Source organism: Amblyomma americanum, chromosome 7 (assembly GCF_052857255.1).
Source record: "Amblyomma americanum isolate KBUSLIRL-KWMA chromosome 7, ASM5285725v1, whole genome shotgun sequence".
Classification (NCBI taxonomy): domain Eukaryota; kingdom Metazoa; phylum Arthropoda; class Arachnida; order Ixodida; family Ixodidae; genus Amblyomma; species Amblyomma americanum.
The window spans coordinates 111786597-111930775 of record NC_135503.1 but is presented as its reverse complement, the minus strand read 5'-3'; the positions used below and the strand labels follow the sequence as shown (position 1 = coordinate 111930775).

At 46.7% G+C, this 144179-nt stretch overlaps 2 protein-coding genes across 2 annotated transcripts in view; both read left to right on the top strand.

The window, feature by feature from the left end:
• The first annotated feature begins 31426 nt into the window (after positions 1–31426).
• LOC144099481 (cytochrome P450 3A8-like) lies at positions 31427–99569 on the top strand. The gene is made up of 5 exons (XM_077632813.1): positions 31427–31595; positions 78511–78717; positions 81293–81482; positions 94308–94522; positions 97990–99569. Exons 2-5 carry the CDS (start codon positions 78532–78534, stop codon positions 98971–98973), a joined length of 1575 nt encoding a protein of 524 aa, XP_077488939.1. The 5' UTR covers positions 31427–31595; positions 78511–78531; the 3' UTR covers positions 98974–99569.
• A 40460-nt stretch (positions 99570–140029) lies between these two features.
• The window catches only part of LOC144098010 (zinc finger MYM-type protein 1-like), an 11070-nt gene continuing 6920 nt past the window's right edge, over positions 140030–144179 (top strand). Inside the window, exons 1-3 of the mRNA XM_077630582.1 lie at positions 140030–140569; positions 140652–140714; positions 140885–141676. Coding sequence (XP_077486708.1) covers positions 140470–140569; positions 140652–140714; positions 140885–141676 — 955 coding nt within the window. The 5' untranslated portion in view covers positions 140030–140469. The remainder of the gene's footprint in view (positions 140570–140651; positions 140715–140884; positions 141677–144179) is intronic.

Here is a 144179-nt window from a genome sequence, read left to right as displayed (position 1 = left end):
CATTTCACCGGGGTCTGTCCGAAGCCTCGCCGTGACCTTGAAGCTCGATAGATATGCAGGTGGCGACGCACGCAAACGCGGCTTAGCCAGTGAGGAGGCGGCTTGGTCGCAAAGCTGCAGCCAATGAGAGAACAGCTGTATCGCAGCTGCGGCCGTGCAGCACGCGTTCAGCAGATATTGTGAGATTCTCGCTGGACACTCAGAGCCGAGTGGACGTTTGTCGCTTGCACTCCCTCAAGCAGCGCTAGCGCACTTCGGACTTGATTAACTTTGCAAATCGGCTGTCATTTTCATAGTGCCAAAGCAGTATTGACCTCTGCTGACTGCTCGAGAATAGAAACCTGGCTCTCACAAGCCCAACCGGTGCCTGTGTTTGAAAGAGCCACCTGTCGTGAGTCGGGACAGTGGCGCATCTCTGAACCGCTGCAACACTGCGCGAGAGAGTGACGACTCTGCGATCTTTTAATATACATTAGCGCTGGACCAATTCCACGTATGTGGGCATTTACTGAGTATCGCTATCGCGTCGTGCCCTTAAAAGAACTCTGAAACAATTTTCGTGGTCATATTCCAGTGAAACAGATCTGCAGAGGTGCCCTCTGTGAGTGCTCGAGTTAAATTTTAAAGCTCTGCATCGCCCCTACCATTTGCAATTATGAAAGAGAAATCCATGCTCTCAGTAGCTCCCAACCAAGTAGAGTTATACCTCAATGCTCATCTCCCACCTTGATTAAGTCAGCGGGCAGTTTTTCGAGCCTGCTCACTGGGCGTGGGTGGGATGGTGCTAGAGGTGTCGATTGTGGAACGGGTTGATGGGCGCCGCCATGTTGAGGACTGGGCGGTGCTCGTAGTACACAAATGAGCTGAGAACTGTGGTCTCCCACGTTCTGTCCGCAGCCAACAAAAACCGGTTTTCCCAACAGAGTCAGAGCGGTGTATAGTACCGACCTGTTTTCTCATTTTTTTTTCTTCAGACATGTCGGTGTGTATGCGTTCAGTGCCGTGAGGGGAATCATCATTTTCAACCGTCGATATCCTCGTTGTGAAAGAGGCTAGCTTAAACTTTTTTGAGGTGCGCTGTCAAGTGATGAAATAGTGATCGCTCATGCACTTTCTTGACCATTAAGTATTTCATGGTCTTTTTGAGGAGGAGCTTAAGTGTTCCTTCAAGTTTTTTTCCCCACAGGCAAGTATTCGAAGCCTAAAAATACCGAGCTGGACTATCTAGAACATGATGTTGCATCTTCTACTTCATTACTGACAGACTCTGTTTCTTCATTTTATTTCCGAGCCATCTTAATTTTTGGTCAATATTCGCCGGTCTGGAATTACGATTCTAGAATTTTATTACTTTTGACATCGCAGCTGTTGCATTCCTAATCACTGCGCTTGAATGCCTCAATTTTGCAACCGTTTTGCAATTGTGAGTGCAACCTTTTGAGTGAAAGAAGTGCGCTGCAGGCTCGTGGCAGCACGCGAGGCTGGCCGACGTCCCAGGCAGACCATCCTAGCTGACCGGTAGTGCCGACAACGTTCTCGAGCACCATGGACGAGGGCTGTACCTCCGAGCAGGATCAGAAGGCGCCCAAAGACGGCCAGGGACATCCTTCAGCAAAGCCACTCGAGGTTCGTCAGCCGCCTCCTGAAATGATACAAAAGCCTGTCGCAACGTCAATGAACCATCACGATGACCAACCGGTACGACCACAGAACCCTGCTACAAGTGATCAGGCCAGGGCATCCTCAGCGCCACCCTGTGGCCGCCACGCAGCTTGGAAAATTTTGGCTTCAGCACGCCTGGTTGCGCTTGGACGACCGCCCTGGGGTGAATCGCCGGCCGCCGTGCGGCCACTTCGTCGCCCTCCGATTCCAGTCAACGTTCTGGCCGTCAGGCCCGTACGCCGTGGAGGAGAAAATCGCCAGGAGACGGAGCCTGGTGGGAGCCACGCAGCTCAGCCGCGCCGCAAGCTGCGACTTTTGCTCGTCATTCACAAGGGTAGAAACTTGGGCGAGTCGGTAACGGTGATCCATGGAAAGTGAGAGAAGCGCAAAACGGGACAAATGGACAGAGAAAGACAGACACAACACAGGCGCTAACTTCCGACTGAAAGAAACCAGGGCGGCCAAGACGAACGAAATCCGTGAGGGGAAACAGGCGCATGCGCCCAGAAAGATAATGAAAAACAGGTGAATGAGGATCTACGGATGTGCACGATTCAGCGTCGTCCGGCTCGGCCAGCTCGGCTCCGGTCGCTAGGTTTGTCAAGGCGCGAAACCACCGACCCTTAAAAGCTCTTCACTCAGCGGAAGCAGGCGAACGAAGTGTTCGAAACATCAACGCTCCCAGTGGACCACACCATGCACGTCAGAAAAAAAAACGCGTTAAATAAAAGCTTCTCGCTGGAACAGTAATTGTAGTGGTTCATTTCTTTCTTGTCTAACATACAGGCTGACGAAGCACTGGACTGTGCTGACACTGAGCATAAAAAGCTCGGTGAGTAGGTCGGTGATGACGAAACTGAGTCGAAAACACAGAAACCTAAATTAACTAAGAATATAGGGACTCAGAGACCGCGTTTCCCAACGCGTCGATTCGTTGCCTATTCATTTATACTTCTTCCAACCATCGCTGCTGTCTATTATGCGGCACTTGGAAGAAAGTGTCATGGTTCTCAGAAACACGCCCACGATGACACGTGCTTGAAGAAACGCTTCCCGTGCCCTTGTTTAACTAGTGCACAGGCACCGGCGCCGCCGAATGACGAAGCGCGACAACGCATGAGACCATAGGTTTAACACGCCTACCGGCTTTGTTGGTGCTAGTCCACTGTCGGCAAGATTATGTGGGAGGCGGTTGTGCGACGAAATGGTACAGCGTGGTCTACGTGACTCATCCGGTGTGGATGCGCAAGCCGGAGGACGGCTTGCGGGAGAGGCGACAATGCCGGCCGCGTGCCTGCGATTAGCCATTTCATTTCTTAGGAGGCGTTGCTATTGTTACTATTGTAGCAATTAGCCATTTCAGTTCTTACGAGGTGTTGCTGTCGGAACGATCCACGTCACGGTTAAATGAAGTGGAAACAAACTGGAACGATCGAAATGCGACACCTGGTTGCATTCAGGTGTTCACTACGGCAACTCTGCGGAGCCGGGCTGAAAACTGCAGTGCAGCGTTGTAGAGAACGTAACAAAAGCACTTTGCTTCGCTGACCGTACCCAGGCATCATGGTAATGGTTGAGTAAATGATCATAAGCTATGTTGATATTTTTGGGAATAGCCGGTGTAGATTTTTATCAGTTATTCTGTTATTACCGCTGGTAGAAGGTAACGACTGCCAAGGCCCATATTCTCTCTAATAGCTGTCCTGGACGTAGGCACCTCCTGAGATTTGTGGTCGGTCCCATTTTGTGCAACACTGCAGACACGGAATGTAAGCTAACATTCCAGAGCGTAGCTTCCATCGGCTGACACATTCTTCCCCACTTAGGAACTACTGGTAGTCATTCGATGATCTCTCCTTTCTGGTTCTGCCAGAAATATAAACTTTTGCCAGGCAGGGGCCTATCGGTTTACATTCTTTTTTGGCTGCCCCACCATACTTTTTGTCCTCAGCGAGTGACGTGCACCGATTAATGCGCTCTATCTAAGTGGCATGTACACCAATCAAGCACACCAGATGCTTGATTACCCACTCATATTGTTCACCGACGTGAACTACTTCTGGACTATTCGCTTCGTTAGCCAGGATGCAAGCGGGTTGGACCAGGTCGCCAAATGTTCATCCTTCATGCGTTGTCCTTCATGCGCGGCCACCAAAACATTCAACTAGAAAATTTTGGTATTTCAATTATGTGCGCAGCGTGCTACAGATTTTAATACGCACCAGAAAGTACGACTTCGTGGAGAGTCCGTACCAAATCGCCCAGTCGTCAGCTTCGCTGTGGTTGTGGAGAATATTTGAAGGCGATAACGTTAAGGCTCCCGCTGAGCAGAAAATCCGCCTTGGTTGTCGTCGGCGTCGTCGGACTTGTGAGGGAAAAATTCTCAGAGAAGCAGCCTAGGTGGCCCACCTATATCGCGTGATCTCGTTGAGTCATGACAACCTACCCACAGGATTGTGAGCAAACTGAGCACCGTGATTGGTGGCAGTTAAATTAATGATTGGCCGCGAGAGTCTGCTCGGAAAGAGCAACTTCGGTCCCAAAAGCTTCACCGGTTGGAGCCCCTGCCATCGAAGGGCAGTGGCGTTGCGCTTAAACCTTGCACCACTGCGCCTGAAAGGGCATGAAGACTACGAGTGATCTATGATAGTCGAAAATGACGAATTTCTATATATGAGCATTAACCCATTGACACTATCGTGTCATAGCTTTAAGGAGAAGTTTAAGTGTGTCCTCCAATATTTTGAAGCTGGGTTTGCGTGTGTGATCCGCCAACCTAATTTCGCCCATCTCACGCTTCCGCATTGCCGCCTATACTTTAGGCTGCCCTTTCCTAACACTTTTGTGTTAATTTCTAGCGATCAGCGCTTCGGCAGTCCAATCTGTTTTCCACGCTCTGTATTTCACCATTGCATTTTACAGGCCAGGTTTTCTTATTCAAAGCTTGAACTCTTAGTAATGCTGTTTCTTTTTGTAATTTTGACATGATTTAGGTTTTGATGCGTTTCTTCACGACGTCCGGCGGTTTGCCGTTCTGTGCACGCAGGCTTCATCTTTTTTTTTGTCTGCCTATTTTTTTAAATAATTTTACCTCAAGCCTTGCCACTGCAAGAGGTGAAAAGCATTGCATTCCTTCCATTGACTGCTGCCATCCCCTTTCAGCCGCTTTCATTTGACCAACCGTAATATTACTTCTACCTTCAAGCAATAATTTTGTGCACAGTTAATCACGTGCGCTGCAGATGTTACGAAGGGAACCTGCCACCAACCCTACACAGCTGTAATCAGACCCAGCTTCTAATACGAAACTTAACGATGCTGTTCCAAGTAGACCTCCTCTGGCGCGCGATCTCCAGTCTTACCGTTAGAGAACTTCTAAACTTCGAAATGCTACCTGTAAGCTTAATTTTGAGAAATGCAATTACACAAAATTGTACTGGGATGCAGAAATTACTAGTTATGTCAAACATTCGGATCTTATTATTAAACTGTGAATCTATTTATTATATTCTTCCCTGGAAATTCCTTGCCGAAACGTTTACTATTCAGCAGCTTAGGAAATGTATTTTAGGCAATCGGCGAGACGCAATAATTATATTAAGTGCCGGAGGAACGCCTCAATGCGCATGCCTCTTTGTGCAAACACTTTTATTTTGATCATATACTATCCAGGCGAATAGGCAATTATAGCTGCCAAACCCGTTTTTCAAATCTTTCTGCCGTTGACGCAGCGACCTTGTATTTTTCGTTACTGTTAAAACAACTACAGAGGAGCAATCATTAGGACTGGAGTGCCAGCGTTTTAAAAGTACTGTGGTGGCCTAATTTGAAAAAGCATATAGAAAAAGACTTTCTGGGCTTTTCTTTCCTTCTAGTCCAGTTCTCCTACGGCCGACTTTTATGAGGAAACACGACGCTTTACCATAACTGGGGAAGTGACTGCTTAAAAATGGGCGGGAGGTAAGTATGCAGTATAGATTCCTTGTTATGAAAATTGAAGTATTAATTTCTGAGCAAAACAATCATACTCTCGAAGGGACAACAAAGGCTCTTCATCCTTGTCAGCTCGTTTAATTCGTTACATGTGTAATTGGCTATCTGTTTCCGATAAATCTATGACCGCTAAAAAGAAGCATAGACGTGCATTCAAGACGCTAAGAGCCCTTCGTACCACGCACAAAGAATAATGTCTCGGGCTCTCCCAACATAGCGCCGGGAAGGCAAGTTGACGACGGCGTGACAGGCTCCCAGTTCTTGGTTATATTTTTGAAAACAGTTTTAAAGAGGACCAATAATTCCGCCCATAAACGCGGCTGCTGGCCCGTTTTTTTAAAAAAATGTTTGGTAGCATGACAACACCAATTAGGCATTCATTAGATCAGGCAGCCAAATGAACTTCAAATAAAAATCAAATTTAAGAGCAGATAAAACTAATGCATTTCCTCTTGTCCACATTAACATGTCATTTTTCTTGCCTTATTTTATCAATCCTTTGGCAATTTTCTATTGCTCTTTCTCCTAACTAAAGAGATGTCAGACCGAGGCCTTTTTAGAGAGGCTATTGTAATAGAGCCATTTTGTTCTGTGGCATGTCCTGGTCTTTGGAAATGAAAGCAGTTCGTAATTCGGGATCTCACCTTTTCTCCAGTGTGAATATTTGCTGAATTACAGTATTGCGAGCTTTTGAATGCTTCACGTTGAAGTGCTTATGACCCGTTTCGTCATTGTTTCATTTCAGTGCTCTACGCACCTCGAGTGTTGCTCCCGTCTCTTCTGCGACGGTCATCAATGCGTAGATCCATTCTAGCCTTGCTCCATGTCAGACAATGAAGGTTTGAGCACATTTGTATTGCTAACACAGTTTTGTTGCAGCCTCTTCAGCAGTAGCCTGTATAAATAACTGAAGTTTATTTCATGCATGCAAAAATAATTTCGCATGTCACTTTGTTTGCGCCGCATCACACTCGTTTTCTAGAAATGGAAGTTTTGAACAAGCACCTAATCACGGTTATAATACTTCAGTACATAATTATGGCGCAGTCAAAGCGTGGGCACTTTTCATAGCACTGTTTATGCCTGAGGAAACTGTGAGGTCAGTGAAAAGCTCGGCAAACATGTTTTCCAGCATGCGAAAGTGTTTTTGAACAAGATAGGTTTCATTTTGTTAGTTTTTGGCCATGTCCATTGAATGAAGGCACACCAAGATGCATTGTTATTGGTTTATACAGATTAACTGCCGTGGTTTACTAGCAAGAATCCGAAGGCTATGTGCTTGGACCAGCTGATATAGCACATGGCGCGTCTATGGCGACGCCTCCTGTCACACAAAACCCCAAGAGACAAGCAGGGGGAGTACAATGGGGCGACACAGATCTGTCGGTGAGTGCGCCATGCTCCCCTTACAGGGCCGTGGAATGCATGCTGCAACTTCCCAAGTGTATTCACGAAGCGGTGGCAAATGGGAACTCTGGTTGCGTACTGACATGTTTATTTCGTTTTCGTTTTGATATTATTTACAAGACAGCCAAATGAAACCTCATAGGCGAATGATTGCAATTCTGGACTTGTAGCCGACCGTTAGTAATAGTCATATCAGAGTGCAAAATTTCAATGCAAAATTACTGCCCTCGCCGCTGTGACTCGATGTGAGCCATTCCTCGCGCCATTCGTAAACGGAGCCTCTGCGGGGAGCGCGGAGTGACGTCAATCAGATGACGACATTCTGTGACGCATCAGCCACGCGACATTAGACATTATAGTTTGGTGTACTTAGTAAGTACACGCACGCATCCCTCACTGCATTTGACACTTTTAGCTTGCCGTGCCCCACCATCACCTAAGTGCGCGTGCACCTAGTGGCACCACCTAGTGACGAGAAGTCAAAGCACATCACGACGCCGTGCTGAAGAAATATTTCACCGTAAATAATGATGACAGGGATGAGTGCATTGCGAGCCTTTTTGTACCAAGAACTAGAAGAAAATGTAAAAATTCACTAAAAGCTTGTTGCTATGAGGAAATACAAATGTCGAGGTACGCAAGGGATTAAGACAGTGTTGTCCTTAATCAAAGCTGCTGCTCATACTTCATGTGATAAATATGGGAAGAAGGCTACAAGAAAGTAATCTTGGTTATAATCTTTTGTATACACTAGGCAGAAAGGTCGCACAGCAGCGGCTCCCTAGTTTGTACGACGATATTCTACTATTTGCAGATAGGAATATTTGCAGACTGGCTAATTCTTGTGTAGACGAAGCAGATGCTCTAGGCTTCACTTTTAGCGTAAAGTAGGTGTGTTGACTTTCAAAGATCCAATTGATAAAGTGCTTACAATTCCAGGCCATGAAATGCGCAGACTGGCCAAGTACAAATATCTCAATATCTGGGTAAATAAAGCACAGATATGCAAAAATACCTCGAACAGACGGTCAAGGAAGAAGGGCGAAGAGATGGCGGGATAATTAAAAACAGGGCATTATAGGTGTAGAACCGGTATGAGGTAGTCACAGGTACCTCATGGCGCGATGGCGTAGAGGAAGAGCATCCGCCTCGCGTGGAAGATGACCGGAGCTCGAATCCCAGTGCCGCGGAATTCTCCAGCGAGTTAAAAAAATCATCTCCCCCGGGTGTCGATGGAATTCCCATACACAGTCCTAGGCTGCGACCTGATCTCGGTGACAAGAACCGATCACCAACTCCCTCATCAGAACAGGATTTTGTCACCGTGGTGCAGTACTTGGCCATACCATTCTAAGAACCGACCAAATAACACTCAGCCCTCACTCCCCAGTGGCTGAGGAGCAACTGACCCAGGCAACGATCAGACCTGTGACGCAGCGGAGGATGCTAAGGATCTATGGCTGCGGACAAGCTGCCATTGGACTCTGAACCTTGCACAGTTTAACGCTAGAGCCTTATCTAGTGAGGCTAGCTTAGCAGTGCTGTTTTAAGGAATTGGAGGGTATTATCGGGACATAGTGAAGTAAGGAGCACAGGTGATGCGTGTACAATACTAAAAGGTATGCACACACACTGTAATTGCGGACTAGCGGATAGACGAGAACTAGGTGTGGGATTCCTCATCAATCAGGATGTAGCTGGCAACGTAGAGGAGCTCTTTTGTATTAACGTGAGGGTGGCAGCTATCGTATTAAGGCTCAATAGGAAATACAAGCTGAAGGTGGTGAAGGCCTACGCGCCTACATCCAGCCATGATGACCACAGCATTCAAAGCTTCTATGAAGACGAGGAATAGGCAGTGAGATAAGTAAAATCACGGGACCCTGAACTGATGGGAGACTAGGATGTGAAGGTAGGCAAGAAGCAGGCTGGCGACCAGGCGTTCAGCGATTATGGAATAGGTTCTAGGAATAGCAGGGGAAAATTATAAGTAGAGTTCACACATAGAAATAATTTACGGATCATGAATACCTTCTCCCGCAAATGAGAGAACACGAAGTGGACCTTGAATAGCCCCATTGGTGAGACTTAAATTGAAATAGACTTCATAATATGCGCACGCCCTGGCATCGAGCAGGATGTGAAGGTCCTCGGAAATGTGCGTTATAGCGACCAATGGTAAGGTCCCGAATTTTCCTATATTTGAAGCGGGAAAGGAAGGAAATAGTGAAGCGGAATCCGATTAACGTGTTAGCGTTAAGAGGGAAAGTAGAGTAATTCAAGATTTCGCTACAAAACAGATATTCGGATTTAACTGAGGAAGGCGATCTGAATGTTCAGAGAAGAAACGATATTCTCACGGCTATCATTATGGAGTGTGCTTTAGAAGTAGACGTTAGGATGGTCCAAAAGGATACCGGCAAGCTAACTCAGGAGACGCCAAAGCTGAGGGCGTCTAATCCTACAGACAGAGCAGAACTAGCAGAGCTATCGAAGTTCATAAATAAGGGCATGGTAGGCAATGTAAAGTAGTGTAATGTAGAGTGAACCGAGCATGCTCTAAAGAATTAGGGTAGCCTAAAAGCGGTGAAGAGGAAACTAGGCATAGGTAAAAAAAAACAGATGTATGCGTTAAGAGCCAAGCAGGGATATTTCATGAGCAATATGGATCAGATAGTTAAATAACAGAAGAGTTCTACAAAAACCTATACAGAAGTCAATGTAATCAGCATGTTAATGAGGAAGTCAGTAGTGCACAGCAACAAATCATCCCGTCAGTAACGAAAAAGGAGGTAAAGAAAGCCTTAGGAGGGGAAAAGCAGCTGGTGAGGAACACTTAACAGCTGATCGGTTGAAGGACGGAGGGGAGATTGTTCTAGAAATATTAGCCACACTGTATACAATACCTTATGTCCTTGAGCGTACCATAAGATTGGAAGAACGACAACATTATCTTAATTCATAAGAAAAGATGTCAAAGACATGAAAAATTACAGACCGATCAGCTTATTACTCTCCGTTGCCTACAAGGTATTTACTAAGGTAATCGTTAATAGAGTCAGGGCAACCATAGACTTCAATCAACCAAATGATCAGGCAGGCCTTCGCAAAGTATATACCGGAATATATCATTTTCACACTATCAATCAAGTGGTACAGAAATACGCAGAGTATAAAGAACCCATTTACATAGCCTTCATTGACTACGAGACATGATTTGACTGAGTGGAAACCTCAGCAGTCATGAAGGCATTGCGGAATGAGGGTGTAGAAGAGCCCTGTGCGAAAATACTGGAATAGATCTATGGCAACTGCACAGCTACTACAGTCCTCCATAAAGTCAATAATAAAATTCCAATAAGCAATGGCGTCTGGCAGGGAGACACGACCTCACCAGTGCTATTAACCGCCTGTTTACAGCGGGTATTTAGATGCCCAAATTCGAGACAGCTGCGGATAACAGTTAATGAAGAATACCTGAATAATCGGCGATTCGCTGATGACATTGCCTTGCTGAGTAACTCAGGAGAGAGAAAAGTATACAACAGATGTATCTTACCGGTACTTACCATTGGGGCAGAAACTTGGAGGCTGAAGAAAAGGGTTCAGCTTAAGTGAAGGACAACGGAGGGAGCTATGGAAAGAAAAAGGATAGACGCAACTTTAAGAGACCGGAAGCATGCGGAGAGGGTGAAGGAACAAACTCGGGTTCATGACATCGTAGTCGAAATCAAAAGAAAGAAATGGGCACCGGCAGGGCATGTAATGCGAATGAAAAATATCCGCTGGTCCTTAAGGGCAACGGAGTGTGTTCCAAGAGAAGACAAGCATAGCAGGGGGCGGCAGAAAGGCGGCCGGAGTAGATGAAGAAGTTTGCGGTCATGCGGTTGGCGCAACTAGCACGGGACAGGGTTAATAGGAGATACATGGGAGAGGCCTTTGCCCAGCAGTGGGCGTAGTCAGGTTGATGATGATGATCACAACAGAAATGGCATTTAATCACAGTGGTGGAAAAGGACTAGGAAACTAACCTATATGTATGCAGGAAACAAGGGCGGACCAATAAGGAGCGGCAGGCAAAAAACGCAGAAGTTAAAAACTGGAATAATTCAATACAGGAAAAGTAGAGTGTACGACTATATAGAAATTCGAAAAGGAGGACCAGGAAGGAATCATTCTATGGTAACACAGGAGGCAGTGCCCTACTGTTTGAAGGTAGATCAAAGTGCATTAGACCGCGAAGCTGCAGAAAAGTTATGCCGCCACCGTCTGGAAGACGTTGAAGTAAGGAGCGTTAGCTGTTTGGCATCGCAATCTATCGTCCATGCGGTGTGTTACCACGTGATTAGGCTACATTTTCATACCTCACGGCAAGCGGGTGCCTACCGCCTTGCCAGATGCCGTGTGGTGACGTCATGGCCGCTATGTTAAGCTTAATAATAACTAAATATTGACGTAATTCGGCGATATTGGTGTCTAACATAATCTATTCATCGGGCCTGTTACGAATATGTCCTTAATAATTAAAAGCAATTAAATTTCATCCTAACCGTAACTAAACATTACCTTCATTTGTCCATATTGGTGTCTAACGTGTTGTACTCATCTAAATGATTCCCAATGTCTAATTAGTTTTGCGAGGACCTCATTAATTACTGCGTTATCGGCGATTGAACATAGGCACGTGATTTGTTAATTATCACGTCACAAAATCAGTGACCCCACTATCAATCACCAATTCGTTGTACTAATGACGCCATCAGTTAATCAACAATTCGGTTGCTATATCGTTTTACTGCAGAGGCCGCCATCTTGAATTCCTCGGACTTGGAAAATTTCATGCCGAAGGGAGGTGGTAGCAGACCCCAAGAAATCGAGACACGTGATGAATAAGATCTAACACTCTTAAAAAAAACTTTAGCCAAGAAGATGACACTTGTGATGTGTGTGGTACGTCTCTGGAAACACTTGAACATCTTGTGCTACAATACGACGGTATCCATCTAGATGTCGATGGATACAGCCATGCAAACTTCCCGGCAGTGCTGCTTCTTTGGAGAGAGAGAAAGCGAGAAAGCTTTTATTTAATCGACTTATGCTTGAGTTCGTGCTCCTGTGGGAGAGGGAGTTAAGGTTCCTCTCCCTTGATGCTGAGCAGGTGCTGAAGGAGATTGTCCCATCAAGAGACCGTTTTGCCGTAGTGGGCAACCCAGGTCTACCACGTGATTATGTTGCGAGAAAGAGCGATGCTGCGTTGTGGTGGCTATTGGTAATTCTAGCATGTGTGGAAAAAGCGTCGGTATGGAGCCAAACACTTGGCAGTGAGGTGCATTAGGGGCCAGTTGTAATTTGTGTAAGATAGAATCATTGGGTAGGCTTGTCTGAGCAGCGCTTGGTTCTTTCGAGGGAGGAAGTTGGGTGGCCTAGAAAGTTGCCGTCTGGCTAATTGCGGAATGTTCGCACTGTCCTTGCGTAAATCGCTAAAACGAGCGAACGTTTCGTAGACAGAGATTTATCACACCGCGTCCTTTTTCGTAACATGTCTACTTCGCTCGCTATATCCATCTAGTGACGTCATAGCTGTGTAAATTAAACACCTCTTCCAATCGGAGCCTAGAGCGTACACACGTGCCTCTACACGCACTGAAAGAACCTCGTGCATGCCGTACATTTAAAGGCATGACGTGGGCATGACGCAGAGACTGGTAGGCGCACCCATCGGTACATAAGCGCGGTACATAAGGGATCTCGCATGCTTTGCCTTCAGCTTTCAAACATTCGCCCTCAAACCATCGCAGGAAGCGCCTTCCATAGCGGGACAGTTGCACATCGCTTAACTGCTGCACCACTGCGCCAGGAGGAGTATGAGGGCTTCCAGGGATCGATGAATGTAAAGTGGAGAATTATAATTATAACTATAATTGGTTTTGGGGGGGAAAAGAAAAGGCGCAGTACATGTCTCATATATCGTTGGACACCTGAACCACGCCGTAAGGGAAGGGTAAACGAGGGAGTGAAAGAAGAAAGGAAGTGAGACGTGCCGTAGTGGAGGGCTCCGGAATAATTTCGACCACCTGGGGATCTTTAACGTGCACTGACATCGCACAGCACACGGGCGCCTTAGCGTTTTTCCTCCATAAAAACGCAGCCACCGCGGTCGGGTTCGAACCCGGGAACTCCGGATCAGTAGTCGAGCGCCCTAACCACTGAGCCACCGCGGCGGGGCAAAGTGGAAAATGACCAATTCCGCATATATGAAAATACTCTGTGAAACGTTATGTGACCGCAAATAATATCTATTTTGGTTCACCCAGCTGTGGTTTCTCGATTCTTTTAAAGCTTTCGCTCAAGTTATGTGAAACGCCCTCTTTATATACTGTATAAGGTCATTAAGATTATATCCTTTGTCACCCACAGATATATGCGCAGCTACTTTCAGAATTGGTCTCCCTAGAATATTTTCCAAGAGGCATTGTCCAAAATACCATACCGAGGAAGGTTCTGTGCATACCGTGTGCCTGCTAGGAAGGTTCTTTTCCTTGCATTGCTATATTAGTCTCCATTCTTCTGCAGCTACATGTTTGTCATGTAAATCGCTACCTCTCTTCCGTACGATCAATGCTTGAGTGCCATTAAGTGCTTTTTACCAACATGATCTTTTCATCCGTTTATTTTTCTTAACTCACCCATAGTTCTCTGAATGTTTGTAAAAGGCCGGACATCTCTCGTTGGGATTTTGTCACTTTAAGGATATTGAAGAGGGATGTTCTTTCCAAGGGCTAGCATGCCATAGCCAGCGCGGCACATATCCAACCGTCAAAGCATTCTCTGCCTTGTTTGCACTGCAAGAATAAGTACGTTAGAAGTCAACTCATGACGAAGTAACACCCTAACATTTTTTGAACATTTCAGTTGTCAGCATATTTGTTGCGCCAAGACAAGTCGCACCCATTACACACATCAAGCACAGACAAGCTTAAACCTGGGAACATTTCCAGCAAACTGGTCATAACAGTGCGCATACACAAGACGTAGATATATTTCCACTGGGTATCGCCTTGTATAGAAGCAGCGCCGAAACTTCTCGCGCTGTCCTTACGTACCATCGTCAGCAGCGCTTTTGGTGTTTACTGTGGGCGTTGGAGAAGTTGGTATGGAGATCTCATAGTACTGATGTTTTGGACCTTGTGTTGGAGGGGAGCCAATCTGAATGCGGAAGGCTTTGCGTGTGAGAAGTGTACTTTGCTTTACGGTGCTGTGCCCTTCCGCGTACTGCTGCTCACAGAATAATTCGGAACGCTGCGAAAGCGGCCGAGCGCCGGCGGAAGATTACAGCCGCGGCTTGAGCATGCGCTAGCTCCCTAAGGAGCGAGCCGCGTTCCTATAGTGAACCTAGGTTAGCTCTGCTGCTCCAGAACGCTAGCGCAAGAGCCTCTTAGTGCAACGACAGGTGGGCTGAGCAGTACAGTGTCTGTGACAAGCCATTTTCGCGCGGCTCAACGCAATCTCTAATCGCATATGGACTGCTTGCGGCGCTTTGGCGATGGTATGTGAATCCATTCTGTGATGCAGCCGAGGTTTCCATGTTTGTGTACGAGCTCCGCGGATTGGCTACTACCAGCGCTTCTCGCCGCCCTTGAGAGTCGGTGGCGGGTGTGCGAAGTCTATTTCTCGCGCAATTACTTCTTCAGTTTCACTTTGTATCGTGAATTAAAGCAACATTTTGACAAAGACTTGACGGATCGTTTAGCGGCAGTTAAAGGGCTTACAGCAATGAAACTGTTCTAAAAATAAATTGGTGTGGCGGGTTTCTCAGTGCCTACTTCATCCACAGGAGGCTTATTTTTTTTTCATTCATCCAGCACTGTATTAAACTTATATTTAAGGCTCAAGAATATCAATGAGGTTTGCAGGTACTTCTACACTACGCCCTTGTGCTATCTGTAGCTTCGCATTTCCCCTTGTGGCGAGTATTCCTGCATTTGATCGCGCGTTTGCATTTGTTGGCATAAATGTACGCTTTTAGTGAAGAGTAGGCCCTACGTGTAAAATACAACAAAAATAGTGTGGAAAGCACTTTGCAGATACACAGCAAGAATCAGGCTGGGTTTATTTTTCCCCAGAACAGCAAAAAAAAAAACAGAAAGGCAACTCTGCGTCGCCTTCCCCGACGCGCCAACTTTTTGTATTAAACTCGTACGACCTCAGTGAATGACCTCTAATAGGCAACCAATAAGAGCCTGCTGCATAATGTTTTCGTGCATGAAATATGTGCTGAGAAATGCGACGATTAATTTATTAAAAAAACATTCTATCACTATTATTTTGCACCTACAAACGAACCCTCGCTATTTTTCTAAAACGAAGCTTTCATTCACGATAGAAAATTAAACTGAGGGAGGCATTGCGCAAGAAGATAGACTTCCCAGACCCAGCTGAGGTGCTTTAATATATGAGCAGCAGTCAGTGCTAGCCGTAGCACCAATGACAGAGAGCTTGACGGTCTGGACAAAAGAATGCAGATGCCGGCGTCAACGCAACGCAAGCCGCGCGTCTGAGAGATTTCGGTGGACAGCGCGTGAATACGCTGCGCGCCAGAGACATCGCTCGCCAAGGCCTCTTCTTAAAGCTAAGAAGCCCCTAGCGCTAGCCTTTTTGGAGTAAGGCAGCTCTAAACTAGGTTCGCTAGGCAAGGGGGGTCGCTAGTTAGGGAGGCCGCGCAGGCGCAGTCTGTCTCCGTATTCTTACGCGGTGCGCTTCGCCGTCGAGTGGCCGCCCGTCCGCCGTTCCGAATTATTCTGTGAGCACGTGTACGTCATCGATGGTCGGTGTGAAGGGGCGACTGGGCACGATGGCTGAACGCAGATTTGATATTAAGTGCGGTGTCGGTGCACATAAGGAAAGACCGCAACAAGGAAAGTTTTTTACCATTCTAACATCCTTGTGTCCTGTAATGTTAGCTAGAGGAACCGTGATTCGTGGTCGTGTTAAAGAGGAGAGAGCACAAAGAGGCTTGCATAGTGTGATTTTTGGTCGGCCATGGAAACAGGAAATTTTATGGAGTCTTTTTCCAGGTGGTGGTGGTGAGAGTTCATCAATGCCCGTTGAGGTTTTGTGAATGCTAAATGGGCAGTGTAACTTTTATCGACTGTACATGTATTTTGAATGACCAGAAAGTTCTCGCCAAATAAGCAGCTATTGCCAAAGGTTAAGCAACATTTGAAAATAATGTAATGCTTTATTTTTCCTAATGAGAATATCTCTCTCATGTGATACTCGGCGTCTGAAAACCTTCGCCTTGCAGATACCAGGACTGACCGCTGCGTTGTCGACGAGTAGTGGCAATAATGAGTGCGGTATTTATCGATATTCAAAAGATTTAATAAGCTTGTAGTCACATACAGTAGCGCAGTTGCAATAATTATAAGGAGGATTACGATTCTCCCTAACCCGAAATATAGGCGCAGCTATGTGGGTGTCTCTAGTAGGCTCGTTGTTTTGCTTTGATCGGTCGTCTGCACGTGTGGTGACGCTGTTAGTTCTATAGTAGTATTCGTTGATGAAGAAGACGCTGTGCAATTCACAGCGCGCGAGAATGTGTATATTAGTCCGATTGCACTATTAACAAAAGATGACGGTGATGTAAAATGCATAGAGCGAGAGTGTGTTGACGTTTAACACGAGGCGTTATCGGCTGCGGCGATAGCCTAGACGTAGCCTAGTGTCCAGTGTGCTGCTTTGTTCGCAGCGCGCGGAATTGAATCCCATTCGCGGAAATATTTATTTTTATTCATTTGTTTATGCTTCGGCTGATTTACACCGATAGCGGCAACCCGCCTGAGGCCACCAACGGGCGCTTCAGAGCTGAGCTTTCAAATACCGCAAATACAAAACATAGGAAAGATACGCTACTCCGCAATGCGTAATGGCAGCTGAGCTGCGGAAGCCTGCACTGCAAAACCCTTAGTTTAATCAACGTTACGCCGGTATTACCACACTGCAGGCATGCATATGTGCTGCGCCGTCCTTGCCTGCAGTTCATACGCGAAGCGTCATCAGCCAACGCTCAATGCACTCGTTTCGCTGCGTTTGTCTTTGGTGACAACGCCATGGACAGCGACCAAAAGTGGTCAACGTCAACTTCGAGCGAAACCTCGTTCAGCAATGATGCTTCCTCTACGTCCAAGTAGGCAATGCAACAGCGGAGTCTTGGCGGGAGACATATGTTGCTGACGCCACTCTAATATAGTGTGCGTGGCTTAGTGGTTGTTGCATGCTGTTTAGGAAGACGATCCTGCTGTAGAATCTCGACGCCAGAAGCTCTAGCCCGCTCTTAAAATCGTCTTAGCTTCCGCTGCGTTAAACAAACCTTTTTCCTCCTGTTGTGACTTCTCTTTGTTTTTTATGAACATATCACCAGCAATGGCTGCTCTTGTAGTTAAACTAATCAAAATAATTGACCAGTAAGGGATTCTCCCAGCCGGAGCGCACTGGGGCGGCAGCACGATAGCGCTGATGACACGGCTCTTGAGTCGCGTGGCCGGCTCTTGTAACCTGAGGTGCTTCAACAAACCTAAGGTCCTAGATCGGAATCAAAACGAATTATGCACTACAAGCTGCGCTGTAATAAGGCTTCTAACGTCTGTTACACATATCAGCAACCGTTTCATGCATGTAAGAGCGCTGATGATCCCAAAGCCACTGTAGCTGCCGTCACAATTTCTTAAAAATTTTAGGAAACGATAAGAAAGAAAGGGGTAAACTGCTCAGGAAGATGCGACAATTTCAAAGAGGAAAAAAAGTAAGGCTCCTAAAGCTTGTTCCAACGGTAACAGTCGCTTGGAAATATTGCGTTCATTTGTCTGCTTAAATTGTAGTCGATCCATTCAAAGTGGCCTAGCACGACTCCTTGTTGAGCCGAGGAGTTTCAGCAATGCGCAGCACCACTGTCTGCTATAACCTGACGTTGTCTGTGCATCTAAAAAATATATTCCTGCGAAACCGCTAGCACTGCCTTAGTTATTATCAGTGTAGAGCATACCTTCCAGGTGCTTTGTATGCGCCGAAAAAAATCTTTTTGACGTGAACTAAGAGTGAATCACGCACACGGTATCATCCCTAGAGAATCTTCCTCATCTTACTGCTTATGTTTGAAACAGCCGGTTACATTTCTCCTGCTCTTTGATAAATTTGTGGAAAGCATCGCAGTTTTCTTATTGTTAACCAGCGCAACAGATGGCGATGACTTTGAAGTGACTTTTAATATCGACGACCACGTTTTTTTCTTTCCTGCAATTTTACCCTGTGCACGAGGAAAATTTCTCAAATTGAGAAATTTACTATCCATCACCGTTCACCGCGATTCGGCGCTTTTATTCTTTCCAAAAAAGTGCTGAAACAGGACAGTGTTTTTTTTTTACCCGGTCTTTCAATGATGGTGCACTTCCAGGTGTGGCTTTTCTTTTTCAACGCTCTTGTCTGGGAACTTTTTCTTATTTGTCATGTGCATTGTTTTCCGCCTTCCTAGTATTTGAAGGAAAAGACGCCTCTCCGTTTGTTTGTTTTTCAAACTAGCCAGGATTATATTTCAACTTTGAGGCTTAGTACTTACCTGAGCGCCAATTAACTCGCACTCTTTGGAGGTGCTCGCCTGCAATTAAGCAGTGTGATTAAAGAGAAGTATACAAACATCGAAATTGTTCAAACCAATGCAAAGTATGTATAAACCTTGTTTGGTTTACTCATTTACGATTATTATCTTGCAGCATCTGGAAACCTACCAGAAAACGTTTATAATTGCATTGCTACCAGCAGTTTCTATCGCACTCGTCATGCCAAAGCTTATATGTAGCCCATAAAAAGTACATGTATTGTTAAATTTCTGGGAGAGGCTCTCGTCCCACAGAGTACGTAGATGGGCTACGGCTGCACCTGATATTGATAACGATATTCATATTCAAGGGCGCATTTGTTTAGATACATTGGACGTGTAAGTATTTCAGTTCTTAAGCATCCTAACAACAGCTTCCGGAGAAAATTAACATTTATCTTTACGTTGTGTAGAATTCAATGTTTTGTAGTAGCTTCCAACTTGCGCCTTTGGTTGCGTGACATAAAGAGTGAACCACCAATGCACCAATTACATTGCAAACAAGATAACTCAGGAACTATTCGAGCAGCTTTTTCAGACATCAGCACCACAGGCACTACGCTGCCGCAGTTATGCTCACAGCATCTAAAGCAACTCTCCTCATAAGCCCACATAATTATCTCCTATTTCATATACACGGCGTTTCACTAACTTGAGTCAAGGCTAGGGAAGGGGAGAGACGGGCTCGTTAGGATGTGCATCACGAAAGCCAACAGTCGGCGAAACCAAGAATCATAGGGTATGCTTCTATTTTTAAATTGGTTGCATTAATCAACGGAACATTAAAAAGGTAGTTCATTTAAAGTTACGTGATTAGAAAGCAGAAGAGAAAATAAACCACGCGCCGCCAGTGCAAGAGTAGTGGGAAGTCTCGAACATGGCAGCGAATGAGCGCAATGACGTTTGTTTTTTTCATATCAAGTGCGGTTTGTTTAAAAAGAAAGGACCACGCACAAGTTACAGACGTGCGCGATACAAGAGAAACAAATTTTTCTGGTTATTTCTCCACCCAGATTTCGAATCAGTTTTGGATATTATGCGCCAAAGGAAAGCTAGTTGTAGAGCATATAAAACCTAGCTTTTCACACAGGAACCTGACCACATGAACAAATAAACCTTCAAACTACGCTCCCTCTCCTTTGCACACGACTACACGTTCCCACAAAACATTGTATGTGTTCTTCTTGAACCCCCTCTTCACCTCTACGCAAAATACTTGGCCCTGAATTGAAGACAAAAGTATTGCATACGAATCATCTTGTTCAAATAACTAATTAAGCTAAACATTATATTTCATTGTTGAGCCCCAAAAGACGGCAGGCAATAAGTCGCTGGTTTCACCAAGCTGCCTCTACCACTTTTTAAAGCATTAACTCGAGTGACGTGAAATACCGTGTATAAGTAGGCTGCAGATAAACTGGCACCGAAACAAAATATAATTAATTTTTTGCTTTTGCCTTAAGGGTATGACGTGAGAGCGAGGGTAATTCCCATGCGTGCAGACTGTCATTCTCAACTTTACATTCATAGATCCGTGGGAGTCCTTATGCCACCCCTGGCGAAGTGGTGCAGCTGATATATTAAAAAGACGACATCCAAAGCACAGCGCGAGATACTAGAAAAATCAAAAGAATTTCGGTTGCTTCGTCGGGGCACGGGGTCTGTTCATTTTGGTGGCACTTTGGGACTGTGGTACCCTTCAGTAGGAACGGGTCCCTCTGCACCACCTTCCAAAGAGTGCAGCGTACTGGGATTCACAAAACATACTACAAGGCAACAAAACCAGGCTTGGATGGGTCGAGAACTCTCCGTGTTTGCTCTGGCGCAAGTCTGTAGTACCTTCCTCTATGTAAAGCATGCCTACACCCTGCATCGATGCAGTTTCGCGCTACCGTACTGCTGGCTCTAAACCGTGCTTTGAAAGAAAAAAATCGTGCGCGCTGACCATGTGCAAGGTCGAAGGGAGCGTCCGACGCTGCTGCCAGCCTCGACCTGAAAGTGATTAGCAGGCCAGAGGAAGCCAATCAATTCGTCATGCAGTTCGGGGTAGGCCTCGTGTTTTCATTTTTTTTTCATCATTGAAGAAGCCGTAGAAGTGAGCAGTGGCTGAGGGCTTTGGCACGGCCAGCGCCCACATTTCGTCAATTCACAACCTGGCGCCACAAGCGCGCGCCACAACATTCTTTAATACTTCGTGGGCTGATTCTTTCAGAGTAAGGACGGCAAATTTTACTTGCCTGTTTTCTTCCTTGCCATGATGGGTGAACTTAAGGAACAATGCATCACGTCGTGACATTCGCCTACGACCAGCAACCATTTTAGAGCGCTGGTGCTCAGAGCCCGTTCGTGGGTTGAGCCGCGTAGCCGTCGTCGTTGTAGCCGAGCAAAATCAAAACACTTCCCTCCACTGGTATTCGAACCAGAGGCGCCGCGAACAAATCAGTTTCGCTGCTCACTTCATGCGAGCACCAGGATATCGCTGCACCCGATAACTCCTCATGGTAAACTACAGCACACTCTCGCGCTGTGCTTTGCACATCGCCTTCTTCTCTTACCAGTACTGCTGCCGAACTAATATACACATTCACGCGCACTGTGCATTGCACATCGTCGTCGTCTTGTCAGAATGTTATGATGTTACGATACAATACCGGTGAAAATTCCTTAGATCAAGTAAAGTGTCCCAAGTACTTGGGAGTGACATTAACAAATAATCTCGACTGGCGCACCCATATTGAAAATGTCTATTTAAAAGCCTACCAGAAGGTCTGTTTCCTGAGGAGGAAGTTGCCGAATGCGACTAGAGAAATTAAATTGATTGCGTACAAGACGTTCGTGCGGCCAATCATAGAGTACGCAAGTGCAGTGTGGAGTCCTCATCAAAAGGGTTTAAAACGGCAACTGGAAAGATTGCAAAGGATGTCAGCACGTTTTATATGCTCTAAATACCGTCGCACTGATTCAGTCACAGCAATGCTAAAAGAGCGTCAGTTAGAATCACTAGAAGTGAGAAGAACAAAGCAGAAATTGAAACTTTTTTTTCTGATAATGAATGATGAAGTCAAAGTTAATGAACATCACTATGTTACACCTCCCCTGAAGCGTTGCCCTCGGAAAAATCACAGTAAGGTATTACAACCTATTATTACACGTACTGATGTCTATCGCTACTCCTTTTTTTCGATGCTGTAGAAATTTGGAATCAACTACCAAGTGACGTTGTGGACCAAACAGATGTAGAAAAATTTGTGATAGGTGTGAACGCGTTCCTGGAAGATTGCTGTGCAAATCTGTAATTCTGTGCATTTGAGTGTTTCTTTTTTTTTTTTAACGAAGAGAATTGCACTTGTGTCTGTATATTTTCCCTCCCTGTAATGACCCTCATGCTGAGGGTTAACAGTATGAGTAAATAAATAAATAAATAAATAAATAAATATCGCCGCTAGACGTGCCAACGACATAGAATATCAAAACAATAAACCTGCAGACCCTGACGCACCGACAGGGGGCGCTCAAATTTCGCAGTAGAGGGAATCGTAATCGTCCTTAGAATTTTTATAATGAAAATCTTTAATCAAGTTCTGTCGGTTTCGGTTTCAACAGCTCGAACATAGCTTTGACATCGCTATTTCGCGTAGGTCATGTGAGGCTTAAAGAAAATCCAGCCTCCCTCAAGAGCCGGAATGATAACGAATGAAGGAGCAGTGATTATAGCGCAGTTTTTCATGCCTCATATGCGACCAGTACCGAACTTGCACGTCGAAACCATTCTTATGTTGTTGAAGCCGAAACTGAAAACAATATTACAGACAAAAGGCAATTTTCCGTTTTTTAGAGGTCGTATGCGAATACCACGTTGTGATCCATGTATACATTAATGTCTCTCGCATTATAACAAAGAACAAAATACGCAACCAAAATTTTGGTGTCTAAACTTGTTTCAATGCTGAAAAAACTGCGCGGGATGCACAATCGGCAACCAATGAAGCGCAAAACAAGGGAACCTAAATGGCGACACACAAAAAAATAACTAGTTTGAACGTGGAGAGGAAATACAAGCGAGACTGATTATCGGAGCAAAATGACAGTCTTCGGGTCATCCAAGTGAAATTACACTCCGCTAGTATTGGGCTTTTATGGATAAGGTTTTATCATTTTGCAGTTCGTGCTTCAAATGCCTTTTTTTTCAGTTTCATATCTTGCTGATATTACGTCGCAGCAAAACATCTGAGCTATCGCTTTCTGTACCACTTCAGTGGCTCTAATATTTGCTCTTGGGGGTGAAAGGAAAATTTAAATTATTGCATCCGTAATGAAAAATAATTACGCGACATTTTAAAAAGTGCTTGGAACTCAGCGACACAGCTGTAAACAGTCCGTCGTTGGCTACATTTATGTTGGCTTACCTCTTTAAGTCCGTGGCTCAAGTTACGTAATGCACCAGTCCGATATAGTTTGGTTTATGGGGGGTTTATCGCCCAAACGTTTGGCATAGTGGGCTTGACGAAGCAAATCGATCAAAATTTCGTTAGGGGCGAGCTGGTGGTTTACGTAGTTTATTAGAGAAAGCAGCACTCCGTGGCTCAAGTTACGTAATGCACCAGTCCGATATAGTTTGGTTTATGGGGGATTCATCGCCCAAAAGTTTGGCATAGTGGGCTTGACGAAGCATTTCGATCAAAATTTCGTTAGGGGCGAGCTGGTGGTTTACGTAGTTTATTAGGGAATGCAGCACAAATGACTCAACGCACAATACTAAACAAAACGTGAAGCCGATGATCTTGTTCAGTATTCTATGTTTAAAACCCAAGCAATCGACACCAGTTCATCTACGCTGGGCAATCGGCGGTTTCTTTGTCTGCTTCATTCAATGCACTGCTGTCATGAATAATGAGACAGTTTTGAGACGACAATTTTGTATTTTGTGTACAACTAGCGATTAAGCGCTGGAGGTTCGATAAACGCAGGTATTTCTAAATTAATTTGCCCTCTGAATAACACGACAAGCCTTCTCCTCTGCTGAAGGGAGAGTGAGTCGCAGTATGAAACTCGTATAAATAATAGAATGGCAAGCACACAGTCATAATAACGATAGAAATGTGACTCGCTGAGATTTTGCAAATTCCTGTTGACACGCACGTAAACAGCCACTTAACACAGTAAACCGCAAGTTCAAACAGTGTGGAATGACATTTATTTTTTTTTCGTGCTGTTCAGATTTCTTGTCGTAACAAACCAGCACTGTAATTTTGGAGGAACAGATGAGGGCATCAGACTTATTGGGCTTACTTTGGCCACCGCCGTCAGTAATTTAATAATATTTCAGCTATATAGTTGTAGCCAAATGCTTGGCTCAAACCAAAAGACAAAACTACGAGTGTAGCAGCCTATTTCTGCCGCGTTGTAGTAGCAGCGGATATGAAGAACATTCGGAGAGCGGCCTTCCCTTTAACGCTGTGTCTATTAGAAGCGAATTTGCATAACATCTTTTTAAAATGTGCACCGGCTAAAACAGTGATTTCGCCTCGCGCGAGGACTGACAAGCGCATGTGTTGTGGTTGTGAAACTAATCAAGTCTTATCTCACTCAGTACTAACCCTCTGATATCCAGTCGAATAAAGGAGACACTGCCACTGTTGTTTCGCTTTGTTGTGCACTCATATATAAAGGGATACATAGGGGCGAGGTGAGGAAAAAGAGCGGGCTTGCGCTCGAGATGAGGCCACATCGGACAGGAAAGCCATATTATATCCTAGTGTTCTCGTGGTATTTTCAATGGTTTCCATAGGTCAACCAGGGTTGCATAAGCCTACGGGTGGCTCTGTCTGCCTCTGCTGCTAGTCCAGCTCCGTTGAGTTACGCGCTGGCAATTCGACCTCTACTTTTAGTGCCGCGTTATTCCCGGTTGCGGTGCATTTCAGTGTACAAGCCGGAGTGAAAATGGCGTCGTGCTGCTCGCGATTGTTCGGGGAAAATATTGACATCAGCCGAAGAAAAAAGTGGATCCACAACATCGCCCTTAAGGAGTATGTTTCCACAAAGCACACCGTCCGCAGCGAAATACTGTTCATTTCGTGGTACTTAAACTAGTGTCCAAACTTAAAACTTATTGCGAGATCATCAGCAAGCTGATAGTTTTGCTTAATTCGCTGATCATTGTCCGTTGCTTCACGCGCTAATCTTTCCATTTGATGTCATTGCTCTTTTTGCTTTATTCGCGGCTGTTGGCGTGCGGATTGCGCTTATTATATCAACCTTAATTTCTTAATGTCAGTGTGGGTTTCCGCGAAAAACGTTTGCATCGTCGACGTTAATTTTTCTTTTTTTGCTAGTAAATACGCGTGCTTCTCACCTAGTGCAAAACGGAAAACGTTGATTTTCGTAGCATGTACAGCAGTCTCTCTCACGTTTTCCCCGAATCTCTAGCATGGTAGCTGCAGCGACGTTATACCATCGTCTGTATAGAGATGATAGGGGACGTTAATCTTTTGAGCGATTAAGGCCTTCGTCACACCGTCGCGACTGTGCAAAACTCTACCGCGGTTCCGAGATGTAATGCCATCTGAGGAGTGAGTCGCAATAAAGGTGAGTTTTAGAGCGAGCTTTGACTTGTCGCAGGAGAAATTGCTATGGTATATTGCATTGAATGGTGTTTTTCAAAATAACATCAGATTCTTTAACTCCGCAGTTAATAAAATAGTACAAATCGTTTCCGTGAGATTCACTTAGTCACGGAATGACTCACTTAGTCACGGATATATTTTTCTGTATAAAATCAATTGCGTCATGACTGACACCTTCACCTTTTAATATATTCCAAAGGAGTTCCCTGTTCACGTTGTCGTATGCACCGCTTATGTCCAGGAAGGTTAAATACAGAGGTCTGTTTTTCGCCTTAGCTATTTATATCCACTGGGTAAGCACGAACAGGATATAATCTAAGCGCCTACCACTTCTGAACCCGTACTGAAGTTCTCCGAGTATTCTATTACTTTCTTCCCATGAGAGCATTTTTAATTTCACCGCATGCATCACCAGCCTGTGTATAACGGATGTTATCGCAATCGGTCGGAAGGATTTTATGTTCGTCTTATAGCCTTTCCCTTTATAAATCAAATTCATTCTACTCAGTTTCCAGCTGTGCGGAATTTGCTGATTCGTTATGACTGCCTCCAATACTTTTATCAGCGTTTCCTTGCCTCTTGGGCCAAGTTCATTAGTTAGCTTGATTGTAATTTCGTCGATCCCTGCTGACGTACATCTCGGAATATTTGCTTCTGTCTTTTTCCGATTAAGATTGGTCCGCTCTACGCTGTTTTCTATTGTGCTGTCCTGTGTTGCTCCCTCATTTGGAGTGATTACCCTATCGTCTTTCTGAAATGACTAAGCTATAACTGATTAAATGTAGTTAACAGCGTCATCTCCCTCTATACACTTTCCATCGGCATCGTGAATCTGTTCCTGCTTTCTGTGATTAGCTTTGCCCAGCCAGCTTATGCGGTTCTAGAATTTTCTTGGCCCCCTTTACTTACATCGCTAACTTCAGCCAGCCAGCGATCAGAGGACAGCTTTATTTTAGCCTGGACGAGGACCTTAACTTGTTGTTTCTTTTGTCGATAAGATAACCATTTTCGGCCTATTTCCTCTTCAAATAACTACGCCCTCTTTGCTTCTCTGTGTTCCCGTGATGCCAACCGTCGTTGTTCGATGACCTCCCTAATTTCCTTATTACACCAACTTCGTGGCTTCCTCTTTTCTCTCCATCGGTTTACTACTTTTACTTCTTTTATTTTTGTACTAATGGGTAGTTTTGATTATAATCCCACTTTTCTATGAGATGTGTCTCTATTGCTTCCTCTATGCCGGCCGCTATTTGCGCTATTTCTTCGTCATATAATTTTGCGTACTCTTTTTGACTCCCCTTCATTTCTCTTTTCAGCAGGGCTCCTTACTGTAGACTAATACCCTTATGATCTTTACTGAGGCTGTACTTCCCCTGTTCGTCTATTTCCATTATTGCGAGCTTGCTATGCATCCCCTGCGACATTAAGCAGTAGTCAATGGTCGTTTGCCATTTACGGGATTCCCAAGTGATTTGTCCATCACATTTTGTTTCTATATTCACAATAACTAGGTTTTGTCGCTCACAGAAGTCGAGCCTCAACTTTCCGTTACAATCTGTGTATACATGCAGATCCCCGATGTGACCATTCACGTCCAGCAGAATAATATCGGCGCTTTCTCCAAACTGCTTTATATCGTCATTAAGACACTTAACTAGATCCGTGTACTCTTGCCTGCATTTATCCCCTGTCCCTTAACAAACTAATCCTAGCCATGCCCTTTTACCTGCAATTGTACCTCATAGCCAGACCTGTTCTTTGCAAGTTGACTTTATTCATTGCTACTTTTTTCCTTGATGTATCATCATACCTACTCCTCCTCCATTCCTCTCCGTTGTTGTTCTGTTGCCCTCTTCCCAGACGTAGCCATATAAATGGTAGGTCTTCTAGATCCCTTAGCTGTGTCTGGCATAGCCCGTATATACCTATTCGTCCTTCAACTGCTGTTCTATGTCTAACCACTTCGCTCTCTTTCTACCGCCTTGCATGTTTATGTACCTGATCCTGGTGTTAAATTTCTTTTTTTGTAGTTTTCTTCCTGGACCTCCTAGTGGCCATTTTATTGGCGTCAGCCTCCATTGTTACACTTTCTACTTTGCTTCTAGCTACCCGTACGCCCTGAGCCGCAGTGGACCCCTAAAAATGCTACTGCCCGGCCTTCCAGGCGTCACCCGATCTCGGCTCCTAGCCTTCCATTAAAGTGGATGCCATCTCGTGTAAAGCCTGCGCCGAAGCCTGCTCAAGCACTTCCCTGTTTATGTCTGCCACTTCAAAGCCTTTCTCGTGGCTTAACTTCCTTATCGCCCGATTAACAGCCACAACGTCCTTGGTAATTTCTCCGTTACGTACTTGCACTTCCGGCACTGTGCACACCAGGATCTGGACTTGCTGTGCTATCGCCCTTAAGTCGTGTACTCCCTCCACTAATCTTTCCACTACTTTTGCGGCTTCACCATTCAAGACATCATTTAGCCCCGCCGCTACCACTACCAAATTAAGCTCTGCAACATTCTTAGAAAGTTTGTTTTTGTATCTCTCAGTACTGCGTCTATTGCCCTGCCTGAGAATTCCCCGACAGCTATCCGGTTATCACCCTTTACACGCTCCATTATAATTATTTTGCTCCTACTCATATTTGAGTCACCATCGATAAGCACTAGGCTATTCCCTTCCTCCCTCCTAACTTCAGGATTATTATGCTGCCTCTTATTTGTTATACTGTGAGTTAGTGTGGGAGTTAGCCTCCCGTGTTTGGTTCGTGGCATAAAGTTTGTCGCTATTACCTAGATGGAATGTTGGTACCTTCGTCTAAAAGAGGTTCTTAACCAGCATTTTACCCATGGAGGAAAGAAATTTTTAGGAGATGCTCTGACGTCACATTTAAGCCCGCAACGAGCGCGGAGCACGTTGCTCGGGCGCATATGTTTATTCTTTTTCGCCGCTGCGTTCTTGCCGCAGGCCTCCACGATTTCGCACGCGTAAATATAGTAGACAAACAGAGAATCAAATAGAGCGTACACTTCGAAGAACATCCTTATTTAGGTTATCTTTTTTTATCATATGTACTTTCATACATAACGCCACCGAAATAGAACTTGACTTGTTACGCTGCCTCATGAACCATCGTTTGTTTTTTTTTTTTCCTGTGTGCCATGGATGGCTCTGTGTATTTTACAATGCTTTCGAAACTGCTATTCGGCCTTAATGCAATGTAAAGCACTCCTTTTAAAGAGAAACTCTTTGAAAAGTTCTCGTACATGCTTCCCATGGAGAGCTTGCTGCCACGAGTGTCCCAGTTAATTGCCACACTGCAACACTTTGTAGTTTCAGAAAATAATGAGTTTTTATTGGACAGTCGTGATACGTGCTCATGAAGTGAAAAAAAATGTCTCTTTGTCAAAAGTAATTTAGAAATTCGTGTATGAGCAAGGGTTTTGATGTCGGGTTGTTTGCGTGCTGTTGGAGCTGTAAAAGGAAATGAATGAGCGCAAGTCTGCTTCTGGATGAGTTGTGAACAACGTTGCCATGCGTAGACACATCCTACAGCTAAGTCTTCAACCAGCCATTTAAAGCTGCTCTTGATGCTGAATGTTGGAATCCGCGTTGATGGCTGCAATATGACAGTTCTAGCAGTTCCTTGTGCTGCAGCAGTGAGGACCGGAAAAACCCTGGTGTGTAGTTTTTGGTCTTGAAAGCTGTTTTTACCTTCACAGAAAGTTTTCGTGCCGGCGGCCATGCCGGGAATGCTTTGTGATAGAGCAGCGGGGATGGGCCGATACCCTAAAGAGTTTCCGTTGTTCGCCCAGAATGCCGAATTTGGGATCACAACATGTATTCATAATGGTGGCCGTGCCAACAATGACTTGTAACTCACAACTCCAATCGCTAATCCTAATGATAAGAGAAACGAACATGGCCGACAGTGCGTATAGTGGCGCTGAAGGGGAGTATTTTTGGGAGGAGGGGGTAGTCAAGAAGTGTGAATTCCTGGGCGGATTGGTACATATTCAAGAGAAACAAACCAGCGAAAAAAGACGCAGGACCAGCAGAAGACACACACAGACTGTCGCCGGACTTTCAACTGATTTATTATTCGTTCCACCACTTATTTAAAGCCACACTTGCGCAAGCGCACATACTGCCACATTCATCAAAGTCTGGACGTCATTACAAGCCAGATAAAAAAGTGCCACTCTTTGCCAGTAAGATTAACAGACGGGTCGCTGATACAAACAGGCTAGTTCTTTTTGATTAGAAACGCTGCTAACAGTTCGCGCAAGTGCCTAGACTTCCCGCGGCAGATAATGGTAGTGCTGTTAAACAAAGCTGAGCAGTTTTGGTAATCCTTCACATGTATTGACCAGGTTGCTCCCTGTACCAAAACGCAGCGTTCTGCAGTGTTCTCCGAGTCGCTCGTTGGAGCCCTATCCCGTCTGTACAATGTACATTTTCCCACAAGAATTAGGGATAGAATACACTACCCCCTCAGCACACTTCGTGAACGTCGTTTAGGGCTTTGTTTTGTAAGCAGGCCCTCGCTTGGGGCCAGAGATGCGGGCTAGAGACCTGCCACCCTCTAAAGGCCGCTGATACATAAGCTTTCTCATCGTTTTTAATAAGTTCGCTGCGGTTAAAGTTTTATTCTTATGTTTCAATCATCATTTCATGCCAAACAATAGCCAAGCTAAGTACGAAACCTCACCTTCGCCGGTACCCCAGCGCATCCCCATGGCGGATGAAGTGCAGCGGCACCTGCTTTCCCTATAGGAAATGTTGAGAAACTTTATAGATAGCGGGATCAGAATCTGGTCACGGCGGCTGCATTTCAATGAACAAGAAATGCAAAGAAACTTTAACGCTATCAGGGCTCACAGAAGGGACAAATGAAAGTTGGCCTGTATCTATGGATTACCGCATAAAGAGGCTGTATTTACGCGCTAGAGGACGCCATGAGAGCAAATGCATAGGTAGCGCCTTCACAGGGCATTTTTGCGTGAAAACAACAGGACGGCGTCATGCCATTTGTACCTTGGTTAGACCACAAAGCTATTCACCTGGGAATGATCGCGAAATCTGTGTATAGCTTGACTTGGCGAATTCGAATGAATGGCGGGTGTCTTCCATTTTTAAAACTGACTTCCTCACTAATAGCGCCTTTTCTTCAGCCGAACAAAGTAGCCACAAAGAGAAAAGTAATTAATTTTTACAAAACCAAATAATTGGACAGCCTTGTCGTCAGCGTCGTTATGAAGAAAAGCCAGGTGATAGAAATTGCACCGGCACCATTCACTACGACGCGCCTCCGAGCTACGACTCGAAAATGAATTCTTTTGTGCGTCCCTTCTTTCCTCGAGCGTTCGTCTTATCAGTCTAAAAGTTTGGCTTAGTTTGGTTTTTTGGGTGTTTAACGCCCCAAAGCGACTCAGGCTATGAGGGACACTGTAGTGAAGGGCTCCGAAAATTTCGACCAACAGGGGTTCTTTAATGTGCACCAACATCGGACAGTACACGGGTGTCTAGCATTTCGCCTCCATCAAAACTGGACCGCCGTGGCCGGGATAGAACCCGGGTCTTTCGTGTCAGTCAGCAGCCGAGTGCAATAACCACAGACAGACAGACAGACAGACAGACAGACAGACAGACAGACAGACAGACAGACAGACAGACAGACAGACAGACAGACAGACAGACAGACAGACAGACAGACAGACAGACAGACAGACAGACAGACAGACAGACAGACAGACAGACAGACAGACTTGCGCACGAAACAAAATGTGCTTTTTTGGCATCGGGTAGCGGAGTGCTCTAGTAATAAAAACTAGTAGTATGCAGCTTTCATTCCGTTTCTTGTGAAAGGGCGTGCAAAAAGCTGAAAGAGGGATGCCCCGAAAGCTGCCGACGGAAAGAGATTAAGGACAGGCAGAGGGGGAGGGAGGGGGGGGGGGGTCGGAGAGGGCCGGTGCAGGAGCGCTCAGTCGTCCATGAAAAACAGTTGCGAGAAGGAAACACGTACGTTCCCTGTCGCGCCAAGTGTTTCGAGTGGCGCGCTGGCCTGGTTAGCATTTAGTTTGTCGCTGGCAGCCGCGGTAGCCAGCGTGCCTCCCTAAACGCACTCGGACTCTAAAGCGCGAAGTTCTCGGACCTCAGACATACACCCAGCCTGCGGTCATTGGAGGTCTAAGACAGGAGGGGCTACAGCGGCCGTCGCGGCAGAAAGGAGGGCGACGGTTTCTGGGTCGCGGAGACGCAACAAAGAGGTGAGCCGCAACCGGTTGCTTGTGCCTATCAGCCCGTCAAGATTTCGGTAGATCAGCGTCATCGCTCGACGGTAAAAGAGGTAGCAACGGAGGGCCTTCGTCTTTCACTCACATTGCAAACATTTCTCGCGCACAGAGACTCAAGCCCTTCGGTTACAAAAACACTGACAATAATGTACTCGCGTGCAAATCAGCTGTGGGAAGTAAGAACGTACGCGCTCCTTTCAAATGGTATACTTCAGCACGAATTGATTGTGGCCGAGGTCGCTCTGAAATACACATTGCTTCTTCTGACTGCGAGTCCCTAAAGTACAAACTAAATTGTAAACACAGAAGAGCGCCGAAAGTGTAAGAACAAAGTAGTAACTAAAATTTAAAAAGAAAACGTATTCTTTGCACTTGGGCAGCGTACCCAAGAGAGAGCACGTCATGAAAACCCGTCTGTATGTCCTTTCATTCTCCGTTCGTATGAAGAAACGAAGTGTCAGGATGTAATTTTTAATAAGGCTTCAGGAGCTGGGCACTGGTGGTTTTTACGACACTCTGCAACTGTTTCAATGAAACTAATTACGCATCATCTGTGGTTTAAAATTTGATAATAATTTCCCGTGACTAATTCCCGCAATCTATGGAGAAAGCCCTCTTCTTTTATAACGACTGCCAACAATACAAGTTTCGGACCAGCTTAATGCTCCCAAATTGGGGACATCCTGTGCGCGAAATTTCCGCCTCAGCGCCACTGCTGAACTCAATGAAAACAATAAATTCTTCAAGAAAGCAGTAGCCGGTCGATTCAGTTGAGCGAGGAGAGGAAGCATAGGAAACGCACCGCTTTCCTAACGCGCGCGACTTCCACGTTGTAAGTTTACAACGCGTGGCTGACAATCGCACCTACGTCAGGAAAGAACAGCTTTTAGGAGAGTCGGCTAAGCTTTTACACGCACATCTTGAGAAAGCGTTTGCTTACTCGTGTTCTCGTGCAAGCAACATCGGCGTCCACGAGCGGAATATGGGAAGTGATTGGGCATTAGCGCCGCGCACGCCTCGAAATAACCAACTAGGATACGATTATCGGTCGGTCATCGGAGCTGTTGACTTGTGTGTCACCGTTTTTAATTCCACTGCTTTAAACAAGTGACTGCATTTCAGACATGCGAGTGTGCAAGAAAAACTGCTCTGTTTGTTCCGTGGCATCACGAAGCTTTACCTATACGGGTTCAAAATGTATAAGCCTTACTGGAGCGTGGTTCATGCATGCTCTTGCACCGCCTTGAATGCTTACACGGAAGATCTAAAGCACCGTGATGCGGATCTGAACAATGAAGAGATTCAAAGTCTGCGCATAGCGCCCAGTCTTTGAATCTTTTTGGAAGTATACCAGAGATGTCGATCTCTCTCACGCTTCTCTCCATGTGCTGTACGGCATGTGGCGTTGTCTATTATAGCTCATTCAGCAGCGGTGGCGGGACGTGCTTTTAAAGTTGAACGTGCGTAAACTTGTGACTTTAAACAGACGCCCGCTGTGAGGCTAAGCGGCTGTACCATTATGCGGCCGTTTTGTTGGGTGACCAACGAAATTACTGGCATACACCGCGCACTCCGCTCTCGGGTATCATAATCGGTGCCACACTCTTCAATATATGTAGTCTCGGTGACTAACTTTGAGTGTAGTGACTGTAACATAAGTTTGTCACGCATACTTAGGCAGTAACTACCGGTAATTATGGATTGATAGCAACATTTACAACCCTTTGGAAGAGGTAACAGGTAATATTTACCACGCCCGGTCTCGAGGGGAGCGCGCGCTCTTTCGTACGGCCTCCGCACTGAGCGCGCGGAGGGTCGTCTATGCGAGAGTCGCGCTCTCCGCCGCCGCTAGGGGCGCGGTGACCGTACCGTTCGTGGGTCACTCGCATCTGTGCCGGCTCTTGTTGCGCGCCCGGCTTCGCACTTTCGAGCGCTGATTAACGGCAATTAATGGGATTAACGGCGAAAAAAAGCGCAAGAAGAGGAACAACAAAGGCATGTACGTTATGGAGATAAAAATACAGAGGATATATGATCAAATAGCACGAGCTGTTAAAAAGTACCGACCAGCACGATTCACACTCTTGTAAATTTATTTCTCACGGTTATCACTTGTCGCGCATGCTCAAAGAAAACGCACTGCAGATGGCGGGTCATGGCGGAATGGATGCAAGCACGCGATAATTGGTGGATAAGCACTCATCAGACGAAATTTTAGGTTCCTCTCCAGCTGAATCACATGTACGACCTTTCTCAAAATGTATGTGGAGTCAAAAGCTGTTAACAATGAATGCGGCAGGAAGCAAAAAATTCAAGTTACACACTTGGCGGAGGTGAGACTGGCACGTAAAATGTAAGTAGGTGTATGATATATAAACCACCTAGGATTTAACCGAACTTGAATTTTCTTTCTCCTGCTCGTATATTCAGTTTACTGCCCATTTTAAGCCTGTTAGATTAAATCGGCGATTACTTAAACGGGATACTGACTGTTTAGTTTTTTTTTTCTGAATCCCGATGAGACTATACAACAGTAGTCTATATTTCCGTACTTTCTCGATATTTGTTAAACAGAACATTCAAATAATTCCTTAGCTTCAAAATTTCCATAAATTAGTACCTTGCCGTTTTTCAATATTCAAAAATTTTCTTCGAGAAGGTTGAACATAGATATTCGTGCATAATGTTAACTAAGATAATTTTATATTGAAGGAAGAAAGGGGGGGGGGGGGGGGCTGTGAAACTTATTCCAGCTACGTGCGTTATTGCCTTTTTCTGTAAAACAAATAATTTATTGAGGTTTATTTTTGACGTTGTTCCCAAAACCAGATGGCAGTGGCTTAATTAGTAATTGAAGTTGTAATTATGTAGGAGTGTATTCCTAGGAGTTAAGTTTAATTAGGAGTGAAATAAGCGCCTAGTTTTAAACGAAGATTGCTCAAATGAGCCCAAAGTTATAACACTTGGGAAGGCGTTTTTGTTTCATCTCGAAGTCTCTCAGCGAATATGCCTTTATGATAACAGAGCTATTTTTTTTCTTCTTTGAGTCGTCTTCATGGTTGCATCTCACTCTGCCAGCTAGCTTCAATTAGTAGTCGTACGGGCAGTGTACACCCTTTGTGAATAGTGACCATGATCTGTTGCGAAACACTATAGTTGAGATATGCTCCAGAATATTACTATGCGGTACAAATTCACATCACCTTTGGTCATAAACAATATGCAACTCGAATACATCAATGCGCAAGGCATGTGCAGGCATGCGGTTTGAGTATATACTAGCCCGAATAGATTCCAAATAGTTTGCAGCGCTTCAAAAGTGCGAACAGCGAGCGAAAGCGCCAACGCGCCGCAGCATTTCACATGCGAGCGGCCAGTCCGCCGGCTCAGGAGCGGTAGGGTCGCAGCGCCACGATCGCGCAGCGGAGGCAGACAGGAAATATCCCCAGTGCGCAGGCCCGTACAACTTGCGCGCCGCCGCCGCTACTCGAGCCCGGCCGTGTACTTACACAACATTCATTGTACACACTATAGTTAGTCGTTCGAAACCAGCTTCTCCTTTGTCACAGCCAGTCAGCCCCTTTCAGGACTAAATAGAAAGAGTTGAACGTTTCGCCCCTAGTCAAGGGAAGCTGTAGCTACTACAGCCTCGTCCACAGATTTATCCACAGTACTGAAGCGGTATGCTGCGGGATAAGTGAATGAGACCTTGGCTCAGCTACTGTATAACTGATACGGTGGAGTTCACTCTAGCCCAGACATTGTATCTAAAGCCGGGTGTACCTGCTTAACACTTTCAGGTGCATTATACGCAAATGTGTTCAGGGAAAAGCTTTTTCTCAGTGTGTGCTACACTGCAAAAAAGGTTTAAAATTACAGGCGTTTTCGCGCAAATTTAATATTTCTGCGCAGAAAAAATTGTTACTGGAAGTAACAGATATGTGGTCAAGCAAGAAAAGAGACATTTTTTGTTTGTGGCCGCCGTGGTCTAGTCACATGCGTTTCTAGTAAGAAATAAGCAACGAATAGTGCACCTGAAAATCTTAAAAACTTCCGTTTATTTTTTAAAGTCTAAAAGATAGTAAACTGAAGCGTAGCGCTAAATTTTCCGTACAACTAGTACTCTGTGGTGCTGCTTTTGATGCGGATCTCAAGTTCGCTGCCGAATGAAGAGCGGTGGATTTCTTGCTGCGTCGATTGGTTCGCTTTTTTTGGACAGGTGAGTGAAAATACATTCACTGCCGCTTGATACAGACAGTATTGTTTTGTTTAGTGTCACCTGAAGTGGTCTCTAAACTGTATTGTAGATGTTCCGTGCGATGGAGGGGGATTAATGTAGCGAAATGTTCAAGCATCCTTACAGAACTCGCATCTCACAAAATGGCGGGAAAGCCCGAGCCGTGTGTAACTTTCATCCTCCACCTTGTGGTTGCAAGCTGCCTATGCTCCTTAAACTGTTCATGGTGAGGATGCGACTTTGACGTGCAATTAAAAGGAACAGGACGAGCGGTGATGCGCGATTCCCTTTCTGCCGCGGGCGCCGCCGCAGCGGCAAGCGTCGTGCGTCTAGTTCCATTGCAGTAGCTTCTAAATCGCGCCGCAGCCTCGCTACCGCAACCATGAAGCCCTTAATTTTCCTCGCGTTCACGATTGTCTCTAAAGACTGTTTTAAATCTTTGCAATGTGTCTTGACGTGATCTGTGCGTTAGAGTTGAGATCTGCCAGGGGCCGGGCTCTCGCTTGGGCTTCGGATTGAGAGATTCCGGCCCCTGCATCGGCTGGTCGTTTCCGAATGCAAGGGCACCGCATATTGCTGACGTGGGGCTACTACGGCTGGGCGGAGGCCGTTCGGCTCGCGCTATCTTCGAATTCACGAGCGTTCAAACTCTGTGTACGAGAACATTCGCGAGAAGACAAAGCTGCTGTCTGGGCGCTTGCCTAGTTGTCGATAAGCAACATCGACCCGGAAGCGGTGTGTTCCAGTTTCCCGCTGTGCGTGCTACGCGGCTACGCTTCCCCGTGTATTGCGGTGGAGCATGTCTTCGCCTCGGTGGGCTCGGGGTCCTGGTCGCCGCCGCTGCATCGGCTTAAGCGTCAAATAGATTCGGCACGGCTATTGCGGTGGCTGTGAAATATAATCTAAAAAAAATTGTTTCCCGGCTATTGAAAACTACGATATTGGATTATATCACGTATTACGGACTGTTCCGGACGGTGAGATGCACGTTATGTTGGGCACGGGCCGTCGGTCACCCGTATATGTCTGTTCTATTAGTAGGCTGGAGTAGAATCGCGAAAGGCGTAGACGGTTCACAGCATGCTTAAATTATGACCAGATTGAGGGCGCAGGTTACTAGACTGCTTATTTAGGGCTAACCTTAGGCTTCGAGCGAATGCGCATCTCTGCTGACGTAGTCCGTAGCGGCGCCTGTCGCCGACGCTTGCATGCAGCCTGGTAGTAGTTAGCGATGCTTGCCGCGCGAAACCAGGCGTGAAGATGTCGATCTGTGCCGCGTTGGTAGGTGCGCTTCTTTGCAGCATGTCGAAAGCAGCAAATAGAGTGTGTAACTTAGCTACGTAGCCTATTCAGTGAAGAGCGCGTAGCAAGCACCATGGAGGGCATGCTTTGGACGTGATTTTAGCCATATGTTTACAGCAATGCCCGCTGTAACTTTCGAATGAGAATCCGCTGAGAAAGTCGCTGCATTATTAAACATTTTGTTTTTTTCTCTCACTCAAGGATGAACGAACTAGCCCGATTTTACACTCAAAACCAGTGTTCCGTGTTCGTTAGTTCAATTATGAAGCGTATCGCGGGCATTACACACGTGTGTCCCGGATAACCTCGTCAATTCGATTTGATATTTACGTCGCTGTGAGACATTCGTGTTGCACTGGACCTCTACTAGAACTGACCGGGATCACAGCCTGCTGTAAAACATGTAGATTTCAGTGCATAGACCGGGTGCTTTACCCCTGGCTTAAATATATTAATAAACAACCTGCATAACGGTATTTCTAAGGCTGAGGTTAATTCTGGTAGCGACTGTTAAATCGGTAAGGCGAATTACTCCATCCATAAAATAATATTGCAATTCCCTTATGTATTTTCAATTTAGCACGCTTATTGTAGTAAAAAAAAATTAAAGCTTTTTAGCGGGATCGGGCAATTCCTGAAACAAATCGCTATTGGGTTGTACGGAGCGAGAAAATCTTATGCGTGTACGAGGGTGAAAACGAGACTGAGGAAGCAATGCCTGCGTCTCGTCCACCTCGCCGTCTTCGCTTTGCGCCGCATTGGTTATTTCACTTTTAGTAGGACGTTCTAGCGGGCCGATTGGTTCATTTTGGAGGAAGGTCAGAAACTGCGCAAAAGCACGAGGACAAGGTAACGAACCCTGCACCTCGAGCGAAGACTGCCAACTGTTTATCTGCCCGTGGTGTCGTGTACATTTTTTTTACCTTTTTTCTTCGTCCCTTCGTCCAGTTTCTAACCTTCCTTAGTTATTTTGTCATCGCGTATGATGCAGCAGTAAACAATGATGCCCCTTAGCAAAGTAAGCAAAGCCAGGTGTGATAGCGCGGTTGCTTGTTTGGTGGGAAATTGGAGAGATTTAGTTGCGCGTCCGCAGAGGCTTGCCGTACGCAAGGAGTTTGCGGGGACGGTAGTGCGCATGCGCAGAACGCAAGCGAAAGGTGATTTTTTTTAACCTTTACAGACTTGTATTTTATAAACTGTGAGAAAAACGCCAGTGCTTTCCTTTCTGTTGTGCTGGACTGTACAGCATTGTGGACATTATGTACAGCCCCCTTCAAAAGTATACAGCCCGAGGGGTTTGATTTTAAGCTGTTTAGTGGGGCTCCGAAGCGCATATGGCAGTCCAAAGCTTAGGACGGTTGAGGACGCCAAGCCATTTCTCTTTCGAGAAGTTATGGTGGCTGAGGACGAGGCCTTACAAACAAGCCCCATGGGTCGTATACTTAAGGCACGGGGTTTACCTACTATGGATCAATATTTACACAATTAATCAGCTTAAATTAGCTCATTAACTTTATTATTTCTCTCTTAGAAGGCTAGGTTATATTGCACAATTTATCCGTCAAAATAGAAGGTTAGCCTTGTTTCTATTTTCTTTTTACTCGGCAATGTAGTTCGAAGTATCGAAAGAAAGCTGGCTGAATTGGCTTTTCCCCTTTACCTAACTATAAAATGCCGTCGATGCTCACGGTATTGCTGCCGAAATCAAGTTAACTTGTACATAATCAAATGCGCTACCTGCGCCTGTATTTGGTGCATGCATTAGAAGTGCGAGAATCAATTTTTTTACAAATATGCAATGCTAGAAAACCGACTCCACGAGCTTTCAGGTGCGTATTTTTTACAGTCGATATCTCGAAAGATACTGACGAATAAAAATATTTAAAGTATAATTGATATGGAAGAAGGGTGGATGGCTGGGCGAGTTGGTAAAGTTCATTGTGGGCGGTACGGCGACAAAAACAGACAGAAGAACAAAAGAAAGAGACACCACAGAGGAGCGCCGACTCGCACCTAAAGTTTTATTGAAAAGTACACAGAATGTTTACATCACCGTCATGTTATGTTAAAATGCATAAAGCACTTGCACGAGCGCTCAAGAGGGTGACTCTTCAGGTAATCAATTGACACGCGGTGAAGTGCTGTCGAAAAGAGCGTTAGCCCCCCACCCCCCTCTTAGTTTACCTCCAGTTAAGATCAAGAATTATCAAGAACCAGAACCTCTTTGTCAACCAACAACAAGGAAGGCTGGCTTATACACTGTGACTGTTTCTTACAGATGAAATATGCTTTCATTTTTTCCAAAGATATTGTTTCTCCATCGGGATACGACAACCTGAGAACTAATGGTGTTCGAACTAGCAGCGTTTGCGGCAGGTAAGGTTGGTCTGGCGCATGCATGCAACGAGGGCACAAACAAACACAGGCACAAACAAATTTTGCAGGCATTGTATGCCCTCGACGCACTAATAGCTACTTGGCTTTGGTTTTCTATTTCATGCACGCTTAGCTAGCTTCGCCTTTATTTTCAAGCAGTACTTTTAGCTACTTGGCATTGGAGGGTTTGTTTCGAGCACGTTTAGGTACTCGGCTTCGCCTCTGTGTTTCGAACTCGTTTGGTCATTGGGCTAGGCTGGTTCTTTAGCCAGCACCACCACTAGCGATGCTGTCTTGCACGTTCAGCACACATACCGACACGCTTTCGACTATCCCGTCGGAATGGCGAATATCCAGTTCAGCCGGCGTGGCGAATATGCGAGCATTCAGCAAAGCACACTTTTCGCGAACATCTGTTCTGGACTTCCCTTGTTTGCACCGCGTAAACGCGGAATTCCAGTCGGCAGATGCGTCTTTTGAGCAAAGGAAATGGCGCCGTATATGACTCATATCTCGGTGGACGACTTAACCGCAGTCACAGCTTGCGTGTTGCTAGGACAGGATAGAAAGCAAAGATGTAGAACCGCGGCGAGGGAAGATGGAGTTAGGTGGGAGTGAAAGAAGAAACACAGAAAGAGGTGCGCGGCTTGCCTAGGCTCCATTACCGCACCTCTTTCACCATTGCTTCTTTCTTTCCTTCCTTTATCTTTTCCCTCCCAGCGCTGTTCTGAGTCCTTCAAAGTTTCTTGGCGGACTGCCACTGACGTTCTCAACACTACCATTGCATAAATTGTTTTCCGTGTACCCGCTTTCGTAGTGTCATTATTATAAGTAACCTTAAACATATGCGCCTTAGCAAAGCTAACTTTGGAGATAACATGAACGGACACTCAGAATAAACGCAAAACAACATCTTCTTAAACTCTCACGCATGTAGGGCGTCCTAGAGGAGAGCCCCTAGGCGTTGGAAGCCCGTCGCTCTATGCAAGACGCTCAAACGATGGCGTTTGCTAGTTTGGAAAATACTACCATTGGGCTCCGCCTGTCGCGATGGCTGGGTGGTTAGAGCTTTCTGCTACAGAGCTTGCAGTACACGGGTTCGAGCCTTGCCAGACGGGAACGTTTAGATTGAGGCGAATAGCGCCCTTCGGCTTAGACGCTTTCCCGTCAAAGGGATATAGTGAACGATAGAAAGTGAGAGCCGCCGGTTTGATTTCAGTTAAGGAACTTCACAGGAACTGTGTCACTTCGCTGTGGGCACCTCAACCTCTAAAGCGTCAAGCATTACACACAACGCTTTAAGGCGTACGTTGTACCACCTAAATGGCTTAAATAAAGTTAATACAGCTTTCGCTGTAAAACCTAGTAACTGCAGCGAAGTGTAACTTTATTTGGAGTGCAATGCTCTGCTCGAGCGCTCTAAACAAGGGTCCCGTATACTGTACGAAGAAAGCCCTGTGACGCACACATGCACTGCGGTCTCTTCGCCGCTGCATTTGCGAGTTAGTACGAATAAACATTCAGCAGCGCCAAAAATCATATAAAACCAGATGGTAGCCAAAGCACAACACAGGCGCAGGCCATCAAGCAGATTTTCATTCGAAAGATAGGAACTATAAAGGCAGGAGATGAGACAAGAGCAGAAAAATCAGTTTTCCTTCAGCGCGCGCAAAGAGAAGTCACAGTGATTAATTTTTTGTATAAGGCAGGAACCCGCTTACAACGAAAGCAAAAAAAAATGCGTACAGCAAAAACACAGTCAAATGGACAACCTTTCGAGCGATCTCTTCGAGCGCGAGGAGTTGTCAAGAAAGGTAGCATTATAAGCTATAGTGATGAGATAGAAGGCTTATCAAGTATGCTTCTACTATGCAGTTCCCTTCGTATCTTATCACCGGGGGTGAACAAGATGCTGGTCCTCTCCTACTGAGAGAAACACGCTTGGGATTTCCTGTAATGTACAGAGCGATGCTGGAATACGCCTCATCTTTCAATGCAGCTTTTATGGTTTTCATGACAAAAATGAATTACCGCGGTTTCTTTTGAGCACGCCTTGAAAGGAAAAGACTGAGTTTCCCCCTATTCTCTTACCTGCCGTTTAGCTGACAGTGTACACCTGTCGACAGTGACAGTGTACGCCTGTATTGCGTTCCGGCGCCTTTCATGCAGTTCCTCTTTATCCTAATTTATTTCTTTGGCCTCCGGTCTGGTAAGGTGAAAAAGAACAGCCAGTCTCTATTGTTACGTGGACTTTCAATGCCAATCAAGTAGCCCTCGCTTTGACCTGCAGTGAAATTTCAGTTACGCGGCGGCACGACGCCCGTGAATGCGTCGTTTACTTCGGAACAATTGCCAAGCCTATTGTTGCGGTGCTGATATACAGATTGACATCGTTCACGCAAAAAGCGTACAGGCGCTAAAAGACAAAGACAAGCACACTCAAAACAGCACAGGCGCCAACTTCCAACTAAGTTTATTCATGGAAAAAAACCGCTTAATGACCACACCAGCAGGCAAAGGTAGAAGCAAAACAAAAAACACGCAGTGACAGAGCATAGGAACACGTGCCAAAAGGATCAAGGAATGATTAGAACTCTGATAATGACCCACTGAGAAACCTAATCTCTTCTTCTGAGAGCGAGACAGATGACTTGCTTATGCAGATATGATATCGCAATCTTGTGCTGCCTCACTCTTTCATTGTAGCATTGACCTAAAATGTTTATAAAAAATGGTTATGGGAGCCACATGGCCACTCACTGCAAAAGCTGCAAGTGTCGTCCAGGTTTTGAAAACGCCAAATTCATCGCAAGGTCTAAAGACAAATTAGAGCGTGAAATCATAGAAGCTTATTATATCAAGCAGAGGGGTCATATCTGCATAAGCAAGCCATCTGTTTTGCTCTCAGAAGAAGAGATTAGGTTTCTCAGTGGGTCATTATCAGAGTGCTCATCATTGCTTGATCCTTTTGGCACGTGTTCCTATGCTCTGTCACTGCGTGTTTTTTGTTTGATTTCTATCTTTGCCTGCTGGTGTGGTTATTAAGCGGTTTTTCTTCCATGAATAAACTTACTTGGAAGTTGGCGCCTGTCCGGTCTTGAGTGTGCTTGTCTTCGTCTTTTAGCGCCTGTACGCTTTTTGCGTGAACCATGTCAAGCTACAACCAACTACCTCAAATGAAAGTCTTGCTGATATGCAGAAACGCTTTTACGTGCAGCACAGGAGCTCTAAAGTTCTGCGGTGTGCAGCTGGAGCCAAGAATAGAGCCCCGAGGGAAACTATGACGCAAAAGAACCTCGCTTGTCTGCAGCAGCCTTCATTACAATCGACTCGAAGGTCGCACACGTGTTGAGGGCACTCCAAACTATGCGCATGCTCTCTCGAGCACGAAAAAGTAAAATCAGAATCTAAATCACTTGGAGCGTGCATGCCAGCCGCATGACGACATTAGCCTTCAGCGTGGAAGCAAATCACAGGTAGCCTCGACTATTCGCGAAATGACGACCTCACATGCCAAGGCCGTCATGATTAGGGCGCCGGCCGCTCTCACTGGCGAACACTCCCATTTTCCTGTTTACGGCCCTGCACCCATCACGCTAACACTTCCAGTTATTAGATAGTTTTAGTTTCACGTACGTAGAGGCTTCACGTACGTAGAGCTCTTACGGGTGACCAGTGTGCATGCGCAGAACGCAAAGGGTATGCGCGATTCTCACGTACGTACGTGAGATTCGGATTTTTACGTTGCGGTCTTTGCGTCGCCTGCGTACGTAGCGTTGACAAACATGGCAGCGCCCTGCCCGCCCGCTTCACAGCGATAACAACTTCGTAGCTAATCCCTCGACGCGATATCGTGTTATAAACTGCTGCATTCGCCATCGATTTGCCCATTCTTACCCTCGCATAAAGTTTCAAGCGACAAATAGCTTTTGTTTTTCAGATATAAGGGCGATTTCCCAGCTGTTAAGCCTGACGAAGCAGCTCTCCGACGCAGTTCGACTGGCTTGGCTTTGACTCGTCTTGTCTTAGAGTGGCTACAGCAGTGTCTTCATCTGTCAGTAGAAGAACGCACGGCGTCTGTCGCTTACGTGCAACTAAAATGGTTTGAAACTACATGCGCGTATGCTACGTAGACTTCTCACGTTTGCGTATGTGAACTCTGTACGCACGTGAAACTAAAACTCTCTATAATTCACTATCGCCTTCTCTTCCTTAGGCCATACAGACGGCATCCCCTTAGGTGACAACATCCGCTCTTATTAAGCTTCTGTTTTATAATCGCCCCAATCGGTGTTTGGTATGGCGCTCGGCGTTCCAACATTTCATTCGCAGGTAAGAACGACAAGACTGTTCAGCTGGAAACGAGGTGGAAAAAATCAGCGATCATTGCGGCTACCCGCATTGGAAGAATGCGAGACCGTTGACGCCTCCTCGACACTGGTCGCCATTCAAATTTGGCACAATGGTTGTTTTCTCGTTCACTTAATTGATTGGTTATCGATTAACTCTGTTTATACCCTTGTTTCATCCCATGAACCATTTCGAGTTTTAAAATCTCCCCCCCCCGCTAATCAAATTGTTCCTTAATTAACAACTTTTTCACAATTAATTCACATTATTACATCTTAATTCACAACTAATTTATAATAATTTCAATTTTAATTCACCTTAAATAACATTAATTCATCTTAATCCACAATGCTTTACCTTTAGTCAAAATATTTCCTAATTCACATTACTTCACCCATAATTCATCTTAAAGTACCATTATTCATATTTAAATCACATTATTTCACCTGAATTCGCAATTATTTCTCCTTTATTCACAATTAACTCATGACACTTTTTCTAAACGTTAAATATTGGTTAGATTTTCATTAACTGCGCATTTTCCCTCGTTTCATCTCAGTATTCATTACAGACTTTCAAATTTCGCCCCACGCGTTGGCTCCGCCCACAGTTCCGGAAATTTCAAATTTGGCACCACTTTTGCTCTGGCCCCGGCCACATTTTTGGAAATTTTTCGCTCTGATTAATTAACTATTCATCTGGTTTCAATTTTTTTTTTTTTTCGGGCAGCATCCTCGCATGATCTTCTTTCGTTTACAACCACTAGTTTCACGCTATCTCTTCTGAGTTTCCCACAGCTGCTGCCGGCACATTTTACGGACAAAATGCCCGGCCATAAGCATAGTAAAGCTATCGCTTTAATAAATATAGCACGTCGGTGTCGGTGCGCCTACTGGGGCCGCCTGGTGTTCTGTGTCACGAATGGCCCGAAAATGCAGCAAGAACCCGCAAGGTGTTTTGTCTTCCTCTTACCGCCCTGTTGTTTCCCGTCGCTTAGATATATACATTTCCTGACACTAGGCCCATTCTCAGTTGCAGCTCGTCTTAATGCGCGTCTATCCTGTGATTTTAGCCAGGCGAAGTTACCAAATGGTCGGGTATGCTTTCTTTTCGAGGTTCTTATAATTCAGTACGCTTAATATTTTGCAAGCATGTTTAAATATGGGATTGATAACTCTGACAAATAAAATGCCAGGTTTTAAATATTCACTGCAGTGAGCTATACATAAGCGGTACAAATGTGGAGCTCTATTTCCCTGGATGTTTACTTTTATCATAATATGCACTCCATTAGTAGCACCAAGAGAAGCGTCGTAGTTAACTGCTTATGCATACGAACTTTCTTCGAAGTAAATCGGCATTATGTGCCACGTGCATTCATCGCTGTCCATGCACGGCGAGAGAGAGAGAGCTGTGCGCGTCTACGCACTGCTGCTCCCGGAAGGCGCAGCTCACGCACCTCCGGTGGCGTAATCCGGTCGTGTGGCAGTGGCAGCAGCCGCAGAGAGCGACGGAGTGCCACACCCAATGCGTGGTGAGGAGGCCCCGGAGGAAGCCAGGGCAGAGTGTCGCGCGCGGGACTCTGCAGGTGTGCAGGAAGCCGGACATCATTAACGAGCGGCGATCTAAATATAGGCCTCCTGCATGTTTGCAAACAAACGGGGTGGCGCTGCAGTCGCTAGCGGCTCGCGGTAGGCAATAGGCCAAGGAGTGGCGTCGCGGAGTCGTCTTGAGCGCTGGTTTTCAAGGCTTGCACGTAGGCGTGTTTTTAGTTTCTTCGACACGCAGACCTGGCATATGCATGGAACTTAGTAATTTGGCGCAAAGCACACAGGGCTCGCGGTTACCATATGCGGCGTATAGAGAGAAATAGTTAGCCTCTGTGTATTGTATGTGTGGTTAGTGGTAAACAGAAAGCATTTCTGCGGTTGATATGTACTCCAGGCATTGAATAAAATAATGAGTTTTTGACACTCTGCACTAGCCGTAAAGATTTTACTTCGGAACAGTAGTGAGGGGAAGCTCTGGCGTTGTTTCGGCGGAGCAGAGGTGCGCTCACCGTCAATTGACACACGTGTCGCGCAGTGCGAAAAGTGGGGACAGCGTCGTGTCTCCGATCTCCTCTGCCTCGCGTAAGCGCTGTTTTTAGCCCCAAGGTCACGCACCAGCCAGGTTGACTTCTGCACTTGTTAAACTGGTCAATTTGGTGAACATTTCTTATTTTTGGAATAAGTTTCTACCCGCCTTGGTGGCTCGGTGGTTAGGGCGCTCGTTTACTGAGCCGGTGTACCCGGGTTGGAACCCCACCGCGGCGGCAGCGTTTCGATGGAGGCGAAACGCAAAAGGCGCCCGTGTGCTGTGCGATATCAGTGCGCATTACAGATCCCCAGGTGGTCGAAATTATTCCGAAGCCCTCCACTACGGCACCTCTTTCTTCCTTCCTTCTCTCACTTCCTCCTTTATCCCTTTCCTTAGGGCGCGGTTCAAGTGTCCACCGAGATAAGTGAGACGGTTACGGCGCCATTTCATTTCCTGAAAAAAAAAAACAAGTTTAAATTTCATTTATTTTCTGCGCGATCATGTACTACATCATGAAACATGATATATGCAAGACGCAATAAAAATAACAGGAGGCTTTTTGCACACTTAAAGCACGCAATTTGTAAGGATGCCAGCGTGAGCGCCCAAGACTGACACAACTTATCGGATTTGTTTCTAGTCAAACCAAAAATTTATGTCGGTCATAATAAAAAACCTGTTTCAAGAAAATAATAAATGCCATAAAAAGCGCACTTATACGTTCGTATAACTTCTACACACGCTAAAACATGCTGCGCTACTAACAAACGAACGCATTCCTTGGTGGCGATTGAACCTGCAGGCCGGCGCCTCGTGCGCACCGGCTTAAGAAGATATATATATATATATATATATATATATATATATATATATATATACGGGCGCAGCTACATGTACATACGCTTTTGAGAGCGTTAGCTCTTATCCATCACGTTTCTCGATTTCTTGGTGTCTGCTACGTTCTCAAAATGCGGCCACCACAGTAAATCGACATAGCAACGTAATCGGTGATTGATTGGCGACGTCATTAGTATATCGCATAGGTGATTGACTGTTGAGGTCACTATTATGTCACAATTAACTAGCCACGTCACTATGTTTAATCGCTTATAACTGAGTAATTAATGAGGTCATCATAAAACGAATGAAATATTTGGAATCCTTTACATGAGTGGAACACTAGAACACGTTAGACAAAAATATTAACTATTGAAGTTAATATTTATTTATGGTTAGGCTTAATTTAATTCATTATAATTACCCTAGACGTCATGACCTAACTAATGGCATATTCGTAACGGGCTCGATGGGTAGAACATGTTAGACACAAATATCGCCTAATTAGGTTAACATTCAGTTATGGTTTTCTTAACATGGCGGCCGTGATGTCAGCACTCGGCTGCTTACAAGGCTGTAGGCGCCCGCTCGCCGCGGGGTATGGAAAGGTTGCCTAATCACGTGGCAGTACATCGCATAGACGATAGATTGTGTTACCAAACAGCTAACGCTCGTTACTTCAACGTCGTCCAAACGGTGGCGGCATATTTTTTCCTTGTGCAATTATAAGCGTACTATACTGATGTTAGGTGAATGAGCGCAGCAACTTCCCTGCTATGAAGCACACTTAGTGGCAGCGCCTAGACTTCGCGCTTTACTACCGCGGCCCATTTCATAATGCGGTATTTGTCTGCGAAAAACCTATCAAGGCTAATTTAATTTTCCTTTTTGTTCTACTACGGGGATCCAACGGTGACGAAGCCGGTCACTACATGCTGCCTACGCAGTGTGCAAGTATCACACAGCCGGCGCTAGCTGCGGTCGCTGCGGTAGGCACGGGCAGGCGGAACCTGTTTTGCCTACCCTGCTAAAGTCGCTACTGACTACAGCGCCACCGCATCTTCATGACGTCGCGTGGTGAAGGAGGTTTACACAGGAAGAACGCGATGCGAGAAAAGTTCGAAAGTCCAAGCCTGCACATTAGGACTCCCCACGGTAACTTAAGTGAATGCAATTGGACCTCGTTGTAACGAACCTGAAGAGGTGCGACGATTACTTCGTTATAGCCGTAGCTTCGTTATAGCCCGTCTTGACCGAGCTTCCAAGGGGAATCGTCAATCCTTCGTTTTATCCATTATTTCGTTTTAAACAGTTTCTTTACAAAGAGAATCCAGTGTATTGTATTTGGCTGTTGAGGCCACATACCCGGTTTCGAATCCCACCCATGGCGTCCGAATTTCGATGGAGGCAGGAAGCAAAAACGCCCGTGTCCTGTGCGATGTCACGCGTATTAGCGAACCTCTGGTGGTGGAAGTTAATCTAGAGCCGTAGCGTACGGACCCTCTTAAAACGTGTGTATCTTTGAGGCAAACCCCGTATATATTTGCAAAAATATTTCTTGTCACCAACAAGAGCCCTCTAACACGAACAGGCCAGTCTTACACTTTAGTTGGCTTGTGTTACCGTGCGTTATGATGCATAACACACGTGGGGATTGAAAAGCACTCAATGATCCTTCAATGACACCGTAAAAAAGTTTCTAAACCTTTACTGCATTTCGCCATTCATGAGTCAATGAATTCTTTCCAGGTTTCTTGTAGATTTAGAGGGTAAGATCTCATCGCGTAAATTGGTGAAAACATTGTGATCATAAGCACAGCGTCTTGCTGCACCGTACCTTGCGGCAGAACAAGGATCAACACAAAGAAATTGTTTCCGAAGTTCCTGCGTGGCGGCAGTTCTGTGTTTCAATAGGACATTCCAAAAATTGGAGGCGACACTTATGATCCGCCTTGATCCTGAAATTGCTTTTATGGGCATATTGTAGCTCAACAGATCTGTAGAGGTGGTATTTGTGGGTATTCGAGTAAAATTTGAAAGCTCTGCGTGGGCACTATAATTTAGAAATGTCAAAATATTCTATATTTCAGTAGCTCGCCAAAGATTAAAGCGACACCTCACAGCGCGACCTCTACCCTGATTACGTCAGCGCGTTAGGCGACGCGCGGTGAAGTGTGGCGAGTGGCCGTTTTTTATGGAAGATCCTTTGTCTGTAACACAATGCCGTCTGAGCACTGGTCACACAAAATATTTCGAAACTGCCAAAGAGGAGCCATTATAGAATATATTAAACAACATTGGCAGTAAAATTGGCCCCTCAGGTGCAGAAGAATTCAGCGGCAACTTAGAACTCAAAACGCAGTTATCATCGTTGACGACCACTTCAACTTCACTTGCTCGAATAGTGACCGAGAATTTCGTAAAAGGGATTGCGGAATCCCCAAAACTACAATTTGCCTAAGAAGATTTTATGGTTCTGGGTGTCGTATACTTTCGCTATATTTCGGAAGAGACGGCACGCGAAGAGACTTCGAACAAGCGCTGAGAACAGTGCATCCGAATATTCGTCAAGTAGCGAATTCGTACCACGCCGAGACACAAAGCCAAACTGACGGTCAGGCAGTATAGAAAACTTCTTAGTAAATGAAAACAGCGTGAGAAAAAACTTCTCTAACACCCGAGCAATTACTGGTAGGAGAGAAATTTCCCGGCACCTTTCTGTTTTATTTTCTTCCCTGACTTTTGTGGAGGTAAAATAACTGAAGTTTTTAAACGTTTGATAACCTCGACAGCCTCCAAGAAACCACTGAATATGCAAAAGAAAAATGATATCTCAAAACGCACTATAATTTCTGCAGAGGGTGAGTAATGGTATTCTTGCTTTTTCAGGGGCCTTATACAAGAATCGAAAGCAACCGTTTGCAGATCACACTATCGTAATAGTATAAAGCTAAATCGTCGTGCCGTGATATCCAGTGTAATTATTGCGTTCCTCATTTTGCGAAGCAGGTATAGCTGATCAGTCCTCTTTAGGGGCTTTTTACTGATATTAATGAGGATACTTTTTTATAGTTTCACTTCGAACATTATAGATAGCTATTCGTATTCGATTTGAGCGCGCAGTTTCTTAGTGCATAGAAAATATATGAAAAAGCCAAGAAAATACGAGACTAACCCAATTCTTTAACTTTTGAGTAAGCCCTCGTCTTGCGTGCCTCTCTTTTCCTTATTTTTGTCGCCCTAACCCTCTCCTACAAATCGTTCTTTACCAACTAGCCCAAAGTTCCACTTTGCGTAATATCCATGAATGTATTCAGAGGTACCACCGTGCCAGGCGCGGCAAGCCTCAGTGACCGTCACAGAGGAACACACTGGCATCGTTGCGCAGCAACACTGCGCGCACCCCACGCCGCCCTATCGGCTGAGGTTGGCGTGAAATGACGAAGACGTGTTTTCGACTTACGAGCACTTCGTCCACTAGTGTCACTGAGGACAGAGACAGTTGCTGTGAGGCGTCGGTAATAAGGAGAAAGGATATAGAGAATTGGGGTCCGGATGCTCTCTGAGAGCACTTTGCTATGGCCGCTTTCGGTTTGGCTCCTGGGGTTTGACTTCCCAAAGTGTCTCAGGCTATGAGGAACGCCGTAGTGGAGAGCTCCGGAAATTTCGACCACCTGGGTTCTTTAACTTTCACTGACATTGCACTGTACACGAGCCTCTAGAATTTCGCTTCCATATAAGTATGAATGCCGCGGATGGGATCGAACACGCGTCTTTCACGTTAGCAGCCGAGCGCCATAACCACCGAGCCAACGCTGCGGCTTGCTATGACCGCTTTCATGTGTGGTGCAATGCAGACGGTGCACTGCTGGTTACGGAGGGGTTTGCGCATTCCTGTCATAGCGCAAATTCCGTTTCTTTTTTCCTCCTGGTGTATAAGCATAGATATTACACAATGACTCGGCTGTCATTCAATTTACGTCCACAGCGATGCCGCTGAATAGATTTTGCGTGCCGAAAGGCAGCGGAGTGTTGCCGCTAGAGCTTGTTATGTTTTCCTCTGGGTTAAGACTGCGTATTTTTGGCGAGTTACAGCGTGGTGTTGTGACACTTCTGCAGGTCCCCCCCCTCCTCCCCCCCCCCCAGGAAAAAATTAAAATATCTACTTGTGATTGGTGACTGAACGTTTTTGCAGACTTTTTCATTTTATTGCGATAATAATAACACCTTTATTTTTCATCCAGACGACGAGAGAAAAGTCTGAAAAAAATTTGAAAGTCAATTTGGCTAGCTGCCTCCTTCCCAAGAGTGTAAACATATGCTTTGCGAAGGCATACAGTGCAGGCTGAGATGCATGCACTTTGCACGAAAAAAATTAATGAAATGAGCAATAAAAGAAGCAAGAGAAAACGCACAAGCAGTCAAAGGCAAGATCGGATAATACAGCCATCACAGCACATATATAAATGACCAAGTGAAGCTCTTGTAATCAGGAATAAAATACAATACAATACAATATTTATTCTGAACAATCAAAAACACAATACACGTAAAAGGCCTGCCAAATCCTCAGATGGGTTGACTGGCAGTGCCTGGCAGTCAGAAAACAAGAAAATGCAGAAAGTTGTTACTGTAGATAGCAGTGAAAGAGAAAAAGTATAACGATGAATGAAAAAAAATTAAGTGCTTCTTAACATTATTTTTATCTCTTGTTTAGTGTTCGCTTTTCAAGCAGGCGCTGGAAATTTGTTAAATATTGCGGGCACATAATATTGTCGCGTTCGTTTTCCATATTTTATTGAAGTCTTGGGGATTATGAAAGGATCCTTTGGTCTTAGGCAACGGGTTGGTCTGTATAGTGTTTTAAAATCATTTTTCCAAAAGTGGTTAATTGTAACAGTTTCGTCCATAAAAGACGTAAAGGAGGGAATATTCAAAGGCTTTAACACATGAGTGTCTTTCTTAGGGCATAAATCATATACCATTGACAACCGCAAACAGCGCAAAATTGAATTAACTCTTGAGCTCCATCTGAGGGTGCAGTGACCATACACAGTAAAACCATAAAGCTTAATACTGTAAACTAAAGCATGAACAATTGTTTTTCGTACAGAAATTGGCATTAGGTATCGGATATTGTACAACATACAAGAAACTGTGCGCATTTTTTACAGAGGTGGGACAAATGAGAATTCCATATAAGATCACTGTCAAAAAACAACCCAAGATATTTAACAGAAGGTGCATATTGAACCGGTTGACAGGTGCATATGTTACAGTCAGATGTGTGTAAGAATAATGGCTTCAATGGTAGAATTTTTTTTCACTGGACTATGGAAGCACACAAGTCACGTTTTAGTAGGGTTAATGCTGAATAGATTAGTCACCAAACAGTCCATGGCTCTGGTTACAATATTCTGTAATGAACGAAGTGCATCATAGTAATTAGTTGAACAAGATACAATTACCGTGTCATCGGCGTATTGATACACATGATCATCTAATACATTGGACAGATCGTTCACATAAATGTTGAAGAGCAGGGGGCTTAATATAGAGCCCTGGGGGACTCCAGAATAAATGAAAGCAAAATCACTGAAACTGTTTTCCACTTTTACACACTGTCGTCTATTATGCAGAAAGTTAGATAATAAGTTCAAAAATGATCCACGAAGGCCGAGCAGAGACAGTGTTTGTAGTAGAATGTAAGGACAGACAGTGTTAAACGCCTTAGAGGCGTCCAAAAAGAGAGCACATGCTACCCGATTGCGATCTAAGGTTGAATTTAGCAGATCAGAGAAAGCTTCTAACAGTGTTTGGGTACCTCTCCCCTGCATTGACGATAATACACTATGTTAATCTAGAAAGTGTGTTATTGTATGAGCCAAGTGTTTTTCTAGTATTTGCGCTGTGCAGGGGATTACCGAGATAGGCCGGTAATTTTCTATATTGTTGCGCGCACCTTGCTTATGAAGTGGAACTACAATAGCGGTTTTCATTTCAATTGGGATCGCGCCAGTACCCAGAATATGATTCCCAATAGAGAGTAGCACATATTTAATAGCGTCGAAGTTTCTTTGCAAAGAAAGCCGTACAGTAGCTTCCACAAATTTGAGAGGAATTAACAAGAACTAGAGAGAAGCGGAATGAAAACAAAGAAGGATATCATCGTTAACGATATCAAAGTCACAGCTGCTGTCGAATATCAAGCTCAATATATAAGCACTTATGGTTTCGGGAAGGGCCCACTGCTTCCCCTCTCGGCACCAGAAATGCTATGTATGGTGGCGCCCCCACGCAGAGTGGCACGGGTCGGAACTTGGAGGGAGGGTTTTCTACTTTTGCCCGCGATAGTACAAGCATGTGGGATATCTCCACAGTAAAGTTTGCCATAAGGCGGCACATTTACAGTTCGCACGCCTTTGCATGCATCGATAATCTGGCATCAGCTTTTTTTTTTCTCGTGCTAACCGCAGTCACATCACTGTCGCCGCTACCGTACGTTCCCTGTCGAAAAAAACAACTCATAAAATGGGGCAGGATAATAGATAGGGGTGCTTCCACCCAGATTATGCGGATGTTTTTGTGTGCACGGGCAGTGAAGCAACGCTTTGTGCCATGCGGCCTGCTTATAAGCGCGTTCGTGCGCTTTCCTCCGCCGGCCTTCCTCAAAAGCAGCTAGATGCGGTAGCTTGCGAGACTCTGGTTCCTCATTGCTGTCCCCGAAAATGCAAGGCACGAATCAGTGAACCCGTTTGTTTCCACTCGAGCGCTTTTCTCTTATAGGCACACAAGGAGGGACATTAAACGCTCCAAGGTTTTGTCCTCTTCCCTGCAGCCCTCTCGTACATTATTTCATTTTTGCAGACAACGCCTTGAAGCTGCACGTGGACCCTAAGGGACACCTAATGGTGGGTTGCTCTTTGGCGACGCGTTGTTGATTATCGCACAGAACACAAGTTGTTTTTGTATTTCACGCCCTTTACAATGTTGCCGCTGCGGCTTGGATTTCATATCGCGACCCTGGGGTCCACTGAAAGACCGCAACGGTAGGATTTACGCATTGCAGCCCAAGCACCTGAACGCACTTATGCAATTCCAACGCTTGAGACAAAATTTAGCGCTGATTTCTGGACTATCTCCACAACATGCAATCACTCTTCCACGTACGTCACTAACTTAGTCTCTGCGGGCGCACTTCCCCTGCGGTGGTGCCGCTAGAGTAGCTTACTACTGAATTTATTTTTAGTGCGATAGCACTACTTCTCAAGGTCAACCGGCGCACCGTTTCGCGTGAAGCACGACGTTGAAGGTGATCTTGAGCAGACCATAAATAAATAAATAAATAAATAAATAAATAAATAAATAAATAAATAAATAAATAAAATACGTATTGCAGAGACTGGGATTCGAACCCGCGGCGGTGCGAACAGTTCACCTTCACTGGCCACTTCATGACAGTACTACGCTTTCGGCGAAGTCCATCATGCCTCGTGTTAAAACACAATACACTCTCGCGCTGTGCAGTGCACATCGTCTTCTTCATTAATTAACACTACTATCAAACGAATATTCGAATTTGATCCATGTAGCGGCAGTGACAGTGTGCTGCATGCGTTGGCGTTTACGACATTGTTCCAGAAAGGCGGCACTGGTATATCGGGTACATTGGCATTGATGATGAAAAAGTTGGAGATGGCCGTAACTGGGTCCCTGGGTCAGCGGATACATCAATCGCGCTTTCAAATATGGGGGCGGGGGGGGGGGGGGGTTGTGCCTACGTGCGAAAAATTGTTCTTTTGCACATTTTGTTCATATCAATACAAAATCGGTGCCAGTTTTATTTTTCAACCTTGGATGTGCCAAAATGTATTTCTCCATAAGGACATATACATTTTTTTTTATTCGAGAAGTGCGCCATGAGGCATAAGTTGAAAAAGGAAAGCGGGGGAAGGAATGCACGTGATTGAAAGTTAAAAGAACGAGTGAAGAACCGTTGCGTTGAGGTAGTCGCAGAGGTTGTTAATGAAACGGTTGTCCATTGTCCACTTCACGTAGTCACTTTCGCGGTTCCAACGCAGGCCCACCTCCCTGAGGAGCCGTTTTCTGATAGCAGCCGTCGCTGGGCACGTCCACAACAAGTGCCGCACATCACAATTGTCCGGTGCAGCGCTACAGTGAGGGCATCTGTCAGGTGCTGGCAGATCTTTGGCACGCCACCGATGACGGACAGATGGTGTCAGAGCCGCCCCTGCCCGAATCCGGCGCACGGATGCCTCCTCCTGCCGAGTAAGACTACGCGGGAGAGGGTGCGAACACGGAGGAATTAGAGCGCGTGTTCGCTGGCGCAGAACGTCGGAATCGCAAACATGGGACAGGAACGGATCTGGGGGAAGAGGGGAAGGTGGCGGATTGTCCAATGTATGAAGGTGAGTCATAGCATCCGCTTGAATGTTATGTGGATCCTGGGCATGGCCGCGAATCCAGTGTATGCACACAGGACATGGATACTTTGCGCAGAGCACATGAATAGATTGTGAAATCTGGAACGTGCATCGAACAGCCTTAAGCTGTTTAAGGGCGGCGCGGGAGTCGGTGTAAATAAGAACTGTATTGAATGTTGGAACGAGCGGAAGGGAAGCAATGGCATTATAAATGGCTTGAAGTTCCAATGCCAGGGGAGTGCAGGTATCCGCAGTATACGTCGCGCGAGAGTTGAGATGGGGATGAGATGGACTATACACAGCAGTAACTCCCCTCTCTGCAGAATGTGATGCATCCTTGTATAATATGCACCCTTGAGGCAGATACGCTGCTGATACCGACGGGGGAACAGTGGGGCGATTGTCAGTGAGCTGGCAATAGGACCACGGTGGAAGTGTCTTTAAACGATGAAGTTTGAGAGACTGTTTTCGAGCTCTATTTCACTGAGTGTATTAAGTTGGGCGAACTCCTGTAGAACAGGGATGAGTGTTAAACGAGGCAGATATGTTATGACGCGCATAGCCTCACGATTGATAGCTTCAAGGGAGTCCCACTGTCTGCGGGTGAGACGTTGAAATTGTGCCTGATATACTATCCGTGGCTGAAGGATAGAGCGCACAAGCTGGCGGGCCGTATGAGTAAGTGCGCCACCAGAGCGCATAGCTATGCGACGAATCAGACCTAGAGTAGCGTGAGCCGATTTACGGGTGGCGGTCAGCCACGGGGTGCCAGTCCCAGATGTATGGAGGAGAAAACCAAGAATACGAACAGTTTCTACCTGAGCAATCAGAGAATTACGTACCGTAAAATGTAAAGGGGGAGCTTTCCGTAAGGCTGCTTTATTTCCAATTCGAATGAAACGTGATTTAGTAGGAGAGAGTGTTAGACCAGAGGTGGGAGGCGAGATGTCAATACATCCAGCGCGTGTTGAAGGACCGACTGATGAATAGACGCATCTGGATGACAGCACCACAAGGTGATATCATCAGCATATGCAAGCACGCGGATAGAAGGGATGGTCTCTAGGGCTCGAACAAGAGGAATTAAAGCCACATTAATCAATGTGGGGGCGAGAACGGAGCCCTGCGGCACTCCTCTATTGGAAGTGAAGTTACCAAAGGGCTTTCCGTGGACACGCACGCTGAAGGTTCGATTTCCTAAAAAGGCGTGAATAGAGAGGAGGAACCGGAGAGGGAGACCAAGAGTTTGAAGGGAGGCAAGAATGGCAGAGTGAAGGATGTTAGCATATGCCTTTGTTATGTCTGTAGCGATTACGGTTCGTACAAGGTGACTCTGCGGAGAGTGGTCAAACACGTCAGCAGCCAAAGTAGCAAGGCCGTCCTCCGTTCCAATTTGTTGGCGGAAACCAATTTGGGAATCTGGGTAACAATCATGGGATTCCAGCCACCACGACAAGCGTGCGGCTAGAATGTTTTCATAAAGCTTGCAGATGGTAGGGGTAAGCGAAATTGGACGAAGGGCCGAGAGAGATACTGGAGGCTGACCTGACTTGGGTATTGGAACCACAATAGAATGCTTCCAGTCTCCCGGCATGACGCCAGAAAGCCACACTTCGTTAAAAGTATCAAGTAGGGTTTGCAAAGCCCTCCCTTCTGAGTTACGGAATAAGGAGTTAGGTATGCGGTTGTGCCCGGGAGTAGTAGTAGCTTTTAAACGTTCAATTGAGGCCAGCAGCTCTGCCATGGTGAGGTCAGAAGTAATCCCATCGGAGGGCTCTGTAACCGATAAGTCAGGTGGAGACGTAGCGGTGCAGTCATGGTTTGGAAAAAATTGACGGGCCGCTTGTTGTGCAAATGTGTCCTCATCCACATTTAGCGCACGGCGAATGCTCTCTGTGTAATCTGCAACCTGAGAAGGGCGCTCCATGGCGTGAAACACTCTCCAAAGATGTCGATTGCCCTGCGTAGAAGACAGGCGGGCACACCATGCAGCCCAGCGTCGCCTGCCTAGCCGCTTTGAATAGCGCGGCGCCCGTGCGGTAGCGCGGTGAAGAGTAGGAAGAGCAGATGGGTCATCGGGGTGACGAGTAGCGTAAAGATCCGCCTGGCGACGAAGAGCCCACAGATTCAAGAGATGGATGTCCGGGTTTGGGTCGTCTTCATTTACAGTAGTGGTAATAGTGTGAGTAGCGAGAACAGCAGAGAGAGTAGACAGTGCTGAAGAGGGGTTGAATGTAGATAAATGATTGTCTGCACGTACAGAGTCCCGTGACGTTATTCGTACAATGCGGCGTATTTTCCGTGTACGCGGAGGCGTGAGGGAGATAAAAATAGGGCTGTGATCGCTACCCGAAGTATCAGAATCAACAGCCCAACGAGGGTTACCGGGGCCTAACCACCAAGTGAAATCAGGTGAACACGGGCCACCTCGTGGGCGGGTAGAAGTATTCGGGTGGTTTAAAAGTTGAAAAGAATGATCCGAAAAGCTCCCTTGGATGTGTGCACCCCTTGAGGAATCAGATGGGTAACTCCACGTAGTGTGTGCGCCGTTGAAGTCACCACCAACTAGAATAGGGATACCCGAGTTGGTAGAACGTAGAAAACGAACCCATCCCAAATTGAGAGATGCGGAGCCAGGACGACTATAAAAAGAAAGTAGGACAAGGGGTGTGCGTGCAGGTTTTACGAGAAGGACGACAACCTCTTGGCGTGTGTTGCACCACCGTGAAAGGTCGAGCGGTGTGTGCGGAACTGAACTGTGAATATAAATTACAGATTTACCTGGGCTGAGGGAGGAGGCGGTGCAACGGCGATCAGGGATAGAGGGTGAATGGTATGCGCAGAAACCTGAAATGCGTGGGAGTGCATTATCATCTTGCAGTAGGAACTCCCATGCCCTCAGCTTTCCGTCGCGAAGGCGGATGTTCACTTCAGAGGCCTTATTAGCGAATGCTCGACAGTTTCACTGCACCACCACCGATGATGATGCGCTATTCATGACGAGGCCGAAGAGCTTCCACGATGAGGGATGTCACCTGCTTCATCAGCGCTAATATCTTATCCACTGTCGGGGTAGTCACGGCTAACAGGCGGTCGGCACCTGATTGTGGGCCAGTGCTTACCCTAGGTGATTCCTCTGATGATTGCTCCCGAGTTATTAGAATTCTTCGAGAGGATTGAGAACGACGCTGTTCCCGGCGCTGGGTGAGTTCGTCTAGTCGGCGGCTGCGAGCCTCCGCGATTGCATTGTCTAACGCCGTGTCTTCTTCTGTGGTATCCACATGTGATGGATGCACTGGACGTTTTGGCGTACCATTTGATCCGCGAAGACGAGCCGCTCGTGCATATTTGCGCTGGTGAGGAGACGTATGGTGAGCAGCGGGCTCAGATAAAGGAAGTTCAGGGAAGTCGTTGTCGTCACATGCGATATCTGCAAAGCGATTACTTGTAGGAACATCCATTTTTGCAGGCGACTTGTGAAACTTCTTCGCTTGCTTCTTCTTTGGACAAGTGGGGGAGCGAATGTCATGGTCCGGCGATTTGCACAGGGCACAATGAACTGTTGGTTCATGCATGTCGGCCACAGCTGCTGGATTAGGGCAGTTAATTTGCATATGTCCTTCTTTGTGGCAGTGATAGGAAAAAATACGACGAGGTCGGAAGGGCTGTGGTTTGGCGATCGCACCGTAGTAGGTAAGGTACTTCGGGAGAGTCAACGGGCTTTGCAGGATGAGCAGGTATGAGCCCCGGCGACGAAGGCCGTGCTTGCAGTACAACATGAGTTGAGCAGCGGATATTTGCGCGCACCTCCTCGGGAGGGCTCGTGCTGTCGACATGATAAACCATGGAGCGGAGTGTGTCAGGACCAGATGCATAATATATTTGCACCGGGGCATGCTTGCTGTCATCCAGGGGGATCCGCGTAACTGCGCAAAGTTTCTGGGCGTCCATCAAGGATGATAAGTTTACCGTGATGGTGTTCAATGGGCGATGGACGACAAAACCGCAGTAGTTCGAAGAGCCAAGAGCATGGTCAATTGTGGCTTGAACATTCCGGGCAGGGATGGCAGTCATATCAAAGCGCAATGTAGGCTTGATGGTTACGCGGAACGAGTTCGCAGCAGGCGGAAGAGAGCCTTGACTCACGGGAGGCATCTGTGGAGGAGGCTCAGACGCTGGTGACGGCCCTTGGTAGGAGTACTGAACTGGCGCGACGGGCACAGTTTCTTGAGGGAGTGCCACGGGCACGTAGGCGGTAGAGCAGTCCATGTCGCAGGGCAAAATCGTAGCATCGGAAGACGGCGCAGGCTGGAGGCCCAGAGGCACTGACGATTGCGTGGACGTGGAGGCTGCGTCAGGATGCAACACAGCGGGAATCCGCGTAGCTGACGTCGACAACGCAGAATCCATACAGACGCGTAGCGCGGCCTCGCTCGGCAGCACCGAGCTAAGCCTAGCTTGCCCCTGAGGGTTCCGGTTGGGTTTTCTCACTTGAGAATGCGCCCACCCTGCCGGGAATTTCTCCGCAGGGGCGTCGTTAGCATTCGGGTTCACGGAGGGCACTGTCCGACCCACGCCACACGGGAGCAGACAGCGAAAAGCGAAAACACAGACCTAGAAGCAGACACGTAGCCACCCACTAGGTCTTCGTCTTCTTTTTCATATATACATTCACATTTATCACTGGATTAGGCCTGCAATGCAGAAGCGGCGCAGGAGGGATCTTATTTATTTTCAACATTTTTAGTCAGAGCCAACCCAATGAATGCTACTCATTACCACGTGCAGACCGCTGCCGGGAATTCGGGACAGCTGTCTAATTCACTCATTTAAGAGCGAAAGCTCTACTTCACGACCAAAGCTGAAAAAAAACCAGGCCATCGCTGAAGCTTTGACCTTGCATATATAAATAACATAAATATTGCCGCGACTGGGATCCGAGCCCCCGGCGGAGCGAGAAAATTAGCTTCGCTGGCCACTTCACGAGAGAAATATGATATTGCCGTAACAGATCCCGCTTCGTGTTGGTTGGTTGGCCTCAAATAAAGCTGGGACATACCCACTATGGCGGAGTGGCCAAGACAAAGGCAGTTAATTGCTGGAAACCTGAGCGTTTTGACGGGAAAAGGAGTAGTAATAGTATACAGGCTGACAAATTGGAACACGCAAAGGCAGGGGTCCTGTTAACTTGGAAATGGAAGACGGGAGAATGGCTTAATGTGCATAATCGTATACAACGCCTGTAATGTTTCAATTTCGTACTGACTGCAACATACTGTCGTGCTGTGTACTGCACATCATCATCTTCATCAACTTTCATCTGGGGCCCGAACAGGTCAGATGAGCATAACCTCGATGAGAGCTTAGCCTGATTGTAAAATCCTTGCCAGACGTGTTGTCGACCCAGCAAAGCAAAACCATGAGCCAATCAAGCAAAACACATGGTTTGGTACGTCTACTCGGTTTAACTACGCTAAAACCCTACCACATTTTTTCCCCAATGTGGCATAGAATATTAACATTTAAAATCCGCGTGTTTACACAGGCGATGACGCTCACACAAAGACAGTAGCAAAATAAAATGAATAGCGTGTTATATAAGCTATTGTTTCAGCGCAGTGGATGGCCAGCGATTATGCGCAATACTTACGAGGTCTAGTCGAAGCTCACACAGTACGGAACGGTTAATGTTATTGCAGAATACGTCAATAACTTTAGTTGTCGGGTGCTGAAATTCACTCCACCGGTTTCATTATGCCGTCTTCACCGCGAACTGATTGATGCAGCTTGTTCTGGATCATACTTCAACTGTAAAAGGTTTCGAAGAAATGTCTTCTGTAAAAGTGCTTAAGTTGCAGCTGCTCCAGCTTCCAACAAGTCGTGTTGCAGAATCGACGGAATTGTAGTTTTTATAAATACAGTGGATATTACAATTTCAGGAAGTTAATTTTTATATTGCAGGGAGGCTGCAATAATTGTAAAAATGTATTTATTACCACATTTGCCTGAAGGGCAGTCTCAAGCAGTAGGCTTAACCAAATCTTCGCGCGCTAAACTCTGATCTGTCCTCTCTGCGAAGCAAGCATTCGCCAAGTTCACTGAAGAGCGGGAAAGTAATATGCCAGGAAAAGCAGCGTAGGCAGCGAGAGACGCTGAGCACTCTGGCCAGCAGTGAAAAAGAAAAACAACCGCTCCACGTAAAACCTTAAATGCGGCGAGTGAAGCCCAATGCGCTAACCACTAAGAAAAAATTGCTAGTGGTTTAGCTCTTGTTAACCCTGGTCGAAAGCGAAAAGCTGCATCTGCCTGGCAACGTTTGTGGTCCAGTGACTGGCGGTCTCCACGGCAGGTTGCGCATCCAACACATCTAGCGTTAGGCTGAACGCATCGAAGTGCACCGGTGTTTTATGCAGAACCCACTGATGCCCTGCGCGTGCGATTCCAGCAGACGTTTTAGCGCTCCGGTCGGTTAAGGTGTGTGACGTCACGGAGGGAGTAAGCAACACACCTGAGACGCCTCCTTTCCTTCTCCCCTCAGCGCGGTGACGGAGCGCAAATCCGCCACTCTAAACGGTAGGCGTCGCATAGATCACAACTAGAGTTTCGCTGAACGCATCGAAGTGCACCGGTGTTTTATGCAGAACCCACGTTGATGCCCTGCGCGTGCGATTCCAGCAGACGTTTTAGCGCTCCGGTCGGTTAAGGTGTGTGACGTCACGGAGGGAATAAGCAACACACCTGAGACGCCTCCTTTCCTTCTCCCCTGAGCGCGGTGACGGAGCGCAAATCCGCCACTCTAAACGGTAGGCGTCGCATAGATCACAACTAGAGTTTCGCTGAACGCATCGAAGTGCACCGGTGTTTTATGCAGAACCCACGTTGATGCCCTGCGCGTGCGATTCCAGCAGACGTTTTAGCGCTCCGGTCGGTTAAGGTGTGTGACGTCACGGAGGGAGTAAGCAACACACCTGAGACGCCTCCTTTCCTTCTCCCCTCAGCGCGGTGACGGAGCGCAAATCCGCCACTCTAAACGGTAGGCGTCGCATAGATCACAACTAGAGTTTCGCTGAACGCATCGAAGTGCACCGGTGTTTTATGCAGAACCCACGTTGATGCCCTGCGCGTGCGATTCCAGCAGACGTTTTAGCGCTCCGGTCGGTTAAGGTGTGTGACGTCACGGAGGGAATAAGCAACACACCTGAGACGCCTCCTTTCCTTCTCCCCTGAGCGCGGTGACGGAGCGCAAATCCGCCACTCTAAACGGTAGGCGTCGCATAGATCACAACTAGAGTTTCGCTGAACGCATCGAAGTGCACCGGTGTTTTATGCAGAACCCACGTTGATGCCCTGCGCGTGCGATTCCAGCAGACGTTTTAGCGCTCCGGTCGGTTAAGGTGTGTGACGTCACGGAGGGAGTAAGCAACACACCTGAGACGCCTCCTTTCCTTCTCCCCTCAGCGCGGTGACGGAGCGCAAATCCGCCACTCTAAACGGTAGGCGTCGCATAGATCACAACTAAAGTTTCGCTGAACGCATCGAAGTGCACCGGTGTTTTATGCAGAACCCACGTTGATGCCCTGCGCGTGCGATTCCAGCAGACGTTTTAGCGCTCCGGTCGGTTAAGGTGTGTGACGTCACGGAGGGAATAAGCAACACACCTGAGACGCCTCCTTTCCTTCTCCCCTGAGCGCGGTGACGGAGCGCAAATCCGCCACTCTAAACGGTAGGCGTCGCATAGATCACAACTAGAGTTTCGCTGAACGCATGGAAGTGCACCGGTGTTTTATGCAGAACCCACGTTGATGCCCTGCGCGTGCGATTCCAGCAGACGTTTTAGCGCTCCGGTCGGTTAAGGTGTGTGACGTCACGGAGGGAATAAGCAACACACCTGAGACGCCTCCTTTCCTTCTCCCCTCAGCGCGGTGACGGAGCGCAAATCCGCCACTCTAAACGGTAGGCGTCGCATAGATCACAACTAGAGTTTCGCTGAACGCATCGAAGTGCACCGGTGTTTTATGCAGAACCCACGTTGATGCCCTGCGCGTGCGATTCCAGCAGACGTTTTAGCGCTCCGGTCGGTTAAGGTGTGTGACGTCACGGAGGGAATAAGCAACACACCTGAGACGCCTCCTTTCCTTCTCCCCTCAGCGCGGTGACGGAGCGCAAATCCGCCACTCTAAACGGTAGGCGTCGCATAGATCACAACTAGAGTTTCGCTGAACGCATCGAAGTGCACCGGTGTTTTATGCAGAACCCACGTTGATGCCCTGCGCGTGCGATTCCAGCAGACGTTTTAGCGCTCCGGTCGGTTAAGGTGTGTGACGTCACGGAGGGAATAAGCAACACACCTGAGACGCCTCCTTTCCTTCTCCCCTGAGCGCGGTGACGGAGCGCAAATCCGCCACTCTAAACGGTAGGCGTCGCATAGATCACAACTAGAGTTTCGCTGAACGCATCGAAGTGCACCGGTGTTTTATGCAGAACCCACGTTGATGCCCTGCGCGTGCGATTCCAGCAGACGTTTTAGCGCTCCGGTCGGTTAAGGTGTGTGACGTCACGGAGGGAGTAAGCAACACACCTGAGACGCCTCCTTTCCTTCTCCCCTCAGCGCGGTGACGGAGCGCAAATCCGCCACTCTAAACGGTAGGCGTCGCATAGATCACAACTAGAGTTTCGCTGAACGCATCGAAGTGCACCGGTGTTTTATGCAGAACCCACGTTGATGCCCTGCGCGTGCGATTCCAGCAGACGTTTTAGCGCTCCGGTCGGTTAAGGTGTGTGACGTCACGGAGGGAGTAAGCAACACACCTGAGACGCCTCCTTTCCTTCTCCCCTCAGCGCGGTGACGGAGCGCAAATCCGCCACTCTAAACGGTAGGCGTCGCATAGATCACAACTAGAGTTTCGCTGAACGCATCGAAGTGCACCGGTGTTTTATGCAGAACCCACGTTGATGCCCTGCGCGTGCGATTCCAGCAGACGTTTTAGCGCCCCGGTCGGTTAAGGTGTGTGACGTCACGGAGGGAGTAAGCAACACACCTGAGACGCCTCCTTTCCTTCTCCCCTCAGCGCGGTGACGGAGCGCAAATCCGCCACTCTAAACGGTAGGCGTCGCATAGATCACAACTAGAGTTTCGCTGAACGCATCGAAGTGCACCGGTGTTTTATGCAGAACCCACGTTGATGCCCTGCGCGTGCGATTCCAGCAGACGTTTTAGCGCTGCGGTCGGTTAAGGTGTGTGACGTCACGGAGGGAGTAAGCAACACACCTGAGACGCCTCCTTTCCTTCTCCCCTCAGCGCGGTGACGGAGCGCAAATCCGCCACTCTAAACGGTAGGCGTCGCATAGATCACAACTAGAGTTTCGCTGAACGCATCGAAGTGCACCGGTGTTTTATGCAGAACCCACGTTGATGCCCTGCGCGTGCGATTCCAGCAGACGTTTTAGCGCTCCGGTCGGTTAAGGTGTGTGACGTCACGGAGGGAGTAAGCAACACACCTGAGACGCCTCCTTTCCTTCTCCCCTCAGCGCGGTGACGGAGCGCAAATCCGCCACTCTAAACGGTAGGCGTCGCATAGATCACAACTAGAGTTTCGCTGAACGCATCGAAGTGCACCGGTGTTTTATGCAGAACCCACGTTGATGCCCTGCGCGTGCGATTCCAGCAGACGTTTTAGCGCTCCGGTCGGTTAAGGTGTGTGACGTCACGGAGGGAGTAAGCAACACACCTGAGACGCCTCCTTTCCTTCTCCCCTCAGCGCGGTGACGGAGCGCAAATCCGCCACTCTAAACGGTAGGCGTCGCATAGATCACAACTAGAGTTTCGCTGAACGCATCGAAGTGCACCGGTGTTTTATGCAGAACCCACGTTGATGCCCTGCGCGTGCGATTCCAGCAGACGTTTTAGCGCTCCGGTCGGTTAAGGTGTGTGACGTCACGGAGGGAATAAGCAACACACCTGAGACGCCTCCTTTCCTTCTCCCCTCAGCGCGGTGACGGAGCGCAAATCCGCCACTCTAAACGGTAGGCGTCGCATAGATCACAACTAGAGTTTCGCTGAACGCATCGAAGTGCACCGGTGTTTTATGCAGAACCCACGTTGATGCCCTGCGCGTGCGATTCCAGCAGACGTTTTAGCGCTCCGGTCGGTTAAGGTGTGTGACGTCACGGAGGGAATAAGCAACACACCTGAGACGCCTCCTTTCCTTCTCCCCTCAGCGCGGTGACGGAGCGCAAATCCGCCACTCTAAACGGTAGGCGTCGCATAGATCACAACTAGAGTTTCGCTGAACGCATCGAAGTGCACCGGTGTTTTATGCAGAACCCACGTTGATGCCCTGCGCGTGCGATTCCAGCAGACGTTTTAGCGCTGCGGTCGGTTAAGGTGTGTGACGTCACGGAGGGAATAAGCAACACACCTGAGACGCCTCCTTTCCTTCTCCCCTCAGCGCGGTGACGGAGCGCAAATCCGCCACTCTAAACGGTAGGCGTCGCATAGATCACAACTAGAGTTTCGCTGAACGCATCGAAGTGCACCGGTGTTTTATGCAGAACCCACGTTGATGCCCTGCGCGTGCGATTCCAGCAGACGTTTTAGCGCTGCGGTCGGTTAAGGTGTGTGACGTCACGGAGGGAATAAGCAACACACCTGAGACGCCTCCTTTCCTTCTCCCCTCAGCGCGGTGACGGAGCGCAAATCCGCCACTCTAAACGGTAGGCGTCGCATAGATCACAACTAGAGTTTCGCTGAACGCATCGAAGTGCACCGGTGTTTTATGCAGAACCCACGTTGATGCCCTGCGCGTGCGATTCCAGCAGACGTTTTAGCGCTGCGGTCGGTTAAGGTGTGTGACGTCACGGAGGGAATAAGCAACACACCTGAGACGCCTCCTTTCCTTCTCCCCTCAGCGCGGTGACGGAGCGCAAATCCGCCACTCTAAACGGTAGGCGTCGCATAGATCACAACTAGAGTTTCGCTGAACGCATCGAAGTGCACCGGTGTTTTATGCAGAACCCACGTTGATGCCCTGCGCGTGCGATTCCAGCAGACGTTTTAGCGCTGCGGTCGGTTAAGGTGTGTGACGTCACGGAGGGAGTAAGCAACACACCTGAGACGCCTCCTTTCCTTCTCCCCTCAGCGCGGTGACGGAGCGCAAATCCGCCACTCTAAACGGTAGGCGTCGCATAGATCACAACTAGAGTTTCGCTGAACGCATCGAAGTGCACCGGTGTTTTATGCAGAACCCACGTTGATGCCCTGCGCGTGCGATTCCAGCAGACGTTTTAGCGCTCCGGTCGGTTAAGGTGTGTGACGTCACGGAGGGAGTAAGCAACACACCTGAGACGCCTCCTTTCCTTCTCCCCTCAGCGCGGTGACGGAGCGCAAATCCGCCACTCTAAACGGTAGGCGTCGCATAGATCACAACTAGAGTTTCGCTGAACGCATCGAAGTGCACCGGTGTTTTATGCAGAACCCACGTTGATGCCCTGCGCGTGCGATTCCAGCAGACGTTTTAGCGCTCCGGTCGGTTAAGGTGTGTGACGTCACGGAGGGAATAAGCAACACACCTGAGACGCCTCCTTTCCTTCTCCCCTCAGCGCGGTGACGGAGCGCAAATCCGCCACTCTAAACGGTAGGCGTCGCATAGATCACAACTAGAGTTTCGCTGAACGCATCGAAGTGCACCGGTGTTTTATGCAGAACCCACGTTGATGCCCTGCGCGTGCGATTCCAGCAGACGTTTTAGCGCTCCGGTCGGTTAAGGTGTGTGACGTCACGGAGGGAATAAGCAACACACCTGAGACGCCTCCTTTCCTTCTCCCCTCAGCGCGGTGACGGAGCGCAAATCCGCCACTCTAAACGGTAGGCGTCGCATAGATCACAACTAGAGTTTCGCTGAACGCATCGAAGTGCACCGGTGTTTTATGCAGAACCCACGTTGATGCCCTGCGCGTGCGATTCCAGCAGACGTTTTAGCGCTGCGGTCGGTTAAGGTGTGTGACGTCACGGAGGGAATAAGCAACACACCTGAGACGCCTCCTTTCCTTCTCCCCTCAGCGCGGTGACGGAGCGCAAATCCGCCACTCTAAACGGTAGGCGTCGCATAGATCACAACTAGAGTTTCGCTGAACGCATCGAAGTGCACCGGTGTTTTATGCAGAACCCACGTTGATGCCCTGCGCGTGCGATTCCAGCAGACGTTTTAGCGCTGCGGTCGGTTAAGGTGTGTGACGTCACGGAGGGAATAAGCAACACACCTGAGACGCCTCCTTTCCTTCTCCCCTCAGCGCGGTGACGGAGCGCAAATCCGCCACTCTAAACGGTAGGCGTCGCATAGATCACAACTAGAGTTTCGCTGAACGCATCGAAGTGCACCGGTGTTTTATGCAGAACCCACGTTGATGCCCTGCGCGTGCGATTCCAGCAGACGTTTTAGCGCTGCGGTCGGTTAAGGTGTGTGACGTCACGGAGGGAGTAAGCAACACACCTGAGACGCCTCCTTTCCTTCTCCCCTCAGCGCGGTGACGGAGCGCAAATCCGCCACTCTAAACGGTAGGCGTCGCATAGATCACAACTGGAGTTTCGCTGAACGCATCGAAGTGCACCGGTGTTTTATGCAGAACCCACGTTGATGCCCTGCGCGTGCGATTCCAGCAGACGTTTTAGCGCTGCGGTCGGTTAAGGTGTGTGACGTCACGGAGGGAGTAAGCAACACACCTGAGACGCCTCCTTTCCTTCTCCCCTCAGCGCGGTGACGGAGCGCAAATCCGCCACTCTAAACGGTAGGCGTCGCATAGATCACAACTAGAGTTTCGCTGAACGCATCGAAGTGCACCGGTGTTTTATGCAGAACCCACGTTGATGCCCTGCGCGTGCGATTCCAGCAGACGTTTTAGCGCTGCGGTCGGTTAAGGTGTGTGACGTCACGGAGGGAGTAAGCAACACACCTGAGACGCCTCCTTTCCTTCTCCCCTCAGCGAGGTGACGGAGCGCAAATCCGCCACTCTAAACGGTAGGCGTCGCATAGATCACAACTGGAGTTTCGCTGAACGCATCGAAGTGCACCGGTGTTTTATGCAGAACCCACGTTGATGCCCTGCGCGTGCGATTCCAGCAGACGTTTTAGCGCTGCGGTTGGTTAAGGTGTGTGACGTCACGGAGGGAATAAGCAACACACCTGAGACGCCTCCTTTCCTTCTCCCCTCAGCGCGGTGACGGAGCGCAAATCCGCCACTCTAAACGGTAGGCGTCGCATAGATCACAACTGGAGTTTCGCTGAACGCATCGAAGTGCACCGGTGTTTTATGCAGAACCCACGTTGATGCCCTGCGCGTGCGATTCCAGCAGACGTTTTAGCGCTCCGGTCGGTTAAGGTGTGTGACGTCACGGAGGGAATAAGCAACACACCTGAGACGCCTCCTTTCCTTCTCCCCTCAGCGCGGTGACGGAGCGCAAATCCGCCACTCTAAACGGTAGGCGTCGCATAGATCACAACTAGAGTTTCGCTGAACGCATCGAAGTGCACCGGTGTTTTATGCAGAACCCACGTTGATGCCCTGCGCGTGCGATTCCAGCAGACGTTTTAGCGCTGCGGTCGGTTAAGGTGTGTGACGTCACGGAGGGAATAAGCAACACACCTGAGACGCCTCCTTTCCTTCTCCCCTCAGCGCGGTGACGGAGCGCAAATCCGCCACTCTAAACGGTAGGCGTCGCATAGATCACAACTAGAGTTTCGCTGAACGCATCGAAGTGCACCGGTGTTTTATGCAGAACCCACGTTGATGCCCTGCGCGTGCGATTCCAGCAGACGTTTTAGCGCTGCGGTCGGTTAAGGTGTGTGACGTCACGGAGGGAATAAGCAACACACCTGAGACGCCTCCTTTCCTTCTCCCCTCAGCGCGGTGACGGAGCGCAAATCCGCCACTCTAAACGGTAGGCGTCGCATAGATCACAACTAGAGTTTCGCTGAACGCATCGAAGTGCACCGGTGTTTTATGCAGAACCCACGTTGATGCCCTGCGCGTGCGATTCCAGCAGACGTTTTAGCGCTGCGGTCGGTTAAGGTGTGTGACGTCACGGAGGGAGTAAGCAACACACCTGAGACGCCTCCTTTCCTTCTCCCCTCAGCGCGGTGACGGAGCGCAAATCCGCCACTCTAAACGGTAGGCGTCGCATAGATCACAACTGGAGTTTCGCTGAACGCATCGAAGTGCACCGGTGTTTTATGCAGAACCCACGTTGATGCCCTGCGCGTGCGATTCCAGCAGACGTTTTAGCGCTGCGGTCGGTTAAGGTGTGTGACGTCACGGAGGGAGTAAGCAACACACCTGAGACGCCTCCTTTCCTTCTCCCCTCAGCGCGGTGACGGAGCGCAAATCCGCCACTCTAAACGGTAGGCGTCGCATAGATCACAACTAGAGTTTCGCTGAACGCATCGAAGTGCACCGGTGTTTTATGCAGAACCCATGTTGATGCCCTGCGCGTGCGATTCCAGCAGACGTTTTAGCGCTGCGGTCGGTTAAGGTGTGTGACGTCACGGAGGGAGTAAGCAACACACCTGAGACGCCTCCTTTCCTTCTCCCCTCAGCGAGGTGACGGAGCGCAAATCCGCCACTCTAAACGGTAGGCGTCGCATAGATCACAACTGGAGTTTCGCTGAACGCATCGAAGTGCACCGGTGTTTTATGCAGAACCCACGTTGATGCCCTGCGCGTGCGATTCCAGCAGACGTTTTAGCGCTGCGGTTGGTTAAGGTGTGTGACGTCACGGAGGGAATAAGCAACACACCTGAGACGCCTCCTTTCCTTCTCCCCTCAGCGCGGTGACGGAGCGCAAATCCGCCACTCTAAACGGTAGGCGTCGCATAGATCACAACTGGAGTTTCGCTGAACGCATCGAAGTGCACCGGTGTTTTATGCAGAACCCACGTTGATGCCCTGCGCGTGCGATTCCAGCAGACGTTTTAGCGCTGCGGTTGGTTAAGGTGTGTGACGTCACGGAGGGAGTAAGCAACACACCTGAGACGCCTCCTTTCCTTCTCCCCTCAGCGAGGTGACGGAGCGCAAATCCGCCACTCTAAACGGTAGGCGTCGCATAGATCACAACTGGAGTTTCGCTGAACGCATCGAAGTGCACCGGTGTTTTATGCAGAACCCACGTTGATGCCCTGCGCGTGCGATTCCAGCAGACGTTTTAGCGCTGCGGTTGGTTAAGGTGTGTGACGTCACGGAGGGAATAAGCAACACACCTGAGACGCCTCCTTTCCTTCTCCCCTCAGCGCGGTGACGGAGCGCAAATCCGCCACTCTAAACGGTAGGCGTCGCATAGATCACAACTGGAGTTTCGCTGAACGCATCGAAGTGCACCGGTGTTTTATGCAGAACCCACGTTGATGCCCTGCGCGTGCGATTCCAGCAGACGTTTTAGCGCTGCGGTTGGTTAAGGTGTGTGACGTCACGGAGGGAGTAAGCAACACACCTGAGACGCCTCCTTTCCTTCTCCCCTCAGCGAGGTGACGGAGCGCAAATCCGCCACTCTAAACGGTAGGCGTCGCATAGATCACAACTGGAGTTTCGCTGAACGCATCGAAGTGCACCGGTGTTTTATGCAGAACCCACGTTGATGCCCTGCGCGTGCGATTCCAGCAGACGTTTTAGCGCCCCGGTCGGTTAAGGTGTGTGACGTCACGGAGGGAGTAAGCAACACACCTGAGACGCCTCCTTTCCTTCTCCCCTCAGCGCGGTGACGGAGCGCAAATCCGCCACTCTAAACGGTAGGCGTCGCATAGATCACAACTAGAGTTTCGCTGAACGCATCGAAGTGCACCGGTGTTTTATGCAGAACCCACGTTGATGCCCTGCGCGTGCGATTCCAGCAGACGTTTTAGCGCTGCGGTCGGTTAAGGTGTGTGACGTCACGGAGGGAATAAGCAACACACCTGAGACGCCTCCTTTCCTTCTCCCCTCAGCGCGGTGACGGAGCGCAAATCCGCCACTCTAAACGGTAGGCGTCGCATAGATCACAACTGGAGTTTCGCTGAACGCATCGAAGTGCACCGGTGTTTTATGCAGAACCCACGTTGATGCCCTGCGCGTGCGATTCCAGCAGACGTTTTAGCGCTGCGGTTGGTTAAGGTGTGTGACGTCACGGAGGGAATAAGCAACACACCTGAGACGCCTCCTTTCCTTCTCCCCTCAGCGAGGTGACGGAGCGCAAATCCGCCACTCTAAACGGTAGGCGTCGCATAGATCACAACTGGAGTTTCGCTGAACGCATCGAAGTGCACCGGTGTTTTATGCAGAACCCACGTTGATGCCCTGCGCGTGCGATTCCAGCAGACGTTTTAGCGCTCCGGTCGGTTAAGGTGTGTGACGTCACGGAGGGAGTAAGCAACACACCTGAGACGCCTCCTTTCCTTCTCCCCTCAGCGCGGTGACGGAGCGCAAATCCGCCACTCTAAACGGTAGGCGTCGCATAGATCACAACTGGAGTTTCGCTGAACGCATCGAAGTGCACCGGTGTTTTATGCAGAACCCACGTTGATGCCCTGCGCGTGCGATTCCAGCAGACGTTTTAGCGCTCCGGTCGGTTAAGGTGTGTGACGTCACGGAGGGAATAAGCAACACACCTGAGACGCCTCCTTTCCTTCTCCCCTGAGCGCGGTGACGGAGCGCAAATCCGCCACTCTAAACGGTAGGCGTCGCATAGATCACAACTAGAGTTTCGCTGAACGCATCGAAGTGCACCGGTGTTTTATGCAGAACCCACGTTGATGCCCTGCGCGTGCGATTCCAGCAGACGTTTTAGCGCTCCGGTCGGTTAAGGTGTGTGACGTCACGGAGGGAATAAGCAACACACCTGAGACGCCTCCTTTCCTTCTCCCCTCAGCGCGGTGACGGAGCGCAAATCCGCCACTCTAAACGGTAGGCGTCGCATAGATCACAACTAGAGTTTCGCTGAACGCATCAGAGTGCACCGGCGTTTTATGCAGAAGCCACTTTCATGACCTGCGCTTGCGATTCCAGCAGACCCTTTACCGCTCCGTTCGGTTAAGGTGTGTGACGTCACGGAAGGAGTAAGCAACACACCTGGGATACCTCCTTTCCTTCTATCCTCAGCGCGGTGACGGGCGCATATCTGCCGCACCCGCCGCGGTGGCTCAGTGGTTAGGGCGCTCGGCTACTGATCCGGAGTTCCCTGGTTCCAACCCGTCCGCGGCGGCTGCGTTTTTATGGAGGCAAAATGCTAAGGCGTCCGTGTGCTGTGCGATGTCAGTGCACGTTAAAGATCCCCAGGTTGTCGAAATTATTCCGGAGCCCTCCACTGCGGCACCCCTTTATTCCTTTCTTCTTTCATTCCCTCCTTTATCCGTTCACTTGCGGCATGGTTCAGGTGACCAACAATATATCGGAGAGATACTGAGTCATTTCCTTTCCCCCCAATAAAAAAAAACCAAACCAATCTGCCGCTCTTCACTGGAGGCGTCGCATCGATCACACCTTGCGTTTCGCTGAACGCATCAAAGTGCACCGGTGTTTTATGCAGAAGCCACTTTCATGACCTGTGCATGCGAGGCCGGCAGACGCTTTCCTTCTTGACAGAAGGTCAAGGTCAAAGGTAAAGGTCAAAGATCAAAGGTAAAACTCGAGATAGTTGGTGCAACAGCCGCTGGTGTCACTGCTGTAGCTGACGTCATGTGTCGAACCTGACTACCACCAGTTATGCTCATGATTTGACCTCTAGCTATTTTCAAGGTCTAACTTGCGGCCCCGCTGATGGCTAGAAAAACTGGCGAAGGGAAGCTTTACGCTTCAAAAACAGTTCATGGAGAGGGCTCTACACTCACGACAGCAGCCAGGAGGAGGACCATTCGCGAAGATGAGTTTAAGAAAAATGTGGAGAAAGGAGGGGTAAGTTGAGCAGCCAATGGACTTAGGCAATACAAGTCTACTACTTCCATTTGCATTTAACCACCCCAGACACGCTGCACCTTTCTAGCTGCAGTACATTCTTTGCTTACATCTACTCTCCAAGCGAGGTAGCTTGCAATAAATTTTTTCCCCGCATCTTTTAAAACTGTGCACGGAACTGCTTATATTCTGAACATTTCTCTGCCGTTTAAGTGAATATGTTTCATTTGCTAGCATCCAATCCTAAAACCCGCCTGTTGGTTTTGAAAGCCTTCGTTCGATATCTCAAGCGTGTAAACTGACTATTATTTGCCGGCGCATTGTAAATGTTTACAAAACACACGTTTCGCGCTTTTTCTAGACAAACCTCTTTATGCCCATTTATATAGGGGATTTACCATGCCGGAAAGGAGTATTCCCTAGCTTGGACTGAGAGATCTCCTCATGGGCAATTTTTCTTTGTGGAAATTTGGGAAATTCCTGCATTGTTTCATTCTCCCAATTAGGCTAGTGAAGACTTAAGGAACTGAATCTTTCAAATGCTACTGGTAGTGGGTTTATATTTTTTCCCTTTTGTTATCAGGTTCATATTTCAAGCACGGGTGACCGATCAGCAAAGTTCAATAAAACGCTGCATTCTAAAAAAAATGTTGAAAGCCCGGTTTGTAGGATTATTGAATCATAATGCAGTTCTCAGTGAACGCAATGGAATCCATCCCGTAAATTCCTATCGCGACTACATATTTCGTACAGTTGTTCGCACACGTATGCAGAGCGTTCGAACGGCGGGCTCTGTTGTTGATTTATGAAAATTCCTTGCGCCTGGCCGGACCGATGCAGCTTTTAAGGTTGAGTAGTTAACCACGACGCATGATAATGTGAATGTTTGACCAAGTCTTATTTCATGCTCGAGGTCGCTTTTAATGACAAAAGTGTCTTGCCCGGCGCGCCATTCGAGCACTCTAGACAAGTGTGCGGATAACAAAACATGACTTCTACATCTCAGTTTACAGTCAGCCGAAACATCACGACCATAACTACGTATCTGTCGCATAGGTCAACGCCGTCACTCAAACGATTGGGAAAAAAATAAAGTTGAGGTTTCAGTGTCGTATAGGGCGTACAGGTCACCTAACGACTGATTGAGGCGCCTATATTCTAATATCGCAACTGGAACAGAGTATCCGGTATCGCAAGGTGTAGTATATGGCCACCACTTCCTATATGAGCGCACCAAGTAACCACTGGTCGTCAATGTCGGCAAGCTGCGGAGCAGCCGACCAAGCTGACGCAGCGGAGGGTGCTAAAAATCTCTTGCTCCGGACGTTCCCCCATGAAAAAGCTAACCTGACAACGTTTAACGCTAGAAACATATGTAGAGAGGCTAGCTTAGCAGTGCTATTAGAAGTCTAACGGTTATTAGATATGATAGCACAGGGCTTAGTGAGGCTGGGAGGAGAGACGAAACATATACTGAGCTTTACAGGCTAACACGCACTATGCTAGCGTGGTCTAGCAGTGAGGCGAGAACTGAGTGTGGGATCCCTGAGCAATGAGGACATAGCTAGCAAAATAGAAGAATTTTATAGTATTCCACACTTAGAGAGTAATAGCGTATCATGTTACACAGTATTACCACCTGTTACACAGATGAGGGAAGTTATCGCAACTTAGATCAATTAGAACTAATAATTGAAGGTGGTAAATGTATACGTGCCATATATGACGATTAGATAGTCGAGCGCTTCTATGAGGACGCAGAATCAGCAATGACTATAGCAAAAACACAGTACACTGCGCTGATGCACCACTTCATTGCCAAGGTAGGCAAGAATCCGGTTGGAAACCAGGCAGGGGAAACTATGGCATAGGTTCAAGGAATGGCTGAGGGGCATTATAGCAGAGTTCCAGATCCAATTGACGGATCATGAATACCTTCTTCCGAAAAATTGGAGAACCGGAAGTGGACATGAAAAAGCCCGATTGGTGAGAGTAGAAATGGAATATACTTTAGATTCTGCGGGCATCGTTTCATCGTGCAAGATATAGAGGTGCTCGACAAGGTGAGGTGTAGAGACCATAGGATTAAAGGTCTCGAATTAGCATAGACTTAACGAGGAAACGGCTGAAACAATAGATGTATTACAGAAGGCAAAGAGCAACCGCTTTCATTTATATAGAATAAAAAGTGCCAAGTGATTGGTCAGATGATGCGATTAAATGTCGCCGCTATCTGACTTCACAACATATAAGAAAGCCTTCCATCCACTCTGTCGAGATCGTGCTTCGAGTAGAGTAAAGAGTGCCTCTTCGGGTGTCAAAGAAAAATAGGGAAGCACTAATACGCATGTCACTGAGCGGCGCAGCCCAGAGACAGATCGCGAGTGCACTGGTTTTTCGCTGGCTACAGCAAACAATAATTTGTGCGCTTAGAAAACAAGGGTGCAGGTGGGATGCATCAAGGAACAGTGCTCGGAAGGCGACACCTAAAGCGTTAGTTCTCGAGACCGAGACCATCGCCTTCATGACAGCAGGCAATATTAGAGATAAGGTTAGCCTCGAGGTCAGCAAAAATGTTTTAAGACAGCGGCTTGTCGAAGAAGACCTGAAGATCTGGAATACTGCCTAAAGGCCGCGTCTTTCCTACATTCATGGAAAGGAGAAAGGCTGGTACAGATCATATTCACTGGACAGCAGATGGTTGGCGAAATTTCGTCTTTACTGACGAGTCCACATTATGCACCCCGTGAAACCAAAAGTGCTAATTGTATAGAACAGACCTTACGGGGTTCGTTTTTAATATCATGAATATATGCTTATTTTCTCCCAGTTTCGTTTCCCGCATTTCACCCGTATGGGGCTTTTTCGTTATCATTGATTTAAGAGTCAGGTTGTGCTGAAAATTTCTGTATGATGAAACAAAGATTGACCCTTTGTTTCCATCTATTGTAGGTATGACCCCCGATATGTCCAGCAAGAGCCAGTGAACGCAGAAATATCAATAAAAAGTGTATCTTGGACCTTTACACAGAATACAGAGCCGAGATTATGCACACTCCTAAAGAACAACGCAGAACAGGCGCTCCTGCCTCCTGTGCTCAACTGTTTTATCAATGACGGCTACTTCATTCTACAGCAGGACGTGTCGCCCGTACTCACATCTCGAGGTGCCAAATGTCGCCTAGAACTATTCATTAATGCCATAGACTGGTCGCCGCAGGGGGCGAACATGAATATTATAGAAAACATGTGGGGCATAAATAAACATATTCTAACAACAGTGGGACTTCACAACACGACGTGCGATGATCTATGGTACACAGTTGAAGCCGAAGGGAAGATTGTCTTAGAGCGCAGCTCTTCAGAACGCGCTCATGGGTTGAATCGCACGGGTGTCGGCCCCTCACTTTAACCTTATTTACTGGTTAAAGTAAAATCTTACAATATATGATAACACTGCGCTCATAAACGGTTTTCAATTTAAAAATGCTTTTGTCCAGATTTGTTGGGCATGACGTCAGGAGGAGAAAAATGCACTCCGTCAGTCGGTGATGGCATGGCGGGATGGCAGTGCTTGTACCTCGCAAGTTACCTTTGTAAGGTAGCAAGCATACCTTAATCAAGGCCGAGAAAGAATTCTGGAGTGAGAAGTATGCAAAATTCATAAAAATGGAATAATACTCTGCCATTACAGCATTTAAAAAATATGTGAAGAAAACCTGCCCTTACGGTCTAATTACGAGGCAGTCTTTGTCTGCTGCTGGTAGTCAGCGTTTCAGTATTTGAGTTCACGAACATGTTCGTGTACAATTCCTGCATCGTTGTGAATACAGAATTGCATTAGGGGTACACATATATGTCGTACAAATACCAACAACATTAGCTAAACATTCGTACAAGATAAAAGTGTGTGAATGGCAGAGAAAAGAAAGGGAAAGAAAACAACCAGCGGCACAAACTACGCACCCATCTACGTTAACATTTTGTAAACAAAAACAAGTGTAAAAATGAGAGAGAGAAAATAAGGGTAAGCAAGGAGCACCACAGAAACACCCATGCACGTCACAAGACCGACAACAGTGCCCGGAAGACTACTATCGGACCGGAATTCGACAACACAATGAGGCAGGGCATTCTTTCACTGATGACATTGTGGAAAGAAAGAGCGGTTCGAAATATCAGTGTGAAATTTATCTCACGCCTTTTTCAGATGTGATCGCAAGAAGTTTTATCGAAATAGATGCGATAACGAAATGCTAACATAACTTGCACTTGACGCTCCTCTACGGAGCTCACTTTCAGCATCTGATTTATACAGGTGCTAAGAGTACTGAAAAAAGCAATTTTTTTATTCACAAACCGCGCTGCACGACTCTGAACGCGCTCCAGTACAGTACAATGGGTCTCGGCTCGAATGACCGAAGCTGCACAGGCGTAGCCCATAATTGGTCCGATCAAAGCACAAGCGGTCTGAGCGAGTTACTCACTTACTATGCTTATAATGTCACTTCGAAGCCCCATCTTCGCAATGAAATAGTAAGCGCTTGGATTCCCGGAGGCGGCTCTGCCGTATTAGCAGAAGCTTTAGAACGCGCGCTGTTGCATTGTTAAAGAAGATTTTGCGCGTAGTAGCGGTGAATGTCAGGTGTCTCACCTTCCATTAGACGCAGTAATAATTGCGTCAAACGAGTTCATCCTCAAGAGCAGTAATGAGTCATCTCCATTCGGTTGTTTTTCGTTCATGGCGTAAGTAACAAAGGTTTCTGCTACACTTCTTTCCTCTGTAGGGAGGGCTGTACCTTCAGAAACATCCATGACTTACTTTTTAGTACAAGCTAGGTCGAAGATAAAGGCATGCGACGCGGCTCCCTTTGCTTCCATAAGGTTCATGAGGTTCAAGGTCTGGACAAACGATTTTTGCTTCTTTCGCTACCCCGTGAACATAGCTGCAGCTTATCTAGAAGAAGAATTAACGGTGTGTATGCAAAAAGAAAGGCCGTCGAAGCCAATTTTTGCTACGCTTCTGTCACTGAGTGTGGGGTCACGTTTTTCGCACTTAAGAAGACCTGTAACCACTCTGCTCAAAAAATTACTGAAGATGTGGTGTTTCTGTGATCTTCCAAACTTACAGGTAGCTCCAAGCGGGTGGTTTGAAAATTACGCCCCCCCCCCTCTCTCTCTCTCTCATTTTATTCAGCTCAGAGGTCAGTGGACAGTATCCCAGCTAATGGATGTTGAGGCCAACCTTATGGGAAGGGAAACATATGCAGCCACTTTAAAGAGATGTTTGACGAATGATTTTGAACTGATGCGTGCATCTAAAATTAAATTTGTTCCGGGTTCTTGGGCGCAGGTAGGGCACCAGCAGTCGACGATGACGACGAGCGTTATTCTACTGGAGGTCTTCCTCTTTGCGGCGGTGGTCGCCCTGGCGGCGTTTGTCACGTGGGCTGCCAGGAGGCGCCATAAGCAGGGCCTCCTCAAGAGGTACGGTATTCCTGGGCCTTCGCCCAGCCTCTTCTTCGGCAACTACATGGAACTGAAGAAGGACCGACTCAAGGTATTCAATCCGTGAGGGCAAACCCGAATGAGAATTACAGAAATTGATCAATACTGATGCTTAGCCAAGGAAATTCAATCGACATTTTGTTCATATACGCACACCAATATATCTGAAGCCACAAAAAACGACCTCAAATAACCAGCTGGTCTTCTCTGCTTCACTGATACGGTAAATATTTAGATTTAAATCTGCGAGCTTGAAGCGACTCTATATATTTTTAGGAAGGAAAAAGAAATATCAAGCTTTACGAGATATTCGTCGGGCTCTGGAACAAGTACTTACTCTGGCTGACCAGTAAGTAATTGTACAAGCATGTATGTGCAATTACGCACTTGATGAAACCTGTTTGTGCCAAGTATAATAGAGAGAGGCGGTCTAGTTGGTGATTAGATGCATTTAAGATGCATTCTACTACGGATTGTGCCAGAACGCCATATTTTAGGTCAACTCTAATCTGGTAAGCTTTCTGTGGCAACTTTCATAGTGTGTCATTTCTTTATAATAGGCGCTGTTGAAGAAGAAAACCAACCGCAACTCTCGGGCAGAGAAGTGAACGGTGCAAGCGGCATCTAACGAAGTGAGGTCATGAGAAAAGACACGGCACAAAAAACTGACAGACGATTACGATACTTGGTAATGCGAAATATGAGCGCAGCTCTTCACATGCCGCCATTGGCGGGCGTCGTGTTACCCTCCTTGGCGATCTACGGCGTGCAGTTCCATGCCAACACACCACTTGTCGCCGAGCAGGCCGAATACGACTTGGAGTGCTTTTGTAACCGTGCTTATATACACTTATCTCTCAAATTATTTATCTTAATATATCGCAGAATCAAAACACCTACAGAGCTGCACTCAAATTTCGCATTATTGCATATCGCAATCGTCCTTAGAACCTTTTAGCCGTTTAAATTGCGCGCGCACGCTTTTTTCCGGCCATCTACATGAATGCGGGTTCAGCGCAACTGTGCATGAGCGAACTGTTGCTCTTGGGATGTGGCGTGCGATCGCTGCGGCTGTTGTGTGATAAAGGCGGCGAAAGCAGCGTGTGAGGGTATTCCGGCAGCAGCGCTGCTGGGCCGCCGTCACGTTCTCGGCGGCCAGTGCAAGCCGTTGCGATGTGCACGGACGTCAGGTCGGCTCCTGGCTGAACATGTAAGCGACACCTCTGCGGATAGAATAGCTGTTTGGCTTGAGTGGATGCTAGGAGGGCTGCGCTGCAGCTAGAGCATAGGAAGCGTCCGCGGTGACACAGCCACCCATGCCACCGCACAGCCGCCAGCTAAGATTTTTTAACTGGAATGGTGCCTAATTTGGCCAATTGTCTTAATTTCCGTTTTTTTCTTTACATATTTTCAACATAATATTAATTTTATCTGTTGAAAAGCATGTTTCTGACAACTAGTTTGTGCCCTGAACAGAAAGGTCTACGTTGAGAGGCTTCAGCAGCCTTGCTTTACTCAGGCAATTGGCAGTAATCCAATTAATCTAGAATTTCCCAGGTATCTGGCATAACCTTTCCTATAGATCCTAGCATTTCCTAATGTTTGGGGTGCAGGTGCTCTTTGTATACGATTGCAAGCTTTCTGTACCAATATCGCCACCATCGTCGAAGACACTTGGGGTATTTTCTTCTTCCCAGTCTTGTTTTCAGATATCGCTGGTTTAACCAGCGGTCAATATAGGCCTCTCCAAAATCCCCGCTATTGGTTACCTGTCTTATTTAAACAGCGGACCATATTTACATCTTTGTCTGTTAATACTTGTGTCTCACATATATTGATCATTCTTGAGGGACTTCCTCTGTGAGTTTTTATCAGTACAAATTAAGGAGGAGCTTGTCGGTCTGCTCCAGGGCTCCTATTTCAGACAGACCGCCATTTCGTTTTATGCTTTCAGCTGCTGCTTTTTTTAGTTGTTATTGCACGCTAGAATAAGTTCTGAGTTCCAAGTGACCGCTCTGTCGGTATTTAATGGTCACATTATAGCGATCACAGCTTGAAGAGGGCGCAATAATAAAGTCATGATTGTCGCCTCCTGTACTGGGCAGCCGGACGGTTTCACGGTAAGCTGCCGTACCGTTTACATAACCGCTAATGAACCCATACATCTCTATTCCAAAGTAGCTTCTTGCTGACTGCCAAATCTGATGCATTCAGGCGCCTCTCTGCGCACAGCTTAAGTGTCTGAAGCGAATCGGATGCCGAGGTTGAAACATGAAATTTAATAAGTACCGCAACTAGCCGAGAGTAAAGATATTTGCGGAAGAAGAAATATAATCTGAACGAATTTCGTGGAGGCGTAGTGAGAACTGCGCACAAATTAGCAGGGACGTTCGAAATGATGATTTGCAGCCGCCATAAAAATAACAACGTTTTTTTTTGGAAATGTGAACCAATAAAATATGGAATGAACGCTTGAAGGAAGCTTTGCCTATAAGGGTTTGCCATTTGCTTATAAAGACCTACAGTTTCTCTCTACTGATGATCCCTGCATTTAAACGCTTTGCATTTCATTACCCAGTATGATGAAATTAATATTTCTACTATTCCTAATCATTGCCTTGGTACAGGTTATGGAAACGTGGGCGCAGAAGTACGGCAAAGTGTACGGTTACTACGAAGGAGAGGTTGCCAAAGTGGTCATTGGTGACATGGCTGCGATCAAGGAGTGCTTCGTCAAGAGGGCCCACGAGTTCGTTGACCGGCCACCCATGGTTACGGATATCGAAGTTGTAGTCAACAGCCTCATCGGCCTTAAAGGTATGCTTCTGAAGTCTTTGAGAAGATCTAAATAAAGTAATAAAGGTGTTCTTGAAATGCCCTCTTTTTAGCACATCGGGGCATTCGCACGATCGCTAACCGGTTCGTTACGCTTGCAGCGCCCTTCTGGGCAGTGTTCCACATTATAACAACTTTTTCCATCGAAACTGACTAAGTAACAGTTCAGCGTCATCGTTATCAACCTGACCATGTCCAATGCAGGACAGACGCCTCTCCTATATCTCTCCAATTAACCACGGCCCGTGCCAGCCGTGGCCACTTTTTCCCCCGAGAGTGTTAGCACGAGCTTGCTAGTGGCGCGTGCTTTGTTATTCAGTGAGCTCAAATTAAAGTCAACAGGGGTTGAGGAGAGACCTTCAGTCCCCTTAGCCAACGTTTCCACAAGAGGGCTTGCCTTCGTCGTCTTTTGGTGCAAAAGTTGGCTAAGCAGACTAAAGGTCTCTCTTCAAACTTGTTCACTTCCTTCTTTTTCAAAATTAGGCACCATATTTCTCCCCAAACAAATGCAGACCGCTGGGTAAGTACAAAGGACCAAAAGGGGCTTCCCTCTTTTCGTCTCAGAAGAACTACGGTAGCCCCGATCGGCTTGGAGAAAAGTCTTCGATAAGACAGAATGTCAGAAGAAAGTCAGCACGTGCTAAAGACACGAGAATGAGCTGAGTAGCAACCGCCACGTTCCCGTCATTTAGTGAGGTTAAGCGTATTTAGAGAAAAATGAACACAAGCCGCGTAGGTATTTAGGAGACGTCGCGATGCGAGGGAAAAGTTGTCTTTTTAATGTTATCTCTTGGCACAGTAGATTTTGTCAAAAACATTCAGAATGTCGGCTGTTCTTGCGATGCTATCCGTCCACGTCTAGATCAGATTTCTAGTCACGTCAGCCGTCCCCTCCTTTACCTTCAAAAAACGACCGAGCAAATCATTCAGGCTCCTCCAGTATTAGCGATTATTTTTCTCTGCAAAAAGTTTCTGCATTTCGGCATTACTCGTTCGATTATTAACATAAAGTTTGATAATTTTATTTGGAAATACCGAATGATGTTTGCGGCTGTGCAGCAGGCACAACTAGTGGTGTTCGCAGCGTGATAGACTGCTTGAGACTAGGTCCGCCAGGGAGCTACGGACGCAAAAGAGCATGTACACACACAGCACAAGTGTATTAGAAATGAGGATGTAGACGCAAGCGACATGGAAACGAGCAACATCATGCGAAACAAGCGTCCTACATCTCAGCCCAGCGATGTTGGCGTTGAGCGGTGCATACGGTCGTTCGCTGCGGCGACTGGACTTGTCAAGGGTGCTGCGGCTGCTGGGAAGGCGCGCATCGGTTGCTGCGCCTGCAGCCGTGCGAGGTGTAGTGGAGCCGGAGAGTGCTGGTTGGCTGGCAGCGAGGCTTCGGGAGTTAGCGGTCGTCGGCTGCTAGCAGACCATGGCGGCAGGCTGTTGTGGTGCTCTGCGGTAGGCTGAGGGGGGAGGGGGGCGGCAGTCCATGGACCTAGGTGCCCAGTCAGACCTGGCGAACTGACCTCGAACGCAGAGCTTCAAGGAGATGCGTCCCGACACAGCGACACAAAATCTGACTCTGATGAACTAATGATGATTACCTCAAACTTAATGGCACATACCTAGAGCGAGAACCGCGTTCAAACGCTCACGAGCCTTCTTTTACTTCCTCGGCATCTTCCTTGTACGGATGAGGCGCCATAATCCACATCATCACACACAGTCCCTAGCTGACCTGACAATAGTGAAATAAAGTTATATTTGAGTTTTTCGAGTTTAAAGTTTTTAACAGCACTCATGCTTGTGAATGAGCTCAGTGAAAAGGCAGTGGCAAACAATTTCTATCACCAAATTAGCACACAATTTCTTCCCAGAACAAATTTAATGCAGAAATGCTTTCTGCAGTGTGTAAAGGTGTCGGTTATTCTTTGAATTCAAAGGGAGGCATTGATTTCAAGAATTCCTTTCTATAAAAACACGTCATCGTCATCATCATCATCATCAACCTGACTACACCCACTGCAAAGCAAAGGCCTCTCCCATGTCTCACCAATTCACCCTGTCCTCTGCCAGCTGCCCCACCCTATGCCTGCAAACTTCCTAATCTCATCCGCCCATCTAACCTTCTGCCGGCTCCTGCTACGCTTGCCTTCTCTTGGAATCCACTCCCTTATCTTTAAGGGCCAGCGGTTATCTTGCCTTCGCGGTACATGCGCTGCCCAAACCCATTTCTTCCTCTTCACTGCGACAAGGATGTCATTAACACGCGTTTGTTCCTTCACCCACTCTGCCCTCTTCCGGTCTCTTTACGTTACCCCTATAATTTTCCTTTCCATGGCTCGCTCGGTTGTCCTTAACTTAAACTGAACCCTTTTCGTTAGCATCCACGTTTCTGCCCCGTAGGTGAGTACCGGTAAGATACAGCTGTTGTACTCGTTTTCTCTTGAGGGATATTGGTAACCTGCTATTCATGACCCGAGAAAACCGGCCATATGCGCTACACTCCATTCTTATCCTTCTAGTTATTTGAGTCTCATGACCCGGATCAGCTGCAACTACATATCTTAAGTAGACGTATCTCTTTGCCACTTCCAGCACCTCGTTGCCAATTGTGAACTGCTGTTCTTTTGCTAGACTGTCGAACATTACTTAGGTTTTCTGCATGTTAATTTTTAGACCCACCGTCCTGCTCTGTCTCTCTAACTCATTTATCATTCTTTGAAGCTCACCTCCTGAGTGTCTTAGCAAGGCAATGTCATCAGCGAATCGCAAGTTACTTAGCTATTTTCCATTAACTCTTATCCCCAACTGCTCCCTATTGAGGCCTCGGAATACCTCCTGCAAACAGGCGGTGAATAGCATTGGCGAAATCGTGTCTCCTTGCCTAACGCCCTTCTTTATTGGAATTTTATTGCTTACTTTATGGAAGCCTGTGGTAGCTGTACAGTTAATTTCATATATATATCTTCCAATATTTTGACATAAGGCTCATCTATACCTTGATTTCGCAATGCCCCTATGAATGCTGAGGTTTCAACTGAGTCAAATGCTTTCTCATAATCAATGAAGGCTATATGTTGTGGCTGGTTATATTCTGCGCATTTCTCTATCATCTGATTGATAGTGTGAATATCGTCTATTGTAGAATATTCGTTACGAAAGCCTGCCTGATCATTTGGTTGATTAAAGTCTAAGGTTTCCCTGACTCTATTAGCGATTACCTTAGTAAATACGTTGCAGGACAGGGACAGTAAGCTGCTCGGTCTGTAGTTTTTCGAGTCTCTGGTGTCTCCTTTGTTATGAATTAAGATTATATATGCGTTCTTCCACGCTTCTGGTGCGGTCGAGGTCATAAGTCATTGCATATACAGGCTGGCTAGTTTTTCTAGCAGAATCTCCCCTCCGTCTTTCAACAGATCTGCTGTTACCTGATCCTCACCAGCTGCTTAATTTTCCCCTTTGCATTGCTCCTAAGGCTTTCTTCGTTTCCTCTTTTGTTACTGGCAGGATGACGCGTTGCTCTGCGCTACTATCTCTATCATTAACGTTGCGATTATACAGGTAACTGTATAGGTTTCTGTAGAACTCTTTGGCTACTTTAACTATCTTATCCATATTGCTAATGACATTGCCCTCCGTGTCTCTTAACGCATACATCTGGTTTTTACCTATGCCTAGTTTCCTCTTCACCGCTTTTAGGTAATCTCCGTTCTTTAGAGCATGCTAGACTCTCTTCATATTAAACTTCATGATGTCGGCTACCTTGCGCTCATTTATTAACTTTGATAGCTCTGTTAGCTCTATTCTGTCTGTAGGGTTAGACGCTCTCATGCTTTGGCGCTTTTTAATCAGATCTTTCGTCACCTGAGAAAGCTTTCCGGTATCCTGTCGAACTGTCCTACCGCCTACTTCTACTGCGCATTCCGTAATTATTGATGTCAGATTATCGTGCATTGTATGAACATCAAGATCGTCTTCCTCAGTTAAAGCCGAATGTCTGTTTTGCAGCGCTATCCTAAACTCCTGTGCTTTCCTCTTACGGCTAACTCGTTAATGGTCTTCCTCTTCACTAGCTTCTTCCGTTCCCTCTTCATGTCTAGGCTAATTCGAGGCCTTACCATTCTGTGGTCGCTACAACGCACCTTTCCGAGGACGGCCACATCCTGAATGATGCCAGGCTTAGCGCATAGTATGAAGTCAATTTTATTTTTAGTCTCACCATTAGGGCTCTTCCAGGTCCACTTCCTGTTCTCTCGTTTGCGGATGTAGTATTCATGATGCGTAATTTATTTCTATCTGCGAACTCTACTAATAGCTCTCCCCTGCTATTCCTAGAATCTGTCGCATAGTCGCCTACCACCTGGTCGCCAGCCTGCTTCTTGCCCACTTCCGCATTGAAGTCGCCCATCTGTACAGTGTACTGTGTTTTTACTTTGTTCATGGCCGATTCCACGTCTTCATATATGCTTTCAACAGTCTGGTCATCATGGCTGGTTGTAGGCGCGGAGGCCTGCACCACCTTCAGCTTGTACCTCTTATTAAGCCTAGTTACAATAGCTGCCACCCTTTCGTTAATACTGCAGAACTCCTCTACTTTGCCATCTATATCCTGATCAATGAAGATTCCCACACCAAGTCATCCCCTAATCCGCGATAGCACAGTATGTACCCGTCCTTTAGTACTGCATACGCCTCACCTACCTTCCTAACTTCACTAGCCCTATGACATCCCACTTAATGCCCGCTAGTTCCTCAAACAGCACTGCTAGGCTAGCCTCACTAGATAAGGTTCTAGCGTTAAACGTTGCCAGGTTCAGATTCTAATGGCGACCAGTCCGGAGCCAGAGATGAAACAATCAGCAGTCAGCAAACAGTGAAAGATGAAACAGACAACAATTCAGACGCTAGGCTTTTGAATCTATCATTGCTTGATACTGTCAGGAGATGGAGTCTATGAAGCTGTCAATTAACGTCTAATCTATAATTTATCTCTCCTTCGGCAGCCGATTAATTTTTTTCAACCCTGAGGCTTTTTTCTCAATAAGGGAACAATCTTGGCCTATCGCTAGGCTTTAAATTGAATTCATAAAAGCAAAGTGGCTTGCACATTGTATAAGGTCCTCATCATCTTCTTAAACCACTTCTTTTACACACGTAAAAAGGAGCCTTACGCCGCTTTCTGCAGAAATACTGATTCGAACCTATAATTCGAGCATATCTAACGAATTACTTCCATTTAAAGACTGGCCATGGTACCTTGAGTTCGGTGAAGGAACTCTGCTCCACAGGCGGAGAATCAGCCCCACGCTGATATGTTCCCGCCTCAGTGGTTTAATGTAAGAAGATAATGACGAGGTCAATATCAAGTGCTTTTAGGGCGACTTCCACAACGAATCCTATCACTCCAACAGCGAAATACATTTCATTCGTCCATCGAAATCACCGCCTTTCATTGGTCACATGACCGCAGCAGGTGTTATAGTTTGCGTACCTGATCCTAGTAGCCCAATTTTCTCTACTTGTATGCAGCATGCAGCACATTTTACTTTACGTCTCACATATTTTTATAAAACCAATGTAGATTCAAATACGAAGGTCAATTCTTGGATTAACCGCAACAAAGAGTCGAGATTTTTTACGGCCCCCAATAATATGTGCTCGTCGAAAATTTGGCTCATCGATCTGGAGCGTCCCAGTGAACACAGGAAAACCAAAACTTGTCTCAATCTATGTGTCTTTCACTGTCGCAAAACCGCGAACTGCGCTTTTCGTAAATGAATGGAATGCTGGTAGTGTTTCATCCCATAGTATGTACCGTAGATAACTGCCATCTGAATAATTTTGTTGACTATACGCACCTTCAAATTTGGTCGTTGCGGACAAAATACCTAGTCATAAAATAATGAATTAAAAAATAAAAATAAAATAAATAAAAATAACGGAAAAAATACGTAGTAACTGTTGACTCTACCCACACCTTCACTTTGGTAGTTGCGGATTAAAATACGCAAAATACGTTGCAATGCATGCAACCGCAGAATACCTAACTTCAATATTCCAGAAAGTGAATGATAACCTAGAACACAACAAAAATGAATAAAATGGGTAGATACCATACAAAAGACGAAAATGAAAAATAACAACGGGCAAATACCGTATACTTGCGGGTAAGGGGCGCACTTGTGTATGGGCGCAGCAAATCCTGGCAACAGAAGATGGAATTATTGCATGAATATGTGCTCAGAAAAGCGGATAGGTATTTTATTTCGGATTTATTTTAAACTAATGCAAAAATATTGTATTCAATTGATTTCAGTTGTACCTTTCTTGCAACGAGAAATAAACAGTGCAAAGATGAAAACGGATAGGGGTAATCGTAGCGACCGCTCATTACAATCTACAGTGCCGGGAGAATTTTTTTGCCATAGCAAAGAACCGTCACCGCAGCACAAATCCGGCGCCATCCGCCGCTGACTAAAAAAAAAAAGTTGGCTGGCGGTTTAGCATTGCTAAGCACGAAATATTGTGCGAAAGCAGTTTTTTGCACTTGGACATCACCGCCATCTACTTGAAAGCGCGATTGAGGTTTCCACTGATCCAGGGAGCCAGTTGCAGGTGTCTTCAACCTTTTCATCTTCAGTGCCAATTTACCAAATTTACTCCGGAGGCCTATGCTCCAGTGCCGCGTTTCTGCAGCATAGTTGACAACGCCAACGCGTATTGCTACAGCACCTTGTTTCTACCACAACGTTGTCCACGACAAAGCATGCGGCGCACATCTCTGTCACTACCGGCACAGAGCTCAAAGCGCGAATATTAGTGTGATAGTAGTATTAGTTGATGAAGAAGACGATGCGGAATGCAAAGCGTGAGAGTGTGTTGCAATTTAACATCAGGCATGTATACGGTATCCTACTCGCAAGTGTACGGTATTCTACCCGCAAGTATACGGTATTTGCCCGTTGGTATTTTTCATTTTCGTCTTTTGTATGGTATCTACCCATTTTATTCCTTTTGTTGTGTTCTCGATTATCATTCGCTTTCTGGAATATTGAAGTTAGGCCGTCTGTGGTTGGCTGCATTGCTACGTATTTTACGTATTTTAATCCGCAACGACCAAAGTGTAAGGTGTGGGTAGAGTCAACAATTACTACGTATTTTTTCCGTTATCTTTATTTATTGTTTATTTTTATTTCTACCCCGAGTGCGGGAATGCGCCATTTGTTGATAGGCTAACAACAACAACATAACACCAGGCGTGTTCGGCTGTGGCAATAGGGGTCATGCTGGGGGTAAGGTGGCCTGGTGTTTGGTGGCGTAAGCGTGCTTAGACTTTTCTTTTCGGCAGTATTTTCATGCAATAAAAAAAACTGCGGCAATAGCCTATACTCCGTTTCATACATACCAGATAACGCTGCCAAAGCTAGCGCACCAGAAACGAATGACACGTGGCGGCGTAAAAGTTGGGCTGAGGCTTAGCTAAAGATTTAAGCCTGGATATCTCGAAGCGAAAAGCTTCGTGGCGATGCTCGTGGTTTAGCTTAAGGTTTGATACATAGGGTTACAGTTTGGGTATACCTTTCTAACTTTTCCAAAACGTGTTGTCTTAGGTATACAAAGTTTGTACAATCGTCTAAGATCCCGCAAATGCCATAGTCTATCACAAACGTCACACACGTGGCCGAACGGGTTGTCCACAAAGTCTGTCGTAAAGACCTTGGTCACGATGGCACTATCACCGAGTTTGAACATGCAGTCTGTGTAGCGGCGAGTCTTTACCTCTTGTTCCATAGCGTCGTCGTCGTCGTCTTCACTCTGTTGGCTGCTAACACTGGTTGCAGACGCGGCTAAGCGTCGCTTTTGAGCGTCTTGTCGTCGTCGTTTAGCGAGACGCTCCTCTCGTTGCTCGGGTGTTTCGGTTGCTCGTTTAGCTCTGGCCTTTTCATTCTTTCTTCGAAACCGCTCGACGTCTCCCGAAGTACAGTCTTCGCTCACCTGGCCACTCTCAATTGACGCAGCCAAACGGCGCAATTCAGCGTCCTTTTGCCGCCGTTTAGCAAGGCGTGCCCCTCGTGATACTTGCGTTTTAGCCGCTTGTCTCCATCCTCTCTGCCATCCTCTCTGCTCTCGCAGAGGTAGGAGTGGGTGGTCGGATGTTTCAATGGATACGGAGCTATCTATCCATGCGATCCTCCTTTGTAAGCACTGAGGAAGGCCATACTTCTCTTCACTATAGCTACCGCGGCGTCCCCCAGGGCGGTGTACTTTGCCCCGTGTTATTTAATCTAACACTAATTTCTCTCCTTGAGCACGTGCCAACCACAGTCAGGCTATCAATGTACGCGGATGACATCTGCATATGGACATCTGCAGTAAAACGCCTACAGTTGCGAGCGAGAATTCAGAGAGCCGCCACACAAACTGTTATCTACCTCCGTACTCGAGGTCTGGAAATTTCCTCCGAGAAATGCGCACTAGTGCCATTTACGCGCAAACCCATGGCAAACTACAGTGTAATGATAAATGGCCAAATAATACGATGGGTTCGATCGTACAAGTTTCTAGGTGTCATAATCGACAGGGACTTGTCATGGAGCACACACATATCATACGTGAAAAAACGGTTGACAGGCATCTGCCACCTGTTCAAGTTTTTCGCTGGCAAGACCTGGGGAATGTCGCCTAGTGCCATGTTACAACTGTACAGGGTGCTTTTTCTAGGATTTCTACGATACAGCTTGCCAGCAATAATCAACATAGGCAAAATGAATCTACTCACAATACAAAGTCACCAGGGTCAAGTGCTCCGGATCTGTCTAGGCCTGCCTCAGAGTGCTTCAACAGTGGCTACGATAGCAATCGCTAGAGACCACCTTGTCAAGACCCACATTGAATTTGAAGTACTCTGGACTCATATAAGGCATCTAGCCAGGAATCCTCGTCACCATTTAGCCTCTCTACCAGCGGACAGGCCACACACATCCTTCAGCCAAACGATAACTGCATATGAAGAATCATTGCCAGCTTGTTTCACTCCGGCTGCGAGACCTTCGATCCCTCCATGGTGCCTCGCTCAGCCAAAAATCAACCTCGCAATACCTGGTATCTCGAAAAAAGCTGATCTGTCATCACCAACCCTTAGACAGCTCACGCTACTACATTTGTACGAGAACTACCGTGACTCCACGCATATTTACACTGATGGATCTGTTCTTCCAAGCAGCTCCGCGGCGGCAATAGTCATTCCAGCGAAAGCTACAACAATCAAATTTAAGACGACCGACGCGACAACATCGACGGCAGCAGAGCTCGCAGCGCTCTTAACTGCCCTTCATCACATTGGTGATGAACCGCCACACAAATGGACAATATTCTGCGACTCGAAGCCGGCACTGCAGTCTCTACTGTCACCTCTACGACGCGGACCGCACGAACAACTAATCTTCCATATTGCAGAGACGCTACACCATATAAGTGATGCCGGCCATGAAATAACGTTCCAGTGGCTTCCAAGTCACTGCGGGATTATCGGCAATGAACGGGCGGATCACGCTGCCCGCTCGGCCCATACTGAGGAGCGCCACGTCCCAATTCCTCTTTCTAGAACTGACGCGGCACGGAAGCTCCGCCTACTTGCTCGGCAGTGCACCGAGTCGCAATGGAATGAGCCACATTTAAGAAATACGCGACTGCACTCACTTGATCCAACATTAACTCTTCGAGCGCCACCACAGCTTCGCCGTAGAGACGCCACGCTTTTATATCGACTTTGGTTGGGTGTTGCCTTTACTAGAGCCTATGCCTTCCGCATAGGAATGTCCGACACCCCAACCTGTGACCACTGCGGCCATGAAGAATCAATTGGCCATATATTGTGCTCCTGCCCGCAGTACAGTCCACAGACGGCATGCCTTAGCCACGAACTTGACCAACTGGACGACCAACCGCTATCCGAAAAAGGAATTCTGCAACATCGCAAGGACCTACCGTCGCAGAAGAAGGCCGTGCAAGCGCTTTTGCGCTTTTTACAATCTACCGGGCTGTGTGAAAGACTTTAACTGGAACGCCTTGTGTGTGTGTCTCCATGTGTGCATGTTCCTTTTTTTCCTTTTTTTTTGCGTTTACCTCTCTGTCATCTTTCTAGCCCCTATCCCCCATCCCCAGTGTAGGGTAGCAAACCGGAGACTCACATCTGGTTAACCTCCCTGCGTTTCCTTCATTCTCTCTTTCTCTTCATATCTTCGCTGCTTTTAAGCCAACTCCCACGCTACCACTTCTGGGTTTTCTCCTCCTTCCATGGCGAAAGGTCAGACGACGGAGGCAGCGCGCGGTGGCGACGACGGCTGGGGCAGCAGCGACCACCTGCGCTCCGCGTGACGCACTCGGTTTTGCGCATGCGTAGCTGTGACAAATCTGTAGCGTGGCTCACGCGAAGCGCGGTGCTGACGAGCCTAGTGAAGCTTTTCGCTTCAAAAAGTCGCTCATATGCAATAATTGTCCGCACTGCTGGTAATGATGTAGAAGCCGGATTGACAAAGTTAGCTGTTGCTGCTCTGGAGAAGGCTTTTGCTGGTGTCCTCGATCGTATACGATCAGCACGTTCAGCGATGCCCTGTCCCGGGTGATCTCAGCACAGGTTGCGTCATCTGTTTTGAGCAGCCAAGCTCAGCCAACATGTCCTTCCTCCTGTGTCATTGTTGACTCAGCCGAACCTTCAACCTCTCTTACATCAACGCCAGTATTGATGAATGTCACTGACAAACCCCCGGTAACGTTTCCCGCTTTGACATAGAAATGTTATGTCCAACTCGAAAACGTCGCTCTTTGGCCCTGCCGTCAAAAATGGATCGTGATCATGTCAAAACCGGAAAGCGGTCATCGGGTATCACGAGAAAACCGACGCGTTGAAAGACTCTGTTGCCGCCTCTTTTCTAAAACAACAATCATGTCGGGATTGACAGTCCTCACATACAACACGAGCGCTGCGTTGTACGTTTCTTTCGTCCTTGTCTTGTTTGCGTTCTTTCGGAATGAGTATCTACCAACTCGCACAGGCTTCTACTTTGGCGTACTTTCTGAAACGTTCACTTATTTAAGTCCATTTCGTTTGAGAGCCCGCGCATCAGGCTCCACTATCTCTGATCCATAGGCAATTCCAACATCCATGGAAGTTCCAGAACAAAGTACAGGAGAAGAGACCATTGTTCGTTCCTGGGAATGAGTCCTTTCAGATATGGAAGGCTGGGTAAGTTGAGAGGAAAAACGTATCGTGAGAGGGGCCATGCTAGCATGTATGACACGCATGAGTAAGCTGAGCTGCCAGAACCACAGTTAACCATTCCAAGATATTATACAAGTATTTTAGCGCCAAGACTACACACTAAAATGAAGACAACACGGGCGCTTTGTTTTGTATAGACACTATCCGCTCAACAATCTTAGACATAAAGCTTCCACGGCAGCCGCAATCGCCTGAGAGACCGTCGAATTTAACGTGACTTCTTAACAAGTTGTCATACCTGCTAACCGTAGGCCATCTATGTAAATTCTGGTAGTGCCTTTCAGCATGATCAGAATTTCAGCTCAGTTATCTAAAGGATGAAGGAGCGGCAATTTGAGCGCTGTGCATCGTTGACCCCACCGTAAAGGCAGCACTTCTCGCTCTGGTCTGTGCAGGTTCTTTGAACAAGCGTACCCACAGTTTAAACACCGGAAGCTGGGCTTGTAAGCTCCTGCACTATGGCCATAGCACCAGCAGCTGTTGTACTGCAGATGACTAGACGATAACAGGCGCGCCTTAAAGGTTAAAGACTGTGCCTTGATTTCTGACGGGCAGAAAGCCCACGGAAAAAAAAGTTGGGCTGAGGCTTAGCTATGGTGTTGAGCCTGGATATTTCGAAGCGAAAAGCTTCGTGGCAATGCACGTGGTTTAGCTTAGGGTTTCATACATAGGGTGACAATTTGGGTATACCTTTCTAGCTTTTCCAAAACGTGCGGTCTTAGGTATACAAAGCTTGTACAATCGTTATACAATGCAATTAATATCTCCAACTCCCACACTACCACTTCTGGGTCTTCTCCTTCTTCCATGGCGAAAGGTCTGACGACGGAGGCAGCGCGCGGCGGCGACGACGGCTGCGGCAGCAGCGGCCACCTGAGCACAGCGTGACGTCACTCGGTTTCGCGCATGCGCAGCTGTGGCAAATCTATAGTGTGGCTCACGCGAAGCCCGGTGTTGACGAGCCTAGTGAAGCTCTTCACTTCAAAAGTTTCGGCGGGCGCCTATACTTCCGTAGGCTCCGCTGTGTTGCCTAATACGTATTAAACTGAGTATACTGCTCGCGCGCAGCAGCTTGCGAAGCGGATTTGTTTGCGCCACCGCGGATTCGACCCCCCCTCGTGGATATTTATTTGATTATTTTTATTTATAACTTTCACTAGGCACGAACCCACAAACACATCAAGGAAATAAAAGTCTCAAGCTCTTGTGGGGTTGACCCATCGGAATGATGCTTTCGAAGCAAAATCAATATCAGCGGGAGGGACGTGACTTCATCAGATTGGGTTGGTCTGTTTGAAACCTCCACCGGCCAACCACGGCAGGTTTAAGGTGGTGTACGCGAAGAGCTCGGTAAAACTAACATGGGTCTCACAGGCCCTGTCAGCCACTTCCGGCGAACCCATCAACAGCTTCGAATGCAGTCGCATTGTCAGCATATAATGATATTGGGTGTACCTGCGTTCTCCCTTTCACGATGTGACTATCAGAGCGAAAGCACCCGGCTACTGTTTTCTTCGCAGGAGACGAGTGGAAGACAGTGCGGAATTTGCTGAATCCGAGCTTCACCACGGCAAAGATGAAGCTGATGCTCGACGTCATTCATCAGTGCTCGGACGCCACGGTGCAGATCCTCAGCGAACGTGTGCCGGCACGAGGAGGTGCCGAAGTGAATATATCCAAGCTTTGCCAGGGGCTCTCCATGGACGTCATCACCAAGTGTGCACTGGGGTGGCAGGTGTGACGCCTTACGTATGTCATTAACATACAGCCAGCAAGGTTTGCTTTCTCGTCACGATTCAGCGTGGCTTGTTTTCTATCGAAGGTGTAGCAAATCTCTCGTCGCACCCTCTAGATATTAACACTTCTTGGACAGTCAGAGAGGCCCCTACACAGCTTAGATGCAGACCTTATTTTGCTTATATCTCTGACAACGCTTACACGTGATAAACTGGACGAAGGACATCTGTTTATTGTTGCAGTAAATGCAACGTTGCTGTCTGCGTAATTTATTGGACAGGTGGGTAAATGTGGTTAAATATTAAGCAGCTTCTGCGCTAAGGTTCTAAGGGGAGTAGCTTCCATTGTCTATTGCGCCAGTTTTGGGGCAGCAAGGGAGGAAAAAGGGTCCTGGTGAAAGCAGAGTTGAAGGAAGGAGCTACGTCACATTGTTGCAGTGGCGAGTGACTAATGACGTCACCAAGAGACAAGAGCGCTGAGTGGAAACAGTCTTAGTCAGGGCCGAGTCAAAGGGGCGAGCGAGGTCACGTGGTTTAGCGGTGCTTGAGAGGAACGATTGCATGCCTTCTGGCGTCCAGTGTTGGCAAGTGTTCACTTCGTGTCAGGAAGGAGTGTTATGTTGATTTTCGTTGTAGTAAATGAAAAGTTGTCAAATCTGCCACTTGCACATGTACTCCACCAAGAAGAAATTGAGGAACGCCGTCATTCAGGCGCTTAAAAAGAACACATACTTTATTCTTCTTGGCTCGTGCTTTGAATTTCAGTTATCCACGTACATTCATGAATATTACAGGAAGTAGGTCAGTCGCTTTCGTACACAAATTTCTTCGATAGTTGCGGTTGTCCTGTTTTCTGCATTTTCTTCTTCCAGAGTGCTTATTTCATTATTGAACGTACCCTGCTTGCTTCTGACAGTGTGTCTATACCTTCGCCTTTGCTGCTTGCATAGTCTTTGTTCTTGGAACCGGCGGGAGTTACTCCAACAACGCTTCTCTTTGTTTGCCTGAAATATCTCGGTGATCCCTCCCGAGCATAGGACCAAATTTCCTGCAAGGATGTGAGGCTGCGATTACCCCTCCTGTTTGCACCGAAAGGGAGGAGGGCGAACAATATGCTTTCGGCCTTTCGGCCTTGAACTTCGCGCCTTCGCTCTTCGGGGGAATAACAACCTCACTGGTGATGTGAATATGGTGCATTGTGACTCCATTTTTTAATACTAGCCTGTTGCTTTCGCGAATTGAAGCGTCAGACTGCGCCAGTACTATTAGTGGTTACCTTGGTAGATATTTTGATAGCAATGAACGGTAGGCTGATAGGTCGTATAACTTCTAGATCTCTATGCATCCTCAGCCTTACGGATAAAAAAGAAATTAGGGGTAACATAAGATCCGCCTTAAGGGCATGACGCAACAGCGTTATTGGTTATTTGTGGTGCTGTGCAAATATTCAGAGCTTTCAAATAGCGATTTGAATATCGTCCTATCCGATTATTTGAATGAATCAAATAGCGTATGTTCAGTATTATTCAAAACGAATCGAACCCGTTCTAATCTTTCCGAAAACATTTCGAATAACTGGAACGAAGTTAGAATGAGGCCCACCGTATTTGTCTTTGACGGCTGCTTCAAAAGCGAGACGTACACCGACATGGCGCTCTTTAATTATAACAACATACCAAGGCACCTTCGCCGGAGCTTCAATGTTTTGCAATATACTTCGTTTTGTGCAAATATTCGCGCCAAGAGCGAATGGCCTACGACTAGCCTGTCTGAATCGCAACCCAAGGGGTAGGGTGTCGATTTCCAGCTAATTATCAGAATTTTCTTAGAGCGTAAAACAATTCACTTTACTTTCTTGATCGTTAAAATCACGTTTCAGTCATGTTGCGAGCTCATAATCTCAATTTTTCCCAGGTTTTATTCATTTCTATTGTACAGCACTTAGTGTCATCTCTTGACCACTTCCGCCAATCACGATATTCTCGACCCGCCAACGCAAACTGAAATGGTTTCTCTGCTCAATAACCGGTTCAGGCTATCGAGTAATGTGACGTTAGCACTGTGTAGGAAGTTGGCCACATTTATTGAAGGCGCTACGAAGTCTGAACAGCAGGTGACAGACTCGCACGCCCGCTCTGCAGGCCGGCATGGGCACCGTCTACTTGCAAACCCTGCCCCGCGGGGTGGCACCATGATTTTTCCATGCTACCGGTACGCTTAAGGTCGCGAAGCGTATGCATTGCTGGGTGGCATAAGGTTCTTGCACAATGCTCCCACCGTCATTCAAGAGAAGCAATTATTTGATCTCCTTCCCTGCTCCTTTTCTTCTCTCCACTGCTAGTGAGCATCCTGCTCGGCAGGAACAAAAAAGCAGCCTCATGCAATGTAATGCAGGAAATGTTGCGAAGACGAGATAACGAGATTAAGAAGTTGACGGGGATAAGGTAGCAGCGGCTGACGCAGGACTAGATTAATTGTAGATATATGAAAAGCCTCTGTCCTGCAATGGGCATTGTCAAGCTGATGGTGATGATAGCGGCAAACAGCGCAGAGGGGGAAAGACTAGAAACTGGAGTGCACGGGATGGCCGCTGTGTATTCTTGTAGCGCCCGTCCTGCGTGCTCCTTTCTTCCGGTGGTTATGGTGCTTGGCTACTGAACCGTAAGATGCGGGTGCGATACCAGCCGTGGCATTGTCGTTTCTATGGAGGTGAGATGGTAGAGGTCCGTGTATTGTGTGACGCCAGTGCATGTTAAAAACCATAGGTGGCCGAAATTATCGGCACCCATCCACTACGGCGTCCTCATAGCCTCATTCGCTTTGGGACGTTAAACCCTCAAAACCAAACCTAACCAGTCTTTATCTTACTGTTGTGTACTCGGCCCAGTGAGCCCATCGACCACTCTCTACACCGTGTGCTTCGAGTTGGGCACTTTTGGTGCGCGATTTATTTAGCATGCCATCTCTAATTGTCGCTCCACCTCTTTAACGCCGCATTTGTGCCCTCCCTCATTAATCGTGTCAATTTGCTCCTCCTTCCGCATTCCGTAGTGGCCACATGATCGCGGATGCCCCGGCGCAAATGCGGGCAGCGCGAAGCCGTGGAAGTTGCGTGAACAGCTAGCGCTAGATGTAGAAAAGAAACAGCCTACTCCGAACACTGGCATGCTTTGACGCCAAAGTCTCTGGCAAGTCTGCAATGGAATAATAGAACCCTATTGGCATTCATGCGAGAACATTTGCTCACACATCCTATATGTATTACGAGCAGTCGGTTCAAGTCTGCATGTAGTCCATGCTGTTTGACAGCATTCTGTACATATATGAGACGTTATTCACAAATAAGAAGGTTGCGGTATTCCCGTTTTCAACTTAACGCCTCGCCAGCCTTGCAGATAATGGCCTCTGTTTTGTTTGTTCAATCCAAGTGAAGTAAATTGATTTCTCATTCTTCTTGCTCTTGCAGTCTGGATGCCAACAAAACACAGATGATCTCCTCGTCGGTACCATCAGAAACATACTGTGGAATTCCGGAAACATAATCAATGACGTCTGCATACTGATTCCGTGCTTTGGCCGGATAATATCTGCCATCTTTCCGTTCCTTAGTTACGGAAAGCTATTCACATGCATCCACGAGAACGTGCAGAGAGTAGTCGAGCTCCGCAAGAAACAAGCACCAGGCGTAGCGGACATCGTTCAGCTAATGGTCGAAGCCCAGAAAAACGCCAATGAAGCTAGTGGCACCGAAAATAGGACTGCAACATGGCCGCCTAATGGCGCGATGTCCAAGGCGAGCTTTATCAGGGATACGCACATTGTGTCCAATTGTTTCCTCTTCATGGCGGCTGGCTACGAGACCACTGCAAGTACACTAGCTTTCGTTCTCTACGAGCTGGCCAAACACCCAGACGAGCAACGCAGACTTCATCAAGAGATAATGTCTGCCATTCCCAACAAAGAAGTGATCACGTACGAAGACCTGCAGGAACTGAAGCGCCTCGACGCAGTTATTCGCGAATGTCTGCGCCTGTACCCACCTCTGGTGCTGGTCACGGTGCGTATCTGCCCCAAAGATACGCACCTGGCAAACGGACTCGTCATTCCACGTGGCTCACATATTGTCCTGCCGACGTGGAACGTTCTGCATGATCCTCACTTATGGTCTGACCCGTATAATTTTGATCCAAACAGATTTAGTGAGAGGCTGGATGGGGACCACCTAGCCGCCTCTGGTGTCGCCTTCGGCTTAGGACCCCGTGAATGCATCGGCAAGCGCTTCGCGCTGCTCGAACTCAAGGCTGTCCTATCGAAACTCCTCAAAAAGTTCAAGTTCAGTGTTTGTGGCGAGGCGCAAACAAAAATGAAATTCAAGGTTCCTCTCATGAACATGTTTCCGCAGCGTGAGATAGTGTTGCACGTTGAGGCTCGTGAGCCTGGGAGAGGGTGACGTGTAGACATATGGACAGGAGGCACAAATAAATGGTCGATACGATCATTGACCTGTGAACCAAGTTATTAACTCCCTAGATTGCAATTTTAATCACTGCTGACGGAGGAAGATTCCTTCAGGAGTCAAAATATGCCTCTCTAAATCAAACCATTCTTCAGATTTTTACTGTCAACTAGTCACCCTCTCTGACCTCCTAAATTATCAGATCATATCGAAGGCGGAATGCAAATCATTCATCATCATAATTTCTTAGCCCTAATAATAAATAACAATAATTTTTTTTCTTTTCTCATTCCAATACAAATAAATGTGGGCCTGTCAAAGCCTTAGAAGGCTTGAGTGGCAGCGCCCGGCAGTAGACGGCACAAAACTCATGCACCGAGCACACAAACAAAAACAAAAAGGGGGGGGGGGGGTGAGAAAACTAAAATGAATTACAAAAGTGCGGACGCAAAGACCCCTGCAAGGGTTATTATATAATGGGGGAAGATCGAAATAACATTAGACATAATAGGTCAAAACGGCAAAAAATTCGTTGCTTGGCAGGACACAAGTGACAGAAGAATATATATATATATATATATATATATATATATATATATATATATATATATATATATATATATATATATATATATATATATATATATATATATATATATATATATATAATACAAGGACTGTGAAGAAAACAATTAAAACAAAAATAAAATGCAAGGGCAGGAATTACTCACATTAGGATTTCAGCTATGAAGAAAACATTTGCCGGAATTTCAAATTATCGCGTTAAATTACAATGCATTCAGGTATTGAATTCCATTCTTCAACGGCAAGAGGGAGAAATAACCGGTTAAATGCTTTAGAGGAGCCAAGACAAATAATCCCATAAGCATCATTGGGCTTTTCTTGTGTTTTCCTTTTTGTGTGTTGCATTATAGAAGTGCGTAATATAAATATCAGGAATTTCTGCAGCGATAGCTGTTATCCGCCTGTTTGAGGCTTGCACATCGTAGTCGTACGGCGTCGTCGCTGCCGGCGTAACAAGTGGGTGCGTTAATGACATCCACCCACCGCCTAATAGGTTATTGGTGGATGTCACCTTATGTCACAGTCAACCTCGGTGGCATAAGACTAGATGCGGCTGTGTTTCGAACAACCGCCTGCCAGTGCAGAGATGCATCACTTGACAGTGATATGTGTAATATAAGATATGTCCTATCGTAATGTAAGCTAACTATCTTTTCTATCTCAAAATATCCCCAAAATTAAACGCCTAAACAGCTAGCACTGAATCACTCGTTACATAGTCGTAACCGTCCTGTGAGCTTTTTTTTTTTACTGAGCCAGAATCTGCTCATAGAAGCACACTACCCTTAGAGGAACCAGAACTTAAGTCTTGACCATTGTTTTATATTTGCGCGTATTTATAGCTTGCGACTTCATGAGGAGTAACAAGCTCACCCATACTCATTAAACTTACTGCTTTCATACAGTGCGCTATATCACTAGCTGTCTGTGCTCGTTTGTCCACGCCCTTTATATGTATCTAAATATTTTAAGTTCATATAGTGGCTTAGTGGGCCGAGGTGTTCGGGCCAGTTGAATGGATAGCACTGCTGTTATTGATTCCAGCTGGGCTAGCAAAAAGATGAAGAATAATGGTAGAGCCCTTCGTTGTCTTCATACATACTGCTATTCTTTTGTGCCGTGTGATGGAAGAACAATATTCGATCATGATTTCGGAGAAGAGCTTTTGAACAGGCCGGCCACTCGGCGTGGCCCTTTTTTTTCTATAAAGACATGGAGTATGCGAAAGCGCTTTGCAAATTGCAATTTTAGTGTTTCTCTCAAGCATTTTAATGCAATAACCAAGCGCTCCTTAATGCAAAATGACATGTTAAATCCTTAAAATTTTGTGCACCGACGCTCTGACACAATCTTAGCTTACCTAATGAATACAGCCCCTTTTTGTGCCTGAATAGAATTAATACACTTGAAAAGTCTTGTGTATTTCACTTATTTCACTTATTTGTTTTCTGTGTGCAAGCGAAGCCTGGTTTTATGTCATGTTTGTTGCTCCGCCGTGATCACGTTTCATGCAATGTGTGAGCCTCCTTATCTTTGCTTTGTTCTGTAAAACATTGAATGTTTGTTTGATTTGCACATGTTCAATTTTTTTTACCCCTGCACTGTACTGAAAACTGTACAAGGAAGCTGAGGCCTCGTCAGGCGCTACAGGCCTTTTGCCTCAGCTTCCTTTTTCTTCGTAAGGAATAAAGTATTTAAAGTTTGAAAAAAAAGCGTCTGTGATAGAACATACACGAGATGTTCCCTTGAATATGAATTGCTTCCAGCGGAGACTGATTTGAATAAAAGTTATTTTTCTAAGTATTCCGACTGACTTTGATTCCTAATTCAGAGCGCGAGAAAATAAATTCAGGTGAATACCTCCTGGAAATCAATTTGTCATAGAAACAACACGAGTGTGCATTCAATCATGCAGTGTGATACATTTGCTTCTAACTAGATATTAGAAGGCATAAATATACCTAGAAAAGCTTTAGTTTGTTTTGAGTGGTATTCCGGTTTCTTTCCTTGAGTGAGGTGACTGGATAGGTGGAAATTCTTTGCAGGTTTTGCCCCCCTGCTTACTTTCGCACAAGGCGTTTTACTTGAGAGAGGCTCGGATGAGAGACTGGTGAGGCTAACTGTAAAACACTTTGCTGTGCGACTTTGCACATACATGGATCTCTAGAAAAACGTTGCAAGTTACGCAAATCGTGTCGTCTCTTTCTATTAACGCGATAGCGTTAAAGGACCTGTCGACCAGAAAATTAGATGGCGGGGTTGTTGGCGTTGTGAGCGAGCAACCTACGAGGCAGGTGAGCCATCTAGGTCACGTGATCTTGCGGAGCTATCACAACGTGCCAAGCATAGCAGGAGGCAGTTAAATGATTGCTCGCTCGCAAAGAGCAACCTGGGTATAGAACGCCTCCCGTTGGGAGCACTTCTCACCACAGGGCAGTGGCGCATCGCCTAACCGCTGCACCATTGCGCCTCTTATGAGGTACGAGGACTCGCAGGGATCTATGAATGTAAAACAGAGCATGACATTCTGATATCTGAAAATTAACCTATTACGCTAGTGCGTTATATCTTTAAGGCGGAGCCTAAGTGTCCGCTCTGAACTTTTTTTTGCGCTTCATCTTGAGTTAATTGCCAGCGCTTTACACTTTACGCATGCCAGAGGCACTACTACCAGCCTTTCCCGGTACTTAGCGATGCAGAGGGCTCCACACTGTCTCCTCTATTCCGCACTTTTAGTGTTGCAGCGAATTCAGATCCGCTCTTCGACATTACCGCCTTTCGGCAGCGTTCGCCAGTGGCTGCATTGCCTGCGAATGAGCTTCCGACGGTAAATACCAGTCGAGCGCCCATTCGCCGAACACCCAGTTGGGCAAAGATATTTCTCACGGCGAGTCCGCAGCATGTTTCGTTCGCCACAGATCTTTCACAGACACATGAGGGTGTATGTAAGTAATGCGTTGTCTTCTTCTGTGGGACTCTGTGGCCCCTTTTATCCATTTAAACTTCGCGTGCTGTATTCTAGTCAGTCGGGTGCGCACGGGTGCAGTGCAAGTGCGCTTGACCGAACTGTTGCTGGCGAGATGCGGCTGAACTGAGCTTACAAGTGCCCAGTGGTCTTTGTGATCATAGCCAGCTTTGGTGCTACATGTGCTACCGCGCTCAGCTGCTTCTTTTTCTTGTGGCAGTAAGTACGCTCGGCCTTCCTCACTGCTTTGGCAGATTGAGGCTCCATTGCACTCGCCCGCTCTTCTTTTCCTTTAGCGCTGCATTCAGCCACATCTCTTCCACAATCTTGTCGGACTACATGAATCTCTCGCTGGCAGCGTACGCGAGCCTTTGAAATCATTTACTCATGCAGCTTCATTGCGACGCCAGAACGGTAGTACTACTGCCGCGGAGCATATTTAAGTTTAGAAAGAACTGATGAAAGGTGAAGAAACCGACGATGATTTAGAAGCTAGCCAATGCTGCGTAGCTCTTTCAAAGTTGATGGTGAGATGCCGTGCGGATGGCAGATTAGTATCAGAGATTGGCAAAGGAGCCTTCTCTCTTTGAGCCGGCGCCGATTCGAAATGATCTGAGGTATTTAGTAAAGGTAAGTTTGATTTTTTTTTGAGCTGGCCACAGCTTTTCCAAGAAATTTTCGAAGATTCCCGAACGGAACTGCTTCAGTTCGGCATAAGCTTCACCGCCGCTATGGGACGATCTTCGCTTTATTTGCCAATACTGAGAGCTTAATGCCTTTGATACGTAAAATTCTACTCTGCGCGACAGTTGAGACTATCGTAGACTAAAGAATTCTTAAAGCGAACACCTGTCATTAAAGGATCCTGTCACAGCCAAATATGTTTGGAGCTGTTTCTGACTAAAATATGAAGGACGAGAACTATAGTATGTTTTGCTACAGAATATTTCTGGAGGTGCACCTTGCGGCTTCATGAAAATTATTGCATCGATCTCTTAGGCAAACATCAAAAGGGCTTCGCGATAAAAAATATGCAACAAGGAGGAATGCCTGCTTTATATTTCTGTTATTTGGCTATATGACAACACTCTCCGTTTTTTAAAAGTGAGATTTTTACACGGACGCAAATTTCACTGATGGAATACTGAGAATGGCACTGGCGTGTTCTCAGAACAGTGCTGACGTAGACCCCTGCATTTAAAAAGGCACTTCTTCGAAATGGAGGCAACCTGCTCTGATATGTCGGACAAAAAAAAAGAGAGCTGAAAAAGAGCCACCTGACCCACCGTTTTGACTGACTGCAAGTCGCCGGGCACCTCATTTTATGCATCATATTTCTCCCTTGACGTTGGACACCGAAGGCCCGTGAAAACAGTGGTCTGTCGAAAAGCATTCACTCCGGCGGTGGCTATCACAGATGGTCGAATACAAAAATCAAATATCCTGATAATCGTGTCTTCTTGGCGGCGCAGCTAAACTCTGCCCCGTAGCACGGCTTAGTTTTTGAGTACCAATACTCGAATTAGCGTGTTGTGAAAGAAAAGTGTACAGGCTGCTGCGACAAGAGCCGGTTGCGCCGTAGAAAGAACTAATGTTCGGACTCCTCAGCGCACTGTTAACGTCGTTGCATCAGAATAACAGTGTGATGAGCTGAGTGGCAAGTTTGCTTAAACCGGTATCAATTCTTTAGTTTGCTGTTATTTTTCGAAACCCTAGGACACACCAAGGTTCAGCTGATATTTTATGCCTGATACTTTTCACAGCACTCCGAAGTGGCTGTGCTCTATGCGCGAGGAGTTTTTACGAGTTATGGGAAAATCTGCTTCTTTGCACGGCTGATGTTGCAATGTTAAGCGAATAATTTCGAACGACGCTTTAAGGTGATTCCGGAAATGTGGGATTCTGAAATTGGCAGCTGCACGTGAGGCTTCCTATCTTTATTGGAGATTGTAGTTATCTCCATATGTTTATATGTGCTGACAATGTTTCCGAAAACGAAGGAAGAGTGAAAGGATAGTGATGCAAAAAAAAAAACAGTAATTGCCAGTATTCAGAAACAACGGTCACAGGTCATAGCATAGTTGTGCCTTGTCACCTGAGGCGAGGTGAAGAACAAGACATTTCTTGCGGCGACTAAATACGTGACCGCCCTAGGTAGAGCCAATCAGATTGTTTAACATCGAATAAAAAATGCTTCCTTTAATCATGCGAAAAATGAGGCATTCTGTTTAGTATTGTATTCTTTGAGACACTCCAGTTATAAAGAAGGTCTCGCTGCACAAATGAGATAAGATAACCAGATGGCTAGTTTCACTGAGTATGCAAATACTTTTTCTATTGCCTTGATGTCAGTATACCTGCTAGAGACCAGTTTGATATCCAATGAATTACCAGCAAGCGCAAGTCCAGAAAACAATCGTGGAGGGCTGGTAGGGCAACGCTATGACTTCGCTCTAATTACGTGCAAGAGGGCATGGGGATGGCCAGATCATTACCCGAGGAAGCACGCGGCATGGGCGGGAAGTCGATGGATGTTTCCAACTGCACGTTTTCGCTCCATTTTGGCCAGTAACATGTACACAGGTGTGAGCACAACTGTCGTTCTACCAACACTTAGAGGACACGTGACTCCTTGCCTCAGCGCCGCATTTGCTTATCAAGCGTCGGTCTGCCTTGCCAACTGGGTGCTTCTGGAAGAAAGTGCAGAAAGCAGAAACACAACTGAAGTAGTTGTACGTGCATCTTATGGAACGGTACCTGTTTGCAACCTATCCATTACGCATGCCACGTTTACAGTACCAAATCAGATGGCGGAGATATCCGGCACTACAAAGAAGAAAGTTTACTGACAGGATTGCCTTTCGGCGTTTCAAATACGAACCTGTACTGCGCAGTTGAAGACCTCCTTAAGAAATAAGCTTCTGATTGCTGCGTGCTATGGTGCCATCATAAGCAATTCTCATACTTCTGAAGGAATTAAGTTAGATGTCGTTCGGAACGCACTACTTCTCTACAATACAACCCTTGCTGAACGGATTTACAACAGATACAGAAACATTTGTGCCGATGTTTTAGAGCGTGTTGGCTTTAAGCGCGGCAAAGCTCTGCTGGTGCGAGCTTCCTCCATTTTTCATTTATACATTTTTGTATCTCTGTTCTTAGAGGAGTGACAAAAGGGCAGCTAATGCGCCAGCCAGCGACGATGGTTTTTCGGTTTGCTATAGTGCTTATCGGGGGGAAACAGGAACGCAGATCTGATTAGACAGGCACGCGTCGCCGATGGCCGAATAAATGGCAGCGGAAAGTAAACGAAGACATCGACGAAACACACAGACGAGGACGATGCTCGTCGTCCTCGTCTGTGTGTTTCTTCGATGTCTTCGTTTACTTTCCGCTGCTATTTATTCGATCATGCACCAACTAGCTCAACAATCCACCTTATTAGCCGATGGCCCTCGTGACTAATAATAATAGCGGCGGGCGGCATCGTTGCGTTTATCTCTTCTATTAACCTCTCTGCCGGCCGCTGCCTCCCTCCATTTTCTCCCCCTACTTTTTCCCTTCCTCAAGCCCTTCCATTCGTTATCTCATCTTTCCTGGCCGCTACGATTGGTTACCGTAGACGGGCTTCATCCATGCGAAGCCTCGAGGTGCGCTGCGTGTGACGTCTCATGTCGTAAGAAAGGGGACCGGATTCATCTACGGTCGCTATGATCTCAGCTTTTCTCCGTCAACACATGCTCATACAGAATCATTGCTGAAGTTGCACACGTGAACGCATCACAATTCTGCGCAAGATAGTTGACGCTTAATTAGGCATTCAGGCACCTGGTAATGAGCAATGCAACTCGAAGGAGCCACATATTCGACATAGCTCCTTTCATACCACATGCAGACTCTTTCATCCCTTAAACTAACAGATGAACTTTGGAATAACTTCTATGATTCACTTCGCTCATTGCTAATGGTGAGTGTTGTGCAGTTGCCTAATTCTATAATCTTTTTATCCGTTTAAGTGATTTGTGCTTTTTGCGCAGGATTTTTTTCTTCAGACAAGTTTATTTATTAAAAAGTGACACTTTTGCGCAGTTTTTTTAAACAAATTGTTTAGCAAGGCGGACATTACATACTTCATATGCATCAGTATTTCGACGATTAGTAAACACATATAACTAATAATCTTTTTATTTTTAATTTCAGAGGAAAAGTTACATGGCGAAATTGATGGCCGTCAACATCAGAGGTGAGTATTGTTTTTAAAGTTTCCTAATCGGCAACGAGGTTCGAAATAACGAACGTCCAAAATGCAAATTTGAAAGCTTCTCGAGTTGAAAACCTCAGCCGTCATGCAGGCATTTCTGAATCAGGGTGTAGAAGAGCCTTATGTGAAATTGCCGAAAGATATCTATAGGAACTGCACAGCTACCAAAGTCTTTCCTAAAGTCACCAATAAAGGAGGTCGTCAGGCAGGGAGACACTATTTCGACAATAAAATGTTTACAGGAGGAGTCCCGAGGCCTGAATTGGGACCAGTGTGAAACATACGTTAACGGAGAAAACATTAATAATCTGCGATTCCCAGATGTCACGGCCTTCCTGGGTAACCAAGAAGATGAACTGCAAAGCATGATCAATGAGTTAGAGAAGCAGAGAAGAACGGTGGGTCTAAAAGTTAACATGCAGAAAACCAATGTGATGTTAAACAGTCAAGCGAGGAAACAGCAGTTCACAATTGGCAGCGAGGTGCTCGAAGGGGTAAGGGATTACGTCTACTTAGGGCAGGTAGTGACAGCTTATTCGGATGATGAGAGGGAAATAACTAGAAGGATAAGAAAGGGGTGGAGTTCATATGGCAGGTTCTCTCAAGTCATGAATGACAGTTTACCAATATCCCTCAAGAGCAAAGTGTAGAACAGCTGTATCTTACCGGTACTCACCTACGGGGCAGAAACGTGGAGGCTAACGAAAATGGTTCAGCTTAAGTAAAGGACAACGCAGCGAGTCATGGACAGAAAATTGATAGGTGTGACGTTAAGAGACCGGAAGCGGGCAGAGTGCGTAAGGGAACAAACGCGGCTTAACGACATCCTAGTCGAATTCAAGAGGAAGAGATGGGCTTAGGTGGGGCATGTAATGCGAAGACAAGATGACCGCTAGTCCTTGAGGGCAAAGGAATGGATTCCAAGAGAAGGCAAGCGTAGTAGGGGGCGACAGAAAGTTAGGTGGGTGGATAATATTAAGAAGTTCGCGGAGATACGGTGGGCGCAGCTGGCAAAGGACAGGGTTAATTTCAGGGACATTAGAGTGGCCTTTGTCTTGCAGTGGGCGTGGAATCGCTGATGATGACAATGATGCCGAGTTGGCTATCCAGAATTGCCAATGGCATCGCTGTGCCTGGTTTTGTCGCCGAAATCAATTTAACTCCATCTACATCACCAAATAGCCAACAACGCCTGAATGTGGAGCATAGGAAGTGTTGTAGACGCCATTTTATAAATATTTAATGCGGGAAAGCCAAGTCGACGAGCTTCCAAATTATATTTTTCACGTTCAATACTTCGAACCAAGCCAACAAATGAAAAAATTTAAAAACCACCAAAATTTTGGGCAAAATTGAACCACAAGTAATATCTCCTTTTTTATTATCGCGGCCGAACGTACAAGCATACTTATACATGACAAGGTTAAAACGTTCACGGCAGTTTTGCATAGGTGCTGATGAATTTGCTGGCCATCGCCGTTGTCATATGTATGGTAACATGGTGCGTTTCCCTTGGTCATTGCACATTGTGCAGTGCGCGAGGATATATATCGCAGTACTAACTCGAAATTACCGTACACTTCAATGACTGTTGATTCCTAATCTCAGTTAGCTACGAAAAAGAGTGACGTTAGATACAAAGTTGTCACACCTGACGTGAATCTTTTTGATCTTAAAAAGAATAATGTGTATTTAAGTCACTTATGGAAACAAGAAGCTAAGGTAAAGGTCGTTTTGCATCGCCTCCTTCATTTCAGTGCTTGTGCGTGCATGACGTCTAGCTGAATTTTTTGCAGCTCGCCTTCTTCGTCTAGCTTTGTCGTGTATACTTCCTTGGGCTAGCGCACGCCACAGCCCCCATTCTTTGCCCGCGTGCCTCCTTCGTATTTTCTCCAAACCTCTGCTTCAAGTCACTTTGAAATAGAATCTAGTCACGTGATCTACTGCCACCAGCGCACAAACCACCGTAAAGAGTCAGGTCTGCAGTTTTCTTCGTCGCTTCTCACATGAATATTGCATCACAGATAGCGGGCTTCTTGAATAAAACGCGTATCTCAAAAACTACAGATATCTTTACACCAATGCTGTGCATTCGCTTGGGTGCAGCAAATTTGGTCTTTCAGAAACTAAGCGCAGACTCTGAGCCATAGTATTCATTCAAATAATAGCGAAATTAAAGAAGAGGCAAAGGCGAGAAAGAAGTGTCGTTTTTAAGGCGGCAACAACAATCCTCAAATGTATGAGGGTAACAACAACAACAACCGTGGGTATGTGCCATGGTTCTTTAGGCAACAACAACAAGTATCGCAGGTTGTAGCCTGCACTTACCTTAGGCCTGTCTTCATATTTTACTACAGGCGCTGCTCCTGGACAACGTCGAGCAAGCCGAAAATGGAATTAAGGCAAGTAGTTTAAAAACAGTTTATACAGCGCCTACGGCCGACACGTTTCTTATAGCTTTACGCTTTACGAAGCAACTGCCAAGCGGAGTGTCAATCGAATGCAAGCAATTGGTTGGTTCGCGCGTTTAGGTACGAGCCCAGGTATTGTAACGCATAAATCCCTATGGCGGACAGCGCAATGTAAGGTCGGACTATCTGAATTGTAGGTTTATAACATAAGAATTGCTGCCAGAGCAAAATCCTGATAATTCCAGCACTGGTCGTCGCTCGTTTTATTTTTTTGCCACATTTGTCACATTTTTTCTTGTCCCGGGCCGGCTCCCCGCGGCTGCGGGTTGGCCGTGGGAGACAACGCGTTTTTCGTTTTTATTTTTTCCTTTTTACCTTTCTCTCTCTCTCTATTTTCTAGTATTCTTTCCTTTGTGCCCATATTCTTTCCAACATTCGTTTGCTTCCTTTGTTCATGTGTCGCACATGTGTGCCAATGCGAACTCCTTAATTAAAGTGCAGTCTTGAGAAAGGACAGGCTCTGTCCGAAACGTCGACTCAAAATAAATCCATGGGTAAATGAAGCGTTTCACAACTTTGCATATATATATATATATATATATATATATATATATATATATATATATATATATATATATATATATATATATATATATATATATATATGTATATATATATATATATATATATATATATATATATATATATATATATATATATATATATATATATATATATATATATATATATAATTATGAAGGGAGCCAACAGTCACCGAAACCAAGGTGCACAGGGGAATGTGTTTTAATTTTTTTTATGTGCAGTGCTGATCAGTGGGATAAGAACACTTCAATTAATCTATCGCATAAAGAAAATTAATTATAAAGCAGCAGAAAAATAATCATGCCGCCGTTGGAATCCGAACCCACGACCTCCGAATATCGCGTCCGGTGCTCTACCAACTGAGCTATGGCGACGGCTGTCCAATCTGCTGCTCTCGTGGGTATTTATTCTTATTGGGTGTAAGAGGACCTTGAGAGTGTTCACCAGCGCCACCTTCCTCCATAGCGGCGGACGTAGCACGTCCTGTATTACTGCGAGTGTGACGTGGAACGCCATCTAACGGCGAGGGCGGAAACTGTGCGAGAGCCCTCTTATGCTACCTATGGCATCAAGACTGCCAGAACCAAGACCCTCGTAAATCTAATAGCGAGGGTGTATATATATATATATATATATATATATATATATATATATATATATATATATATATATATATATATATATATATATATATATATATATATATATATATCTGCACAAATTGAAAAATATAACAGGATTTAATTCACGACATTTCCGCTAGACGACCAGCCTTTTTCGAAAAAGGCTGGTCGTCCAGCCGAAATGGCGTGATTTAGTTCGTTACGTTTTTCAATTTGTGCTGATTTATTTTGCTTGTGTTGATGAATGAGCGACCCAGAAACTATATATATATATATATATATATATATATATATATATATATATATATATATAAGGAAGCCAACAGTCACCGAAACCAAGGGGCATAGGGGAATGTTTTTAATCTTTTTTTATTTGTAGTGCCAATCAATCAGTTTAAAGAAAACTACTTATAAAGCAGCAGAAAAAACAACCATGCCGCCGGTGGGATCCGAACCCACGACCTCCGAATATCGCGTCCGGTGCTCTTACCAAGTGAGCTACGGCGACGGCTATCCAATCTTTTGCTTTCGTGGGTATTTATTTTCATTGGGTGTAAGCGAGCCTTGAGAGTGTTCACCAGCGCCACCCTCGACCATAGCGGTGGGCGTGCTTGTTTGTCAAACGGGCCCCTCATTTCCTTTACCTTGACTGCTAATATATATATATATATATATATATATATATATATATATATATATATATATATATATATATATATATATATATATATATATATATATATATATATATATATATATATATATATATATATATATATGGTCCTCGTATGGGAAATTCACCTGGTTTTAGCGGCTCGCGTGTCACCTAGCGCAGCCACTCTTGGCAGTAGCAACCTGTGCCTCCACGTTGGGCCATCTTTCGGAGTCGCACAGGGGCCGCCCAGACGGCCCGGAGGGGTACAGACGCCCACAATTGGCGGACACTTCACTTTTTTGTTAAGACCCCACCAATTTCTTGTTTGTTTGATTTTTTTCTCGAAATGACCGCGTGCCCGCCGAGCCAGGCCTCCCTCTTTCACCTCGTGTGTGTATGTGTAGTGAGTTCGTGCGTACGCGACGCGGCTCCTTCGCTTCCCTAATGTGGGGTAGGTGCCTCTGCTGTGTAACTCCCCCACCCATTTTTCTTTTCTCTTTTCTTTTTTATGCCCTCAGTGTGCCAATTCCAGTGCTATAAGAAGACGCGTCCATGCTCTGCACGATCATTCTTGACAAGAACAAGACCATGGTCGAAATATTGAATAAATTTGTTAAGTTCTTCAATGTGACTTCCCAAAATAAACATATATATATATATATATATATATATATATATATATATATATATGAAAGAAGCTAACAGTCACCGAAACCGAGGTGCCCAGGAGATTGTTATATATATATATATATGTGTGTGTGTGTGTGTGTGTGTGTGTGTGTGTGTGTGTGTGTGTGTGTGTGTGTGCGCGTGTGTGTGTGTGTGTGTGTGTGTGTGTGTGTGTGTGTGTGTGTGTGTGTGTGTGTGTGTGTGTGTGTGTGTGTGTGTGTGTGTGTGTGTGTGTGTGTGTGTGTGTGTGTGTGTGTGTGTGTGTGTGTGTGTGTGTGTGTGTGTGTGTGTGCGTGCGTGTGTCCGACAAAGCTTGCGAGCAGGTTATGTGCATGCGTACTGAAAAACGGCCCATAGCGCTCTCATGACACGCTCTATATTGTTGTTGTTGTTGTTGACCTCACACAATGGACGCTCTATATGGCGCGGATGGCCAGAAGAAAAGAAGAAATTGGCCACTGTGTTTCCTTTCCTTAGCTTCACGAAAGCTTAATGAGGATAATATGGCCGAAAATTTAATCATTATATTCCTCGGTCTTCTTTGAGTCGTCCCCCCATGGCATATTTTTAAAGAAAAATACGGTGGACTGCATCATTTGGGAAGTGCTCCACACAGTGGCATTGAACGCTGGAGAGAAACATAAGCAACATAGCGGAGAAAGCTAAAAGTATACAGCGGCGCAAGCAAACAAGGACGACAAAACGCAATGTTATCGTCCTTGTCTTCTTGCGCTCTTGTTTCCTTTTAGCTATGTATCTGCACCAACCTGTTCAAACAAAAGTCTTGCTGATATGTTGCCGATAATGGACAAACTAACACGACACCTTTTCTATGGAGAAAATATAGTGAATAAGAGCCGCCGTTTTCTCAAGCCCTTGGTTTCTATTCTAGGTTTTGGAAGGTGAAAAAAGGCGGTTAGTATAGTTTAATAAAAATTTTATTCAAGCGTTAAGTTGTGAATACAGTTATGAAATGAATTTTGTTTACATTGTCAAACAAAGCATTTTGCTAAGAACCGCATTATTCCCGCACTGGCGTTAGTTCCCATCAATTTGGGGTTCCTAATATCTCCAGTGCCCTGCAGTGGGCGTAGTCGAGCTGATGATGATGTTGATAATCTCAGTATACTGCCACATCTCTCTTTTTATCTCCATCGACGTGTTTCCGCCACGGGCGACAAAAAAAATTCCCAATGGTTGCTTTGCGGCGCAGTGCCGCAAGGTTCACGCGCTGAGCGAAGTCGACGACTTTCATGATTCCTTATCACTTGTCATGAGTTGTAGATTCAAAGGTGCAGGTGTCCCGTAATCTCATAGAAGCAGCGGAAATTTTAGCAAATACTGCATTACAAATGTTTGATAGATTGTGAGAGGCTCTCGTATCTCGCTGAAGCAAATTCCGAATTATAATTAAAAGTAAATTTAACCGAGACCTTGGGATATGCATGTCTCACGCTTCTTCGATGTTTGTATATTCTGCTGTTCTACGCTGCCATTAACATGCCTTCTCCAAAGGAAGGGAAAAAGAAACGAGCGTTGGGCGGGAACAACCCATGGGTTTTTTAAGGCTGTTTTAATGGATTGTTTGTGAACGTACGAGGGGAAGAATGTATTTTGTTATTTGAATGCCAGAAAAAAAAAACTGAGGGCAACAGCAAACACAAAAAAGTGAGGATTGCTGGAGCATGTCTTTGTTTAGTTAATGTTAGAGTTCATTTTGAACAGAGAGTAGAGACTAGGATATTAGTCATAAGTTAAGTAAGAGAGACAGGGAACTTTCATGTATATGAGAAAATTAAAAGGCAATCAAACCCACCCAAAAAAAATTCTTCAAATTATGCGTCCTGAAATAACAACTTTACATCTACTTACAAAGCTCAAGTGCTTGCACAAGCACCGCCACTGCACTTTGTCATCAATGGTTACGCCAATAATGTCCATTGCTTGCTCTCACCAGCCACTTCTGGAGAAGGTACAGGCACCAGCCTTTATAGTGATGTTCACCCAGACCGTACGGCCATAAGCACTAGTACCCACATCAGGCTGCTATTCAAGAATATAATTCTCAACGCTCTAGAAAGTGTACGATTTTTGAAAAGAAACACTCTCACGTCCTTATGCTAACAACTAATAACTAGTGATCATATAAAATAGCAATAATTATCATAGAGGACACTCAGAGACATGGAAAAACGCCGAAGCAGGTAGCTCACCAATGACAAGTGATATAAACAGCCGTACACTATACGTAGCCTGAATCTTCTTTTGAATGTGAAAAGTGGTTTGGAATTAGATGAAGGGCAAATGCACGCAACCTGCATGCGCCCAACCCCGCCCGGCACAAGAGGTAGACGCCATCCCTCTTAGATGATGTCCCGGATTCACGCACGACAACGCGCCTGGTATCCCTGACCCGCTTGTGCTCGGGTTGAACGTAGGTACGCCAAAATTGCAGTAAATTACCGTTCTGCTTACTCATTCCTATGAACACATTTGACGCACGATTGGCCTAAACTTCGGAACAACAGGCGGAAAAATGGCGCTGGTATTCAACTCGTTTCCTGCTTTCATAAACGAAAACTGAGCGATATTCACTTTGAGGCAGTTTGTCACGAGGCTAGAAGCAATGGTACATGATATATATAAAAATTTTTGCAACAGGCGTTTCATAAACACAGTGTTGCTGCCGGAGGCTTATTTCCCAACAGCCATCCTTTTTCTTTTCTTTTCCCCTCAGGTTCCTGACAAGGTAAGCTTTCGGTCGCTTGAAACCTGGGGAGGAAACGGCTCTCGCGTCAGCTAAGAATGTATGGCTAGATTGGCCATCAACATAGGGATCTGTAAAGCACACGAGCGGGCCTAAAACCTCGTTTACTTAACCGACCCGAGGCACACGCCGACACGGTCCTTTCCGACAGCATTTTCCAGCAATGCGTCTGTGTTAAAAAAAATTAACATTTACAGAAACATCTTTCAAATACAATCTCGGCATTTTCCACTTATTACCTGAGATAAACAAGTTCCAGTGTTCGCCGCACAGCTGAAACCAGAAAACAAGCCGCTGTAGTCGCAGTCCCGACAGCGTGATTTGATGTTTGACATTCCATACTTCCCGCTACACTTCAGGAACGCTAGAAATGTTTAAGGCATATGCTTTCGTTTAAAGCGTACGGTTATCTCCTTCTTTGATATTAGCCTCGCCTGTAATAGCATAGCCAGGGACTGAAAATGCGAACCGATAAGCCTTGACATTAGGTGTCAGTCATGAATGAATTCTGAAAGCAAATCACTCCAATGCATTCGCCAATGTTCACTAATTATATGGGCAAGATTTGGTGCTCGACGACGCTGCGCACTGCGATTTCGGAACTACTCAACACATGCAGCAGCACAATGGTGCCTATGTGTAATACCACACAGGCTTCTTGCAAAGAGAATTGATTACGTGGAAACAATTCTTATTATATAAGAAACAAAAAAAATCGTACGTTTTTCAGACAGCTTTTCTTAGAGTAAGAGCTGGCATAATGATTCGACTGTTCGCACAGACGACATACTAAACAGGGTACATAAGTGCTGTGAGCTGCTGATCTTGTGGGATGCCTTTTTCTGTTCTGAAATGATGCCAGCTGTATTGATTTCTTTGAACGAGTGTAGCTAAGTGTGGTTTCTAAGATACAGCAGTACATAGTCTTGCTTACCAGCGTGTGATTTAGCCACTTGAAAAGACAATGTATCATGTGACATGTTCAGCGCACAAAATTTTGTTGCAATATGTCTAACAACGAGAAGATTAAATATTTATAATTAAGACATCTCAATGAAGCAAGTTGATAGTTTTTTTGACCCTTGCAAAATTCTTCTGCATTGAAGTTGTGGTGAAAGGCGGCGACAGGAAAATTTTCTAGGCACTATAGGTAGCCCTTTAGAGTGACTATGCGCTTAAATTCCCTAAGAACGTTCTGCTTACCAGAGAGAGTACTCCGACGAAGCGCGCGAGTATTAATGTGTCTTGTTTTGTGGCTAAACCGATTCGGAAAAAAAATCATGTGTAAGGGGCCGTGCACAAGTTAAAAGCTACCTAATAAGCTATACAACGCTCTGAAATTAACTCAAGTAAAAAAGGGCGAAAATAATGATTCATGAAATTATCTTCTTTTATGCAGGACTCATACAGACTACATCGTGCGAAAGGTCAATCGGTAAGTAGTTTCCTTTATGACTGCGCTTCCGCAGCGCAGTCCGAAGCTTGTGCGTTCATCAGCTGCTGCTTTATTTTATGAATTAGGCAAGGATATATAATGTCTGCTGTGTGGCGTCTGGTTTGTGTTCGCATTATTAGGAAATACTGCTCTTGTACTCTTGTGAGCGAATCTAAAGCAATGAGATTCCAAGTGGCCGATTCGCTAGGTGATTGAGAAGAGAGACAATTACTTTAGGTAACTTGGTTCTGAGTATACCTCTCCACACTGAACCTAGGAAGAAAAGGTCAGACTTTGAATATGTATATAGCTCAGGACGTTTTATTCAGAAAACGATTTATTCAGAGACAATTTATTCAGATAGGCTTTTCAGTGCAGCAGAGATAATTGCTAGATTTATCAGGCGACAAATATTTATTTACTTGTTCTGTCCCTTGATTATTCTGACAATTATCTGGGCAAACTGCACACGTGCGTTAAATTAAAGCGGTTACTAGGGTAAATTTTGTTCTTCGTGCTCCCACTGAGGTGTTTATTTTTGGGGGCAATAACAAGGATCATGGTTCATTTGGCAAAACACTGTCCCGTACAAAAACGCTACGCACTTTCTCGACATTTACAGCAACCTTTGTATAATTCACATGTCTAGGATTTGTACCCACTCATCTTGTTTACTTGCAGATTTTAAAGGTTAAAAGTATTGAAATCTTGTTTCTAGCTTTTCTCCCAGTGTTTTTAGAGCTATAACTAAGGCTGTTTACAAATAACCTTCTGTATAGTTTTCTGACCTTCGTTTCGTTTATATTTCGTACCTTTGTCTTGTGCAGCGATTTTTTCATCACGTACTTCCAATTATAGATTGCGCGTTTATTTGCGACTTCCACTGCTCACTTTCGACGTGTTCAATTTATTGAATATATTCCTCTCAATTCTTAGTGATCATGTAGTCGACGATAAAATTTCTAAGCAAAAAGCATCCAGCCCGTTAATGAAAACCAAACGATTGATGGTGGTTACTTCTCTTCTTTCTAAATGCCTTAAGCGCAGGAGAAATTATGTGTTGAATTGGTCATCCCCAATAAGCCTCGCTAATTTTTGCCCAAGCATTACCGCTATCTCAGTGAAATTCGAAAAATTATGCAGAACTGTTGAGTTAACAAGCTATTCATCTAAGCCTGATAGCAACAGTGTAATTCTACACAAAGCTGTCGTAACCTTCCCATGGTTCTGCTTCACTCTTTGAGTAGTGCCGAATGGGTGCTCTGAAAACGAACTCCGAAATATTACTGGAAGACTGGCGGTAAGTTTCGCAATATATATATATATATAAGGAAAATTCTTTCCTCCTTCCTACACAATCTCTTCTTATGTATTTTTTATTTAAACTTTTTCAAAGCACTCAGCAGCAATGCTTTTAAGAGGCTTTCACCGACAGACTGCTTACCTGTTTACAATGAACTGCCTGCGCTGTATATGTGACTGGCTGGAGCCAGATGGCTGGAGCCTCGTCAAGCTGTAAACAAAACAGCTTTTTTCTCATGTCACTTTTTTTGCTTGTGCAAAATAAAAGTATCTGACTGATTGATTGATTGATTGATTGACTGAGTGATTGATTGATCTAACGATCGAACGATCGATCGATCGATCGATTGATTGACTGACTGACTGACTGACTGACTGACTGACTGACTGACCGACTGACTGACTGACTGACTGACTGACTGACTGACTGACTGACTGACTGACTGACTGACTGACTGACTGACTGACTGACTGACTGACTGACTGAATGCCAACTGCTGCTTTGTCAGAGCTTGGGTTGTGAACAAGGTTTTGGTTTGGTGTAATTAAATTCATCAGAATATTTTTAATCGGACGCTGAAGCAGTATCTGTGCGCAACTAATTCTGCCTCTTCATTTTTAAAATTCCAGAAAAACGTTAAGGGGAGGCCTCAAAATCACTAAAGCGGTCCTCGAGGCTGATGAACTTAGCTCTGTTTCTTAAGCTGTGTATTTGTCCTGTGGTCGCTTCCTCGTAATGCGTAATAATGCTCTCTACGCATTACGTGCTATAACGCACCTAATGCGTAGAGAGCATTATTTATATGCCTTCCCTCTTACAGTTTGACCTTGGTTTTTCTGGAGTGCATTGGCATGAGGTTACATTGAATATCCACGTCTCCTTAAAAAAAAAATAGTCTAAAGTAATTGGAATTAACTGGCGTTGGCCTGACACTACATGAGGTTATCGCATTTGGTAACATGAACCGCCATCTCTTGTCGCTTATCTCTCTAGCTCCTGAATAAGTGGCGACAATATACTTTATAGTAACAATTAGTAACTCGAGGAGTTAGTATCAAGCCAGATATTAACCGATGTGCGATGGCCTACAGCTACCATTATGAACCTGACCGTCTGTTCATTACAGTCGAGCCAACTTATTGCGAACTCGACTGTCGCGCGGATGGCGCTGTTACGTCTCGCCTACAACGCGCAGTATAGCCGGCGCGGATGCAACGGACGCCGCGGCTTCGTTCATCGCGGCCGCAACGCCTCCCGCCAAGCGCGTCCAGGCAGGTTTCAGTGCCACGTGTCGTCGTGCGTGCGTGTGTGTGTGTGTGCATGTTTTGCCCACGCTTGTCAAAGCGCGGCAGCCGGGGAGAGGAGCTCCCCAACTGGGAGGCGAGGAGGTCTGACCGGCGCCGGCCTGGCGGACGCGCCCGTCACGTCTGGACATGTCGAAGCGACGCCGTATCGGATGACTCTTCCCAACTCGTTCCCTCTTGCCCTCGACTCCGATGGTATAAAACGCCGCTGCCCCGGACGCCGAGGCCGGCAGTGGTTGTGGTGTTTTAACACCAGTCACAGGCCCGTGCATTTTCCTTTCCTCTTCCCCTTTCATCCACTTACTACTACTACGCCGAGGGAGACTTCGATTCCTTCCTTCGAGTAACGTGGTCGCCCTGACCGGCTGCTCTTTTGGCGATGCCAGAATAAACAAGTTGTTCTGTTGCCAGTCGACTCATCCTTTGCCGGGACCTTCGGATGTTTCCAGCTTTGCCCCAGGCCGCCAGGCCAACGCTACCCTTGGGGCTTGCAACCCAGATGCAACAACTGGTTGCCAGCGGTGAGATCCCGACAACGGAGGCCAGCAGCGAAGATATGCGGTCAACTGTATGCTGAGCAGCACAACGACCATCCGGGAGCAGTGCAACGAGCCCTGTGTGATGACTGGTTGCCTGCAGCGGAACGACTGCGCTGAATTCTTGGCTGCAAGGTTTGGTGAGTGCGGGACTTTCTTCTTCTGAGTTTTGCCAGGCTTTTGTTAGTGTCAGAAACAGAGCTGGTAATTGTGGTTGTCGTTGCTGCCGGGTTAGTTTGCGGCAAGACAATAGTAGGCAGTAGAGAAAGCAGCATTCGGAGCAGCCATGGATTTGAAGTCGTTGCGCAAACCGAAATTGCTGGAGCTTGCAAGAGAGTTGGGTCTGGATGTCTCAGACAAACTCAGAAAACCAGAACTGCTAAGGGCTATTCTTGAGTTGGAGGCTGAGGATGACGAGTTGTCGGAATGCCTTGAGACGATTGAGGAGAGGGAACAAAAAGAAAAAGAGAAAAACGAGCGCGAACGTAAAGAACAAAAAGAGAAAGAGGAGCGCGAACGTAAAGAGCAAAAAGATAAAGAGAAAGAAGAGCGCGACCGTCAACACGCTTTGGAAATGAAGCGTCTCGAGGTAGAGATGGAACGCGCTCGTAATGGAAGTCAGGTACACGGTGCAGGAGAACGGGTATCGTTCAAAATGACTGACCTGATGCGGCCGTTTAAGCTTGGAGAGGACATCGGTTTGTTCCTGGTTAACTTTGAGCGAACGTGCGAGAAGCAGGGGTTCTCTCGGGAAACGTGGCCACAGCGCTTGCTCACTTTGTTACCCGGCGAGGCGGCCGACGTAGTCGCTCGCTTGAAGAGAGAGGAGGCAGAGGATTTCGACCAAGTGAAATCGAGTCTGCTAAAAAAGTACAGGCTGTCAGCGGAGGCGTTCCGTCGGAAGTTTCGGGAAAATGAAAAAGGCAGAAATGAGTCATATACAGAGTTTGCCTACAGGCTTATGTCAAACATGCAGGAGTGGCTCAAAGAAGAGAAAGCGTTTGGTGACCACGAGAAAATTCTGCAGTGTTTCGGGCTAGAACAGTTTTATAGTCGGTTACCTGAGAACGTGCGGTACTGGGTCTTGGATAGGCCAGACGTTAGTACAGTGGCTAAAGCCGCCGAGCTAGCCGAGGAGTTTGTGACGCGTCGGGCTCGCGGAGCTAAGGACGGTCAAAAGGGTGAATTTGGCTCCAAGTCTGAGAGGCCGAAGTTCACACCCATGAGAGCAAGGGGGGACACGCGTAGTGCGGATGCGAGTGAAAGCAGTCCGACCGAACGTAAGGAGACGGCGGCAGCCGAAGCCGAACGCAGAAAGCGGTTCGAGGCGAGGCAAGCGCGCGTGTGTTATACGTGCCAGAAGCCGGGTCACTTTTCGGCGCAGTGTCCAGAAACAAAAAGAGAAGTCGTGTGTTTGTCATTATGTAGCACTGACGAGAACATGAAGCTTCTCGAGCCTTACATGCGAGACTTCCTCGTGAACGGGAAAGAGTGCCGAGTGCTTCGTGATTCCGCAGCTACAATGGATGTAGTTCACCCCTCTTACGTAGAACCCGATATGTTCACGGGCGAGTGCGCATGGATCAAGCAAGCAGTGGAAGCTCATAGCGTGTGTCTGCCCGTAGCAAAAGTGCTTATTGAAGGACCTTTCGGAGCACTTGAGACGGAGGCCGTAGTGTCATCTAGGCTGCCCCCCCCCCAGTACCCGTACCTTTTTTCGAACAGGTCCGATCACCTCCTGCGCGAGAAGGGGCTTTTGTTTGGTGAGGCTAGCGTTCAGGCCTTAACCAGACCGAGAGTTCGGGAGCTCGCTGCAAAGGCGGTGGTTGCGGGGCCGACGTTGTCGAACAATGAAAAAGGGTCGGAGGCGCAGCAAGCTGATATTCCGAGCATGTCAGAACTGGATAAAATTGAGCCTGTAGCATTGAAGGCACCAGGTACTGGAGAGGAAATGCCCGACAAGGGAAAGTTAGAAGAGCTTCCGGTCGAGCTTCCGGGACTAGGCTCAGTTACGAACAGGGAAGACACCGATCAGGTCATTAGTGACTTAATCATTAAAGCACCGCTGTCGGCTGAGCAGAAAACCGAACTACACCAACTCTTACAAGAGTTTCAAGGTCAGTTCTCTGAGAGGCCTGGTAGGACTTCTGTCCTTACTCATGATATAGAACTTACCTCCCCAGAGCCAGTACGATCCAAGGCGTACCGGGTGTCACCCCGCCAGCGCGATATTATGGTGGCCGAGGTAAAGAAAATGCTACAGCTCGGTGTTATTGAGGCGGGTGAGAGTGATTATACCTCCCCCTTGATTTTAGTTGAGGTACCGGGCAAGGAACCTCGTCCTTGCGTCGACTACCGCAGGCTTAATTCCATCACTAAGGATCAAATTTATCCGATCCCTAACATCGAGGAGCGCCTTGAGAAAGTTAGTAGCGCTCAGTTTATTTCCACCCTAGATCTTGTCAGGGGTTATTGGCAGGTTCCACTTACAGAAGAGGCTAGTAGGTATGCGGCGTTCATTTCACCAATGGGAACATTCCGTCCTAAAGTTTTGAGTTTTGGTTTGAAGAACGCGCCATACTGCTTTTCAAGCCTCATGGACAAAGTGTTGCGAGGACAGGAAGAATTCGCTTTACCGTATTTAGACGACGTAGCGATATTCTCCGCCTCCTGGTCTGAGCATATGGCACACTTGCGGGCAGTGCTAACCCACCTGCGCGAAGCGGGCTTGACAATCAAGGCTCCCAAGTGCCAATTAGCACAGGCCGAGGTTGTCTACCTCGGTCACGTGATTGGACAGGGTCGTCGCCGCCCCTCTGAAATAAAGGTGGCCGCTGTGCGAGACTTCCCGCAACCGCGCACGAAGACCGATATTCGGTCGTTCTTAGGTGTCGCCGGCTACTATCAGAGGTACATCCCCAGGTACTCCGATATCGCGGCTCCCCTGACGGATGCTCTAAGAAAAACAGAGCCCCAAACAGTCGTCTGGAGCGAGACAAAGGAAAGAGCTTTTAGCGCCCTAAAGAGCGCCCTAACAAGCCAGCCTGTGCTACGATCGCCAGACTACACAAAAGGGTTCGTTGTTCAGTGCGATGCTAGTGAGCGAGGCATGGGCGTTGTACTGTGCCAAAGGGATAATGGAGAAGTGGAACACCCCGTCCTGTATGCTAGTCGTAAGCTGACCTGTCGTGAGCAGGCGTACAGCGCCACCGAGAAAGAGTGTGCGTGTCTCGTGTGGGCCGTTCAGAAATTGTCATGCTACCTAGCCGGCTCGAGGTTTATCATTGAGACGGATCATTGCCCTCTCCAATGGCTGCAGACCATATCTCCCAAAAATGGCCGCCTCCTGCGCTGGAGCCTCGCTTTGCAACAATATTCCTTTGAGGTGCGTTACAAAAAGGGGAGTCTCAACGGTAACGCCGATGGCTTAAGTCGAAGCCCCTAATGTAGGAATCCGCCTCAAAGTTGTTTGTTAGTGATGTTTTCTTCCTGAGGCAGGATTTTTAACATATTGCTTTTGTTTAGTGTTTCAAAGTGATTATGTGCTTTCTAGTGCAATTTTCCAATTTGTGGACGCGTTCTGAGTGCTGCTTGACTACTGTAAGGAACTAGGCAGTAGTATAAAAGGGGAAAGAGCCTGGCAGAGCTTAGTGAGGGTTGTCTCGTGCTTGCTGACTGAGCGGTTGCGTTTCGGCGTAGTTCTAACGCTTGCTGGGAACGAGCACAAAAATGGCAACTCTCCCGAAGTGACTTTGCAGTGTCCTATGTGATCCTGAACCCGAGAACGAGGCCTTCTCTGTGCGCTGCGCTCAAGCAACGTCGAGGGACGATCGGTTTCGATTACGAGCATCATCGAGCGACATCCCTCTGGACAGCGGATGCAGTCCCCTGACCATCGGGATCTCCTTCTCCCGGCGGGGCGGTCTGTTACGTCTCGCCTACAACGCGCGGTATAGCCGGCGCGGATGCAACGGACGCCGCGGCTTCGTTCATCGCGGCCGCAACGCCTCCCGCCAAGCGCGTCCAGGCAGGTTTCAGTGCCACGTGTCGTCGTGCGTGCGTGTGTGTGTGTGTGCATGTTTTGCCCACGCTTGTCAAAGCGCGGCAGCCGGGGAGAGGAGCTCCCCAACTGGGAGGCGAGGAGGTCTGACCGGCGCCGGCCTGGCGGACGCGCCCGTCACGTCTGGACATGTCGAAGCGACGCCGTATCGGATGACTCTTCCCAACTCGTTCCCTCTTGCCCTCGACTCCGATGGTATAAAACGCCGCTGCCCCGGACGCCGAGGGAGACTTCGATTCCTTCCTTCGAGTAACGTGGTCGCCCTGACCGGCTGCTCTTTTGGCGATGCCAGAATAAACAAGTTGTTCTGTTGCCAGTCGACTCATCCTTTGCCGGGACCTTCGGATGTTTCCAGCTTTGCCCCAGGCCGCCAGGCCAACGCTACCCTTGGGGCTTGCAACCCAGATGCAACAGCGCTCGTTGTATCCGAGGTTCGTCGTACATGGTCTTTTCACCTTACAGCCAGAAATAGCAAGTCTGAAGAAAATGGCATTTGTTTCTTAGAAAAGCTAGTTATGCGCGTCGGCTCCTTTGGAGACCACATCATGGTGCTTTCCAAGCTTTGCAGAGCGGTCATACGTATGTTTCTCGGCGAGGCCAAGAAGAAACAAGCTGTTTTAATAAGCCGATTTAACTAAACCCGGTTAAAGCGCTCGCGGTAACAGGTGAGAGGTTCGTCTAATCGTCACCAGATTCCTCAGATTCCTGAGATTCATCCTTGTACTTCATGTAGAATGGCTTCGTCAGCGTATCACTTTTCAATGTCAGCGTCATGATCCGCCCCTCACGACGTCATCACTGGCTACATAATGTCCGAATATCTGCGCATCAATAGCGCGTTGTTACAAACCGCATTGTCTCTGATAACGCGGATGTTCAACATCGTCTTCAGTCGTTCCTTGGCCAACTGCCGATTCACTCTGCCTTCTGATAATGATTCTTATAATTCTTGAAATTATTCATGACGGCATTTAAGCGTACAAAACATACGTGCAAAGACATCGAGCAAGCAAAGCGCACGAACAGGCAAAGGTCCGCAAAAAAAAAATGAAAAATCAAAGGTTCACACAACTGCAGCATTCTCAGTTATGAGCTTCGAAATAATTCTGTTCTAAAAACCCGCTAATTACGTTTATTCTAAAAACCTATTTTCTGGTGGCCACAAAATTTTCAGGTTTTCCTGCTCTGTTTAGATGACAGCTGACCGTAACGAGGGGTGCACTATACGTTACGTTAAAAAACGATAGCTGGAGATTGTCTTCCTCTTATTCTATGCACGTACCAACTGGCCCGGCGAAGTCATCTCTTGGATTGTAGTTATAGTTGATGCAAATATCTACATGACGCTTCCTCTCTGAGCAGCCAGCAATGGACTCAGTAGCATTTCAGTTTGCATTCTCGGCTGCCTTCTCACTTCCTTTCCCCAGTTAGACTGCTTGCCTTAAGAATAAAAGAGGACACTGTTTGCATAAAAAAATACTACAAATATGTCTCAGGATAGAATCCATAGCCACAAAATATGGTCAAGATCCGCTGTATGATTAGTTTCCAATGACGCTCTGTGCGTCGGGCATGACATTATCGGGGGTGATAGCTGAAAAGAGCCCTTTGCGCACCAGCCCCACTGTCGTCCATTGCGGCTCATGCAGAACATCCTTTAATACTCCCAAGGTTAGGCTCCGCTTAGACCAAATGCACTCGAAAGTAGAAGGTTGGACAACTACCAATATAGCACAGTTAGCAGACCATCGTATGGTACACTCCGAGATATTGGGTTCATACTGAACTCGTGGCAAATAGTTGTTTTTCTTAGAACTTTCTAATCAATTATTTTTAAGGTAGTACATAATAACCCTGCTCATTTCTAATAGATGAACGTCATAAATGAATAACAAAACTGCCCCTTATATTTCCTTGAATTCGGCGAATGTTGGTTTCCCTTTAGGTATGTCATAACGAGCCCTTCTGTTCTCACCAATATCTGATTAATAAAGTTTCATCGGTTGGTGAAGGAAACCAGCGCCCACGATTCGCTTCTTTCTTGTTGCTGATAGCATACCAGGACCACAAATGTTTTGCTGCTTGCACTCAGGGTACGACAAGTCGACATCGCTAGGTGGTTTGCGAAATTATTAAGCCAATGGAGGCACCACGCCTGACTGCGACAGCTGCTGAACTCGTTTTCCACTGCCTCTGAACTGCCAGCAGGAGAAGCAACGCGTCGCAGCAGCGTCCGTGTAATACGACGGATTTGTGGTTCATGGGAAGTGCACTTTGCATCAGGGTCTGGGCTAGAGTTTACGGTCTGAATTCGGTTGCCCTGGCAGCCAGGTTAGTACAGAGTACTGTGGCCGTAGGGTGGCCGGTCGAAACCGGCAGCCTTTTACATATTCAATGCTTCGGCGCAATTTACTTAGGCATAGGGGAGGCGAAAGAACAACGAATGACGCCGGTGCAGAACCAACACAACAGGTGCTCATGCAGAACGATCATTTGCAGGGATGCTTACGCTCATCTGTGAACATGTATATATTCGCGTTTCCGCTACGGAACCGGCCATGTGTGACGGAATGGCGACGACGACCATTACCACAACAAAAAATCTGGAACTATTCTAATACACTTGGTGGTTTCAAACACCGCAAAATTCACGCGAATGCTCGAGCGTGCGGCTTGCATTCACGACAGAAGCCAACAAAGTGGTCATCTAGGGCCATGGTGACGCTGCTGGGGATTTTTTTCCGATGGGTGAACATGGCGGATGCCCGTGTAGGTTTATGCCTTAGGAGCGAAGGAACAAGCAGCTCACTCGGATGTAGGCAAGAATCGAACAGCCAGCCGTGGTTTCACGTACCACAGCCCGCGCCTGTTTTATTTTAAAGCGAAAGGTTTACTGGCTGCGAAATTGCGATTTCGCCGTGGCTGTGCTCCAAGGAAGCACATTACGTCACAACGCGCGCCTCACCACGGATATTTCTCTCTCTCTCTCGCTCCCTGGTCATTACTGCGCATGCGCCACAAGTAGCACCGAACCATAGCTGTTCCGCCGCTGCGCAGCGCCGCGCCTTTCTTCAAAATCGAACTTTCAATTTTCAGTTTTGCGCCCGTGTGCTGTGCGATTTCAGGGCAGGTTAAAGATCCCCAGGTGGTCGAAATTATTCCGGAGCCCTCCACTACGGCACCTCTAATTCTTCCTTTCTTCTTTCACTCCCTCGTTTATTCCATCCCTTACGGCGCTGTTCAGGTGTCCGCCGAGATATGAGACAGATACTGCGTCATTTCCTTCCCCAAAAACCAATTAATATTATTATCATCAAAATATTAATGATAATAATTGGCTTTCGAGGAAAGGAAATGCCGCAGCATCTGTCTCATATGTCGTTGGACACCTGAAGCGCACCGTAAGGAAAAGGATAAAGGAGGGAGTGAAAGAATCAAGGAAGAAAGAGGTGCCGTAGTGGAGGGCTCCGGAATAATTTCGACCGCCTGGGGATCTTTAACATGATCTGACATCGCACACAACACGGGCGCCTTAGCGTTTTGCCTCCATAAAAATGCAGCCGCTGCGGTCGGGTTCGAGCCCGGGAACTCCGGATCAGTAGTCGAGCGCCCTAATCACTCAGCCACCGCGGCGGGTTATTTATTATTTTCAGTTTTCTTTTTTTTCTTTCCCTCCCTCCTGTATCCGCTCCTTAAGGGCGCGGTTTGGTGTCCACCGAGTTATGTGAGACGGTTACTGTGCCATTTTCTTACCTCAAACACCAAACAAAAGAGGTCAGCCAATGGCGTTCATAGAGTTAATTGGCGTTGACAATTTTGGAAAGGCCGTTCATTTTCACGAAAGGCGCACAACCGGCTCCGTGGGTCAGTGCAGACCTCAATCTGGCTTTCATGCATGCGGAGTTGGTTTCCAACTGCAAAAGCCTGCATTGATTGCGTTCCGCACACTGGATAGGCAGCGCGTCCTCCCTGCCACCCTGGGAGGTGGCATGCAGTTAATGGTTGATCGCGAGAGATTATCACCAAATGAACGCTGCGGCCTAGCTATTGCTGCCGTGCCGCATGTCAGCCACAACGCTGTCAGCGCTAATGCATTCAGGCCACATCTCTCCCTCACCACCGCCACATGTATCAAAGCACGAATGAGGCGTCCGCATATCCACGGAGCCAGTTATGCGCCCTTCATGCCGTCTAAGCCATCGACGTCTAGAACATTGCCAACGCCGACGCCAATGAACACAGTGAACGCCGACATCTTTTTCTTTGTCTACCCTGGATTAGCTAAGCTAATCCACATTATTTTTTTTCTTTCCCGTGCGGGCACGCTTTGGCCGTGCTTTAAGCGCATCCAAAGGAAGGCGCTACACCCTCATTCGCTTTCCGCCCGTAGTCGCTCAGGCAAGCGGGAGCGTTTTCGTTACTGTGCCCGTTTTCCGCCAGACTGTTGCTCCGCAGCCAAGGCCATGCTTTCAAAAAAGCATGTTTTTTTGTGTTGCGTTTTGTGGCGCTTAGAAGTCTAAGACTATCATGCGCCAAACTCAATTTTCAAAAAGCGTTTTGTTTCCATCGCTGCCTGATATGGGCCAGAGAAGCTTGTATAGCATTTGCGCCCATCGATTTGAACGATTGAACGAAACGATTTCATCGCTTGAACGAAACAATTCAAATAATTGTTTTTGTTTTGCATAGCCCGTACGGTCACATCAGCTAATAGCTTAAAAACAGCATGGCGGAGACCACGGTGATGATTACATGGGAAAAGCTGACAATGCCTAGGAAAATATGCCCTAGTTTTTTTCGAAGGTTTTGGGATACGATCCGACTGGGATCATGTGGTTTATTTTCCTTTCTGCTTTCAAATCGATCGTCTTTAAGTGGTGAAATAATTGCACCATTATTCTTCGATTAATGAACACTACACATTAAAAAAATATTTGCCCTATGCTCCTTGGTTTCGCGGACTGTTGGCTTCCTTCATGTCGTGTCTAACCCCTCTTTTCCCTTCCCTTGCCTGCTCACTTCTTTTAAACAAGACAAAAGAAGCACGAATCAGAAACAGACATGTAAAGTGTTTTAACATGATAATATAGATAAAGCAACATAGAAAGGCGAAAGAGGTTTTGAAAAAGGTGGAAGGACCAATGCTGTAACAAGAGCTGTAAGAACACTCATTCCGAACCCCAGAACGTAAACAGCAGCAAATTAGAAAATCAGGATTACAAACAATGTGTCGCTCCATGGGAATTTAAGCAATGTTGTTGCTTTAACAAAGGCGAAGAAAGACGCAAGGAAACTGCAAGACAGGGTTCATGGTGTTTATAAGGTTGTATATCACATTAACTAGCCTCATGATATTTGTGCTGTAGAAAATGGTAAGCTGTGTTACTATAGTCGGATACAACTCCAGAACAAAGCGGCAAATGTCCCTGAACTGTCGAGGATTCGCTAATAAGGCCTCTGAAGTGAACATCCGCCTTCGCGACGGAAAGCTGAGGGCATGGGCGTTCATACTGCAAGAGCATAATGCACTCCCACGCCTTTCAGGTTTCGGCGCATACCATTCACCCCCTATCCCTGATCGCCGTTGCACCGCCCCCTCCCTAAGCCCAGGTAAATCTGCAATTTATATTCACAGTTCAGTTCCGCACAAACCTCTCGACCTTTCACGGTGGTGCAACACACGTCAAGAGGTGTTCGCCCTTCTCGTAAAACCTGCACGCACACCCCTTGTCCTAGTTTCTTTTTATAGTCGTCCTAGCTCCGCATCTCCCAATCAGGGATGGGTTCGTTTTCTACGTTCTACCAACGCGGGTATCCCTATTCTAGTTGGTGGTGACTTCAACGGCGCACACACTGCGTGGGGTTACCCATCGGATTCCTCAAGGGGTGCACACATCCAAGGGAGCTCTTCCGATCATTCTTTTCAACTTTTAAACCACCCGACTACTTCAACCCGCCCACGAGGTGGCCCGTGTTCACCTGATTTGACTTGGTGGTTAGGCCCCGGTAACCCTCGTTGGGCTGTTGATTATGATACTTGGGTTAGCGGTCACAGCCCTATTTTTATCTCCCTCACGCCTACGCGTACACGGAAAATACGCCGCATTGTACGAATAACGTCATGGGACTCTGTACGTGCAGACAGTCATTTATCTAATTCAACCCCTCTTCAGCACTGTCTACTCTCTCTGCTGTTCTCGCTACTCACACTATTACCACTACTGTAAATGAAGACGACCCAAACCCGGACATCCATCTCTTGAATCTGTGGGCTCTTCGTCGCCAGGCGGATCTTTACGGTACTCGTCACCCCGATGACCCATCGGCTCTTCCTACTCTTCACCGCGCTACCGCTCGGGCGCCGCGCTATGCAAAGCGGATAGGCAGGCAACGCTGGGCTGCATAGTGTGCCCGCCTGTCTTCTACGCAGGGCAATCGACATCTTTGGAGAGTGTTTCACGCCATGGAGCGCCCTTCTCTGGTTGCAGATTACACAGAGAGCATTCGCCTTGCGTTAAATGTGGATGAGGACACATTTGCACAACAAGCGGCCCGTCAATTTTTTCCGAACCATGACTGCACCGCTACGACTCCACCTGACTTATCGGTTACAGAGCCCTCCGATGGGATTACTTCTGACTTCACCATGGCAGAGCTGCTGGCCTCCATTGAACGTTTAAAAACTACTACTACTCCCGGGCACAACCGCATACCTAACTCCTTATTCCGTAACTCGGCAGGGAGGGCTTTGCAAACCCTACTTGATACTTTTAACGAAGTGTGGCTTTCTGGCGTCATGCCAGGAGACTGGAAGCATTCTATTGTGGTTCCAATACCCAAGTAAGGTCAGCCTCCAGTATCTCTCTCGGCCCTTCGGCCAATTTTCCTTACGCCTACCATCTGCAAGCTTTACGAAAACATTCTAGCCGCACGCCTGTCGTGGTGGCTGGAATCCCATGATTGTTACCCAGATTCCGAAATTGGTTTCCGCCCACAAATTGGAACGGAGGACGGCCTTGCTACTTTGGCTGCTGACGTGCTTGACCACTCTCCGCAGAGTCACCTTGTACGAACCGTAATCGCTACAGACATAACAAAGGCATATGATAACATCCTTCACTCTGCCATTCTTGCCTCCCTTCAAACTCTTGGTCTCCCTCTCCGGTTCCTCCTCTCTATTCACGCCTTTTTAGGAAATCGAACCTTCAGCGTGCGTGTCCACGGAAAGCCCTTTGGTAACTTCACTTCCAATAGAGGAGTGCCGCAGGGCTCCGTTCTCGCCCCCACATTGATTAATGTGGCTTTAATTCCTCTTGTTCGAGCCCTAGAGACCATCCCTTCTATCCGCGTGCTTGCATATGCTGATGATATCACCTTGTGGTGCTGTCATCCAGATGCGTCTATTCATCAGTCGGTCCTTCAACACGCGCTGGATGTATTGACATCTCGCCTCCCACCTCTGGTCTAACACTCTCTCCTACTATATCATGTTTCATTCGATTTGGACATAAAGCCGGCTTACGGAAAGCTCCCCCTTTAAATTTTACGGTAAACAATTCTCTGATTCCTCAGGTGGAGACTGTTCGTATTCTTGGTCTTCGTCTCCATACATCTGGGACTGGCACCCCGTGGCTGACAGCCACCCGTAAATCGGCTCACGCTACTCTAGGTCTGATTCGTCGCATAGCTATGCGCTCTGGTGGCGCACGTGCTCATACGGCCCGCCAGCTTGTGCGCTCTATCCTTCAGCCACGGATAGTATATTAGGCACAATTTCAACGTCTCACCCGCAGACAGTGGGACTCCCTTGAAGCTATCAATAATGAGGCTATGCACGTCATAACATATCTGCCTCGTTTAACACCCATACCTGTGCTACAGGAGTTCGCCCAACTTAATACGTTCAGTGAAATCATCGACCAACAGGTGGCAAATAGAGCTCGAAAACAGTCTCTCAAACTTCATCGTTTAAAGACACTTCCACCGTGGTCCTATTGCCAGCTCACTGACAATCGCCCCACTGTTTCCCCGTCGGTATCAGCAGCGTATCTGCCTGAAGGGTGCATATTATACACGGATGCATCACATTCTGCAGAGAGGGGAGTTACTGCTGTGTATAGTCCATGTCATCCGCGTCTCAACTCTCGCGCGACGTATACTGCGGATACGTGCACTCCCCTGGCATTGGAACTTCAAGCCATTTATAATGCCATTGCTTCCCTTCCGCTCGTTCCAACATTCAATACAGTTCTTATTTACACCGACTCCCGCGCCGCCCTTAAACAGCTTAAGGCTGTTCGATGCACGTTCCAGATTTCACAATCTATTCATGTGCTCTGCGCAAAGTATCCATGTCCTGTGTGCATACACTGGATTCGCGGCCATGCCCAGGATCCACATAACATTCAAGCGGATGCTATGACTCACCTTCATACATTAGACAATCCGCCACCTTCCCCTCTTCCCCCAGATCCGTTCCTGTCCCATGTTTGCGATTCCGACGTTCTGCGCCAGCGAACACGCGCTCTAATTCCTCCGTGTTCGCACCCTCTCCCGCGTAGTCTTACTCGGCAGGAGGAGGCATCCGTGCGCCGGATTCGGGCAAGGGCGGCTCTGACACCATCTGTCCGTCATCGGTGGCGTGCCAAAGATCTGCCAGCACCTGACAGATGCCCTCACTGTAGCGCTGCACCGGACAATTGTGATGTGCGGCACTTGTTGTGGACGTGCCCAGCGACGGCTGCTATCAGAAAACGGCTCCTCAGGGAGGTGGGCCTGCGTTGGAACCGCGAAAGTGACTACGTGAAGTGGACAATGGACAACTGTTTCATTAACAACCTCTGCGACTACCTCAACGCAACGGTTCTTCACTCCTTCTTTTAACTTTCAATCCCGTGCATTCCTTCCCCCGCTTTCCTTTTTCAACTTATGCCTCATGGCGCACTTCTCGAATAAAAAAAATGTATATGTCCTTATGGAGAAATACATTTTGGCACAACCAAGGTTGAAAAAATAAACTGGCACCGATTTTGTATTGATAAGAACAAAATGTGCAAAAGAACAATTTTTCGCACGTAGGCACAACCCCCCCCCCCCCACCCCCATATTTGAAAGCGCGATTGATGTATCCGCTGACCCAGGGACCCAGTTACGGCCATCTCCAACTTTTTCATCATCAATGCCAATGTACCCGATATACCTGTGCCGCCTTTCTGGAACAATGTCGTAAACGCCAACGCATGCAGCGCACTGCCACTGCCGCTACATGGATCAAATTCGAATATTCGTTTGATAGTAGTGTTAATTAATGAATAAGACGATGTGCAATGCACAGCGCGAGAGTGTATTGTGTTTTAACACGAGGCATGATGGGCTTCGCCGAAAGCGTAGTACTGTCATGAAGTGGCCAGCGAAGGTGAACTGTTCGCACCGCCGCGGGTTCGAATCCCAGTCTCTGCAATACGTATTTTATTTATTTATTTATTTATGGTCTGCTCAAGATCACCTTCAACGTCGTGCTTCGCGCGAAACGGCGCGCCGGTTGACCTTGAGAAGTAGTGCTGTCGCACTAAAAATAAATTGAGTAGTAAGCTACTCTAGCGACACCACCGCAGGGGAAGTGCGCCCGCAGAGACGAAGTTAGTGACGTACGTAGAAGAGTGATTGCATGTTGTGGAGATAGTCCAGAAATCAGCGCTAAATTTTGTCTCAAGCGTTGGAATTGCATAAGTGCGTTCAGGTGCTTGGGCTGCAATGCGTAAATCCTACCGTTGCGGTCTTTCAGTGGACCCCAGGGTCGCGATATGAAATCCAAGCCGCAGCGGCAACATTGTAAAGGGCGTGAATTACAAAAACAACTTGTGTTCTGTGCGATAATCAACAACGCGTCGCCAAAGAGCAACCCACCATTAGGTGTCCCTTAGGGTCCACGTGCAGCTTCAAGGCGTTGTCTGCAAAAATGAAATAATGTACGAGAGGGCTGCAGGGAAGAGGACAAAACCTTGGAGCGTTTAATGTCCCTCCTTGTGTGCCTATAAGAGAAAAGCGCTCGAGTGGAAACAAACGGGTTCACTGATTCGTGCCTTGCATTTTCGGGGACAGCAATGAGGAACCAGAGTCTCGCAAGCTACCGCATCTAGCTGCTTTTGAGGAAGGCCGGCGGAGGAAAGCGCACGAACGCGCTTATAAGCAGGCCGCATGGCACAAAGCGTTGCTTCACTGCCCGTGCACACAAAAACATCCGCATAATCTGGGTGGAAGCACCCCTATCTATTATCCTGCCCCATTTTATGAGTTGTTTTTTTCGACAGGGAACGTATGGTAGCGGCGACAGTGATGTGACTGCGGTTAGCACGAGAAAAAAAAAAGCTGATGCCAGATTATCGATGCATGCAAAGGCGTGCGAACTGTAAATGTGCCGCCTTATGGCAAACTTTACTGTGGAGATATCCCACATGCTTGTACTATCGCGGGCAAAAGTAGAAAACCCTCCCTCCAAGTTCCGACCCGTGCCACTCTGCGTGGGGGCGCCACCATACATAGCATTTCTGGTGCCGAGAGGGGAAGCAGTGGGCCCTTCCCGAAACCATAAGTGCTTATATATTGAGCTTGATATTCGACAGCAGCTGTGACTTTGATATCGTTAACGATGATATCCTTCTTTGTTTTCATTCCGCTTCTCTCTAGTTCTTGTTAATTCCTCTCAAATTTGTGGAAGCTACTGTACGGCTTTGTTTGCAAAGAAACTTCGACGCTATTAAATATGTGCTACTCTCTATTGTGAATCATATTCTGGGTACTGGCGCGATCCCAATTGAAATGAAAACCGCTATTGTAGTTCCACTTCATAAGCAAGGTGCGCGCAATAATATAGAAAATTACCGGCCTATCTCGGTAATCCCCTACACAGCGCAAATACTAGAAAAACACTTGGCTCATACAATAACACACTTTCTAGATTAACATAGTGTATTATCGTCAATGCAGGGGAGAGGTACCCAAACACCGTTAGAAGCTTTCTCTGATCTGCTAAATTCAACCTTAGATCGCAATCGGGTAGCATGTGCTCTCTTTTTGGACGCCTCTAAGGCGTTTAACACTGTCTGTCCTTACATTCTACTACAAACACTGTCTCTGCTCGGCCTTCGTGGATCATTTTTGAACTTATTATCTAACTTTCTGCATAATAGACGACAGTGTGTAAAAGTGGAAAACAGTTTCAGTGATTTTGCTTTCATTTATTCTGGAGTCCCCCAGGGCTCTATATTAAGCCCCCTGCTCTTCAACATTTATGTGAACGATCTGTCCAATGTATTAGATGATCATGTGTATCAATACGCCGATGACACGGTAATTGTATCTTGTTCAACTAATTACTATGATGCACTTCGTTCATTACAGAATAATGTAACCAGAGCCATGGACTGTTTGGTGACTAATCTAATCAGCATTAACCCTACTAAAACGTGACTTGTGTGCTTCCAGAGTCCAGTGAAAAAAAATTCTACCATTGAAGCCATTATTCTTACACACATCTGACTGTAACATATGCACCTGTCAACCTGTTCAATATGCACCTTCTGTTAAATATCTTGGGTTGTTTTTTGACAGTGATCTTTTATGGAATTCTCATTTGTCCCACCTCTGTAAAAAATGCGCACAGTTTCTTGTATGTTGTACAATATCCGATACCTAATGCCAATTTCTGTACGAAAAACAATTGTTCATGCTTTAGTTTACAGTATTAAGCTTTATGGTTTGACTGTGTATGGTCACTGCACCCTCAGATGGAGCTCAAGAGTTAATTCAATTTTGCGCTGTTTGCGGTTGTCAATGGTATATGATTTATGCCCTAAGAAAGACACTCATGTATTAAAGCCTTTGAATATGCCCTCCTTTACGTCTTTTATGGACGAAACTGTTACAATTACCACTTTTGGAAAAATGATTTTAAAACACTATACAGACCAACCCGTTGCCTAAGACCAAAGGATCCTTTCATAATCCCCAAGACTTCAATAAAATATGGAAAACGAACGCGACAATATTATGTGCCCGCAATATTTAACAAATTTCCAGCGCCTGCTTGAAAAGCGAACACTAAACAAGAGATAAAAATAATGTTAAGAAGCACTTAATTTTTTTTCATTCATCGTTTTACTTTTCTCTTTCACTGCTATCTACAGTAACAACTTTCTGCATTTTCTTGTTTTCTGACTGCCAGGCACTGCCAGTCAAGCCATCTGAGGATTTGGCAGGCCTTTTACGTGTATTGTGTTTTTGACTGTTCAGAATAAATATTGTATTGTATTGTATTTTATTCCTGATTACAAGAGCTTCACTTGGTCATTTATATATGTTCTGTGATGGCTGTATTATCCGATCTTGCCTTTGACTGCTTGTGCGTTTTCTCTTGCTTCTTTTATTGCTCATTTCATTAATTTTTTTCGTGCAAAGTGCATGCATCTCAGCCTGCACTGTATGCCTTCGCAAAGCATATGTTTACACTCTTGGGAAGGAGGCAGCTAGCCAAATTGACTTTCAAATTTTTTTTAGACTTTTCTCTCGTCGTCTGGATGAAAAATAAAGGTGTTATTATTATCGCAATAAAATGAAAAAGTCTGCAAAAACGTTCAGTCACCAATCACAAGTAGATATTTTAATTTTTTCCTGGGGGGGGGGGGGAGGAGGGGGGGGACCTGCAGAAGTGTCACAACACCACGCTGTAACTCGCCAAAAATACGCAGTCTTAACCCAGAGGAAAACATAACAAGCTCTAGCGGCAACACTCCGCTGCCTTTCGGCACGCAAAATTTATTCAGCGGCATCGCTGTGGACGTAAATTGAATGACAGCCGAGTCATTGTGTAATATCTATGCTTATACACCAGGAGAAAAAAGAAACGGAATTTGCGCAATGACAGGAATGCGCAAACCCCTCCGTAACCAGCAGTGCACCGTCTGCATTGCACCACACATGAAAGCGGTCATAGCAAGCCGCAGCGTTGGCTCGGTGGTTATGGCGCTCGGCTGCTAACGTGAAAGACGCGTGTTCGATCCCATCCGCGGCATTCATACTTATATGGAAGCGAAATTCTAGAGGCTCGTGTACAGTGCAATGTCAGTGAAAGTTAAAGAACCCAGGTGGTCGAAATTTCCGGAGCTCTCCACTACGGCGTTCCTCATAGCCTGAGACACTTTGGGAAGTCAAACCCCAGGAGCCAAACATTTATCCAGGGGGGGCGCCGCCCCCCCCCTCCTCACTTTCCGAGCGCTTACGCTGAAATCGAATTTTCGATAAGTGCTGAAGTTCTAGTGCTTTATAATTTTAAAGAATATTGACATAGTACAGAGATGGCCAACAAACAAACAAATATCATTCAGCACACACAAATGCCAAATTCCCATCATAGGAAACAAATGTAACCTTCCCCCCCAATCCGAAAAAAAATATATCCTCAATATATTGAAAAAGTTAAATATACTAAACTCTCCTTTCCTATCTCACAACGAATGCAAGAAAAAATTTCAACACTAACAATTAACCTCAGCCGATTCACAGGACACACTTGAGGTATGGCACCAAAACACCTAAAGGACGTTTACACCAGGCCGACTGAACGCTTCATTCTGTACTCCAAGTCTGGTACAAACAAACATCACAAGTGCGCAGGAAACTACAAACTATCCAACGCTTCCCTCAGAATCACCAAAGCCTTCAGAATAACACCTAATATAGCCCTCCCAATACTTGCAAACGTACCCACCATTCACAATATTCGAAAGAGAAAACGCACTTTTCAACGCCCTTAATAACAACCCTTCCTTTACAAACGACTCCCTCACTATCCCCCCTTCAGTCATCACCACGAAAACGGACCTCCACCTCACCCACCCAACGCAACGCATCAAAATCAACTACTCTTCCGGGCCCCTTACACCATGAGACCTGCATATTTACACCGACGGATCGAAAACAGAGGCATGCTGTGGCCTAGCATATAACGTTCTCACAAAAAAAGAATCGAATCACACAGTATAAACTATTTAAACTTTCTGAATACAGCTCTAACTTTGAGGCCGAGGCTGTGGCCATCATCAAAGCCATTGAATACACAAAAGCCACCACTTCCCAATCAAAACACCGTCCTCGCCGACAGCCTCTCAACACTAAAAGGGGCATTTGAAAAAGGGCAATCGTGCCAGGGGCTTCTGAATTCGGGGCTTTTGAAAACGGGGCAATTGCAGCAGGGCATTCGGCGCGGGGCATTTGACACGGGGCTTCTGACATCGGGTGCTTTCGTGCGCCACCCGGTGGAAATATCAAGTGCAGAGATACGTTTACTGCAGCAGCAGCAGCACGGCGGGCAATGTTTAAAAGAAAGATACATGTATCAATTTAAAATAGAAACCAAGGCATTTATTAAAAGGGAAATTTTTCTTGAATAATGCAAAAAATAACAAAGAACCATAGTGCCAGGTATATCAAACATAATGCATCGAGGAAATAGGAATTATTAAAACAAATGTCAAGTACAAACAGTTGAAAGAAGGTGAAGTCTAATAATACTTTTAAAGGAACGAATAGTTTTAAAATCCTGAGATAAGGTGTAATGAACGGGAGTTTGATTAAAAACTTAGGGAGTATGAGTCTGAGTATGAGTATGAGGGCGTGTGAGTCTGAGGGAGTATGCATCATGTTTAATGAATTTTGTATTGAAATAATTCAAGTTTGACTTTATTTCTTTGGAAACAAACACAGCAGTTCGAAGTAAAATTATGTCTTCTAAACGAAGTATTTTGGAATCTACTAAGTAATGCAACGTGTGATCTTCAGTTCTTAAACACTAAATGGCACGAATCGCCTTTTTTTTTTTTACAAAGAGGAATGAAGTAGTATTCTGTTTTGTCGTGGTGCACCAAACTAACAAACAATACTGGAATCGAGGTTCTATAAGCAAATAGTACAGGAATGTTTTAAGCCAGACAGGTAAAAGATTTCTATATTTGTTGATGATACCGAAGGACCTTGAGAGGCTATTTTAAGTTCGCTACGTGGGCATTGGAATGCACGTGGCGCCAGTTTTTGCGGGCGCCAGGCGACGCGCTTTAGACGGAGCGGCGAGCGCCGCTGTTCCGTCGGCTAGCCAGAGAGACCCATTCTTGGGGACAAAACAGGTTGTTGACCCTACGGTGGTGGCGGGACGTGCTCTTCTGGGAACAGGGGGACGGAAAGGACGCAAGGGAGAAGATGAGGTTGTAGAGACAAGGTCCGATGTCATTCATCACACCCGACCGCAATGTCTCCACCAGACGAGCGAGTAACAACGAAAAGTGTACGAAGAGATCAGCTCGCGAGGGTCAGGGGCGCCGCACCGCTATGCCAATACGCAGCCGTCGGCAGATGCTCTACGAGGAGCGTACAACCTCAGACAGCCGCCATATCTGCACTTTGACCAAGTGGGGAGGCAATTACCGTGGAGCGTGGTTGATAGGGGTGGGGTCTGCTGGCTTTGCGCCCCCCCCCCCCCCCCCTCCTCTTTCCGTTGACTCGAACGTGGGAAGCGCACTTGCGTGTAGGCGCAGAGACGCGCCCCGGGCGTAGAAAAGGTATTTTGTTGTTCTATTTTTCTTTTACCTTGAGAAAGGGTTGAAAACACGTAGTAACCAACAATTTTGGTTGTTCATTCTGATTGAATGCTGGTTGGAATGTAGAGGCCAGCAGTGCCAGCACGCTACGCTTCCACGCGGTTGCGCTTTCTGTTTGTGGTTGTTTGTTCCTTTACGCTCACGTGTGCGCGCAGACAGTGTAGAACGCCCGCACTGTATAGGACGCGCGGGACTAAGGAGAAAAAAAAATTACGCTAGCCTAGGGGACTTAACAGTGGCGCGTTTCATTTTTATTGCACCTTTTTTTTTTCTACATGCATGCACCACTGGTGGTTCATGCTCACCCCCTCCTCCTCTTCCACCGGAACAATGAAGGGCCAGGGTATAAAAACTGATGCCCAGAGGTAGGGATCACACCGAGTGTGAGTAAGACGACGCTTCAGCTTCATTTTTGCATGCGAAATTACTATAGTTCTATCGCCTCAGTGTTTGCCTTTAAAAGTCATCTTTTGGTTTTACTTACCATTTAAAAATGCTGTTCCTTAAACGAGAGCATCGGTGAAACAACCAGGAACTCCCGCCACACACCAAGTTACCCATCATCCCACAAAGAATCTTAAGGCAAGTACCCAACTTCTTGAACCGTTTAACTGAACTTTCAGCATGTTGGCCACCGCCACCGCTACCACGAGCCATCATTGCGCATGCCGGATAGTTCCGACGCGGCAGGTGCCTGCCTGTCGGAGCAATCTGCACATACGAATTAGCGGAGCGCGCTACGCGGAAACTGGTAGCGATCGCGGTGTACGCTTTGCTAAAGGTATGCTAATAACAGAATACAGTGACGCAAAATCCGAATGTGGCCGCAATAACCGTGGCATTCTATTTTGTTTTTTTCAAGAAAATCTTGTGTACTTCGACGCTCTCATTGCAGTTGTATTAAAGTAAAACGCCAGTTGGAAACGGTGTTGAGTCACTAGAGATTTATCATACCGGGGACGTGTACCGGTTTCACATACGCGTGTTCCGCGCGCGCAGTGGTCCTGCCCGGCCGCGCTTGGCACTGTGCATACGCAGCTCACGTACGTGAAACTTGTATACGTCTCCGCTAGTACGTCTCCTGTATGCTAAATCTCTCTACTATCATCGTGGCATGTGGAAAAGGCAGTGTTTCCGATCAAAACGCTTTTGTTTTGTAGGTCAGTCCACCTGTAACAGCCGCTGGCAGGACTTTTGCATATATGCGGCGCAGGTACTCATGCCTAAATAAGGACAGATGATTACGCAGCACTATACAGCAGCAAGTTACTGCTATACGGTGCAATATTTTGCCCTGCGAGCCAAATTTTCACTTCTGTTGTCATCCAATGCAGTCTGTCGCTGTTTCGTATTCAAACACTGTAAATTGCCATCGTAAATGCATATGCAGCAGTTGCTTATTTAAAGCTTATGCCGTAAATAAGAACCTTCAAGTGTAACGCATTTCGTTCGCGTATTTCATTGGCACCAGCGAGCCAAGTTGACTCATACCTCTTTGCACACGCATTAGGCGAGCGACGGCCTGCCAAGAGAATAGATGACTTTTTCTCTAAATTATTGTTAGAACAATCTGCTCTCATGATTTACATATATACTGCGACGGGTGATTACTTTCCATGACCGCTCACCTATTTAGTGTATTTTTTTTAATAACTGCAGATTTACAATGCCGTTGCCTCGGAAGATGCCGGGGTCTCAAAAGAAGATCGACAACTTCTTCGTGCCGGCACAGAAGCGTTTATGCCTTGGAATTGAGGGTTCACAAGGTATATTGCGCCACATTTTTGTCGCCATTTTGTTTATTGATATGTTTCTAATGCCCCTTTGTATTTGTCTTCGGGCTGGCAGCGGGAAACGATTCTCACGAAAGTCAGCCAGCTGACCGTGCGATAGGAGCAACAAGTATTAACGGTACGTCTTTGCAATATTTTGTTTATACCATGCTCTTCATGAGCAGTTCATGAACATTTAGCGCTTGATGCATTTTTTTAACTTCTCTTACTATTTCTTTGAAGGGATAATAAAAATAAAAGATCCATACAGTGGTCGGCTAAGAATTCCTTTTATCTCACTTATTGCAGAGAACCCAGCAGAGGTTGTACTAGATGGAGAGCCCTCCTTCACAACAGACTTGGACCGGACTACATCGAATTCCGGCGCCTGCGCTCCGGTGGAAACCGCAAGACGCGACGACTCGCCCCAGGATGTCCCATCACTGCCTCCCAAGGGCTACAAATTTCCAAGCAACCAAACCGGAAGGTCCTGTAAATATGCATGGTTCCAGAATTTCACATGGTTGTCGTACGACTATGAGCGCGACGTCGTCTTTTGCACTGTGTGCCTCATGGCCTTCAAAGAAAGAGGAGGAAACGTTGCAGGAGTGGAACCATGTTTTATTCGCGCTGGTTTCAATAACTGGAAAAAGGCTATCGAAAAGTTTCAGTGCCACGAGAAGAGCCAATTTCACTGCGTCTCCGCAAGTCGCCAACTGTCGAGAGAAAAAGGAATGCACGTAGTGCAGCTATTATCTCAACACAGCAGCAGACAGCAAGAGGAAGCCAGGCAGGCACTGCGCGCTATAGTAAGCTCAGTCCGCTACTTATGCCGCACAGGCCAAGCTTTGCAAGGGCAAACAAAGGATGACGGAAACCTTCTTGATCTGCTAGATGAACGATCACAAGACGTGCCTGCTTTGAAGAGATGGATGGAGCAGCGAGATAGATGGCTGAGCAGCGACATACAGAACGAGCTCATAGAAATTATGGCTCACAGCGTTCAGCGGGGCATCATAAGAGACGTCAGATGTATTCCCTTCTATGGGATAATCGCTGACGGCACTACCGATGTAACAGGGAATGAGAAATTCACATTTTGTGCGCGGTGGGTAGATGGGATTATACTGGAAGTTCGTGAGGAATTTCTTGGCATGTACAATGCACCAGACAGTATAGCTGAGACCTTGTATAGAGCCGTGAAGGACATGATTTTGCGTTTAGGTCTGGACTTTCATAACCTAAGGGGGCACTGTTTTGATGGGGCCGCGAATATGGCAGGCAGATTTACCGGCGTGCAGAAAAGGATCACGGACTCTGAACCGCGGTCAATATTTGTACACTGCAGTAACCACTGTCTAGACTTGGCACTCCAGGAGGTCGCAAGGAACTGCGAGGTTGTCGGCGATGCTCTGAACATTGTAAAGGATGTTTCCCATGCAATACTCGAATCTAAAAACAGGAAGACTGTTTATTTGAACGTTGTCCTTCCTCCGGGTAATGATGCCAATGAGCAGGATTGTTCCAGGCCGAACACTTTGCTACCATTGTGTCCAACGAGGTGGACAGTAAGAGTGAAATCAATGGAAAGGTTTATAGAGAACTATGAAAGGGTGCAGGCGACATTGCAGGAACTGGTGCAAGTTCAAAGCTCTCTCATTGGCACCAGCAAGACAGCGCTGAAAGGATATGAGAAAGTATTGGGGAAGTTCGAAACTTTATTGGGCATCAACCATTCTATAGCCCTATTTGGCCCATGCGAGGAGCTAGCGAGGATGCTTCAACGCCCAGTTTATCGCGCTGCAGGAGCAAAAGAGGCAGCAGAGGCTCTTTGTGACAGCTTGTACAGGCTACGGTCTGACGCCGCATTTGGCGTCCTATGGCAGCGGACGCACTCAAGAGCAACACAGTTAGGGCTAAAGGAGCCTCGAGTGTCCCGAGTCTCGCAGCCGCCGAGAAGGATTCAATTCACAGACAAGCCTCAGGAGCCTGCAGCGCTTGACTGCAAGTCATTACATAGAAAAGAGTTTTTTGCCGCTATCGATCGGATTACCAGCGAGATCCGAAGGCGATTCGATCAGCCTGGCATGGAGCAGCTGATTAGTCCGGAGCGCATTCTGACTGACGCTGCTGGAGGTCGAAACTTCGCGGCACACGACTTAAATGAGCTTTTAGGAGCACACGCTGCAGATTTTGACACCAGTAGACTTTCAGCGCAACTCGTGCTTCTCCCAACGCTCCTGCGTGACCAGGGCCCGGCCGCAAGCGAACGCATTTTGCAAATTCTACAGGGGAAGTCTGCAGACATGCGTGAAATGATGGATCAAGTTGTACAGTACCTGCAACTCGTGTTCTCTGTACCTGCGTCGGCTGCTTCAGGAGAGCGCTCTTTCAGTGCCCTGAGGCGAGTAAAAACATTTTTGCGCAATCGAATGACGCAGAGGAGGCTGACGCATCTTGTCCTGCTGCACGTACACAAGAGGAGAGCTGCGGACCTGCAACTGGATGTCATTATGAAAGAGTCCGTGTCCAGAAAGGCAGAACGAAGAGCAACTTTTGGCGTCCTTTGATATCCTCTCCTGCCCGACACCCCCTTGTCATACCAGCCACGAAGCTCATCAATGCGTGGGAATATTCTTGTACTTAGTGCCTAAGCTTTACCTTACTGTTGGAGCGAATGCAGAAACAAATAAAAGACTTTTTTCAGCTTGCGCACCCGTTCGTTTTTCGTTTCGAACGCGTCATTTGCTTAGTCTGCGCATGGTTTGGGAACTTCAGAAATTTCAAACCATTTTTAAAGTGCATGATAATGCAGAATAAGCGAGAATGCAAATATCTAAAATTTAATACTGTTGAAATTACTCATTAAAATAATAATAATATTAATTAATGATAATATTAACATTATCATTAATGAAATGTAACATAAATAAATAACAATAGAATATTATAATTATAAAATATTGACACAAAAATAAATACATAAGTAAATACGACATAGAAACACGACCAGGCTTGCCCCCCCCCACTCCCAAAAAAGTTCCGGAGTCCCTGCCATTGCTTCCCTTCCGCTCGTTCCAACATTCAATACAGTTCATATTTACACCGACTCCCGCGCCGCCCTTAGACAGCTTAAGGCTGCTCGACGCACGTTCCAGATTTCACAATCAATTCATGTGCTCTGCGCAAAGTGTCCATGTCCTGTGCGCATACACTGGATTCGCGGCCACGCCCAGAATCGACATAACATTCAAGCGGATGCTATGACTCATCTTCACACATTAGACGATCCGCCACCTTCCCCTCTTCCCCCAGATCCGTTCCTGTCCCATGTTTCCGATTCCGACGTTCTGCGCCAGCGAACACGCGCGCTAATTCCTCCGTGTTCGCACCCTCTCCCCCGTAGTCTTACTCGGCAGGAGGAGGTATCCGTGCGCCGGATTCGGGCAGGGGCGGCTCTGACACCATCTGTCCGTCATCGGTGGCGTGCCAAAGATCTGCCAGCACCTGACAGGTGCCCTCACTGTAGCGCTGCACCGGACAATTGTGATGTGCCGCACTTGTTGTGGACGTGCCCAGCGACGGCTGCTATCAGAAAACGGCT

What these genes read in the sequence shown, in the direction of transcription:
- LOC144099481 (XM_077632813.1), top strand. Translation starts at nt 78,532, where the DNA reads ATGACGACGAGCGTTATTCTACTGGAGGTCTTCCTCTTTGCGGCGGTG. An exon ending in CAGCCTCATCGGCCTTAAAG is followed by an intron (nt 81,483 to 94,307) that starts GTATGCTTCTGA and finishes TTTTCTTCGCAG; the next exon opens with GAGACGAGTGGAAGACAGTG. An exon ending in AGTGTGCACTGGGGTGGCAG is followed by an intron (nt 94,523 to 97,989) that starts GTGTGACGCCTT and finishes TTGCTCTTGCAG; the next exon opens with TCTGGATGCCAACAAAACAC.